At 38.9% G+C, this 120,825-nt stretch overlaps 6 protein-coding genes across 7 annotated transcripts; 4 read left to right on the top strand and 2 right to left on the bottom strand.

Annotated features, from left to right (window-relative positions):
* Positions 1 to 7,758: 7,758 nt before the first annotated feature.
* On the top strand, positions 7,759 to 12,825 carry cplx4c (complexin 4c). Its single transcript, XM_004555332.5, has 3 exons — positions 7,759 to 8,142; positions 11,104 to 11,191; positions 12,104 to 12,825. The coding sequence occupies exons 1-3, from the start codon at positions 7,976 to 7,978 to the stop codon at positions 12,320 to 12,322; spliced, it is 474 nt and encodes a 157-aa protein (XP_004555389.1). The 5' UTR covers positions 7,759 to 7,975; the 3' UTR covers positions 12,323 to 12,825.
* A 2,755-nt stretch (positions 12,826 to 15,580) lies between these two features.
* Positions 15,581 to 23,292, top strand: LOC101476736 (retinal homeobox protein Rx2). Its single transcript, XM_004555325.6, has 4 exons — positions 15,581 to 16,017; positions 16,525 to 16,976; positions 20,023 to 20,279; positions 21,117 to 23,292. Exons 2-4 carry the CDS (start codon positions 16,694 to 16,696, stop codon positions 21,555 to 21,557), a joined length of 981 nt encoding a protein of 326 aa, XP_004555382.3. The 5' UTR covers positions 15,581 to 16,017; positions 16,525 to 16,693; the 3' UTR covers positions 21,558 to 23,292.
* A 1,363-nt stretch (positions 23,293 to 24,655) lies between these two features.
* Positions 24,656 to 61,828, bottom strand: LOC101468210 (dynein axonemal heavy chain 8). Its single transcript, XM_004555381.4, has 93 exons — positions 61,665 to 61,828; positions 60,258 to 60,369; positions 60,023 to 60,157; positions 58,810 to 58,894; positions 58,361 to 58,512; positions 54,889 to 55,072; positions 54,630 to 54,793; positions 54,214 to 54,390; positions 53,180 to 53,293; positions 52,462 to 52,569; positions 52,262 to 52,363; positions 52,015 to 52,161; positions 51,731 to 51,928; positions 51,427 to 51,503; positions 51,209 to 51,308; positions 51,006 to 51,125; positions 50,784 to 50,919; positions 50,505 to 50,692; positions 49,962 to 50,042; positions 48,311 to 48,427; positions 48,114 to 48,230; positions 47,828 to 47,960; positions 47,624 to 47,730; positions 47,438 to 47,544; positions 47,267 to 47,345; positions 47,009 to 47,132; positions 46,438 to 46,604; positions 46,215 to 46,341; positions 45,831 to 46,066; positions 45,457 to 45,561; positions 45,217 to 45,330; positions 45,063 to 45,125; positions 44,802 to 44,902; positions 44,529 to 44,666; positions 44,180 to 44,420; positions 43,868 to 44,067; positions 43,457 to 43,610; positions 43,200 to 43,363; positions 42,778 to 42,880; positions 42,344 to 42,448; positions 41,900 to 42,061; positions 41,249 to 41,473; positions 40,949 to 41,121; positions 40,683 to 40,861; positions 40,160 to 40,347; positions 39,991 to 40,077; positions 39,800 to 39,907; positions 39,588 to 39,722; positions 39,240 to 39,401; positions 38,912 to 39,158; positions 38,579 to 38,820; positions 38,332 to 38,472; positions 38,013 to 38,244; positions 37,779 to 37,921; positions 37,554 to 37,688; positions 37,333 to 37,455; positions 36,841 to 37,054; positions 36,653 to 36,762; positions 36,405 to 36,568; positions 36,136 to 36,328; positions 35,911 to 36,033; positions 35,696 to 35,826; positions 35,253 to 35,406; positions 34,933 to 35,097; positions 34,541 to 34,767; positions 34,290 to 34,408; positions 34,087 to 34,190; positions 33,787 to 33,963; positions 33,528 to 33,695; positions 32,634 to 32,849; positions 32,251 to 32,388; positions 32,031 to 32,158; positions 31,711 to 31,882; positions 31,459 to 31,614; positions 31,217 to 31,372; positions 30,952 to 31,134; positions 30,672 to 30,777; positions 30,328 to 30,580; positions 29,964 to 30,154; positions 29,753 to 29,874; positions 29,556 to 29,671; positions 29,255 to 29,457; positions 29,080 to 29,153; positions 28,659 to 28,811; positions 28,391 to 28,546; positions 27,195 to 27,311; positions 26,997 to 27,101; positions 26,738 to 26,898; positions 26,478 to 26,634; positions 26,246 to 26,398; positions 25,659 to 25,848; positions 25,321 to 25,442; positions 24,656 to 25,195 (listed from the first exon to the last, which is right to left on the bottom strand). Exons 2-93 carry the CDS (start codon positions 60,297 to 60,299, stop codon positions 24,908 to 24,910), a joined length of 13,659 nt encoding a protein of 4,552 aa, XP_004555438.1. The 5' UTR covers positions 60,300 to 60,369; positions 61,665 to 61,828; the 3' UTR covers positions 24,656 to 24,907.
* A 395-nt stretch (positions 61,829 to 62,223) lies between these two features.
* On the top strand, positions 62,224 to 65,505 carry calr3b (calreticulin 3b). Its single transcript, XM_004555324.4, has 9 exons — positions 62,224 to 62,393; positions 62,776 to 62,877; positions 63,194 to 63,397; positions 63,488 to 63,582; positions 63,691 to 63,900; positions 63,997 to 64,110; positions 64,218 to 64,361; positions 64,448 to 64,540; positions 64,669 to 65,505. Exons 1-9 carry the CDS (start codon positions 62,297 to 62,299, stop codon positions 64,879 to 64,881), a joined length of 1,272 nt encoding a protein of 423 aa, XP_004555381.1. The 5' UTR covers positions 62,224 to 62,296; the 3' UTR covers positions 64,882 to 65,505.
* A 1,335-nt stretch (positions 65,506 to 66,840) lies between these two features.
* On the top strand, positions 66,841 to 86,698 carry eps15l1b (epidermal growth factor receptor pathway substrate 15-like 1b). Of its 2 annotated transcripts, XM_012920207.5 has the most exons (23): positions 66,841 to 66,990; positions 67,434 to 67,475; positions 67,626 to 67,715; positions 67,816 to 67,863; positions 67,982 to 68,077; positions 68,255 to 68,320; positions 68,438 to 68,563; positions 68,661 to 68,720; positions 68,802 to 69,086; positions 70,261 to 70,418; positions 72,835 to 73,000; positions 74,318 to 74,403; positions 75,850 to 75,922; positions 76,171 to 76,332; positions 78,367 to 78,564; positions 79,428 to 79,592; positions 79,860 to 79,971; positions 80,119 to 80,258; positions 80,515 to 80,575; positions 81,965 to 82,050; positions 82,329 to 82,395; positions 83,828 to 83,952; positions 85,150 to 86,698. In XM_012920207.5, the coding sequence occupies exons 1-23, from the start codon at positions 66,964 to 66,966 to the stop codon at positions 85,294 to 85,296; spliced, it is 2,586 nt and encodes an 861-aa protein (XP_012775661.1). In that variant the 5' UTR covers positions 66,841 to 66,963; the 3' UTR covers positions 85,297 to 86,698. The 2 variants fall into 2 exon arrangements, with proteins under 2 accessions (XP_012775661.1, XP_012775663.1); XM_012920209.5 differs by lacking the exon at positions 83,828 to 83,952 and having other exon boundaries at positions 66,843 to 66,990; positions 85,150 to 85,292.
* Positions 86,699 to 87,787: 1,089 nt separating this feature from the next.
* Positions 87,788 to 90,240, bottom strand: klf2b (Kruppel like factor 2b). Its single transcript, XM_004555322.5, has 3 exons — positions 89,895 to 90,240; positions 88,775 to 89,687; positions 87,788 to 88,643 (listed from the first exon to the last, which is right to left on the bottom strand). The coding sequence occupies exons 1-3, from the start codon at positions 89,964 to 89,966 to the stop codon at positions 88,468 to 88,470; spliced, it is 1,161 nt and encodes a 386-aa protein (XP_004555379.1). The 5' UTR covers positions 89,967 to 90,240; the 3' UTR covers positions 87,788 to 88,467.
* Positions 90,241 to 120,825: the final 30,585 nt, after the last annotated feature.

The raw sequence follows: 120,825 nt of genomic DNA, 5'->3' as shown, positions 1-120,825 counted from the left end.
AGAAATCACTTATTTTGTTGATGTTTACTGGAATTAGGATTCTATTTCGTTTCTACTTTATTTCACAGAAAATCATCTGTAGCTTTTTTATGGCTTCTAATGTTGTTATTAATTCCTTTTAATAGTTAATAAGGTGACAAAATATCACATGTTGATATTTTGCATTATTTTCCTCAACAAAAAGCATGCTTTTGTAACGATTTAGTTTAGTTTTTTAGTTACTTGAACTCAGTTATTTATTTATTTATTTTTTAACAGCACGACATAATCTATGTCGTGCTCTTCTTCTTTATTTTTTCATTTTTTTCCATTTGCCAGCAGATGGCGTGAGAGTGCTCCACAAGTCAAACTCATCAGTGTAAAATAAGAGTTGGGCTGAGCTGTATTACAGTTTGTAAGGCTAGTATATTCAGCACCCTAATTTAGAAATAAGAAATTTAATCCTGTGACATGTGCCACAAAAATGCAGCTCTGCTTCCTGGAGAAAGCAAACATCTGTTACTTTCATTCTAGCAGTCTGGAATAAGAAACCAAAGGTTTGATCAGGCTATGACAGCTGGATAGGCTCCAGCGCCCCTGAAAAGGATAAGCGGAAGTGAATGGATGGATGGATGGATGGAATAAAAATATAATGTTGAAGTAGACGGATGATCACGATGGCTAGTGTTACTTACACACTGTGTAAGTACTGTTTCACTATATTTTACATAATATTGGACAAAAACAGTTACATGCATGTCAGTGCTGTGATTTTATCTAATGAGCAGTGTTGATTGTAAAGTCTGACTGCAGCAGGAAGGAAGGACCTGTGATGTCTTCACCTGAGTCTCCTGAGCAGATGTAGTCTGTGATCTATTCTTTCTTGAATAGATCAGAGAACATTCAGGAACCTAAAGGAATTTATCATTTCAATCTCTTCTCTTCTCCGATCCAGCAGAGAAGCTTTGCACCTCTGAAGTCTAACGTCTGTTCTTTGTTTTTGTTTGTTTGTTTGATCTGGAGGATTTTGGGGTATGAACGGCCGGGTCACTACAAAGCATCTTAGTCTGATTTAAGTATGGATCATGACTAGGACCCTGCAAAATGTTCATGGACATTCTTCTTCAGGATTTTCTGGTAGAAAGCAGAACTCATCGTTCCATCAATTACAGCAAGTCATTAAGCAGCAAAGCAACACCAGACCGTCACAATACCACACTACTATATTTGACTGGGAATGTAGTAAGACACAAACCTTCTAAATATTTGAACTTTTGTCTCGTAAGTCCACAGAATATTGTCCCAAGAATCTTAGGGATGATGATCAAGATGTTTTTGGCAAATGTGAGATGAGCCTTTGTGACCTTTTTGATTTCTTATCTCTTCTTGAGTTTCTTTAGATTCTGACATAACATGTTGCTTTTTGAGGTCTTTAAGCCTGCTTCACTTTGTCACACACGTTATATTTGGATATATTATATTTGGACATGTTATATTTCTTGATTTAACAGATCTGGCAGTGATCAGGCCTGGATGTGGCTCATAAAATTAAACTCAGCTTTACATGATACATTTTAGGGCTGCCACGATTAGTCGACTAGTCACGATTACGTCGACTATCAAAATCGTCGACGACTGATTTAATAGTCGACGCGTCATTTGAAGCTTTGTAAGATCCCAAAAGCAGGAATAAGTAGCAGGATTTAAGAGTGTAATAACGGACTGAAACAGAAGATGGCAGCACTGCATGTACAAGGATGCCAGCTGCCGTTAAACCCCGAAGAAGAAGAAACTGTGTCCCAGAATTCATAGCGCGGCCCAGCGCAGTTGTCAACAATGGCGGCAGCTAGTTAGTTTTAATATTACTCTTATTATTCTTTCTGGGTCACAAAATAAACGTTTAACATATTTTCAGGCGAGAATGTAGCTGTGTAAACCTCAAATATCTGCTCAGTTTATCAAGACACCACATATTTTCAAAAGCGCTCCGACGTTTTCGGAGACATCTGTTACCCGCTAGCTCGATAGCTAGCCGGGGGCCATGAGAGCACCGGACTCCCGGCAGATCGTTTTCAAACCCACCGCCCTACTCAGGTTAAACATATACAAGTCACTTAGATAACTTAAAAATGTTATTGTTTGGCTTTTTTCAGTATTTTATTTGTTCCTGAGTAAATCGGCTGAGTTTATTAAACTCCACCGAAACAATCTGCACATTTAATTAGAATTCAATTAACTATCATCTTGTCTTTATTTTTAGTTAGCACAGACCTTAAACACTTAAAGCTGTAAGCTAATGATAGTTATATAAGAGCAGATGCTGCTGGTGCAATAAGCTGTACTTCTACGTTCAATGGATGATGATCTGATTAGTCGACTAATCGCAAAAATAATCGGTGACTAGTCGACTATCAAAATAATCGTTTGTGGCAGCCCTAATACATTTAATTACTTTTTCACATAGGGTTGGATAAGTTTGATTGCATAAGAGGGGTTGGATAGCCCCCTTCTCCTAATAAATTAAATCATCATTTTAAAACTGAATTTTGTATTTACCTGAGATGTCCTTCTTAAGTTTTGAAATTACTTTAATTTTAAATTACCTGAAACATTTAAGTCTGACAAATATGCAGAAAACCAAGAAATCATGAAGGGGCAAATACCTTTTTGCAGCACTGTATGTCTTAGCCTGGAGCTTTAACCATTACAAACATCCTCCAATCGAAATGTCTTCATTTTCCAAAAACTTTATCAAGATCTGAAAGAAGTACTGCTACTTACTGGTTTAAATAAAGTGATATATCTGTAGTGGGCAGTCTGGCTAACACCAACACAATCTCCATGGATACCATGCCCATCTGTGTGACACCTGCTGCATCAGAATTTGCAGCTGTGGCAGTCAGACTAAAAAGGAAATCAGTGTTTGTCTTCTAGTGTAATATTGGTTTTAAGTTACTCAAAATGATGAATGATCAAAGTCTTAAGCTTGAAAAGTCATTTTTGTGGAGGCGATTTTTTCCATATTTGCTCAGCCCAGGTCTTACATAATGCTCTTTCTGCTCTGTTAAATTTGTAGTGAACCACGAAAACCTAAAAATATTCTAACCATTATTGTACTTCACACAGAGGTCAGATTTCCCCTGAGGTAGAAATCAAGCATGGTCAAACAAGAATAAAGCCTGCACAAGTAAGTGCGAGTTTTATGCTTTAGTAGGTCAAACACACTGTCTGGGTGTCTGTACCGTAAGTCTTACATAAAAAGTAGATCACCTGGAAAATGTCCAAAACTCGTCGTGAGACCCTGGAGGATGGGATGAAGAAGAGATTCTCATGCGTCACAAATGGACTTGTTAAAGACATGGTGGATTACCAGGTCAGAGGTCAAAGTGAGAGAACACTTGACCACTTTAATCGGTACCTAGTACAGACAGACTGTACTAGGTCTGTACTAGGACCTTAGTACTAACAGATTGGACCCCCTTATGTCTTCAGAACAGCCTTAATTCAACAAGGTGCTGAAAACATTCATCACAGGTTTTGGTCCAAAGTCACATGATAGCATCACACAAATGCTGCAGATGATGCAGATCTCCTGTTACACCACATCCTAAAGGTGCTCTGTTGGATTGACATCTAGTGACTGTGAACTCGTTGACATGTTAAGGTATGGAGCAGTAAGGTCAAACGCGCTGTTTCTGTGGCCGTACAGTCAGAATCAGAATCAGAATACTTTATTGATCCCTGGGGGAAATTATTTTTTGTTACAGTGCTCCATTTTAAACCAACATTAAGACAAGACAGACAATACACTAACTAAGAATAGTACAATATATACATATATATACATACATACATACATACATACATAAGTCACTCATAAATAAATAGTTGGAAAAGAAACATGTGTAGTTGTAGCAGCAAACAGTGTGTTAAGTGGATGCGTTGTACAGGGAGATGGCCACAGGCAGGAATGATTTCCTGTGTCGTTCAGTGGTGCTTTTCGGTAATCTCAGTCTCTCACTGAACGTGCTCCTGTGACTGACCAGCATGTCATGGAGTGGGTGGGAGGTGTTATCCAACATTGTCTTTATCTTGGACAGCATCCGCCTCTCCGACACCAGTGAGGAGTATTTAAACTAGGGCTGAACGATTATGGAAAATAATCTAATTGCGATTTTTTGCCCCAATATTGCGATTGCGATGCGATATGCGATTATTTTTTAAGGTATTTGTCTTCTGTATTATTAAACAAAGACAAGCAATACATCATATAGTATGGCCAATACTATATTACATTAATTCTAAACTGTTCTTTCCTGGAAGACAGACCTCTGTTATGATGACATGAGGTGATGCATGAATTGATGACTGACATTTTTATTTAACTTCTTCAATCACAACAGTATATTTGAACATACACAATAGTTTATTTTTAGCTTACAAACATCTGAGCATAAAGTGCTGACAAGGAACCCTGGTGTAAACATTAAAATGAAAGTCAGTACAATGTGCAGATTGCAGAAATATACATAAAAAAAATCAGTGGCTTTACCACACTCAGTTTTTCGACATCTGTGAACTACTAGACAGTCATTCAATTAAAAAATAATATTAAATAAATAAAACTAATAAATAAAAAATACACACATCTTACTGATCTCTGCAGTCAGTAACATTACACATAAAGTGCAAACATAATAGCAATTGTATAAACACACACACAAACACGCCTTTAAAGTTTAAAGGCGTGAAATTGGACGGTCTAGCCTTCTGATTAGCTAATCAGAAGGCTAGTTCTGATTAGCGTCACCGCTGTCTCGGTGGAGTTTAATAAACTCGGCCGTCTGCTTCTTGCTATCTAAAATATAACCAGACACTGGTGTAAATTCTCGACTGTCTCATACTTCTGTTTAATAAGTTTTCTGTTTGACGTTTAGTCAGCTGTGTGAAAACCAAGGAGGAACCCACCCGGGGGATTAATAAAGTTTTATTTTATCTAATCTAATAACTTTAATCTCAGCCAAACCGATTTACTCACGAACAAACAAAACACTGAAAAAAGCCCAACAATAACATTTTTAGGTTGTCTAAGTGACTTATATATTACGTTTAACCCGAGCAGCGAAACTCCGCGGTGATCTGAAAATGATGTGCCGGGAGTTGTGCCGTTCTCGGCCGCATCAGTAACCCTCGAGCTCCCGGCTAGCTGTCGAGCTGGTGGGTAGCAGACGCCTCTGAAAACGTCGAAGCACTTTTGCAAATATGGGATATCTTGATAAACCGAGCAGATATTTGATGTTTACACAACTACTTTCTCGCCTGAAAATATGTTAAAAGTTTATTTTGTGACCCAGAAAGATTAGTATGAGTAATTTTAAAACTTAGTAGCGGCCGCCATTGCTGGAAACTGGAGTTTGGCTGGGCCGCGCTATGAATTCTGGGATATGGTAGTAATTTGGACAGCCTTCGGCGCGTCGCTGTGACGTAATCGGTCTACAAATGCGGCCTCAGGAGGATGCAGCCCATGAATTGTATAATATAATCGCAGTATAATCGCAGCCTTTGCGGTTAGAAAATCGCACTTGATCATGTCGCGATATTATCGCAAATGCGATATATCGTTCAGCCCTAATTTAAACTGTAGGTTACCTGGAAAAAGTCCAGGAGTCTTGGTGAGAGTCTGAAGGATGGGATAAAGAACCTATACGTCACAATAGGCTATGGTAAAGACGACGTGGATTACCGGGGCAGAGGTCACAGTAAGCCAATTCTTGACCACTCCTCTGTCTGTATACTCGCAGCAAATAACCTGTGGTATAAAGCAGGTGAGCTGTAGTGACACAGGCTCACAGGCTAAGCTGTGGCAGGTTGTTATAGCTTGGCAGCATCTCTTTTTTGTTGTTTGAATTCACAGCAAGGACAAGTGAAGAAAGAGATCTGAAAGATGTGTTTGTGTGCATTAATGAAGCAAGGACGATTAAAACAATGGTCCTAAAGGAGTTTTCAAATTTTGTCAAAAGACCTAAGAAAGTATGACAGACAAAAGCAAAGGAGGCTAAAATAGTAAAAACAAAATTACATAATTGAATGGGACCTCAAAAGTTTTCTGTGACACTAATAATAATCTGTGAATAGACATAACAATCATCAAGCAGTAAATTAAAAGAAATCTGACGTCTTCATCAGAGAAAAAATCCCACACGAATTTCTAAAATCTCTCAAGGGATATTTTATTTAGATGTTTCCATCTCAGTATGTTCATTAAGATACACTCACAAACCACTTTATTAGGTATACCATTTCGAGATGATTTGAGTTTTGAGACATGGTGTGTTATCCTGCTGAAAGAAGCCATCAGAAGATAGGTATGCTGTTGTCATAAAGGGATGGACATGGTCAGCAACAATACTCAAGAGGCTGGTTTATTTGAACAATCAGTTGGGATCCAAAGTATCCCTCACCATTAAAAGAACACCACCACCAACAGCCTTAATAGCTGCTTGAAGGCGAAATGATTCCATTAATCCATGCTTTCATCTTCACTGTCATTTTTCCAATCTTCTTCAATTTTGGTCTGTCTATACTGTAGCCTCAGTTTCCTGTTCCCAGCTAACAGGAGTGGAACTCGGTGTTGTCCTCTGCTGCCATGGTTGTAATACGTTGGCTGCAATGAGTTAGTTGCTGTGCTTTGTATCAGTTTGAAGTATCTGCCCATTCTCCTCTGGCCTCTGACATCAACAAGGCATTTTTACACAGAGAACTGAATATTTTACAGTGTCTGTAAATCCAAGAGAAAGTTTCTGTGCAGTTTTTCAGTTCTGGGTGTTACAGAATGTTTATGTTATGAAAGTGTGACGTCCACAACATCACTAAAATACTCCTTAGCTCTAACTAGGACAATATATGGCAGTCATGGCAGACAGGAACGCTTCAGGACACCTTTGAAGTATCATTCGCCTCTTTAATTCCTGTTTTAACATGCAGATAACCTGCAAAATCATTTTTAACCAATGCAAACTGCACTTAATGTGTGATCGATACACAAACTGATACAGACATTCTCTGCTTGTATCATACGATTTGGCAAGAGAGGAAGACAGGAAAGCTGGGGACAGTGCACAGGACAAGACACGCAGTAAATGGCCTCAGGAAAGCTTCAAACCCAGGACTGTGCATCAGCCCTGTAGCTTATGGGTTGCCTGTTAAACCCAGTGAGCTAAACCATTTTTATGTAAATGTCAGTGACAAGAAAATCTTGCTTTAAAATATGAACCATTTTTATTTCTACTTAAAGGAAATCAAGACAGCTCTGTGACTGTAGAGTCCACCTTTAAAAACAGTCAATACTGTGAAGCTCAATAGGAAAAGAATAGTATTTTCCAAGTGTATAACTCATGCTAACCCTAATATCAATTAAATAACAGTTATAAATAATAATATAGTAACAAAGAGCTGTGCAAAAGAGTTTTTAGTGTTTTAACCTCAAACTCAAATAAGTTCAGTATCATTCATGATAAATAGCTGTATCTGCTGTAGCACTGCTGAATTTAACATCCACTGTGGTAACCACTGTTTATATGAAATGTACGTGCGTACGTTTGCATGATGGAAGTTATTTATGTTTTACCTACAGTTAGTTTTTATTATTCGATCACACTAGTTCCATTGCAGTGATTAGTGCTGGTTTGGCAAGTAGATAATAGTGAACTACACCCAGAGGGTCTATCCTGCTCCATCTTGTTGACAAGATAAACACTCTCCATTGTCTGCAGGCTGGCAGTTATGAGCTAAGCTCTTTATCGGTTTTACTCCAGCTACAAGTTATTGACACGGTCTAATCATCTTGACACACATCTAGGGAAGTTTGTATACAGCTCTTGTAAACAGTATCTTGTTTTAAACATACAAAATTTAATTTTAACGTTACCCTTCTCCTCTCCACCGGCCCTTAGCTTTACGCTTTCCCTGTAGGACTGAGAAAGATTACAGCTGAAATATGGCATTCCTCATGAATCAAATGTTAGGTGACAAGTTGAAGAGTTTTACCGGAGGAGGCGGTGAAGGTAACGGTAAAGCAGGAGCAGAAGGAAAGGAAACAGCAGAGTCCAAAGGCATGTCCAGAGAGGAGTTTGAGGAGTACCAGAAGCAGATGGTGGAAGAAAAGTGAGTAAACCTTTGCAGCATTGGATGAAACACTGAAAAACAGTGCCTTAAAATAATGTTAACAACAGCTAAACTGGATAGCATGTTTACAACTATTCAGCAATATGTTTTTTGCACTGAGGTCACAAACTAGTGGTTAACATTTTTAAATGACAATCTAAGTTTGATGTAAGTGTGAATACTTGTGTGTTATTGTGTGCTTGGACTGGCCGTTTGTCCACAGCATACCCCACCGCTCATCTAATGCCAGCTGGGATTAAAATTTATGTAAATGTTTAAATGTTTAACAGTGTGTAATTTTTTTTTTTAAAAAGGGAAAGATAAAACTCATGTTAAGCGCGGGCTGTATTACTCATCGGCAGGATTAGTAATACCAGGCTATCGCGTCATGTTTGTTCCAGAGCTGCAGATAAAAGCATATAGCACCGATAAAAAGTGCCTCTCTTAATCTCAAAACCCACTCATGAATTACTATTACATTGTGGACCATAGTAGCAACATTTAGAAAGAAAGAGGTTCGTTTTCATTCCCTGTCAATACAAGCTGTATTCTACATTTCAGACATTTGTATGCTGACCAGATCCCAAAAAACTAAATGTGGAGCAAAACACTGTGTTTGTGTGGGACAGTGTGGGACAGGTTAGCATTGGTGGGAGGTGGTCTGAAGTTTTCATATGCAAAAAATACCAACACAAGAATCGCTGTAGGTTACCAAATTTGCATTTAGCATGTAAAGTCCAATGTATTTCTAAGTACAAACGGCCACTTAATTTTCTTTGTACTAGCTTCCATCATATTCACCCAAATCTGCAAAACGTGTTACTTTTTGGTGATGCCTACCTTATGGGGAGAGCATTAGACAAGCTAACTTCCACTTAAATGTAATAATCCCTGCTCTCTTTACATGCACTGGGCATAAGCCAGACTTTAGGGCTACTTTGCCCTTTAGTATGAGCTGCATGATCTTAAGATTCATTTTGGAGTCAGCTTCTGCCATTATGAGAAAATACTGTCAGTCAACATTCTCAAACTGTATTGTTTTCTATAGTGTGTGGGTGTGTATGGACTCTGGAGTCTTACTTGTGTGACCACATATGTGACATCAGCGGATGTGAGACAGGCTTATAGTTTAGCTTTAGGTACGGTTTATTCCCTTGAGGCTCAAATTAGCCAGTGAAGGAGATTAAGCTCTGTGTGTAATAACACGGTTTGGTTTCAGGAAGCCACCATTAAACATGTCTGTTAAGCCAGTGCGTTTTAAAACAATAATTATTTAATCACCTTAAAATCTGAAGGGATGCTACAATGTAAGCTAATTTCAACTAAGTGAAAAAAGAAGGTCTTAGGGCAGACTGTATAACAGATTGCAGTAATTTTTGATTTATTATTTACTTATTCAAGTGGAAAATGGCAGTTTAGTCTTAATCAGGCAAGTATGGTGGTCAAAAATACAGGTTACTGTTAATTTAATAAAGGTATGTTCAGCAAGAAAAAAAAAGACATTTTTGTGATTTTCTTTTTTATTATTGTTAATTTTTAAATGTTTGTTTATTTAATTATTTTTAAGTGGCAAATGATGTTTAACGGGAAAAGGAATAGTAGTTCATTTAATTAGGGTAAGTTCACTAATTTCATTTATTTTGTGGTATTTTTTTATTGTGATTTTTTTAAAGTAGATTTTTGTCTTTATTTAAATGTTCATGAATTTTTTTGAAGTTCACCAGTTTGGTTTTTTTTGTAACTTTTTTCTTTAAAGATTATTCGAGCTATATTCTACAACAGGAAGTTGATGGACAACACTGAATAATAATGTTAGTAGAAGTGATTAAAAAATTGGTCTGCATCTTTGATTTTTTTAGAATTAGTAAAAACAAAAAAACAAAAAAACAACAATTAACCTAACTAAGCTATTCAGGATAAGCTAAAAATTTTCTTTTTTGAGTTACTGTAATTCTATTTGAGGATGAACTGCATTTAACCCCTGTGTGGCCCTGGGACCATAAATGGTCCCAGGGCCACACAGGGGTTAAGTAGCTAAATGCCAATATCGCCTTTGTGTATAAATGGCACAGCAATGGGAGTGAATGAGGTGAAGGAGTGCAGCCCTGGCCAAAACATCAAGTAACCCCGGATTTGGGCCAACTGCTAGCTTTCCATGTAGCTAATCTTATTATTAAGCAGGGCATTACTGCAGCTACAGTTACAGAAGTGGGCTAATAGCACAAATTACGGTTCTCTGGTCCTGTTCTGCTGCATAAATGTTGGACAAGTGGTGGTTGCCAGGCGACGATATGTCATTATAATATATTAAATATATTGTTTTTTGTACACAAATTAGATGTTATGGTCATTAAATGAAAATTATATGTTGCATTATTTGTCCATATAATGGGTCCCATTAGCCTGTTGATAAGTGGTAGCTTGGCAAATGATTTCAGGGGGCCTGAGATGTACCTCTACTCCAAGTCTGGTCCCTCAACTTCTGATCACATAGGAAGAGTTTGTGGACAAACAGACAGTCAGACAACTACATAATCCTCACAGATCCACACAAGGTCAAACACAATAGATGAAGGCAGGAAAACAAGATCCGTGCAGTGAGATTTGCTGATCAGCTTAACAAGATAATATTTCATACGACATTCTAATTGACGCAGCTGGCAGTCCTGGCATGTCTTCTTCTGCTAACAGTATGATGCGTTTGATAACATAATGATATGAAAGGAAATATTTACTTATATTAGATATATTTTAGGGATTCTGAACATTTTGGAAAATATGATAAATAAATAAATAAAAGCATATGATCATACATTAAATGTATGGTAAAAATAAACACAATTACATTCCAGTGATTGATTTACTGTTTCTTTTTCCTTTAACTCACAGTCACTATGTGGCAGGGTTGGCCTTGTAACTTGTTCCATTTACTGGCTTACATAAAGTGCATGCATTTTGCAGGATTCAGCGTGACAAGGACTTTGCAACCAAGAAGGCTGAGAGGGCAAATCTCCGAGTGGCTTTAAGAGATAAATATCGACTTCCAGATGTAAGAAACTATATCTTTAGTTGCATTAACCTTTACATATATCAGTTTATTGTGCCATTTTTCCAAGTGTATCTCATTTACCAATGTTATTTTACTTTTATTATTATTTACTATATTGATCTATTAATTATATTTATTATTTTCATCACTGTATTACTGTTACTGATTTTCATTAAATCATTTGTATTACTTCTCCGAGCATTTTATGTGTGTGCAGCAGTTTAATGTCTGTACTATTGTGCTTAAATGTTCTATATAAATATGTTTACTCGAGTTGTATCAACTTAATTTTAACTTAGGTAAGTTTACTCTATGACTAGTACTGCATGATTTCTGGCACAACCCTTTTAGAATTACTTTACTTACATAATTACTTTCTTTAAATGGTAAAAATCCATTATTTTTACACATTAATGCAGTTGCTATTGAACCATACCAGTGCATTTGTATAGTTATTGTGAAACATTTCATATTTTCATCAGATTTAAGTAAATAATGTTTCCACATGAAGGTGAACACAATTTTTTCAACAGGGATTTGGGGAAAGGATACTTTTTAACACAGTTAATTATACTTATATTCAAAATAAAATGTGTATTTTACTTATTTATTGTGTAAGTACTGTAAAGTAAGTTATTTTAGAAAAAGCATGCAATTAATTGCATGTATTTGCTATTAATACTAGGAAAAAGACTTGTTTTTGGGTTACTAGCAAAGCTGACTGAGACTCATAAACTTTTGTAGATGTTACTAGTAACACCTGATTCATTAATATGATGCATTTCTGCCCAGCCATAATCATTCAGTCTCTTAAACAGCTCTAAAGTGCATTTCCATGGTAACTTATTAAATCTTTGGGTTTTAACATCATTCTGAACTTACTGCATTACAATTTTGTGACTTTTGTCACAGAGCACTCAAGACACGGCATTAGTGGAGATGGCTGGGGATGACATTGATGTGCCAGAAGAGCTTGCAAAAATGGTGGATGAGGATGAGGAGGAAGAGGAGGCCAATGACTCTTTCCTCAATAGACTTCAAAACCTGGACATGGACACACTGAAAACCAAGGCCCAGGCAACAATGTCGGAGATGAAGCAGAATGCAGAGGAGAAATGTACCCTCATGTGATAACTACTTGTCTAAAACTCAAAGTATAAAATATACAGTGCTCGCATTGTACCCAGGCCTTCACACATTACTTTTCACCTGAACTGCAATATTTGAAATTAAGTGTCTATTTCACAGATAACTGCTTTTATTTTTCAGTCTTCATACTCAGACTACAGGTTAAAGTGCTTTGTTTATGGAGCGCTTCTCTACATACAGGTGCTTCGTGAAATGATCCGGCCATCTTCACTTCACTTTTGCTACTTATACACACAGTATGACACTCAGTACGGTCATTTGTATTATATTTAATAATTTAAATATCTCTTCATCTGTCTCTGTAAAAAATTCAATAAAGATTTAAGGGTTCTTATTTCTTATGTTTGTGATATTCATTCAAAAACTGTCTTTAAAGAGGTTAAATTCCCATTAAGGTTAAAGCATTAAGTTCCTAATCTGGCTGAGTGGACGAGAGAGAAACTCTGGTTATTATGACAAACTAAAAGATTAAAAGATAAAGTACCTGAACGCCCCAAATATTGTTTTCTTTCAACTAACGTCTATCTGCATCATTTTCGCAAATACATTTATCTCGGATGAGATTTACTGCATATTTGGAACTTTATTTGACAGGAATTTGGATTTGCTTTTATCTACAGAAGACATTTTAGGTCACAGAGTATAATCTAGGATTATGGGCCATAGGATTAATCTAGGACCCATATAGCTTGTTATCTCTTCTATTAATTGACAATCATCCCATTATGTTTTTTTGTTGCTGAATACATTAAAATGTAGTTTTTAATACCTCTGTAGACATCGGAGGTATCCTTAAGAGATATTTGAAATTTGTTTTTAAATCATTTCATTTGGACAGTGACTGGTTTCAGTTTCAAGTCTTTAGACGTAAAAAGATCACTTTTTGTACAGACTTTTAATAATAAGCACAAAGTGCACATTTACAACCGAACACCATGTGACAGATTAGACTTTTCTTCACATTTGAACATGAGCTGATCACATCTCCCAGCATTTAACCCTCCCTTTCCATTATGCCTGTCATCCCCCTGCTGTTCACCATCCCCCTTTCCCCCTGTAAGCTGACACAGCGCCTTTAAACATTAGCTGCTTTCTTCCTAATGGGATCTCAGGGACTTAAACTGTCATCTGATAAAACTAAGGCGCTTGATAGCTGCGCTGCACCCTCTTAACCAATTTGTACTCAATTAGGATAATGGGGAAACAAGCAAAGAGGGACAGCTTTAATATATTAATATTAATGTGATAAAATGATTATCAGTTTCCCTTGCTTATGACCTGGCTACTATTAGGAGCGTCCAGCAGGTGTCATATAAATACGATCTGTTATTAAAGTAGTCCAAACATTAAAGGACTTTACAAATGATTTATAATTTATAAGTAGATACCTGCCAAAAATGACAAAAACAGTATAAGAGTCTGAGTTATCAAACGAAACAATTCAGTATGGACTAAAATCCGACTTTACATACACACATTTTACATACATGCTTTAGTTTACTGAAACTGAGCCATAATTAATTCTACAAATATGCCTTCACAGATATCACATGTCAACATGATGACCTACTGTAACAGGGATTAACTGCAGCGATGGTGCAAGCTTTTCCGAAGATGACCTTTTATATTTGGAACCAAGTAAATAAAGTTTCTTTATACAACAGAAATTCATTCCAATTTCTTTAAATGGCAATTATTGTTTTTGTGGAGGCGTTTTACTTTCAACATGCAAATATGTGAGATTTTGCAAATAAATGCCTGTCAGAGTCACAGCTAACATTGTTTAGGGGTGAATTCTAATTCTAATGAATTAGGAAAAATAATAACTTTAGCAGGTTTTTACTTGCTATTCGTTTTTTTCCCCCCCTGACATATTGAAAGTTAGAGAAAGGTGACGCTGCACAACACCTTACAGGGTTGGCTTCCTTCATAGTAAACATATGGTGGCTACCTACTTACCAGCAAATCTCTGCCAGGGGGGCATCTTTAACTTCTTTATTTATTCACAGGCAAAAGTAATAGGCTTTTCAGTCTCTCCTTTATTGGAAAACAACTTTGACAACCCAGAAAAGGTGGTCAGCCAAAACCACTTAACCTATAGCCATTCAGCTAATAGATCGAACTGACAATGTAGCTTGGTGGCTCAAGTGAGGCCAGATGGCTTTAAACTAGCTAGATTAGCTTTAGGTTTCCATGGATTCTTAACCTTCTCACTGACTCCTAGAAGATGGTTTATTCCCTGCTGCTCCTTTATTGTGTGCCAAAGGGCTAATAATAAAAAAACCAAAAAACCCCCAAATAGGATCAACATTTACTACCCAGCAGATTGCTGGACTTATGCAGTTACATTAACTGTTATTAATTATGCAAACATGTAAAATTGAAAACTTCGCGAAAACTATCTATCTAAAAAAAAAACACTTTACGTCAGAATTGACAGCAAGACTCTCAGTAAACCTCTTTGAAGGCAATTTGTATTTTTTAAAAGAAAAGTTCTGGATTTTGTTTGGCATGCCAAGAACGCCTAAATATATCTTAAGGTAGGTGGGGTGAGGTCAGTGGAAATCTCCAGTCAAGTCTTTAGGCTAATTAAGGATGGGGTTGATCTCTGCAACACCTACTGTAGCATCTACGGCTTTGGCTGTGCCAGCTGGCACGGGTGAATCTTGCAGGCTGCAGAATGAAATACCCAGTGCCACCAATCCAAATCCACTGTGTACTATCAGAAGCAGATCAGCAAGATTATGTGTCGATTATGTGTTGATTTGAGAAATGCAAACATGGTACTGAAGAAAACCTTTTAGTTAAAAAAGTTAAAGGAGTGAAATGGATTATGTTGAAAAATTGACTGCTCAAGCATGAATTACTTAATTATTTGTCAAGTGGGGTGCGACCCCTTACTTAGATCACTATTTTTTGCCTTTTTGGCTTTAAAAAAAAAAAAAAGTATCATTAGACAGTGAAAAGTTATTGCAATGATTATAGTATACATGTATATTTGAACCCAATATATCAGTGTGTATTCCACTTTGAAAAATGTAATGTGATTAAATCCATTTTAATTTATCAAACCTGGTAAAATGAGTAGTGTGAGGATTAAAATCTTTCACTTGCTTGAATGAAACATTATTTTACGTGTTTACAGTGTGCAGCCATTTAAGTGAAGTCTATCTGTGTGTCTTTCCTCTCTTATATTGTCTATAATGAAGGGATTAGTAGGGGGGAAAACTCTCAGTACAAGCCATTATCTTTCAGACAATAGATTTTTTGAAAGAAAGTTTTGTTGAGCCTTCATTAGCAATGGCCTCCCTCTGTGGTCTGAATGCAGGACACATTTGGAGCAATTACTTGACCAGAAAACAACTGTCAGTCATTCTTAAAGGGGAAGGATTCCAATTAATAAACCTCTTAAACTCTTTGATTTTACTAGCATTCAACCTCCAGCTTTGGTGTCTTGTGCGGTTAAGGAGGAGTTTTGTTGGGGGAGACATGTTGCATGTTCTTTCTGCACAGAACTTCAGCAGTAGGTCATTTGCTCAGTTGTTTGCAGGGGATTTCAAGGACTTAACAGGGAGTAACAAATGCCTACGGTAGATATTGTTAGAGTCAGTTGTCTACTTACGGACTGCAGAGACGTCATGTGCGCAGCCTAGCCTGTGGAAGGAGAACGAAGGAAGGTAAGATTACTTTATGTACTTTCTCGCTATGCATTCGCTCAAATATGTTGATAAACACTTTCTATAAAGCTGATTTATATTTAGGCATGAGATGAGTTAAATTCACTCTTTTGTGCCCTGAAGGCAATCACAAAATGTATCCAGCTAAATTCTTAACCATGCTGATTGCCTTCCTATTTGACAAACTTGAATCGCATTACAATAGAAATGGGAATCAGTGTAAACTCAGGATCAGCTCAATTTAAAAAAAAAAAGAAGAAAATTTTACTCACTCAAATTGTTTAATTATGTAAAATAGTTTTTACTAATTCATAATTCTTCCAACTTTTACCAGAAGCTAATATTCCCAATAGGGACTCCTACTCTCATTTTAAACTAAAGGATCACGATGAGCAAACTGGGGCTCCCGTAAAGTCCATCAAGACTAATAACAAACCGTTAAATTACCTTCAAGTGCAGAACTTTACATTTTTGTCTTTTTTTTCTTTCCTTTTATTTCTTTTGCAGACAGATATGTGAATTGGCTTTGCTCTTGTGGAAACGGCCTGCACACTCCACAAAATTCTGCTCTGCTGCTCTATGTGAAGCAGAACAACAGGTGCTCTGCCTCGTCTCACTTGGTAGTCTTTTGCTTTTCTCTGACAAGGAAAAAGAGACAGTGTCTCCGAAGGTTCGAATGCATTTGTCAATGGATACCCTGGGAATAGTGGATGATAGTTGCCTAGACAACTATGACATGGCAAAAGGTGCTGGGTCAAGTGCCGGAGGCAGGGTTCACAGTATCGATGTCATACTGGGATTCACTAAAGACCAGGACCCTTTACTCCATTCAGCAGAAAGTGATGAAAGCCAGAAAGCAAATGAAGCAAACCCTCAGGATCCTGAAAAGATGGTCCCATCGGACCACTACGCTCACCTACCAGACCTCGGAGACAGCTCCCAAAATTCTTCCTACCATGGTGAGTCTTTTAATAAAAGGCATAAAAACCAGGAAGTTTTTTCCTCTCAGTTTAAATCATTGAGGGGATTTTCTTGTTAACCGACTAAAGAGTGGAATTAAACCTGTACTAAGGTTGTTAAGATCTTGTACATCCAGTTTAAACATAGTACACACATTTCTGTATCAGTGCTCAGGCGCTTTAAGCCATCATGTTAATTGAGTTGCTTTTCTGAAACAACTTGTTTAAATACACTAGTTTTGCACCTCATGCAAAGCTATTTAACAATAAGATGCAATTAGTTCTGGCAAGTGGTAAAGTAACTGACAAACTTACTGTACTGTAATATTTAAGTTTGTGTACATGCTAAGGACAAAAAATAAGCATTACTCCAAACTTTACAGCCCATCAAATTCAAAAGTTAGCCCAAGTGTTTAAATAACTTCAAGCACCCAAATTAAACTGCTCACTACTGAGTTTCATCAGCAAAAATTATACATAGATGAATAGATGGTGTGGTTTAATTTTATCTATATCTTTTGACTAACGCTCTTTTATACAAAATGAAGATGTGAAATACATTTAGTGTCTTTTACATAATTTTACTTTACTTTCACTTCGGCACTTAAACAAGAAAGAAAGCTATCTTACTCTCTTCATACTTGTTAGCTGCAGGTGTAGCTACTAACACAAAAACTGATTACATATTATTATGTTTTACTTGTAAAGTAACTGGTACATCTCACTGGAAAGCAGACCATCCAGTTTGCCATATTTCTTCCTTTACCTTCTGAGGATGAAAGTAGTGCCTGTCGATACAAGCAAGGCAGGTGGGACCAGTTTGAAATTAACTAAAATTGAGTGTAATAAGTATTTAAGAATAAAGTTAATTGTCCTGCATATATCATAACCAGAATTACAAAGCGCTGTAGAACAACTAGATAGAAAAACAATTAAAAACACAGTTTATGTGTATGAATAAACAGTTTACACAGACAGGAAAAATAATAAATACAACTAAAACAAAAAGACTAATATAAAACAAAGGATAAGCCCCAAAATATATTGTATTTTCTTCACTTGTATAACACTTTTTAGAACACATCGATGCAAACCAACCAATTCTAAAATTGAAAAACAATTAAGTTTAACTGGATGTTTTAACCTCTTAAGCCCCAAGCCTAACTGATCTCCTGCCTTTTGCCCCCGTATCAGGGGGCGTTGGGGCTTAAGAGGTTAAAACTTGAGATGTACATGGCTCAGATCTCCAAGAATAAGAATTATTATTGTTATAGAGCACATCGTTCATCGTGGTTTTAGCACAGAAAAGAGCTTGATGTCATTTATCGGGACCAAAGATAAAGATTTAATTAGTTGTATCTGACAGTGACTTGACTGAAGAGGATTTGTGTCTCCCTGGTCTTTCCCAGGAGACAGAGCTGTTTATTTCATTAGCAGCGAGCTGAATGACAACAAAGGAAACGGTTGATATGTAGTATGGTTCCACTGGCTTTTATTGAGGGTTCCTTTATGACAACTCATTAGCTTAAAAAAACCTATGCGCTTTTATTGAGCTTACATGCTATATGCTACAGATATGTCATGCTACATTGCTATATGTTTTTAATTTTTGGGAAAACGACAAATTTCTTCTGCCTTGCACACTTTAAAGAGTTAAAACTGTGTGTGATTATAGACACCTCCATATTTACAGTGGCCATGCTTCAGTGTGACTGTTTGCTGGACAACAATACATATTTCATACACATTTTGTGGACAAGGGTTGAATTCTGGACTGTAAAAGATGACACACACAAAAATCCTGTATATGAAGGATGAAATAAAGCATGGTCGAATATACATTTCTGTGCAACTGCTATTTTATTACATATCTTTATCGTGAGTCTTTATCCCTGCAAGTTAAAAATATAATTCCAAAGCCAAACAGTAGTTCTGCACCAGCTTTGAAACTTGTACCTCAAAACTGTGTTTTAATATTTAATGTAGGGTTTACTATAATGTGCATTAAACACGAGTCCCTTTAAATAAGTTTTAAAGTTCGGCAGTTTAGGTTGATTTGACTGGACGCGACTTTAGAGAGGCAAGGCTGAGATGGTTTGGACATGTGCAGAGGAGTGATAGTGGATATACTATATATAAGGTTGTAGAGGATGAAGCTCCCAGGCAGGAGGAAAAGAGGACGACCACAGAGAAGATTCATTTATGCAGAGAAGGAGTAGGTGAAAATTGTGACAACAGAGGATGCTAGGGACAGGGTGAGGTGGAGGTGGAGGATCCCTAAAGGGAGCAGCCAAAAGAAGAAGAAAAGCAAGTTGGTTTGTTAAATTAAACATAAAAAAAGAAAACAACCTACATTGAAAGATTTGGAAGACTGTTCTTTGATTTGTATAAAAGCAGTCACTTTCTCCTCACGTGCACTTTTAGAACAAAGATACTTTTTATCCATGACCATATTGCGTGGAACGATTTGCTATGACTAATGAGCTTTGGTACATCACTCACATGACTCCCTTGCTCTACATCCATTTCTTAGAAAGCACAATCGGCACTACAACTGTTTACCTGGCTCGTGCAGAAGCCAGTTGTCAGGGACTTGCAGGTTTAACTGGTAGCATCTGTCACTATGGGATTACTGCAGGGAGGAATTCAGTGAAAGACATGATGTCATTTAGACCTAGCCCTAACCCACCCTAAGGTTCATAAGCCTTTAAAGGGCTTTGAAAAGAGTTTTCAATCATTGATTTGTTTTAACATGGAAGCTAATAAAAGATTTCACTTTCTTAGTTGGTGGTAGAATAATGCATAAAACATTTCCCCCAAAGTATTCACTTCTTATTAGAAAAATCTTACATATATCAGGTTTTCTCGGTTTCTGATGACTGAAATAACAAAGGGCAATTAGACCATTTATTATTGTTTGCCATAAAGTGGAAATATATAACAAATGTCGGACATTTAAGTAGTGTGCAATTTAAGCCGAAACATCAAAGCACTTTAAAACCTTAGTTTCACTGCTCGGTTGTGTCCTTTTGTTGTTGTTTTTTAGAATCTGACATTTTCTCTGGTGACAAATGTGAGGGAGAGATGAGCAACTTGCAAAAGGAGGCAGATGATGCTGAGGGATCACCAGAGACCACTAAAGATGAAGAGCACGCTAAAAAGAAACACAGAAGAAACCGCACCACTTTCACCACCTATCAGCTTCATGAGCTGGAGCGAGCCTTTGAGAAATCTCACTATCCAGATGTCTACAGCCGTGAAGAGCTGGCAATGAAAGTCAACTTGCCTGAGGTTCGAGTTCAGGTAAAGGCAATGTATATGAAGATATAAGCACATGTCATCCAGATATTCTCACAACCTAAATAACACCACATGGACTGATGGATAGTGTTTACCAATCTTCCAACAGAAATCCATGAAAGAAATGAATATTTACCAACCGTTTGTGTTTGGTGAAGGGTTAGAAAAAATCAAAAAAGTAATATGGAACCTGAGTGGGATGGTGTTGATATGGAAGATTATTTGTTCACCTTTTAACAAACATGCTTTTTCTTGGAGGATTCATTATTCAAAGCTAATGATCCGATGACCATATTGCCTGAAACTCTTTGGCATGATTAATGGGCTTTGGTACACCTGACTCCATTTCTTGGAAAGTCGAATCACTGTTTACCTGGCTCGTGCAGAACTCAGTTAAAGTCTCTGTTTAGATTAGAGAAGGCACAGACTTACAGGTTTAACTGGAAGCATCTGTTACTATGGGATTACTGCAAGGGAAAATTCAGTGAAAGGCATGATGTCATTTGCAAAAGGTGCAGCTATTGGTAGTAAAAAAATTTTTTATTTCATTCAGAATCAATTTTAAGGATTTACTTAGTTTTTTCACCATGCAATCATATGGCATTTAACTGTTAATGCCCTTTATGTTCACTATTGCCCAGAAAGCAATTGTCCACTTTTAGGTCAAATACTGTGCACACAGACACAGAAAAAAATATTGCACCAACTTGTGTTATTACTAGAAAAATACATTTGCAGCCTCCATAGTCTCCAAGATATATTTTATTAATATTTTAGTTCTTGCTAATGTAATTCAAGGCTTCCTTGTCCATGCATTTCATATCATTTTGTTCGGTTCAGGTGTGGTTCCAAAATCGAAGGGCAAAGTGGAGACGTCAAGAAAAGATGGACACCACAACCATGAAGCTCCAGGATTCCTCCATGCTATCCTTCAACCGTCCACCGATGACTCCAAACGTGGGGCCAGTAGCCAATCCAATGCCGCTAGATCCCTGGCTGACCTCACCTATTTCCAGTGCCACACCCATGCATACCATTCCAGGTTTCATGGGTTCACCTCAGAGCCTGCAACCCACCTATCCAAGTCAAAGCTTCCTTAACGCCCCGCCAACGATGGTCCAGTGTATGCAGCCACATATGGGGCCACCTCCTTATCAGTGTCCTCCCAGCTTCAATGACAAATACCCAACGGAGGATGACAGGAGTTCAAGCATTGCAGCACTCAGGATGAAGGCCAAAGAGCACATTCAGTCAATGGATAAAACCTGGCAGCACATGTGATGTGAAGCAGACAGATTTGATTTAGCTGGTTCTCTATCACATCAAGACTATCTCTCCACTCTGTTACATATTCCATATGTAGGGGAAATGATTCCCCTTTGTCAGGGTGTGCGGATACTTCTTTAAGACACTCCGGCTTGCCCAGTCAGGCCCCACAGCTTGACTATAAAACAGCTGTGGAGATGTGAACGGAATGTGTCTCCGAGCCTAAAGGCTGGAGATATAGTCTCTCACTCAGAGATCCGAGGTTACAATGTAACCACATGTTCCGTTAATGTTTACAAACTCCCTTTAAAGCGTTTGACTCGTGTTCCAGTGACGCGGACACGTGATACCAAAGAATTTTTTTAAAATCTATTTTATGTCTAACAAACGTCTAACCATTTAAAAAAATCACTTTAAAATGTTTACCCTTGTTTTAACCCTACAAATACAATTAAATCCCTGCCAGGTTCTTGAACAGACTCTTGTTTAACTTTTGTAATCATTCATTTTGTAAACCTTTAGTGAATCTCTATTGAACTGAGATGAGAGATGACACATAGAGTCATGTTGGCAGAAGTAGCAATGTTTTTGTATTGTACTACAACTTGATGAAAAATTCATACTTGAGATTTTATAATTGAGTTGTGTTCTGACTGTTTTGTGGTGGTAAGATATTTTACAACACACACACTGTCACCGTTTATGGATGCATTATGTACAGGTATTAATGATATATGTTATTTCGATATAAGATTTCCGAGTTCCTATGAAGTAACTATGACCAATTAGTTGCCTGTTAAAGGGCTCCAGAGCTCCTCTGTTTTATTGTAAATTTAATTAGTTTGATGTTTTTCTTTCATTTGCTGCAAAGAAAGTGAAAATGTGCATTCAAAGCCAGTTTTCCACTAATATCAATTTTAGTCTTTATAGGGAATATGAGTGTTAATGGGCTTTTGAAGAGCACCGAGTTCTGATGGGGGGAGGTTATCGTAAGTCATGGAGCGTAATCTATCTTGGAGGCTAATCTAAACAGACATGCACACCTCTTAACACCTAATTACTGCTTTTAAAGCGATTAACCCCGGATTCTCAGCCATAGACAAAGTGCCCTCAAATGGCCCTGAAAACTCTTTTTCGAGCTCTGGTTTACATGGCCCCTGCTCTAAAACTGTGACAATTATAATATTAATTAATTGATACAGAAAATATATTTTTTTAATCATGATTTCATCTTCATGTTGATCCATTTTGTCTGCTCATTATTTGAATGTTGACTAAATATTCACTTAGGACCACAAATAAACAATCTTTTACTGGCTTGGCTCAGAGACATGTATGCATTAAGTCAATGCTGAAGGGTACTGGAAAAATGTTCCCTCTCAATTTTCCTTCTGCTTCTTATGGAATTTGCAAGGACTTCTAAATATGCTTAATTCTATATGTCAAAAGTACTGTATTAGCAATACATGTATAAGGGTAATACTAATAAGTAAGGTTATGAGGGAAGTATTCACAAATATTGTCTGTATATCCCATCCTTGAGAAACGGCACCATCAACAGTCAGTTTTACAGGCTTTGCTGCTCTTAGTGATCACCCTGATCATAAAACCAAAGAGAAAAAGAAGATTTCACAAACGTTTGAAGATGTTTGTTTTCTGTTTTCAATTATATTTCGAACCCCTTTATGTTTTTAGGCACGTGACTTTTATTTTCCAAATGCAAGACCCAGAATAAAGTTACAGAGCACAACTGTTGATTGTGGACCTTGTTTTTCTCTCCACGCATCCATTAGCCACCAACATGACTTTGTACTGTTAATGAGTGCTGGTGTACAATAGGCCATGTAAGATGTGACCGAGAGAGCTGGCCTGACGGAGGCCTGTTGTGCTCGTGCAGGCCTGTGGAACCTTGCCAGGCTGTTAGGCAGATGAAGCTCCACTCCATCAGGCCCAACCGGGGGTGTCAGGGGCCCTGCCTGCCAGGACGCTAAGGCCACAAGGGCTCAAGCTGTATTGAGCCCTTGTGGCCAGTAGCCTAGGTGGCTTAATTGCCCCGTTTATTTTGGGACCAATGATTGTATAAAGGGCTATTATGCATCCAAGTACTCTGCAACAATGCCTTTTAAACCTTTATTTAATCTGGATGAAAACTCTTGAGATTAAGAACCTCTTTGGCAAGAATGTCCTGGGCCTTCTGAAGAAATCTCACGCAAGCACACCAACAACATGCAGTCCATACAGCAGCGCCCTGCATGGGCTCAAACTTACACTTGCTCCACACTGATATGTCTTGTCTGATAGACATCATGAACTCCACAACCATTATTTTTAGGATATTTGCCATCAGAGATTGTCTGATTTTAGAAAAGCCTCTTATTAGAGGTGTTCAGGCTCAGTATAAGGAGTCAAAATTCTCTCTCTGCTTTGGTTTGCAGTTAGAGTGCAAATAAACGAATACCATTTACATGCCTTAGTAGTTAAGCACAATAAAGCAGTAGAATGACTTCAGATGAAAACTGTCTATGCTATATTTAGCCTTAACCAATTCTCACCACACCTTTGTCAGAAAGACTTAAAGCAGCAAATCCCAGAATATGTCCAAGACACACTCAGAAACAGCAATTCATTACACAAATTATTGTGTTATTTTGCTTGGCCAAGCATGACCTTCTCCGAGTCTCAGGCTCTAGTTAACAAGCTGGCTAGCGGGACGTGGTTCACGGTGGAAATAATGAGAGTAAGGAGCGGAAATAATTGGGTTTGATTAAGAACGTTTTTTAAAGGGACACCCTTTTCCTCTGCAGATCCCTTAGAGGATGAGGGGGCTTGAACACTGGCGCCAGTTGTTTGTCTTTGCTCCTGTCTTCACTTTGAAAATAAGTTTCTCAAACAGTGCTCCCTGCTTTGTCTCACAGACCTGCATGGCTGTATTTACAGTTTTCAGAATGATATTTTTCTTCTGAATAACCATTTTTAATAATGACAAAGAAAAATGAAATAACACTTCACCCTTTATCGAAATAAACGTTTTAAAGTCAAAAGTAATCACTAGTTTTTTTCTTATTTTAATTCTCTAATCGTATATATAAAAAAAAACGCATAGGAGACAAAAACATGACCAAAGTTTTGATTATTTATTTCATTTCAGAGATCAGTTTATTAAGTAAACATGTGGTTTAAGTCACCCACACTAACTACCCAGCTCAGAACACAAACATAAAATTGAAAAAGATGAAATTATTTTACACCACTAGGAGGAACTGTCAAGACTCCATCTATGTTAAAAGAGTATGCTTTTCTGAAGGAAATGTAATTATTTCTGTTTTTATCACTTTTACACGTTAGTAAAGATAAGCAACTGTTTTTTATTTGATGTCACAGAGCAGGGCAACCCCACGCAGGATCCAGTGGTCTGGTGACTGGACTGTAGGCAACATCACTGCTGTGATGTAGTTCAGGTCTGTGCGCTTTGGCTTCTTGTAGATGGGGCACACATAAAGCTCAGGATGCGGAGGGGCAGTGGAGTTGACAGCGAACATGTGAATGACAGGCAAGGGTGTAAACAACACTTTGGGTGAGGACTCGATGAGACGGGTGTTCTTTCTGTCCCAGCCAGCACCATCAACGTACAAACCATAGACGTAAACTCCCTCCTATTGAAGAAAGGCAGTCAATGACAGGATAGTCCATTATTTTATTCTCTCTTTAATAAAAAAAAAATCTGTTAGTCAATTGCCTGTTATTCACAATTTTCAGAAAATACTGCATTTTAACTCACTGTTGGTGAGGCTGTGATCTCCTCCTTTGTGTGCTTGAGTACTTTGTTGTTGAGTGTGACCGTGTCCAGAGCCCAGCCTTTGTTCGCTCTGGTTACTTCTTGCCTCATGGCTGTCAGAAATCCTGCAAACATCCAAATAAAGACAGGATTAGCATCAGTGTGAAGGATTTTATTCCCAGTTGACGGTAACATTTTTAGGTTTTCAACCGACTGACAGCTGGTTTTATTTATCTTCATTTAGCTTCAAAGTACAGTGTTAGGGATCGATATCAGCAGTCCTGCTTGTTTTCTCATTGGCTGTATATGATACCAGTAAAATGCTCAAAGGTTCAACTAACCCTGTGGGTTGAAGAAGCCTGTCATCCAAAATGTTTTTGGTCTTCCTTCAAACACCCAACTGTGGAACTGTTTGTTTCTCTCCAGGAGCTCAGTGAACCAAAAGCCTAGCGTGGAAGACTCCCAGGAGATTTTCCTCCACAGGTTTGGCACACGGGCATCAAAAATATTGTCGAGGGCATCACGCAGGTTCTAGGAGTGAAGTACAGACTTTAAAACTTCATGAGTGCAATTAATCGTATAGTTTAATCACTATGTGTAAAAAAAGAAATAAACCATTTCTGAAGTTAACAGTTAAAATGATTCCAAATATGGGGCGGGGGATCGTGGCTCAAGAGTTGGGAGTTTGCCTTGTAATCGGAAGGTTGCCGGTTCGAGCCCTAGTTTGGACAGTCTCTGTCGTTGTGTCCTTGGGCGAGACACCTTACCCGTTGCCAGTGTCCGGCAGCCTCGCCTCTGTCAGTGTGCCCCAGGGTGGCTGTGGCTACAATGTAGCTTGCCATCACCAGTGATGACTGGATGTGTAAAGCGCTTTAGGGACTATTAAACTGCTATATATGTTAATATTTGAACAGAGAAGTAAATTTACCTCGCTCATTATTATAGTGCCATCGATGGCCAACTTCAGGTCTGTCAGACTTATGCGCACCAAACTTATAATCCTTTGCATTCGATCTACTTCCTGACGTAGGAAGATGTTCATTGGGTTAAGCGCTCCCATCTTCAAGAGCCTCGCTTTGACCTTAACCAATCAAAGTGACAGCCATTAGATTTTAGTTCATGTAAACGTGACAAAAAAGCATTTGAACAGACAAACTGACCTCATGAGGTACATAGTTAGGAGGCAGCTTCTCCAACATGTCCTGTGCCATGTTATAAACAACAGACTCTCGAGTCACTCCTGATCCCCCTCCACTTTCCTTGGGCTGAATATTTGTGATTGTGTCTAGCACTTCAGCAGATGTGTTTGTCTGGTACCTGGTTAATATTCGTTACAGAGCAGAAATGCGTGGTTAGCAATTATATCAGCAATTACAAGCAAAGCATTCAATGTTTCGTGATGACCACATCCTCTCCTTACGTGATATCAGCATTAGAGTGCAGTCCTAATGCCTGGGGTGAATCCACAGTGGGCAAGCTCTGAATATATTCCATGTACTCCTCCACTGTCTCGCACACAGGAATCTTATAGCCCGTGTAAAAGCAAAATGCTGGATCAAACATCTTTTTACTGAACCACACCTGCAGAAAGAAATGCAAAATGCAGAGTAACCAGGATATAAACCTTTATTCATCAGTGAAAGGTAACTCAAAAACAAACATAAAACTGGGATTCTTACACGAGAGAAACACTTCAACAGGCGTTTGTCATAGTCATCTGTGACTCTTCCTCCATATTGCACCTCAGCTAGCATGTATTGCACAGTTACCCATGACACATCATGCTGGAAAAAAACGAACAAACCACACACTGGTAAGTGAGGGCAGACGATGCGAACTCATTTTTCTTTTTTACACTGTCCCAGATGAATCCTCACCTTCTTGTAGCGACAGTCATCCAAGTGCTTTTCAACAAATTCAACACTTGCTGTGAAATCAGCTGAGTTGAACTCATAAGGTATGTTCCAACCCAATGGTCCGAACTTGCGTCGCTCCTTAAAAACAGAGGAATAAATAAATAAATAAATAAATTTAAAAATATGAAACCAAATCAATTTACATGGCTTCTCACCAGGTCCTCTAAAAGGTCCTGCTTGACAGCATTTTTGTCTTGGTTACACTGGCTCCCCAATGAAGTTTAGGGTTTAATTTATAAATACGGCGATCACTTTCAGAGCCTTTCACAGTCAGATGCCTTCTTATATCAGTGAATTACTTCAACCAAACATGTCTAGATCTCTGGTGTCACCTTATTAATGCTTGTTGGCTGTGCCTCGGTCCAGATTAAAGACAAAAGGTGATGTGATTATGGCCGCAGAGCTTTGGAACTCGCTTTCATTGAAACTAAGATCTCTGGACACTGTTGATATCTGTGCACGTTTGCTTTTATTTAGCATTATCTTTTAAAGTTTTTATTTTTAATTTGGTTTATATCAACTTCTGAAAATGTAAAAGACTTTGAGAATTTTGTTCTTGGAAGGCGCTATATAAATAAACCGTACTAACAAACAATCAGGATCAGAGTAACTGCAATTAAACTTTGACAGACTGGTGAAGGTTTTTAAATAACTGCAGTATAATTAATAAATTCAGATAGATTGCCAAAATGTTGCAATCAGTGTGTAATCTAGCTATATTCTTATGTCAAAATAGGTTACTGAGGGTCATTTTGTAGTTAAATTGTCATGCTGCAGACACTACATTAACTTTTGTGGGGATTTCCAGATGGTAATTAATGCCAAATTAAATTAATTAATTCATGTGAATTTCTGTATAACCTGATATCACCGCATTTTTTGCATGATTGCATGAAATTTCCAACTTCACCCAATTAAATTTAAAAAAACTGATGTAAGACTGTAGATCCCAAGCTGACTGCACACAGGCTCAATAATTCTGGTGTGGTTTTCAACCAGTTTTCCCCTAGTGTGCCTTTAGAATTCAGAGTGATGATTCTCACTTATCATAACACACACAATTAAGAATTCTCGAAGTCAGTGATCCTTACATTTGTATATTATTCTGGCCTGAATCATGTCAGGAGCTACACTGATTATCTTAACCTGGACAGTACCTGCACAGCAGTGTGGAGAAAGGCCACACTGTACAACAAGGGCTTCCACGTGGGCTGGTTGCATACTTCCAACTGCTCCCGTGAAATTCCTGCAAATGTTCGTTTCAAGCCAGCACGTATTCCCTGGGGTGGATCGTTAGTAAATTTGATGGAGGACTAGAGGTAAAGGGTTGAGAAATATTTGCTTTAAGCTTGTACACAGCATCGGGTCAAGATGGGAAGTAATAAATGAAGTGCTGCAGCATACAAAAGCTTTGTCAAATGTCACCTGTAAAAGTGTGATGGAGAATCGATTGTGTGGCTCTGTGGTGATCCACACTCTAAAAGTATTGTGCATGGTGTCTGCAGCTGTGATAGTTTCGAGCAGCTCATCCATAAACTCCAAGCCCAGGTGACAGTTTTGCAGTAACACCCAGCCTCCCTATACGTATCCAGGTACAGAGACCACAGATTAGGTGAAATACTCAGCCATTATTAGGGTTATAGTACAATGTGATTGGATATCGTAAAGCTCTTCTTTAATGCTCTATCTGATAGAACATTACTCAACAAGCAGTATATCTGAGAGCAGACACAAACAGGTCAGCAAATTTGTGCATGAGCAGGGAGGGAGATGATTAGCAACTGGAAAACAAAAACTCATGTGCTAAAATGAAAGGATCATGCTCTTCATTGAATTGTATTCACACCTCTATCATTGATGTCTTAACAAGCTTCCTTGCATGCACCTCTTGTCCTTGTCCCATGGAAATTGCACTACATTCTGTAGGATGAAACAATGCAATGACAAATCATCTTCTAAGTTAAAACTGCAAATTAAAGGTTGTAGTGTAGTGTAGTGTTTTATGGTTTAGTCAAACTCACTAAGTTGAAGTTTCTTAGCTAGTGCTTCAATTTGCTCTGTGGGATCTGAGCCCATAGAAAGGAAGCAAATTAAAGGGGTGCGAGGGTCACTTTCCTCCCATGTGCTGTGAAGGTTCAAGATGACAGGCTCAGCAAACCTTATGCCCAAAGAATCTCCCACATATTTTACAGCCTGAGACAAGGTACGGTCAGGACACCAGGACCTGTGGGAAAAAAACCCAAACTTATATGGTTATTGTCTTGTGTATGTATGTGTGTTTAAAAACACAACCACATAAAAAGACCAGCAGGACAATCCAACCTTATCAACAAGAGTTTATGGAAAACATCAAGAGAGTTGTATCCATCTGGAATGACACCTTCTTCTGGTGCATCAAGACTGACCCAAGCTTTCCAATGTTTTCCACTTTGAGACACCTATAAAATATATCAATATTAACTCTGTAAGTACACAACAGCAGAAACCTCAAATTTATGATCTGTGGAAAGTAGCCTCACCTGCTTTACAATGTTTGTGAATTGTGGCAATTTGCTGAGCTCCACCAAGTTTAGCCATACCATATCCAAGATCCAACTGAATGGTTTTGAGGGGCAGGTCTTCAGGTCCAGAGCCGCTCCACCTATTTAGACATTTAATGAGCTCATCATGTTTTATAGCAATAACAGAAAGGTGCAAAATTACATTTCCTGGAAGTGCCGATGACCTCACCTTTAATAAGAACCTGAAATTTGTTGTGCTCTATTCTGTTATTCTGTATGTCAATCTTGAGGGCCAGCAAAAGGGTAAAGATGAACTTGTGGTTTTCATACAAGCCTCTGACGGTGTATCTGAACACCTCAAAAGTCAGATATTCAATGATGTTTTCAATTCGCTTCTGAGTTTTTGGGGACTTTTCAGACCTGCAAAAACAAATTCACAGTAAGAGTAAGTAGACTCTTACTTGCTTACTCTTACCTTACTGTTAGAGTAAGCCATACTTACTCTAATGTGAATTTTATCAAAGCCTTATGCTTCATACTTCATAAGAGACACACATTTTTCAGTATATAAACTGGTACTGGTGAAAACATACCTTTCCAGTGACAGGTCAAAGATTTTCAGGAACTGACTCAGGGACGTCTGGTACATGACATTAACCATGCTCATCTCTGTGATGAGGAAGTAAAGGATGCTGCCTCGAGAGGCAACAGGACGATATTCTGCTTGAGCTATATAGATCTTCACCTCTGCTTCTGCTGCAACGCTGAGCTTTGCACTAACTTCTGCTGCGGTTTGCTTAGTTGTAGTCAGAATGCCGATCATGGACTCGTCATCAACTAAAGAACCTTTAATCACACAGAAACAGCTTTTTTAATAGAGCAGTAAATAAAATACAAGTATGTCTTAGATGTTAACATACAGAAGAAACAGGGTTACCCTTAGTACTGCTGAGTTTGTACAGCAGGTTGTCTTCCAGCTCTTGCATTTTTCTCTTATTAGCAGTCACATCTTTAATTAGCTTTAGTCTTTCGGCTTCTAATTCCTATTAAATAAATAATTGTAAAATTTCTGTGTAACCAAATGCCCCATCAATATTACATGCGGGATACTGAAATAACTTTTCATCAAACACATTAAAAAAATGCACTGATTTTCACAATTCATTAGTACATTTTCTACCACTAACCAATGTGAGGGGAGACTGTTTTCCACTGACCTGTTTCTCTCTGAGGATAACACGGCCAAGCAGCTGGTTCTCTAGACCCTTCATGTTAACAGTGAAATCAATGATGGAAGTCTTGGCACTGACTTCTGGGGAATATGCTGGATTGGGCAGCTTGGTGGTTATATAGAGTTGGAAACCATCCATTACATTTACTTCTTTGTCTCCCACTTTGACCTAAACAAATCCGATTTATGAGACAGCATGGTTTAAAGAAGTAGACGTAAAGATTGTTGAATGTTAATGGTTTGATGTTTACCTTGAAACTTGTCCCAGATTTGACGAAGTTTTTCTCAAGGACATTGTCCAGCACAGGATCCAGATCCTCAGCTATATCTTCAATGAGCAGTGGATTTCCCAAAGAAAGAGAGTCTTCCAAATGATTACGAAAGAACTTGTGCTTCAGTGATGTGACCTGAAAAGACAAGACAGCTTGCCTCCATAAGATGCATAACTAAAACAACCAAGTTTGTTAAAAGTTTGTTGTAATCGACAAAGTACTTGGAGTGAATTGGCCATTTCTTTTTTCTTTATCCAAGCCTTTCCCTGAGTCTGAGGATCAATGAGGAGGGGATATCTTGTTGCTTTTGAGACAATGATACCATTCTGCACAGACAGGTCATCTCCAGGGAGTCCCTGAAGGTTCCACTCACTTATCTTAAACAAAAATAGGATGATAAAAGTCTTTAATAAGTCACAAATATCCTTTGAGATGCTAGTAGATATGCAGAATTAGATTTATTTTGTTCTTACAGTGGGAGGGTCCACTAGGGCAGAAATGATGTTGAGATTTTCTGTAAAAGGGATTTTATTACTCTTGAGCTCTGCCTCCCAGATGTCCTTCAGCAGGATGTCACGGAAACTCTGGTTGAACGGCCCGCAATAAGACAAGAAACCAGTGAGCTGCAGCACGTCACCCACCAGTCTGCCAAGAAGAACAGAAGCAACTTGCCTCATTATTATTCTACCCCAATCAATACACTGCAAAACTGCAAGCAAACATGCAGACATGAAAAACAATCCCTTCCTAATACAATATTTCAATATAAAATGTGATTTTCTTTGTAACCTACCTGTTTATCTGTGATTTAAATTCTTTGCTCTGCTCTGTCCAGCGAACTTTCTCTCCACTAAGTCCATCAATAAGTGCAGATGCAGCCTGCATTTTATTCTTGCATTTCTCAGCATCATCCAGCAGGTCCTAAAAAAGACAAAACCTTGAATGATCTACAATTTCAAATTCTACATAAAGGTTTATGCAATATTAATAACATTTATCAGGGTGTACTGCACCTGTTTTTCTTTCATAGCAGCATCACATTTGGCCTTGACTTTGTCAAACTCTGCTTGCTTCTCAGCAAGCTGAGCCTCTGCATTCATTAGTTCATTATTTGCAATTCTTAGTCGGTTTTCTTGAACAGCCAGGTTAGCCTGGAGAAAGATAAAAGACACTGAGATTCACAAAAAACATATGAGGCACAGAAGTTTCATTACACATACTAACTAATATAAAAAGGCTATGAGCTAGAAGCTAGGATTAAAAAATATTGACCTCTAAATTACAGACTCAAAGAGGCTGAAAGAAGAAAGCTTAACAATACAAGTACAACAGTCCCATGTCAGATCTACTTTGTAAACAAATTATGTCTCTCTGTCACATTGAGCATTAACATCACCTTAAGTGGCAGCACTTCTTTGTTGATCCCAAAGAATGTGGACATAGCCCGGGTCCATGCTAGCAGACCAGCTACATTACCACACACCTTCTTTGCATTTTCCATTGTGTAATCTTCCATATCAAAGTAAGGAAGTAGCAGTTCTACTGATTCCTCATTAATTTTGTCTTTCTGGAAATGTTGGAGGGACGTCATGAAACCAGCAGCACTCATAAGCTAAAAGAGGACACAAACATATGGCAAAGGTATCAAATAAAATAGCATTCAGTGATGTGCAACTCTCATAAACCTATATTTTATTCTCAGGAGACTACAGAAAACATCAGATGTTTAAAGTGAGAAACATACCATTTAAAAAATGAAAGATTCAGCACAAAGCCATGCTGTTGTGATAGAGGTATGAGGATGAGGATGCAGTGTCCATGTTTTCCAAAGATTTCCAAATTTTAATTCAACTGATTATAGAATAGTTTTCCACTTTTAAACAGGATTTAGCCCAGGGACGACAGCAATGTTACTGCATCATGTGCAGACTTGCAGGCATGGTGAACTGTTTTTAACTGACAGTACCTAATCCCTTGTGGTGTTTTCCATGACATAATCATGCCTGTTTTTAAACAAACTGTATCATATTGATTTTTAGATTTGCCCTCTGCACACAGATTTCTCAAGATCTTCATAATCGTGCAATAATATTATGTAGATGATGAGCTATTCAGTCTATCTATATTGAGGAACACTGCTGTCAAATCATCTAATTGATTTGTTACCAAGTAAGCTAATTAAGCTAATTGGTTGCAAAATGTTTCTCCTAATATTTAAATATTAGGCCTTAAACATTTTGCTGGAAAATAACTCCATTTAGTGAGTTTTTATAAGAAACGTTTTTGTTACCTTCAGTGCTTCTGCCCACGATGGCTTAAGACACTGTCGTTCAGGATCAATGGAGACAGAGTCTAACTTCTTTTGAAACAAGAGAAGGCAGGAGTCCATGATCCGCATAATCAGATGTGGCGGCTTGGCTAATTTTCTCACAGTGGCAATATCAGTTGGCTTTATGGTCTGTAAAACATTTAAAATATATGTACTGTGTACATACAGTATATATGAGAGAAGTACTTGTGTATGTAAAAAGTAATCACAGAGGTCTCACATTCAGTGCGGCTTTAGCCTCTTCTAAAGCTGGTTTAGCAGCCTCTAGTTTAGCTTCAGCAACAATCTTCTCCTTTCCAATCCCCTCCACAATTGTCTGGGCTTTATCCTTCACAACTTGGACCTCATTCTTTACAATTGTAGCAGCTTCAGCACTGACTGTTACCTCTGCCAACACCTATGTAAACGTAAAACAAGAGTTATAAAATGTGTAAAATATATACATAATACACATAACATTATGTCTATAAGTTGTGCATTTTGGGAGGGGGGGTCACAGGAACCACTATGTATTATTTACCTTGTCAGCTTTGAGAGATGCTACAGCAAGCTCTTTTTCCTTTACTTTCAGTTCTTCGGATAGCTGAGCCACAGACTCACTAGCCTCTTTTAGTTTCTCCAACCCTGGAAAACAATAACAATTTGAAAACCCCTTTTACCTGAATAATCTTTGCAAAGTAATCCATACATGCCATCTACAGATTTCCTATTGAACTTTCTTACCAACATTCATGCGTTCTGATAGTATGTTGATGCTGTTATACTTTTCAGTGTACAACGTTTTGTAACCATTTACAAAAGAGAGGTAGGATTTAGGGGTAACGTGAGTTCGTCTTCGGAATCTAAAAGATAATAGATACAATGCTGCATTGATGTAAAATATAAATTATATACAAATAAAAGAAAAATTTAAATTACATACATGAATATAAAATCATTTAAATGTATATAAAAATATCTTCTGTGTTTTCTACCTCTCAAAGTAGCTTTCACATGTGACAGATACTTTGTCATGGTATGTTCCCATAGCCGTCACCACAGACGCTTTGACTTCAGCAGAACAAACCATATTAAACTCAGACAAGAAATAATTGGATACAGCCACCAAAGCCTCATTTGGCCAAGGGGTGAACCAGTCCATCGTGCAGCCAGAAATCAACCCTGGAAACTTCAGAGACCGGGAGCGAAACTTCGGTCCCACCTGTCAAGGTTGTGAGACAAAATGTGCTTCACCACAGACTCATACAAATATGTCTTTGTGTGTCTTTAATGTAATATTATAAACAATACAGGTGAACAAACAATACAAAGTCCCAACATCTGAGTCACTGCTTTTGTGAAACAAGCATACAAATCTTTGACGTACCGGTGAGAAGCAAAGAACAACATGGAGATTCTTTCTTGACCGTGAAATAAAATACTCGTAAAGGTTGTCAAAAGTTGGTGGAATACGAGGAAACTCCTTTTTCATCACAGGTATTAGCTTCTGGGTGATCTCTTGGATCTCATCTTTAGCAAAAAGATTGGAAACCTGCAAACAGTCAATTCACTATGAAGTCATCTGGACCAAATATGGCCACAAACGTGGCAGTTTTTAATTACATGGTCTAAATTTTGACTTTCAGCTTGGATCAAAGTGGATTTTTGTGGATTTAAATATATCTGAATTTTTTTAAAGATCCCCACCTCTCCAGATGAAAGAACATTGTTGAGGTACTCAAGGAAGGCCTCATTCTTGATATCATTATCAGTAAAGATAAAGGTGATGCCTTTGCCTTCAGCCCCAGCTGTCCTATACAGCACTTTCAGGTCATCCAGGAAATTGGTCATGTTGTATGTTCTAAGAAGAAGACAAACACTATAAATTCTGCTAATTAGCTAAACCCCAGATGATGCACATGTGTTTACATGCCATAACATGCCAGGTGCAACCATGTGTTTTCATCATGCTTTTGACCCTCAATCTATGGCTTGTGGATCCCTGGGGCTCCAGGGGACCCAGTTTAAGAGCCACTGGTATAAGGTCCTTACCTTATAATATAAGCAGCTTGAGGTAACTGTTGTGAATTGGCACCATATTGATAATATTAAATTGAGCTGAACTGAAGTTTTAGTTTTTCTGTTCTTACCTGGTCAATGTGATCTGGAAGACGTGGTATCCAGCTATGAATGAGGCTAGCCGCGTAAGGCTCTGTTTACCTGATCCTCCGACACCCACAAGCAGGGCATTTCCTTGGTCAGTTCGAATTATTCGTGAGATCTAAAGCATTGGAAATCTTCAATAAATCAGCATTAATTGTAGCCAGATATAAAGGAAATGTATTCGTTGGGCTTGTAGTCTGACCTTGACGAGATGAGTCATTGCATCTGTGAAGAAAACCAGATCCAGAGTCGAGCCTCTTATGATCTCATTGTGTTGAGTCTGATACATCATTAGTTTCTCTGATAAGAACTTGAAATTTGGCACCTGAAAAAGTGAGCGTTTTCTTTCTGATTAGTATGACAGCTTTCTATATCAATGTTCAACTGTATCAATATTGTACTGTGGCTATAAATACAAATCTTTTACCAGTTCATAAATTTTAGGGGCATCAAAACACGCATCCTCCCCTTCTTCTCCAGTTGGCTCAGGTGCATCGCGGAGAAAGTCCACAAAGTATGGCTCAGGATGAAGTTTTGGGACAAGGCTAGGCTCAACATGCTCTTGGATCACCCGGGATACACCCTTCTCAAACCACTCTCTGTCCTCTGAGCAAATAAACCTACAGCAAAATGATGTTTCAATTTTAGCATCTTTGTTCTGCTTATAAAGTGATTTGATGGATGTGAGAACTTTACCTGTCAGCAATCACCCTTGCACATTCACTCTTGAAAAGAGCCAAGAGGGTAGGTATATCATGACACTCCTCTGCCTTGATGTTTAACATCCCTTGCCAGATCCGAGACAAATCTCTCAAATTGAAAATGTAGTGGAACTTGGATGGTGTGGGAAGCATTTTTACCTTCAATGTGAAATCATCGAATAAGATGTCTTTATTAATACATCCACTTTTATAATCTGTTCACATCATCTTTTAAGTAGTTACCTTTGTCCACTGCCATAAAATCCTCCCAGCAGATACAAGATGCTTAACCATATCTGAAATGCTCTGCTTGAATTTTCTGCATTCATGGAAGTAACCACCACTAATTATACCTGCAAAAAAATTGCATCAAAATAATCTATTTGTTGATACAACTAGTAATGAGGGGAAACAAATTTTGAGGTACTTACCAAAGATCTTATCAATTGAAGTATTTGATGGCAGAGTACAGTTAAAGACAGTAAACTGCCTCTTGAGTCTTTGAGGGATGTCATTTCTCCCACCACCAGGGTGAATCATGGCAGCAAGTATCTGCACATCTTCAATAGTGGAGAAGTCTCCTGGTTTGTCCAGACTGTACATGCCACTCATTTCCATCATCTGTCGAACTATCTCATTGGTGATCTGGTTTGGAAAGTTATATAAAGGAGTTATGCCTGAATTACTGTTCAGTGGAAAATCTACACCGTAACCTTCCACATAACCTGACATGCACCTTCTAAAAATGCATTTATGCATTTACGTGTTTTTGGTTATGTCCTAAGTTATGATGTAGATTTCCCAGAGAAGTCTAAATCAAACTTTACTAAGACTGGAAGCAACATGAAATAGTAAACAGTATATTTGCTGTTTTGTGTATTTTGTAAAATAAATATATTATATACATATATATATATAAATACCTGATCTCCCCATTCATTGACAACTGGCATGTTTATATCATCAATAAAGACTGTCATCCTGCGTCCTCCTGGGGGTCCATAGGTGCTGCCAATTCTTTTCTCAATGTAACTTTCCACTGTTCGCTGTATATGTATGTATATAAAAAAGCTTTTACTAACAAAAAGCCATATAGAATTTGATAAAGATAAATATAAAGAACATTTTATAGGTTACATTTTACCTGAAACATTAGGGGTTCTGTTGCAGATGAGAAGTTCAGCGTCTTTGATAGGTCTGTCTCAGGATCATATTTTTTTGTGTAGCTTTTTATCATCACAGTTTTAGCAGTTCCTTGTTCTCCAATGAGCAGCACAGCCTATTTATACACAAAATTTAACTGTAACAGAAGTACATACCAAGGATAAACATATGCTCTTTTATTTAATATTCATATTTTAAAGGAGACCTTGTGTTGTTTAGCAATGGTATCCAGCAAGAAAGAAGTTCTTGTGTTATCCACATTGGGAACAAGAATAGAAGTGTAGTCAGGCAAATGGTCAGTTGGATAGATATAATCACCCACATGGTTGTTCCAATGACACCAATCACCTGAAATAAAAGATGAAGCTCTTATAGTAATTACATTTCAAAATGCAAAAGACAGCATAGGGGGTTTATGTATTGTATAAAATGTTTTTACCATTTGTGCCAATCATGTACTCAAACATAGTTTCCCCTGGCCGTGTTGGAGGAACATCAATATTGCTTTCATGACCTCTGATGTAAGTCTCTAGTTTGTCTCTATCATCTAACTCCAAAATGGCTCCAAGGCTCCACATCAGACAGAAGGCAAAGAGACGCTCAAGGTGTTTGCTACCAGCAAAGCCTCCTGTCTCCTTGGTTGGGAGGAGGCCTTCCAGCAGATTCACAGACTGAAGGTGGAACATAATGAGACAATTCAATATTTCTAATTAATTTAGAAGCATCATCAATTTCTTCTCATTTGTCAGAATACATACCTGCATTACATAGTTACACTCCAAAAGCTCCATTTTGGGTTTAAGGTTCTGCTTCATATACAAGTAAGCATCCTCAAATATCTTGTCATATAAACTTAAAATACTTTCTGCCTCCTTTGCATTGCGCTTGTTAGCCCATCCCTAAAACATAAAGGCCACATTCCATCTGAATACAGTATTGTAACAGCAGCACTGATTCTTTTCTCCAAACAGTTTTTGAATGGAAAATTTCAAAAAACAAGCCTACCCTGAGTATGGGTTTCCAACTGAGAGCTGATGAGCTCATGAAGACCATACCCACCCGGGACACTGTAGCAGGGGAGGCATTATCCATGTTGTGCACCTCAAACACCAACTTGCAACATGGTGACATTGTGATGCGGTCACCATTAGCCAAGGTCAGTGTTTTGTTATCATCCAACACAGAATTAAGATTCTCAATCCATATGGCGTCGACAGGACCATCAAGCACAATCCATATGAACTCCCCTGAAGTGTTCACATTTTAAAGAAATGAAAAATTATATATATATATATCTGTGTGTGTGTGCGAATATTCATTAAATATTGTATCATAAACCTTTCTTAGCTTTGAGTGTCCTCCTCCATAGTGTGGAAAATATCCCATCTGTCCAATCATTGGTGGCTGCATCAAGACGGCCAAACATCTGCGCAGCAGTGATTGCTTTGGGGTTCATGCGCATCTCCCTATGCAGGTATCCACATTCAGTCATAGCTCGCATGAGAATGTTGATGACTGTGGTCTTCCCAGCTCCACTTGGTCCTAAAGTCATCAGCCCATGGCGCACTCGTGAAGTCTCATAAAGCTGATAGTGATGTATCAGTAAGAAAGAGTTATTTCCAAACAAAATCCAAATAACAACAGCAGATGAACATGCAGATGGTACCTGAACAAGCTTGAGATTCCAGGGAGGATGGTTGATTATACCGGCTGACTGCACTTGATGGGCAACAGCTGCCTGAAGTTCAGCATATGTGCTACTATCCAGCTGGATACCAGGGAACAGGTCATTGATGAGACTGAGGAAAAGTGACTCATCCTCATCCACCTGAAACACATGCACATTACATATATATATATATATATATATATATATATATATATATATATATATATATATATATATATATATATATATATATATATATATATATATAAATATATATACATACACACACACACATTACTGTCAAATATTTGACTGCTGTCCTTTAGCACTAGGTTTGTGTCATACCAGTTTAGACAGATTCATGTCACGCAGCACTCTCATGACAATGCTGGACTCTGTGTCATCAGGCCGTGCTCTTTTAGCAGCCCCAAGTGTTCGTAACACGGACAGGATGTTCCTCAGGCCAAAGTCATAGTGGACCTAACAAAGCAAGAGCTTAGCTTTAGAGGGTTAATAATTGCTTATTATAGGAACTAAACTGGCCACAGGATTATTACCTGTTTTGTAAGTTGTTCTTCACACAGTTTATAAAGAACAAAAAACTTCTGGGCTAAGATGATGTTTTCATTGAATCCACAACTGGCTAGCTTAACTCTCATGATGATCTGTCAAAGGCAATAGTGAAAACGAATTAGAACTTAAACAAAACAGACAATATTTCTCCCTAGAAAAACTAATCTTTACCCACCTGTCTGTCTGGCACCATCATAGAAACCGTCCTGAATTGCACTTTTAAATTTTCAGGAAGTTCCTGACGACCGGCATATCCGGGATTCTATGTATTGAGTGACAACATGTTTTATTATATTCATACTAAACATCTGCTGCCTAGTAAACATATAAATCCTGTATCTTACCATAGTGATAAACAGGCCAAACTCTGGATTCAGATCCACAGTGTCTCCATCAGTAAAAATAAATGTGCTCTTCTGGTTCTTGCGTGCCGTCAGAACTATGTAGATCTGCTGAGCAGCAACAGAGAGCACTGGCAGGTCGATTCTGTTGAACTCATCAAAACAACCCCAGGACCCTGACTGCGCGAGGCCTGAAAAAGAATGAACAATTTACCAAATGTGCATATTTTTGGAATGTGAAAAGCAGCTGGGAAATCTGAGTAACAAAACATGCAAACACAACTGAAGACCCTCGTAGATTTGAACCTAGAACCAAAATCTTTCTATGAGCAGCATAAGATAAAATGAAATCTGAGTGTTTTGCTCATTAATCCAGGTAAGGAAATCCCAGAAAGTTGATTCGGCTCACCTGGATGTCAAGACTGAAGAAGTCACTTGGGTGAGAGATGAAATGTTTCTCCCACTGAAAATGCTACACAATACATTTTCTAAGATATCTGATAATTTGATTAATTACTTAGGATACCTTTATAAATCCTTCCAAGTCCTCTGAAGTCCATCTGGTCAGAGCAGTTGAACACTACAACATACTTGCCAAGACAGCGACCCATGTCTTTGGTAGTTTCAGTTTTCCCAGTTCCAGCCGGTCCTGCAGGGGCTCCTCCCATACTCATACCTAGAGCTTGGGCTAGTGTGATGTAGCACCTAGGTAAACAAGAAGGGGTTAATGAATGTACCTTAGTACTTAAATCTATATAAAAAGTAATTAACAAAATCTCATTATTTACTTGCCTGTCTGTCAGTGGAGTGATGACCAGACGATCAGTACAGCCTAGAAACTCATTCTGATAAATGAAGTCAACATTAGTAATAGACACAATGACCTTATCCAGGTAGCCCCTGAAGTAAAACCTGCTCTGCTTCAGCCATTCGAAGTCGCCTACAGATTTTATACGCTTTTTCACCTGAGGAAAAAGCAGGACATGAAGAGGAATGGTTGACCATAACAGTTTAATAATAAAAAGTTATCTGTGATAGTAGATATGGACAAGTAGCATTTATCCAAAAATAAAAAAATAACAAAAAACTCACTAGGTCATTAAATATATCAGTCTGGTGCACATGAATTGTGACAAGTGTCTCATATTTGACTCTGTCAAATTTGCTGAGGTCATAGGTTGTTTGCTTGATGAGTGTAGTGAGCAGACTCAGTAATTTCTTTTGGGTAAGAGACATGATGTGCTTGTCATCTTCTGTATGGTGCAGGGCCTTCTCTGCATCTCTTGTCCAAATCATTTGGATTCCCAGCAAGCCCACCTAAAAAGTACGAATCAAACAATACACGAAAAGATGCGTCATGTATAGTACATACAGGTAAAGTGGTAGAAATATGATGCTACATGAAAGGTACTACTGTCAAAGATATCCATACTTGTTATTTTACAAACGTTGGAAAAAGAATGAAAAAGAACCATGAGATCTGTTAAGCTGCCTCTGCCACTGATAAAGGCAAGAAGGAAATGTGACATGAAAACAAACAGTCATGTTGCTGGATAGTTTAATCTTAGTAATGAGAGAGTAACGTCTCAAATCTTTAAAATCTTGAATCCCTTTAAACACTACTAAATGGCGGTTGGTATTACAGATGGAAGAAAAAAAAATCTCTGTTACACTTAAATGAACAAAATATTTTAAAAACTCATGAAAAAGATTTTACTAACAGCCACAATTCAGTCTTCCTACCTGTGCTTGAAATCTGTTGAGAAAAGCAAGAAGATCAAACTCCTCATCGTCTATCTCTAGATCTGCAGCTCTGATAACAGAGTGCAGTGAAGCCTGTTGTTGCACCAAAAGCTTCCTAAGCCAGATCTCAACTTCTCCCTGAGCCATTACAGGACTCTCTAGCTGAAAACACAGAAACACATTTGCTATGTTGTACCACACCTGTGATAAAAATTGGAAAAATATTTGCTGACAGCCTCAATTGAACCTTATTCTTTTTGAATATCTATTTATTGTACCCTACACTTGTCTGTAGAAAATAGCAATCTGATATAAATTTAACTTTAATTTGAATTTGACTCTGTTGACCGCTTGCAAAAGTTATTTGCACTAAACGTAACAAATGCAATTCAACATATAGTTGTATTATAGCTCTAAACTGAAAATGCAAATAGCATTAAATACCGGCAGTTTTTCCCCTTCTTGTGAAATAACAGCTATGATCTTGTCATATTCTGTTGTGTGAAACTCAGCTTCTTTTACGTTGTCAAACACTCCAAGAAGATGTGCCTGAAAAACAAATGCATCTACAATTATTTTTGCTATTTTACCCAAAATCAAAAACCCAAAAGAAAAAAAAGAGAGAGAAAAAAATAAACAAAACCCAAGAAATCAGATTTCAATACACAAACCATTTTCTTAATATTTCTATCCTGATCGTCTCATTCTTTGCCCATGAAAACTCCAAATTTAAATTGTATTTCTTATTTGCTAAGATGAGTTTTTAACATATCTACGCAGACAAACAAATTAGGCCTTTTGCAGTAGCAGTATAATTACATTGTTTTATACTTTTTATTTAAATTTAAGTTTCTTACAGTGGCAGTGAATGTTCTGACCTGAATTGTGTGAGAATCACTGGCTTGTCCAAGGATTTCCAAAAGGGCAGGATCAGACACAAAGAAGAACCGTGGAAACAAGAGTCTCTTTTTCTCAAGATACCTGTGAAACAAGATCATATCATCTGCAGTGTACACAATGAACACAGAAGTATTGTTATAATTATGGGGCCCATTTATTCAATGCTTTTCTTTTTGTTGCAAAGCATCTGTGGGTGACAAAAGGACAAAAAGGGGTAGAAAAGGAGTAATTATACTGCATAAAAAGTGCTTGAGTAAAAAGCTAATTAACTAAATAGTTAAATAATGTCATGTAAATTTTTTTAAAGACTGAGCTACTTTTCTGCTTTTCTTTTTACCCTCCACTGTTGCAACCAACAGAAAGACGCAAACTAAAACAAGGATGGTGCCAAAAAAATTACCCTGCAAGAGATTTCTGACAGAGCTCTAGTTGTTTCTGAAGATCTGGAAGCTTTTCTCGCAGAGAGGGATCACCTACACAGCACTCCACAGCATTTGGGACCTTTTGTGCTCGCCGCATGATTTCAGTCCAAGACTTGTCAATATTCTGAAATTGATTTGCTTCCTGCAAATGGAAACATTTTTATGTTAGCATTTACTTAAGGATGCTTTCAAAATTGTTATTTTCAGGCCACAGGGCAGAATTAATGAACTGTACCTGTGGCAGATCTTTGGCAATATCGCCCCCAACAAACACAGCCTCCAAATAGACCCACAAGTTTTGCACTATAACCCACTGTTCAATGACCTCAGATGATGTTGAAAGCTTGAAGACCCAATCTTGGATCTCTGCTTTGTGGAAGGTACTGTACCTGTACAAAGCAGACAAAGCTTGTTAAGTTCTTTAAGACATTGCAGAAATGGGAATATGTGTGGATATTTCACATCTTGAATGATTACACCCAAACTAATCTTTGTCACTACTAATGTTTCTGGGCTGAATGATTTGTTACAGTTAGGTAGGTCTTGCAGTCTTGCCCTTTTATTACTCCAAAGTATTAAAGTTTCTTGGAGATCAAGTTTATAAAATCTGTTACAAAATTATAAGCCGGGGTTTATTCTTTTCTACCTGTTGCTCAGCAGTGAACCTAGCACCATCAAACTGTCCTCCAAGTTGGTGAGAATCTCGGATGTTTCTGCTCCTTTCAGCATCAGTTCTCCTCTACTCTTAAATGTCATCAAGCTCAGGGTCTGAGCAGACCACAGCTCTTTTACTTGTGATAATTTGGCCTCAATATCCTTCTCCTTTACAGCTGATATGCAAATGTCCTACAAATACAAAAAGCCAAACTTGGGATGGTGCATACACATGAGCAAATCAAATCTATAAAAAAAATCTTGAAATCGAAGTATATTATAAATGTCAAATCTGCCAGCACACCTCAATGTCGTCCTTGTACGTCAACAAAGGCGCCTCCATGATGTTCTCAAGTGTAAACGTACTGGACTCCACCTCAAAATGGTGTCCAGTCACTTGTGCAATACGGTCCCAGTGTCTCCGTTTCATAGACTTGTTTGCCATCATTTCAAGAAGAGGACACGAATCATTAAAATCATCAATGGTCTTTTTTAGATCAAGAAAGGCTTGCCAGTCCTTTAGTGCTTTGGGTAGCTTCCGACACCTATAAAAATTGGATAATAAACTTTTGTTAAAATGACTACTCTTAAAAAAACATTCACTACACAACAAATTTTTAGGTCTGTAAGTTATAATAACAGATATACTCAACCTGTTCTGAAAATCCAGAAGTTCGCCATTGATCTTTTCAATATCCACTTGTATCCATAGTATCTTATAGTACCCACTAATCTTGTTCATCACTGCATCATACAGGCCATAGAGTTTTTGAAGCAGATCAAGCTCTTTTCTAAAGGAAGCATTAGGAAGCATAATATTTGAATATATTTTATAATGTGATAGATGTTAACACTTAGCATAGTATTAATAGAGATGCAAAAGTTATTCTAGCACAGAACAAGGTTTGATTTTTTTGCTGATGTACTTTTTCTTGTGTAGACAGTTGTATTCTGTAACTGGTAAGCCAAGAAGCTGCTGTCCAGAAGTATATGTGGTGAAGTTTCTCCAAAGCTCTTCAAATCTAGCCTGCAAACAAAACATACAATTAAATCTCGCAAGACTGTTTGTTAAATATGATTTTGATGTTTTCTTGCCCTATCAGCTCTCTCTTATCTAGTAATCATTTACCTCTAACTTATGTGAATGATTATAGATTTTCACACACTGAAAGAATTGAAACTGTCACCTGATAGATCTGAAGCCTGCGGCTGGCTTCTTGTGGAGCTAATCCTACAACCAAAGGGCCTTCCTGAAAAACAAGACATAAAATGAAGAATAGGTTAATATGAATACATTGATTTATTGAAAACCACCCGCACACAGTTTTTAAGATTACTCACAGAATCAAACTGTTCCATATAAGTGTCAACATCTTTTTGGAAGATAGCCACGCTCACGAGAAGGTCTTGTTTGAACTTGGGTTGCATACGAACAAGCTCATATTGCACCGATCTCTGCACAAGTCAATATCAAAAATAAAATCAAGATCACAGCTTATCACATTTACAACACACAAGATCACATTTATTTAAAAAAAAGTCATCAAACAAAATAGGCATTAATGTCATGATAATACTTACAGCTTTAGACTGCAGCATTGTGAATGAGTCTCTCAGACTGTACACTTCTTCTACTTCTCTTTTGGTCTCTTCTGCTTCATATTTTGTCAAAATTTCATATGCTTCCTGTAAATACATTCTTATATTTAAATGTTCAACATTTAGCTCACTCTGAACACGCAGGCCTCTCATTTATAACTAACAGTAGTAACAGTAGATAGTTAGGTACAATTAAAATTACATCCTCAAAATGTCTTTCACTAAAAATTTCTGGGCTTTATTTAATGTTGTTACTGGTACTCTGCAGCAGTTCATATCACTTTGTTTATTGTGTAGTGCTATTGCCAGTCCTTTGAAATATCTGCAGTTACACAATACACTTAAGAAACTGATACCTCAATGGAAATCAGTGTCATGTCAGTCTGTATTTCAGCTTCTCGAAGCGTAGACAGGGCCCCCATAGTACAGCGTACATCTTCCAGATTAGCCACAGGATGTGATAGCTGTATAAGGTAGTTGTTCAAATGTATGTGTGTGTCAGTCATTTTCTTCTTGTACCTCTCCTTCAGGTATTTGCAAATTAGTTTCTTCCAGGCTTTTGTCTCATCTGTTAGGGCCTTTTTCAGTGAACCTGTATATAAAGGAACTTAGCATTAGTCCTCCAGTTCTCAAACTAATAACCACCTACATGTGACATGTGTAATAAAACACACTAAATATCCAATTATCCAGTGGTAGCAGAATGGAATTCAATCCTGGTCCTCACAAATAAAAATTACCTGTTGTTAAATGAACAGATTCAAAAGCAATAACAGGCTTGATAGCTTGAATTTCTTGCTCAACTGAGTCATAGTGTTCGATTTCAGATGTAATGTGGATCAAGGATGGTTTGCTTGCCATGAATTCCTTTGTAGAAATTAAGAGAAGGGATATGATAATGATATAACTATATGAAAGCAACAAGGAACATGTCATGGTGAAAGAAAATCAAAGACAACTAACTTTGACTTTAGCGTTTTTGTCCTCTTCCCAGATCGCTCTGAAAGTATTGAACTGTTTCAGAACATTGGCTGCTCGTCCCTTCTGAGAGTTGATTGCTGTTTTCAGAATGCCCACGAGTTTTTTGATGTCCTTGTGTTCCACAACAAAGTTAAATAAATGATCTCTTTCTGCAGAAACACAAATAAACAGTCAAAAGTACAACCAACGATTGTGCTAACAGCTAGCAGCTGACAGTTTCATTCAAAGTTTAACATTTACTTTTGTAAATGTTATTTTATGGGTGAGTGAGCCCATAAATTCAGCAGGAAAGTATAAAGGGAAACAGACTTCTACTGGACCAGAAGTCCATTTGCAACCACAACTATCACCATCTAGTGGCCTTCAGATAGAATGCAAGTTAGAGGCACCTCTGAAAGGTACTACCTTCATGTCTTACACAGTCCCCACAATAAGCTTAATATTTACAATCTTCATTCATAATAAAGGATGTCTTTAATTTAGGAGCTGTCATTCTTTGAACTTGTGCATCAAGTGTGTTTGCTCCTGTATGTGTATACTGATGGTGAGTTACCTGCTTTCTTCCTTTCATTAGGAGTGTACTCCCACTGCCAGGCAATGCTCTTGCTAACTTCCAACACAGAGTCAGTTAGTTGATTTATGGCCTGCTGGATTTCATCTAAAGTGGGAATCATTACCTGATAATGACAAATATCAGATATCAAAACTAGATTTTCTGTTCAACAAAACTTGCAAAGAATTCCAGATCTCTCTGTCCTACAATGCAAATACTGCCCCCTGAACATGTACTGAAAGAAAAGTAGAAACTCACCACGTTGGGTATATCCAGGTGGACTTCAGATTTTATTAGCGGAACTATCATAGGTTGAGGCTTGGATTTCTTGTAACTTCTGTAGTATATTGATGAAAATATGAAAGAGTTCTTTCTCTTTAACTTATGATACTGCACTGAGCACATACCAACTAACACAAATATACTTACATAGCACAACTAATCCTCTTTTTCAAGGTGTTCAGAGATGACTTTGTTGTTTTGAGAACTGCATCAAGTACCCTTGCAGTGAAGGATTCATAAAGCTTCTTAAACTCCTGAAATTAAAATTTGTATGCAAATCAGTGGGTCAGCTGCACATAGCAGAAGTGTTTTACAGTTGTTAGACAAATATACCTTTTCAAATTTAGTATTTTTGTCTTTCAATGAACTTTCTGCAGTCCCTCTCTCATCCTCATGAGCAATCGTGTGTCTCTCTCCAGGGAAGGTCATGGTCCTCCCGACTACAGTGTTGAAAGTGTGAAATACAAAAAATACATTTAAATACCTAATTTCTGCGTTCACTTGTATGCAACACTTAAAACTCTGCCTTGACATCACCTGACACAGGTTCCTCTGTCTTGTAGCCTTTTGGTTCATAAACAGCACTTAAAACAGTGTCCAGCTCTTTGATTGCTGTTTTGACATGACTACATTTGTAATTCAATGTTTTCGCCCACTTTTTACAAAGATTCTAAAAAGAGGTTGAGATATGTATTTGGTGAATAAGGCACAACTTATTTGTAAAGGCAAATTAAAAATGAGGAGAAGACTTTAGCAGAATTAAATTCATTTCGGTTGATAAACATCTAAAATTTGTGTTTTGATTTGGTACGAGTGGCCATACCTTATTATGGTCAATCAGATGCTGAACTGAAGTTGGATCATCTGAGAGCTCAATCAGCACCGTCTCTGAGATGTCTTTAAGGACATCATCAATGTGTAACTTGCTAATATTTAGCACCTGAAAAAGAAGGAAATGTGGTTCTTGCTTATTATAAATGCACAATAAGGAAAATTTTAATGAATGACACAGAAACAGACCTTATTCACAAGATGCTGGAGCTCATACAAAGCCGTGTCAACTCTTTGGAAGAACTCGTCCAGGAGTAAGGATGACCAGGTGATCAGCACTGCCCCATGTTGAAGAGCAGATTCAACCTTGCGAGTTACCAAAGACATTAAAGCTTATTATGATGCAACAGCCATAAAAAAATTTTTTTTTAAAAAGCATGGCAACAGCAGGGTTGAGACCTAATTTCTCAATGGTGCGACTAAAGAAAGCCTAGGTCGCACCAGTACGACCAGCCGGTCAAGTAAAAAAAAAAAAAAATCTTCGTAACTCTGAAAGCCTCCGTGTGGTCAACAAGAGACACACATCATGCCCATATCATGGTCGTAACCAATCGGGGATAGTCAAGGGAGGGACCTCTCTGATTGGCTGTGGTCCAGATATTCCTGTAGGCTTACGTGTATGTACATTTGAAAGTGCAGGCTGATAGAGAGAGGTGAGTAGCCTAGGCCTGATAGAAATGGATTGAGTTGTGGGTAATGAGAAAAGATGAAAAGAACAATTGACAACTTTTTCGTTAAGTTAAGGCCTGATCTGTCTGAAATTCATAGCCAGTGCTCTGACATAGAGCCATCAACCTCTCAGGTAATGGGTAATGTCTAACACTGGTCATGAGACGGCATCAGATAATGAGCCACATACAATCGACTCCGAGCCAGAGCCCACTGAAAGTAAAAGGGGGAAAGTGTATACATTTCAAAGAGAGTGGCTTGACCAGTTTCCCTGGCTAAGATACAGTAAATCTGACAACATGATGCACTGCATTTACTGTCATGAGTGCGGAAAGAAGCTCCCTGGCAATACTGCATTTGTGGTGCTAACACGTTTTGAATTGAAATGCTGAAAAAGCACAGTGTATCCAGAAAACACATTATATGCTGCAATAAATGCATTCCCCAAGTCTCCCCTCTCCCCACTGCCAGCAGCAAACAGGTCGTCAGAGGAGGCCGAGATGATGATTAAGTTTAACATTGTCTACAATATTGCCAAAAATGAAGTTCCGTTCATTTCCAAAGTTCAAGTCCAAAATAATTCTTCACAACACCCCACGTACAGTAATAATGCCGCCCAGTATATGGGTGTCATCAGAGACATATTGAAAAAAAAAAGGGGGAAAAAAGGCCAAATTACAGGAGTTGGCCATCTCAAGGGCCTGTTACTGCAATAGTCCATGCGATAGTCCATAAGATATCAAGTTGTTCAGATGTTAATTTAGATTTTCTTTTTATTTAATATATCTTGAGATGTTTTAAGTTTAAATTTCAGTTCAGTGAAGCACTTTAAGCACCAGCACTTTTTAAGTAACTCATCTTTCTTGTAGAACTGTGCTCAAATAAAGAACTTTGTGTTGACAAGCTTGTTAGCTAATTATTTACAAAAATCAATATTGTCTGTATGGACAGCAATTTAAAAAAAAGTGAACTTGCAAAACTGCGGTGTTAAGCAATGCGGTTGAAAAATTTGGGTGCACCTAAGAAAAAAGTTAGGTGCTCCAGTGAAACCGTGGCAGTTAGTCTAGAGCCCTGAACAGTGGAAAACATATTCACACTGCCATTAACTAACAATGTTTAACAGCTGAGACATTTCTTCCACAAAATGCTCCATCTACTGTAATGTACTTACATTTTTGATTTTTGAAGCCATCCAGCTGGAAAAGTCTTCAGGTATTTTCTCACAAGTGGACTCATAATCTTCCAAAATTGTCTATAAAAAAAGGACAACAAGTTGTTTTATCCATCCACTCGCTTCCGCTTAACCTTTTCAGGGTCGCGGGGTGCGCTGGAGCCTATCCCAGCTATAGGACGAGAGGCTGGGTACACCCTGGACAGGTTGCCAGTCTGTCAGGGTTAACACACAGAGACAGACCACCATTTGCGCTCACATTCACTCCCACGGGCAATTTGGATTGATCAATTAACCTATCCCCACAAACTGCATGTCTTTGGACGGTGGGAGGAAGCCGGAGTACCCAGAGGGAACCCACGCAAACACGGGAAGAACATGCAAACTCCACACAGAAAGACCCCGGCCTTATGGTGGAATTGAACTCAGGACCTTCTTGCTGTGCGGAAACAGTGCTAACCACCGTGCCACTGTGCTATAATATAAAGTTATTTTATATTAAGTTAAATAATCATTTTGTGAAAAAAAATAGTTATTACTTGCCTGTAATCGATGGTGATCAGCACTGAGTTTTGTTTCGATGTTGAGAAGATGTAAGGCTTGCTTTGGAACCAGGAGACCCATCTTCACCAAACACTTTGCCTCCCGTATGACCTCAGTTACTTTAGGATCAAAGTTGACAACTAGCTTTTCTGTCTTTGGGTGACGAACCAGCAGTGCGACATTTAAGACTGTTGTGAACAACACAGAGAGTAAAGTCATACTAACAGAATCAGATACGGTGTGCCATCAAGGTTATCAATATATTTAATTTAAGCCAACCATGATTCATCTGCGATACTTCCTCGAGCCATGCTTGGTGGTAAATACACTCAAACTTTACTAACGAAGCTGCAGTCTGATTGTACATTTTGACTGCATTTCGTCCCTGAGGACTGAGCAGGATGTCCGAGTTTTCCTGTTTAGGATGACAGAGTGAGGCAACATTAAAATCTTTCAGTGCTAGTAGCTTTAAAATGTTTGCTGACAGAAATCTAGCCTTACTTTTATGTGTAACATGGGTTCCTCTATTTTTTTGAAGAGGTGCCTGGCCCAACCAATTCGTCCAGCCACAGGAGGCATGTCCCTAGCAAGTGGAGGGTTGTCTTTGTGGTTGCCATAGTGCTGCAAAGGAAGTTTGTAAAACAAAATCTGTGCATTTATATTTTATTTTAAATGGCATTAGCGAATAACAATAAAATAGGTACCTTTCTCACAAACTCTACTTCTGAGACATAACGCTGAAGAATATGACTCAAAAGATGGGGAACGTGTGCGTTAATGCAGGGAATGTTCAGCCTCTGGAAACTACAAATTTAAAAAAACAAAGTAATAACAAATCATTACAGTATTTAATGTTATATTTCTAATATAATATTTCCAGTGATATATTAAATTGCTTAAAATATCATATATAGACACTTACCGTTGTATCAGGTGAATGGCACGCTCAGATGTCTTCACATGTGAGAAGCATGAATTCATAAAAGTCTGCAGCTGGTTCTGTAGAAAAGGTAACAAATGTAACCTTCATTAGTACTTTATCATGTTTCAGTTGTGACCATGTCTTAATGAGTGATGTCTGTGATTAGTGGTTTTGTGTATATGTAAATTCTTTGCAGGTCTCTGAGAAAACATCATCAACCCTTATGATGCTTCCTGATTTAAACAATGCACAGGAAAACAGCAGCTACATGTTTTAGGCATAATGAGTACACAACTATACATACCTCAATGTAACAGATTTGCTCTGTAAACTTGACAAAATCTGCTTCAAATTCAGCACTCCTTGGAGCCAACATATCATACTGCTTTCTTTTCAGATTCATGGCTATAGTGTTGAACAGTCTGGCTAGACTCTCAATGCCCTCAATGTTGGACTTGTTAAGTGATTCAAATGTCTTGAACACTGTGATTATTTGTGTGATCTAGAAAAAAATAATGCTTACTGTTATATGGCAAAGCATTATGACAAGACTGACATACATATTTTAGGAATTAAAATAGACCGTACCTTTTCAAGCTGCTTGCAGAAGTTGGAAAACTTCAAAAAAATTTCCATCTCTGAAACCTCAAAAGGCCTCTTTCCAGGTGCAGCCATTGTTTCCATCTTTGTTGTCTGGAAACAAGACTTATATTCCTGGTACAAGGAGGTACAGTGCTGCAAAAGACAAAAGATTAACAACAGCAGAAACTGTGTACTGCTGTAGTCATGCCTCTGTAATAACACTGATGTGTACTAATCACAGTGTAACAGTCACCTGCACTTTTGTGATGATGCTATCAGCATCTTGGTCCCATATGAGACGTTTGCCATTGTCAGTAATGTACGATCTGCACATTGTAACCATCTGATTTGTGACCTAGAAGAGTTTTCAGTATCACATGTTGTACAAAGGGAATTGGATCTTAAATGTTTGTTCTTTGAATGAAATGAAAAAACCCAACAAAGTAAACTTACTTTGATGAACAGTGAAGATATAGTTTCACTCGTGTTGTAGTACAGTGAAACTCTGAAAATCATGTGAATAGTACTGATGACATTTTGCACATTTTTCATCATGGCAACCTGAAATGACACCAAGTATAGTCACATTATTTATAATATATTGTTTGCTCTGATATAATTTGTATTTCTTAAGTTTGTAATGAACAACTTTACTGTACAAAAATTGAACTATTAACAGGCTATTATCCATATTTATTTAAAAGAAAAAAACAGTATGTAAGATGGTCACTAATGTATAGTACATGGACTATGAATTGAATACTAGCGTTGTTTCTAAGTGAATAGTAAATAGGCAATTTTTGATCATTTTGTTGTGATGTAGTCTGGGGCAAATAAAAGACTATTTTAAAACCTGTCAAAGACCTCCTGTATTCAGTGCATAGCAATAGCTACTCAGAATTTTGCATTTGTTTGTTATTGCCTTCATTTGGTAAAAAAGACCATACTTTTCCCCCCAACACTGTTGGTTTACAGCCTGAATGCTTTACAATTTATATACATGTCTTTAAATAGCTGTGTATGCGATATAGGTGCTTTCATACTTGGCTTGTGCTTTAACATCAGTTCATCAACAAAAACACTGTTTGGCTCAGAGGTAAAACTTTATTTAATACTAAAAATTCTAACAATTGCAAGTTCTTAATGGAAAGGAATTGTTGACTGTACATACCGGGTCACTGATGTAGAGAGGTTGAAGAACTTTCTCCAGTGTGCTCAGGAATTTCACATTGTCTTTTGCCTCATTGGCACACCTTGTTATCCTAGTATCCAGCTTCCGCCACATCTACAGAGGTACATGTTTATGACAGTGATGAAGGTAACAATATATGTTGTTTATTGTAAATGTTTGTTTATTGTTAAATGTTTCAAGGAGTAATTTAAATTTCTGATTTTATCATAATTATTATTATTGTTAAATTTTTTAACATATTTTTTGTACATAAAATAGAGGCAATATCCCCTGAATTATATGGTCACGATGCAAAATACACAAATCACATTTATGGATCCATGATACATCATAGAACAGCGAAAATTAGTAATTACTGATCATTCAGGAATAATCTTACTATTATATAATTTGCATGTAATTTTTATTATATATATCAAATAGATTCAGTTTTTCATATTGCATCTATGCACACAGTGTTATAGATGCAATATGTCTGAAGGTATTCATTTTTAGATTTCGATATTGTTATTGTTATACCAAAGTTATTATTGTATAAGTGGGCCTAATGGCATCATAAAAACAGAATAATAACTAAATACTAAAATACTAAAAACTGTGTAGCACAAATTATTTTTTAGTGAGGAAAAACGCCTATTAGTGTTTGCCTCACTTTCATTGTTCATTGTTGTTTCATTGTTATGTGTGGAGGAGCTGTCTGACACCAACCTACAATAAAATGTTTCCCTTTGCTGATTTTAGAACATGAGATTTTTATTGAAAGAGTTTTATTCATTGAGCATATGTTTGAAGTGACCTACTGACTTTGCATTTTTGGACACATGTGAACAAGATTAGAAATAGGTATATCAGAGGTATATCAGAGGTGTGGTAATTAAAAAAATTATATCGTGCAACAAATAATGTTGTTACAGTATACCAGTATATACATTATACTGCCAAGTATTATCTTACATTAAACAGTGGACATAAAAAAATACTATAATAGTGTGACTGACACTGAGAATGAGTACCTTTACAGTTTTGGATCTGCTAATATGGAGCACCATCACCGCTGTCTTGCACTTTTGGCTTTTGATGTGAGTGATGATAGAGTTGAACCTTATAGACATTCCTTTCCAGTGCTCTAAGTCACTCAGTGGCCCTTCTGAATCAGCTCCTTTTCTCAGCTGATCACTCTCTATGAGGACCTGATGTACACCGAAAAGGTTACATTAATTCAGTCAGTACTCTACAGCAAGCCACTACAGCAAGTTTTTCTTTTCCTTTTTTTCCTTTTCAGTCTCTTCTTTCATTTCCTTTCTCTCATACTAACAAAATATATACCATTCATTTATGAAGTCATCATCTCTGGCCAGTAAACTGTATTCCTTGAAGCCACGGGTTCATAGGCTGCACTTCACTTGTGCGTTTGAATGATTTAACAAACCTGCTCAATTTCCTTGCACCACTGCAAAAGATTTTTTTCCAGTTGCTGGACCATCTCACAGTTGGCAGCTGCAGTTTTCATATCATTTAGGCTGGCCAGTTTAGAGAAGTCAATATGTGTGAATGTAGTCAGATGAACAATGTACTTGTTGCTTATATGGATTTCTGCAGGACAAACATAACAAAGTACAAAATTATTAAATTATTAAAACCAGCCATTTAGCTACAGTATGTTGTTCTGAAGAAGCATTTTTTTTTACCTTCTAAGGAGTCAAGACAGCGTTTTATTGTGTACATTAAGTTCTCTTTACATTTTACTCCATGTCTGGACTCTATAGTGCCCCAGTTTTGTGGTGCATCGAGAGCAGGCAGTAGAAAGTTGTAAGTGTTCCTTATTCCTTTCAGGAGGCCGTCTCTGGCATCAACTACTGCAAAAAAGATCTCCTACAAAGTATGGAGACAAGTCACCCATAACGTCATAAAAACCAAAGCCAAAACATCTGTGATATAAATCAAAGTATTTTAAACAGATTTATTTTCTACAGTACAGTTACATTGTAAATAGGTGTGGACGTCAGATTGTTTTATAATGTTAGTGAAACGGTTGGATGTCAAATGTGACCTCAAGATTTAAAAATATGTTAAGGAAGGAGGGTTAGATCATATTAGCTTTTTCCTAAACTAATACAGGGAATGCTGAAAAGTGACAAGTTTATTATGTGATGTTTATTATGTGAACACAAGAATTATTATGTGAACACAAGAATTATTATGTGGATGCAAGAATTTCTCCGCCATGGGATCAATAAAGCCTTATCTTATCTTACATAAACTGCTCAAAAAATAAAAGGAACACAAGAATAAGACATCCCAGATCTGAATGAATTAAATATTCTTATTAAATACTTTGTTTTTTAGTAGTTGAATGTGCTCAAAAATCACACAAAAATTATCAATGGAAATCAGATCACGCTCAACATTAAAGTGGAAAAACACACAACAAGCTGATCCAACTTTGATGTACTGTCCTTAAAACAAGTCAAAATGAGGCTCAGTAGTGTGTGTGTGGCCTCCACGTGCGTGTATGATCTCCTTACAACGCCTGCGCATGCTCCTGATGAGGTGGCGGATGGTCTCCTCAGAAAGTTCTTCCTAGACCTGGACTAAAGAACCCGCCAACTCCTGGACATTCTGGGGTAGATGGAACGAGACATGATGTCCCAGATGTGCTCAATTGGATTCAGGTCTGGGGAACGGGCGGGCCAGTCCATAGCATCAGTGCCTTCATCTTGCAGGAACTGCTGACATCCACATGAGGTCTAGCATTGTCTTGCATTAGGAGAAACCGGCATATGGTCTCACAAGGGGTCTGAGGTTCTCATCTCGCTACCTAATGGCAGTCAGGCTACCACTGGCGAGCGCATGGAGGGCTGTACGGCCCCCCCAAAGAAATGCCACCCCACACCATTAGTGGCCCACTGCCAATGGAGTCTGTTTCTGACTGTTTGAGCAGACACATGCACATTTGTGGCTTGCTGGAGGTCATTTTTTAGGGCTCTAGCAGTGCTCCTCATGCTCCTCCATGCACAAAGGTGGAGATAGCGGTCCTGCTGTTGGGTCTGTGGTCATCACCTGCAGAACCACTCCTTTATTGGGGATGTCTTGCTAATTGCCTATAATTTCCACCTGTTGTCTATTCCATTTCTACAACAGCATGTGAAATTGATCGTCAGTAAATGTTGCTTCCTAAGTGGACAGTTTGATTTCACAGAAGTGTGATCGACTTGGAATTACAATGTTTTGTAAAAGTGTTCCCTTTATTTTTCTGAGCAGTGAACACAAAGACATATAAAATGCACACTTAGGTTTTTAAAAATAATTTCCAACCCAGATCCTAAATCATGTCTGTATGTCCAATGAAAACTACCATATTGCTGTCCTGTGAATTTAAAACACTTTATTGTGTGTTTAAATTGGATTTTTTTCACAGATAAACCATTTTCTTTCAGCATATAAAGAAAATTCTGACATCCGCTTGGAAGTGAGTGGGACTTTTATTTGATATGTTTTATATGTTCTATTGTGAATAAAGTATGGGCTTATGAAACTAATGAGATTATGATTTCTGTTTAATTTACATTTTACACACTGTCCCAACCTTTTTAGAACTGGAATGGTTATAAAATCACATATCTATATTATATATATGGTTGTTAGGTTGTTAGATATGATTTTATAACGATTTATATGGAAAAAATTGTACATTTTGTTTAAATTTATATTAAAAAAATATTAGTTTTTTTTATACCATTCCGATTCTAAAATGGTTTGGACAAATGTAAATAAAAACACAAATCATAATATTATTAGACAGTATCTCACAAAAGTGAGCACACCGCTCACATTTTTAAAAAATATTTTGTCATATCTTTTCATGGGACAGCATTGAAGATATGACACTTTGATACAACGTAAAGTAGTCAGTGTACAACTTGTACAACAGTGTAAATTTCCTGTCCCCTTTAAATCAACACACAGTCATTATTGTCTAAACCTCTGGCAACAAAAGTGAATACACCGCTAAGTGAAAATGTCCAAATTGTGCCCAATTTGCCATTTTCCCTTCCTAGTGTCTCAGGTGCAAATCGGAAGGTGTGTTGAATTTGGTGTTCAATCCAACTTTATTGATAAAGTACTTTAAAAACAACATGATTGACTAAAGTGCTTCCCAGTAAAAAACAGTAATAAAAGTTAAAAACCATACATTAAACAGACAAAGAAAATTAATTAAGTGTAAAATAAATGAATGAATGAAAAAAAGATCAAATAAATCGGTAAATATTGAAACGTGAATAAAACAGACAATATAATAGACAATAAAGAAAACTAACAAAGTAAAGAAGATTAAAAGCAACCCAAAACTGATTAAAACTGACTACAAGCTGACTCTGGTACTACAACAAGAAAGCCCGCAAACAGTTTGCTGAAAACAAGCAGACTAAGGACATGGATTAATTGTGATCTGATGAGACCAAGACAAACTTATTTTGTTCACATGGTGTCAAGGATGTGTGGCGGCAACCAGGTGAGGAGTACAAACACAAGTGTGTCTTGCCTACAGTCAAGCATGGTGGTGGGATGTCACTGTTTGGAGCTGCATGAGTGCTGCTTGCACGGAGGAGCTACAGCTAATTGAAGGAACCATGAACCATGTACTGCGACATACTGAAGCAGAACATGATCCCCTCCCTTCAGAAACTGAGCCACAGGACAGCATTCTAACATGATAACATCCACCCATCTCCATGATGTCATCATGGAGGGGTGGAAGAGGATTTCAGTGGCACCCTGTGAAGCTCTAGTGATCTCCATTCCCAACAGAGTTAAAGCAGTGTTGGGATGGCCACACAAAATATTGACACTTTGGGCACAATTTGGACATTTTCACCGAGGGGTGTACTCACTTTAGTTGCCAGCGGTTTAGACATTAATGGTTGTATGTTGAGTTATTTTGAGGTGGCAGCAAATGTATACTCTTATACAAGCTGTACACCGAGTACTTTACATTGTATCAAAGTGTCATATCTTTAATGTTGTCCCATGAAAAGATACAATAAAATATTTACAAAAATGTGAGGGGTGTACTCACTTTTGTGAGATACTGTATATGGATATTTTAATTATATAATAGTTATAGAAACAAACCACCATACAAATTCAGTACCCTCTTACCTCATGTACGTTTTCAGAATTCACAGCTATGTCCTCTCTTGTCCGTATAAAGTAGCAGCAAATACCTGTCAGGGATATTTGGGACAAATCGGGCATAAACAGCCTCAGTGTTTTTTCTCCTTTTACAGCACCAGGATATGAGCGACCACACTCTGCAATAAAATATAAATAATTTTGGAAGAAAATTAAAAAATGAAAATGACACATAAAACAGATCTTAATTTTTTCTGCTAAAACTAGGATATTTCACCAGCACAGGGATAAAATCATTAATGATCACATGAACTTGGTAAAAACTCCAATTATGACTGGCCTTGAAAATCAGAAAAGTAAAATACTCTAATCTTAGTTTGTTTTAAATTAGTGGTCAGTATTACTTAGTATGAAATAAAAAAAATAAGCAGGATAACATGTGACAGTCAAATACTGGAGTCGAGATTTATTCCAACCTGGTCCTGGCGCTGCAGATTCTTGATACACAAAGGAAATGGTTTTGCAACCTCCTTCGGCAAAAAACTGATCAAAAGCAGCCAGCTATTCATGATAAAGAAGGAAAAAGAAAGACAAAAAATTGTGAAATGAAAAATGTGTAACTGTATAATATCAGATGTGTTTAAACCATAATTGCCATATCAACATAGACAATATAACATGTGAAATGAATGAGATGTTTTGACTTTTGCGTGTTCCAGTTGTACTTGCAGCAGCCAAAATATACACTTCTGATTATGATATTTTTTGCTTTTGATATTTTGCTTCCAAGGAGCCAAATGCTCATGTATTTTTTTAAGGTTGCCTTGAGCAATAGTTCTCCAGACTTTCTGAAAGTCTTTTCAAAGTTTTTCTGTTGACATTGACTGTCTTCTCTAGTCAAGTCCTTGCATCAGACCATTTTCCGAGAAACGATTTCTTTGTTTGTTGATCCCTGACCTATGAATCACTAAAGGGTAAAAGACTTAACTCAGTGGATGAACCAGGACTGTGTCTATACATAATAGACGACTTAGACGACATAAAGAACCGATTTAAAATTGTATGTTTTGTTATTATCAGCCTGTCCAAAAACACATAATTTTTGGACAAGGTTTGACAAGGATACAATATTTTTTTGCACCACCTATTTGATTCTCAGTGAACTATTAACTGAAAACTTGGTCCTTCAGTTAATCTATCTATTTTTCACTGAAGCCTCAACAGAAATGGGATCAGTAGAAGGATGGCTGTCAAGAAGCTATTCTTAATTAAAGGAAACAGGGAAGAAAAGGCTAAGGTACGCAAAATTACACAAAAACTGCTCTGAAAATCAGTGGCAATAGGTTTTACAGAGTGATGAATGATAAATATGAAATGATTAAAACTGTTGTTAGTATCTACGGCAATCAGGAGAGCGGTACAACGGTGAGTGTCCACAACCTGTATAACACGGTGCAGGCTTTGCTATTATTTGGGCATACAGTCAGTGGTGTCGGGATCAAAATTGATGGAATTATAAACACAGAAAAGTAATCTCTGATTGCTGCCATGCAATATCATCAGAAAAGTGATTGACAGTGGCTTCTTTTTTCAGTATATCAATCATCCTAAATACACTGCCAGTGCAATAAAAGTATATCCGGATAGAATTTTGAACATACTTTGTCAAAGTATATGGGAAAAACTCACAGAAGACGAATCTAAAATAAACTCCTCTACATCTGTTGGCGATAGGGCCAGTCTCTCAGCCAAGATGTCAATGATATACTTGTGTGCAGGGGTGAGGAGCTTTTTTCGCTCTTCTCTTGCCTCCTTATATTTGGCCTGAGAAATACAATAGATGTTAATTGTAGTAATTGTAACTGCTCTGACAACAAAAGTGGTTGATGTCAGTAAGGTTTCATTAAACCCATTATCAATTTACCTGACATCCAGCCTCGTTTGTATTTTGGCTAACTTCTTCCATCGTATTGTTTGGCAGGAGGACTCGCCTCCTTGATGTTTGAAAAACTCAGTGACTCTTCAACTTATTCTGCCTGGAGAAAAAAAAATTAATGAAATGTTATGAAAATCAATAACTAACTAACTCCAAAGTAGAACACAGTGAAAAAGTATTTGCCTCTTCCTCTTTTTTTTTTGCATATTTGTCACATTTTCATGTTTCAGGCCATCAAAGATTTTTAATATTAGACAAAGATAACCCGTGTAAATATACAAAGCAGTTTTTAAATTATTTTATAATTTATTAATAGAAAAAGCTATCCAAACTTCATTTTGTGGAAAGCTTAGATCAATTTCACTAGTTCCTCCCAGGCCTGCTTACTGTCAGACCATTTGAATCATTTCCATTTAAGAATCTGTCTGACAAAGATGAGATAAGATAAGATAAGATAAGATAAGATAAGATAAGATAAACCATTTTTAGTCCCACACGTGGGAAACTTTTTGGTTACAACAGAGAGTACGTTTAAGTTTAAGAGCAGTATAAGTTAAGAAAAACACAACAGAATAGGATAAGATAACCTAGAATAACATACTATACAACAACAGTAAAGTACTATATACAATAGAATAAAGTGAATTTGGCTAAAAGATATCAAAAAAAGCAAGATATCACTGACATCTGTCAGTCTGAAATGGGTTACAAAGCCATTTTTAAGGTTGTTTTTTCTTCTTCTTAACTTTAGTGAGATTCATTATCCACAAATGGAGAAAACTTAGAACAGTGGGGAACCTTTCAAGGAGTGGCGGGCACAGCAAATTAGTTCAAGACCTCACTTGCTTCAGGCAGGGTCAGGGTCAATAATAACAAAGAGACTGAACAAAAATGGCACCTATGGAAGAGTTTCAATGAAAAAAAACCCACCGCTGACCACAAGAACACAAAGGCTTGTCTCACATTTACCAAACAAAAAAAAACAAACAAACGACACAAACATTAAAAAAAAAACATCCTGAAGAGCCACAAGACTCTTGTAAAATACATAGTACATTTTTTTGAAGGTTTGTGTCTCATTACATCTGACATAAAACTAATGTAGCACCATTAAAGGAAAATCACACACACTTGGTGGTGGTAGTGTGATGGTCTAGGGCTGAGCAAAGTATTAATTAAAATTGTATCAGTAAAACAGAACTGTTTTTCAATCAAAGTGGCACTGAAGATAATATAATTAATAAAACGTTCTTCTTTCTTTAGTCTTTTAGCTTTACTGCCATCTGAACGAGCTAACTGGATTATTTATTACAAGTTGGAGACTTGTTATCGAGGTCATATCTTACTTATATAATTCTAACCTTTGATATATATATATATATATTCTGCCCTTACCAAAGCGTGGTCATTCGAGAAATGGTAGCTTTCTGTTGGGCACATGTTTGTGCCAGTTTTGTTTTAAGTAAAAAATAGTATTTTGTTTCCCGTTTTACAATCGTGGAAATCACTTCCAAGTCCTGCAGTCGTTATGAGCCGTTACTGATACCTGCTGTTAACGCAACAGTTGAAACGAGGTGTCACGAGCCCAACCGTTACCACACGTTATAAATGTTAATATTCACAGTAAACGTAAAACACATTCTCAAAGCGTTTTTCATAGTTTGGGGGGACTTCTTGTAGTCGTATTGCTGACCGTCCTCTTGAAACACATCAGATAAATAAACATTCACAAGACAGTCATTACTTTACACTCTTTATTTGTTATTACCACCCTCTACAGGGTGGTTCCCGCACCAACACGACCGACATAACTCAAACAACAACTGATCTTGGACCAGGCTACGGACAGGACATATGTTTCGTGGTCTACTGTGATTGGTCCAGCCACACCGTCTGTTTGTCCAATAGCGGGTAGACATCTGTTCGCTGGAGCAACTCTAAAATATTCCCCTCTCTTCCTCCTGCACAGTCTTTTTGCTGTCCTGCCCGGCGACGCTCCTGCAGAGCTGCTGAAAGTTGAGCTGAAAATGGGGAAAATGCAAGTCTTAGGAGTAATTGCAGTAATATTAGCAGTGTACTGTGTACATGCGAAGATTTACTTTCGGGAAGAGTTTCTGGATGGTGGTAAGTTGTGCAGAGAATTTTTATAACTTTGCAAGGTTAGCACTTCACTGCCTGTTAGCTTGACTTTCAGACATCGTTGTGTCACAAAAATTGTTGTCTAGACTGTGAGTCCTCTCAAAAATATCACCTTTCCCCGTTAAATAATCAAAAGTCCATTGATAATTGGCAACATTCATTAAGGTCGAAGGGAGCAGACGTAATATCGATATCAGTTAATAATCGTCGTCCAAGTTGCAGTTAGTGAAACTAAATTTCGACATTGACAATTTGTCGTCGCATCTACAATTACTGGGAAATTGTGAGACGATTTTCATGACGTACCATGCTCTATTGGCCCGGTAGTGTTAATCCTCAGCAAACTTACTGGTTGTTTTCTGAACAGATGAATGGAGAAGTCGCTGGGTGAACTCCAAGCACAAGTCAGACTACGGAGAGTGGAAGCTCACGGCTGGCGACTTCTATGGCGATGCAGAGAAAGACAAAGGTACATGTTCGGACTTTCTAATGTAAATCTTCATTACAAAGTTTTCTTTTGATCAAAATAGCGTTTACTGTTGTCCAAATGGCAGCAAGGCACTTGACATTTAATGTGTTCCTGTTTAAAAAAAAAAAAAAAAAAAAAAAAAAAAATTCTATTCTAGAAGTGAAAATGAGTCATTTGATCATAATAAGCAGTAGTAATGTCTCGAATAGCTCCTACAAAGTGCCCTCATGTCTGATTTCCATTATGGTTCCTACTTTATGTTTGTTTAAAGCTGAACAAAATATATTTAGTTTTGGTTTGATACTTTCATTTTCAGGTCTGCAGACAAGCCAGGATGCACGTTTCTATGCGGCCTCTGCCCGTTTTGATTCTTTCAGCAATGAGGGTAAGCCTTTGGTCATCCAGTTTACAGTCAAGCATGAGCAGAAAATCGACTGTGGTGGTGGCTACGTGAAGGTCTTTCCTGCGGACTTGGAGCAGACTGAAATGCATGGAGAATCCTCTTACTACATTATGTTTGGTAAGTAATAATGACCTGTGTGATTTACAGTGCTTCCAGCTGTCACTGGATTTGATACGTGTAATAATTAATTTTATTCCTTTCCCCTAGGCCCTGACATTTGTGGCTACAGCACCAAGAAAGTTCATGTAATTTTTAATTACAAAGGCAAGAATAATCTCATTAAGAAAGAGATTAAATGCAAGGTAATTCTTGTGTTTTGAAGTCCATATTTTTAAATGGAAACCTGCTTCTGCACCAAAGGCTTTAGTCTAAACCCTGCTTCTTTTTTTTGTTTTGCTTTTTCTTTCTAGGATGATGAGCTGACCCACCTGTACACACTAATCCTGAATCCAGATCAAACCTATGAAGTAAAAATCGATAATGAGAAGGTGGAATCTGGGAGTCTGGAGGATGATTGGGACTTTCTGCCTCCTAAGAAAATTAAGGACCCTGAAGCCAAGAAGCCAGAGGATTGGGATGACCGTGCCAAGATTGATGATCCTAGTGACGCAAAGCCTGAGGTGAGTAAACTCAGTACAGTCATTCTACCACCTCTTACTTTGCTCTGTGCAAATAGTTGTGTATTTTAACCTCAGTATTTTGTGTTTTTTCTCTAGGACTGGGACAAGCCCGAGAATATTCCAGATCCTGATGCTAAAAAGCCTGAAGACTGGGATGAGGATATGGACGGAGAGTGGGAGCCACCCATGATCCCCAACCCAGAGTACAAAGTAGGCTAGAAATTGATCACCAAAATACTTTAATATTAATATATAAAATACTTAAAATGCTTTTAAATTGCATTACTGATAACCCTTTTTAACTTCCTGTATTTCAGGGAGAATGGAAGCCCAAGCAGATTGATAACCCCAACTACAAAGGAGCCTGGGTGCATCCTGAAATTGACAATCCTGAATACAGCCCAGACTCGAACATCTACAAGTTTGACAACATTGGTGTTTTGGGTCTTGATCTTTGGCAGGTGAGACACGGTTCATCTTTAAGGTATGTGGTAGCGGCAGTTGAGCTACAGTCTAACAGTTTTGGTTTTCCCCCCTTCCTCCTCAGGTGAAATCTGGTACAATCTTTGACAACTTCCTGATTACAGATGACGTGAAAGAGGCAGAAGAGATTGGAAAGGAGACATGGGGTGTGACAAAGGTCTGGCCTTATTCTTTTTAACTCATAACTTGTTGTTCATGCAAAGCACAAAGTCTGCCCCTATGAACTACTGCTGTGATTAAAAGACTTGATTTTTTGTTGTTGTTGTTGTTTGTGATTCCTTACAGGAGCCAGAGAGAAAAATGAAACAGGAGCAAGATGACCTGAAACGAAAAGAGGAGGAGGAGAAGAACAAAGAGCAGGACACTGAAGCTGCTGATGATGAAGATGAAGAAGAAGAAGAAGAGGAGGAGGAGGAAGAAGAAGAAACGAAAGAAGACACAGACGAGGCACTTTCAGAAACAGATGAAGAAGAAGGAAAGCTTAAAGATGAGCTTTGAAGGGTTGTTGGCATAGAATTTCTTTGTTTTTTTTTTTTGTTTTTTCCCTTTTTTGGGGGTGGGTGTGCTCCCTCAGGAACTGTCCTATATTTCCCAGGGGTATTGTGGCTGCTGTGCATCCTTTCCCTGAGATTTGGACACAACCCAGCTAAAGGGTGATTTGCAGTAGATTGGAAGGGGGTGGGGGGCAAATGGTTTGTAACATACTTGGGGTCTTTCATTTTGATCTTAACCCTGAACTGCTGGATTAATTCTAAGGTTTTCCACTCAAAGTACATTCTTTATTTTGTAATAACAGATAATAACTATAAACCGTCACCTGCTGTTTGCTAGATTTTTTTTTTTTTTTTTTTTTTTTTTTTTTTTTTTGATTCTCTTAAACTAGACCACAGACTGTATATAAGATTAATCTATGCAGTCTGTGGTCTGCATGTCTACTTTTTTGCAAATACCCTCTCTTTTTTTTTTCTCTCTTTTTTTCTTTTAGGGTGTTTGAAAGAGCTGAAAATGTAGTAATTATATTAAATTAAGAACATCAGCCGCTCAGATTTCAACGTTAACTCTGAAACAGAACATACAAAGCATAAACCAAAAGTTGTGACCATAAAAAAAAAAAAAAGAAAATATGTGAAGAGACAAATCAATACTATGATGACTTCTTTTGGTTATGTATGCAGCACTGTCTTTTTCTTTTGTCCCCACACTCTGAATTGAATTAATTGATTAGGAATGAATTGATGGGACCTGCATCATATTTTGAAAGTCTGGACAAACCGGTGGTGAGCCCCTGTGTGTGTCTTATTTTTATGGGACAGAATGTTATTGATACCAAAGTTTTTATTAAAAGATTATAACCTTATTGTCCACTGATATTTTGTGTGTGAGAGTTCACAATTTAGAAGCACTGCTTGTGGTTTAGATGTAAATTAGTGGACTCCATGCCAACTGTTTCAAAAAGGAATGTCAAATGAAGTTTCATTTCCTCTATCTGTGAATAAAACTCTCCTAAAGATTCAATTCAATCAATTAAGAAGTTTGTTTATATCCAAGCTTGGTATGAATAAATATACTTTTTTTTTTTTTTTTTTTACAGAAAAAGCTGGAAATTTTAAAAAAACACTGTCAAATGCATACTATTTTTTTCCTTATTGTTTCACCCAAGAGCAATAGATAAAATATTCATACTGTGAAAGTCACTTCATGTCAAGGAGACCATACATGTTAATGATATCTAGTGCCTGCTTCATTATATCTTCCCCAGAAAAAATTCTGGACAAGTATAGAAAACGCTAGTATTTGGGGGCCTGTAATCCATGTGTCTTTGGGTTAACTACAATTACACTTCACCTAAGAAAAAAAATATATATATATGTGTGTGTGTGTGTGGGTTCTGAAATGTAGTTCACAAATAGCCATGGAAATTATCTGGTGTGAACTTAAAAACTGAAAACAAAATGTGTTTGTAAAAACAACAGAAACATAAGTCTTCATAAAATTTGCCTGTTTGTATGATTTTTTGGTGTACCACATCTCGGAAAAATGAATGTGGGACTAAGGGACATCTGAAAAATTAAAACATAATTGAAACTATTTAGCGTCAATCCAGTGACTGCATTAAACTGAATGTTTTTCTAATTCATTAGAGACCTTAAAGGACACTAAAGCTTGGATTTATGGGCTTTATCCACTCGTGTATGTCTTAAATTTCTGTAAAACAGTTATTTGGGGTTTTAATAGAGACGCAGCAGCGACGTCATCCCTGTAAGACCCACGTGTTGTCTGCAGCCAATGAAAATGTAAGACGTTGTAGGACCGGTGTTCTGACAAAACCCCGGCACTAGGGGTTAAAAAATGCCGTGCAGTCCCAAGTAAAGTTGGACACCTGCTGACCACACATGCAAACCATCCCAGGCATGAAAACCTCATTTCATTTTAATAGGATTCAAATTTGCGCAGTTGCTCTGCAGCTCTGACAAGGGCGCGGTGTCCACACCCACCGGAACCGCGGTCCCCGCCGGTCCCCAGGCGCTCGCGCCCGCTCCCTTTAAGGACTCTGTGCGCACTCCCGAGACACCAGGAGATATGGCGGCGTTCATGACTCTGAGTCAGGTAACAACTCCAAACAGCTCAAGAAAAGTAATAAAATTTATTAGAAAGCGTTAACATCTGACAGCGACAGCGGTTATGTGATCTGACTGCTTTAGGTCTTCATAAGATAGGATGAATATAAACTACTGTGAACGCTTTATTAAGCTTTCGCTGTCAACTAAGTTGACAGGGTTAGCTAGGTTAGGATAGCAAAGTTAGTGTACGCTTTAAAGGATAAGGAAAGCGACTGCTGGCGAAGACAGTAATGAAGCTAGTGTAGAGTGTGGTGTTGTTGAAAACAAAACACGGCTAAGTGGCAACTAAAAAAAAAAAGATGGCCTTTACTTTATGAACTAACTATGTTGGAAGTTTGTTGCCATTGAAATTAGCCATTCGTTTTCTAGCAACTTAATTTAGTATATTTGATGCTTAATACACATTCATTTGTAATTTGTTTCCTTTAGTTATCAAGTGGAAACCCAGTTTATGAAAACTACTACAGACTGGTAAGGTCTACGTTGTTTGCTGTTGCTCCCCACCTCACTTCAGATCATTTACTGTGCATTCATCTCTGTATGATCTTTTATGTAACCCCATTCTTAAAGACACTTCTGTCCTCTGTATCCTCCTGGTAATTTCCTCATGATTCTTTATAGCTCGACCCAGGAAACACAGGCAAAATATCAGCTGGCGATGCAGCTCAGTTTCTTAAGAAGTCTGGCCTGTCAGACAGCACACTGGGAAAGGTGGGTAACAGTGTCACCTACATGTACACACAACACACAGTCATGTATTTGACCTAACTAAAATCTTGTACCTTTGCATTTATTTATGTACGTATTTTAGATTTGGGATTTGGCAGATTCAGAAAGAAAAGGCTATTTGGACAAGCGGGTAACGCAGAATTTCTTTGTAAATTTGATGGTATTGTCGTGCTGATACATGCAGAAAAAACAGGATTTGTTCTGCTTTCTTCCTCTTTTTTTTTTCTTTTTTTCTTTTTTTTTTTTAGGGTTTCTTCATAGCTTTGAGGCTGGTGGCATCTGCGCAGGGTGGAAATGACATAAGTCTTCACAATCTCAACCAAAACTTAGCTGCACCCAAATTTGTAAGTTATAATTACAATTAATAATGATAATTATAAATAACTCCAAAGAACTGAATTAATCAATAATGTTATGGGAATTATTTCTGTGGATCATATGAAAACTTCATTATTTAGTGTCTTAGAAAATGATAAGTTGATGCATTTCATTTCACTCTATTTCTTCTTTTTTTCTTATAGAAAGATACAAGCAGCCCATTACTAACTGTTTCAACAACAGCATCTGATTCACAGTGGGCCATTAAGGTAAAATGTTATAAGGTTTCAAGAACTGTCATGAGGATATCACAGAAAAATGGGCTTGTCACTTAAACTTGAGTTGTTGTTGTTGTTGTTGTTGTTGTTTTTTTCTTTATTTCCCAGCCTGATGAAAAGGGAAAGTTTGAGGGAATTTTTGAGAGTCTGTTACCTGTGAATGGCCTCCTCTCTGGTGATAAAGTCAGGCCAGTTTTGATAAACTCCAAGCTACCTCTGGATGTGTTAGGAAAGGTGATGTTACATGTCAAGTACTACTATGCAGCCTTTTTTTTTTTTTTGTAATTTTAACAGTTTGTTAAAATTGAGCACTTACTCATTGTTTGTGCAGATTTGGGACCTAAGTGATGTGGACAAAGATGGACACTTGGACAAAGAAGAATTCACCGTGGTAAACTGTGATTCTGTACTGACATATTATCTGGGTTCCCTTCTTTATTTGTATTAATTGGTTATACTTTCCATTTTACAGGCTTTGCATCTTGTGTATCGCACCATGGAGAAGGAGCCGCTCCCCACTAGTTTACCCGCTTCCCTTATCCCCCCTTCTAAGAGGAAGAAGACTGGGGTTGGACTTCCAGGTGCTGTTCCTGTGCTGCCTGCTCTGTCTGGCCTTGGAACTGGTCCAGCTCTTCTCAAAGAAACTTTACGCAGCACTTCTCCTCTGGTCAACACTACTCCCCTCGGCACTGCTGCTCTTTTTGGCTCCGGTGCTGCCAACCTTTCTCCAAAACAGTCATTTAAGTCCAGTTCTCCGGTATGTTGCCTCACATTGCTTGTGTGGACAGTATTATTAGTCGAAGATGCGCAAATGCCTCTTTATGGCCGTTGAGTCATGTGATTAAACCTAATATATAATATCAATGTAATGGACAGCACAGCGATGTTGCTTCAAAAAGTTTCTGGGTTTGGACCTCCTAGGGTTGGTCTTTGCGGAGGTTGCATGTTGTACCTTTACCTTCATAAGTGTTTGAGTCCTCCAGTTTCCTCCCACAGTCCAAAGAGAAACATATTGTGTCAATTGATGATTTTAAATTGGATATGTGCATACAATTGAAGCACATAATAAAGTGCTCTCTGAAGCTGATGTTGGTGGAAAGCACTTTAAATGATCATATCACATATGACCATGCATTTCAAACGAATGGTCACATGACTATTCGTTTGATGTAATGAGGGAAAATCACTACATTTGTTTATTTTATTTTTTTTCTTGGTTCTCTCTACGTGTCACAAGGGCAGATTCTTAACTCTTAAACAAGCTAGGTTGCCATGTATTAACTGTCTTTTGTTGCAAATGGGTAGACTTGTTTTGCCACATTGTTCTGAGCATTGTTCAAAGGCCAACCTCTCTCTACCAGGATACAGCTTCAGGGATTTCAGTTTTGGAGAAACAGGTTTTCTTGAAAGTAACGAGTAGCAATACTTGTACTACCTTTGTACCTTGACCACTTGATCAGTTGTTATGTTGTTCTGTCTTTTTTTTTTTTTTTTAATTCATGGCCCTTTCTGCTTCTTTAAACGCTTTATTTTATATTTTGTTTTTTAATAGTTTGTTTTTTTGACAGAAATAAAATGCAAGGTATGCATTTCATCTTGCATTTTTTTGCATATATTTTTTGTATTTTTTATTAGCTTGATTAGTTACAGTTTTAATGTATTGTGTATGTTATACAGTTGTGTGAATGTTTGTGATAGGGCAGTGAGAAAGCATCCTACAAATGCAGTTCCATCTAGCTGAGGACTGTGTTTTTTTTGGGGGGGGGTTTTGTTTTTACTGATCTGTTTTAACCATTTCATTGTGCAGATTCACAAATTCCTCTTGTTGCGTGAAGTACACCTGTCTGCACCGAAGAAGAACTGTGTGTTTGTTGTATACTGAATGCTGTGTTCATCATTTCATATCACACAATGTCTTCTGTTGTCTCTAGCCGGCGGTGAACTGGGTTGTACCAGTGGCTGACAGAGAGAAATATAAAGAAATTTTCAAGAACACGGACACTGACAATGACGGCCTCGTCAACGGCGGCGATGTCATCGAGCTCTTCATGAATTGTACGCTCTCCCAGACGATGCTCGCACAGATATGGTAAGACCACAGCTCAGACATATTTAGAGATTTTGTTTGTTGGGGCTTTTCTTTTTTTTTTTTGTATGTTGTGAATAACATGTTCCCAAAGCACTACAGTGTAAGAAAACACAAGCAAATTACATTTTCTTCATTACACTTTCACAGTGGCTTTTAAAATACAATAATTCATATATGGTTGAAGTGCAGACTTTCAGTTTTCATTCATAAGGGAATCAATAAAAGTATTACATTAATCATTATTAGGATAAAAATCCTTTACAGTTAATGACTGCCTGAAGTCTAGAACACATGGGCATTGCCATATACTGTCTCTCCTACATTGAAAACCTCCGCCAGGCCTTTACTGCAGCCACCCTTAGTTGCTGCTTGTTTGTGGCTCTCTATGCCTTAAGTTTCGTCTTCAGTTACTGAAAAGCATACTCTGTTGGGTTGAGATCAGGTGACTCACGTGGCCATCAAAGAATATCCGATTTCTTGCCCTTGAGAAACTATTCGGGCTCTTTTGCAGTTTGTGTTGCGTTATTATCCATTTGCACTGGGCACTGTGTTGCTTACACATTCATAAAGGTGTTTGATTGTATGTGTACCTCCTGGAGAGTGTTCTTGATTTGGTTATATGAAAAATGATGGGTCATTTCTCATAACCATAGAAATAATTCTGTCATCATGAACTTCGGGTGTTCCTGAGCTTTCATTAGCATTTCTTCTTATTAGGAGAGAACAAGTTTGTGGATTTGACCAGTCCTAAAATTGTTGCTATCTCTCTGATAGGTTTATCTGGGTTTTTATCTTAACGTGTACATTTAAAATCCACTGTGTTGGTGTCACAAAAACTGTTTCATTGTTCAAAAAGTTATAGACTTAACTCTTTTTGTTGCCATTGTGTTAAATTGGTGAAGATGTCAACATTTTCATACATTTTTACACTTCGTCCTGTTTTGATTCGATTCAGTTTTGACTCGGTCAGAAATATTATAATTCTGATAATTCCTCTTGGATGTATACTGTTGAATGAACTCTCTAAACATTGTAAGTTAAAAATGCATCATTCCAAATTATTTGACTATTTCTGTGCAATTACGAAGGAGGTAAAAAAACAAACAAACAAACAAAAAACCCCAGAACTGACACGTGTGAGACGTTATCAGAGGTGTAAGCATCACAGCAGATGCCTTTGTGTCAAAGTAACTGAGGATAAAACAGAGAAAAATGTGAAGGAGATTTTCCAGGCCTGATCTTTTATAGCATATAACCCCCCTGAAAATATGCTGCAGTAGATCAAAAACTAAAGAAAACCACGAATCAACATGTGGACATTACCTGTACAAAGACTGATGCTGCTGAAGCAGAACAGAGCAAAGTTTCAGCGGTTTTATCGCTGTCGGAGGTTATTTTGGGGAGAGAAAAAATCAGAAGCTGACAACAATGTATACAACAGACTGGTGCATAATAGGCAAGTGAGTAATGCAGAAAATAGTTTTTTAATGGGAAACTGGTCTTGAAGTATAGAAGTATATTGGGCAGAGAGTGACGAAGCCTGCAGTTCAGAATCTGTCAGATGTCGGCTTTCAGCACCCGACATGTCCATGTACGAGCTGTCGGGTTAACGACGCTTTGTTTACATCTTTTTGCAAAATCCGTTTACCTGCTCTTTAATCATTTGCTGTTTTAGCTGTTTGGCAATTGTTGAAAAGTTTTTGTGAGCTTTTAGCGGAGGTTCTGGCTTTTATGGCAAAATACATTTATATTTAAAAATTAATTTTAAATGAATCAATACCAGATTATTCAAATTAAAGTCGATTTGAACGGGAAGTCGATTTTTTTTCTTCTCTTTTTTAAAAATGCAAACATAGTCAGGAGGATTCTCCCAGATAAAGCTATATAGCACCATCTTGTGGCCACTTAAAATTAGATTCAAGAAGTTTATTGTCATATACACTGCAAAACACAAATGGTTACAATGAGCAATGAAATTCTTACTTTGCAAGTTCCCTTCACACATCTAAATACACAACTAACTAAAAAATAAAATAAACCTAAGAATAGAAAATAATAAAGTAAATTGAATGCTGTGTACGCAAGAGTAGGGTGTAGTTACAATTTTAAAAGGCAGTGCAAATATTAAAATTGTTTATATTGTATGAAGTTGTATTATAGTGTATATAAATGTTCAAATCATCTGAGTTCAACCAAATGACTACATTTGGTCTAGAGAAGTGGAACAGAAGTGTTTTTTTTTTTTTTTTTTTTTTGTTTTTTTTTAATGATTTAAAGGATGCTCACTTAACCAGCATAAAATGGACCATTTGTCCGTGGTAACCACTCAGTGGGGATTTATATTTGTAAAAATTGCTGATATTATTGCTCAGAAGTATGTAATAGGGTGAGAAAAATGTCTCCTCTTCCTCCATAGGGGACTTGCTGACACAAAACAAACAGGCAAGCTGAACGAGGAGCAGTTTGCTCTAGCCATGCATTTGATCCAACAAAAGGTCAATAAAGGCATCGACCCTCCCTCTGCTCTCACTCCTGACATGATCCCTCCATCAGAACGATCTGCATCATCAGCTATGGGCTTTGTGAGTTCTGCCTATACCATATTCCAACCACTTCTTCATCTGTCGGTTTGCCAGTTTATTACAATTTCTTTCTTTTTTTTTTTCTTTTTCTTTTTTTTAACAAAGTGCTTATTAAAAATTGCCTTCTGTGAGACCAGAACTTGGTTTCTTTTTTTAAGGTGCACATTGTGAGTAGTTGGGCCTTTGCCACAAGGTGGCGCTCTTGTTCTATTATATTCTCTCTCTCTGTTCCAAAGAGAAGGTGAACAATAATATGGGAACATTTAAAGTGCTGCCACCTGCTGTCATCATCACTGGCTTGACATTTTTTGATCTTCAAGGAAACGCAGCATAAGAGAATACAAATTCTATTATATTAAAGAGGATATAATAGAACAAATAATTTTTAATATGAGTAGTGAAATGGGGCCACTGTTAAGTGGGGAATCAAGTAAACCAGCATGTAACCTTTTATTTAAATTTATCTGGGGGGAAAAAACATGAATTACCATTACCAAGAAGTTAGCTTTTTATTTTTCAATGAGTGTAAAAGTAAAATTTAATCTGTCTGAACTAAGTGGGTTTAAGCTTGACTGCCAAGGTGAGGAAAACAAATCAGTTACTCCAGTTGAGCTTTTCAGACCAATCATGCTTTTATTATTAATATTATCAGATTAATGTCATCATGACAGTAAATTCTAAGAAACACAATTTAATTTAAATGCACTGAAATTCTGGGCCAATAACAACTTTATAAATAGGAAGTGAACCAATAGCTGATGGTGTTGGCATCAGCTATCAGTTATATATCTGTATCAGTTATATATCATGGATAGTCTCCTATTTCAGGTGAAACACGAAGCTTAAATAGATTATGTGTTGTCTTGGTCTGCTTCAGCAATTTTGCGAATTGCCCAATATTTTTGTTTAGGCTTCTTGATATGGCATGGGTCTGTTTAACAATGAACAGTCTTCCAAAATTTACTGTTGCATTGAATTCTTTTAAATAGCCTTGTGTGCAATTTATGTATCGTCTGGCTGGCTTGCTCCTACGCTAACTGTGTGAGCTGTTTGTATTTCCTTCCTCTGACTTTTGTTTCTTTAGACACAACAGTGGGGAGCACCTCTTTCCCACTGCATATCACTCACCTCTTCCCTGACCTCTTTTTCCCTCCTTGTACTCCTTCGCCTATTAGAACAGATTCTTCGTCGTTCGCCTGTCCATTTCCCAGTCCTAATCAACTGTTTCTGTGCTCCCCTCCAGTCACCCTCATCATATCTTCTCTCCTACCTTTTTTCTCCTGTCTAACTCGTCTGTCTCAATGTCTCTCACCTCAGGACGGTATCGGCTACACAGGGTCGACAGAGCCGACAGGTATCAAAGAGCTGGATGACCTCAGTAAGGAAATATCTCATCTGCAGAGGTGAGCCCACTAAACCGTAACTAGCAGTAGGGACAGTTTTGTTTCGCTTCCTGTGAGGAAAAAGTAGACAAGCTTTTAGTAAGGTGATGTTCTAGATCAAAGTTTTTTTTCATACTATTGTACTGTTTGTATACAGGATGCATTGTACTCAACAGCTGTCAACATACTTCTCACTGTGTAACTCTATACGGATTGCTGACAAACATGAAAATGAATTGCAGTAAATGGTTACAGTTGACTACACCTTTGTCTGTTTTTGGACTGTTAAATATATTTGTATTATCACGAGACATTTTTCTAATGTAATTTGGCACCAGGGTTTAATATAATCATTACCCCAAATGGCCCAGAGTATGTTTAATTTAAAAAAACAAAACGAACAAAGACCCCACACAAACAACCTGTTGGGCAACTTGATTAACTGGCTGCTGGCCTTTTCTGGCTATTGACAGCAGTCCAGGAAGTCATGGTCATGAGTTAACATTTGATGTAAATAGTTTTTTCTTGCAGTCAGTATTTTCACCCTATGGCCAAACACTTGTGGTGTAAGAAGGAAGCAACTAAGAGAAAGTGTCAAAGAATAGTGTATAAAGACTGCAGCGCATGGAAGGTGCAATCGTTCCATTAGCATTTACAATTCAAAATAGATTTGTGCATACTGTAAAATACATTTATAAGCCAATAAAAAGTATTAAAAATTCATCTCAAGTAACCTTTTTTTTTTTTTTTTTTTTGTAACAGGGCACTTGATAACGCACCAACAGTGACATAGTCATAATGAATGTGCTGCAGAAGGACTATGAGCGAGTTTAGCCTCTTTTTGTTTAGTCTCGTTGCATTAGGGTGGCTTGACAAAACTAGAAAACCACAGTCAGAGATAACAGATATCGCATCACGTTAGCGGTTTCAGCATTCTTTGTTAAACCAGATATTTGGCTGCAGGCTCTGTGCACGTTCACGTAAAATGGGGCAGTTGATGAGTCGCTGGAGATCTGTAGTGTCCGTATAAATAAAATAAAATAAATACCAGTAAAAAGTAACACCGTAGCTGGAAATAACAGATGAAAGTAATTGTTGTGAATTGATTTCCATTTCAAGCACACAGAGTGCATCAGTTCACATTAATACATTTATTTTACTGCTCGGTGCTGATGCCCATTAGACCTCTAAAACGTTGAACTTTTTACATTTAAAACATTAAAGGTTACTAGGTGTGTTAATTTCTGTGACTTTTCCATAGCCTTGTAAAAAAGAAATCAATGTTGGCAGATCATTTTGATTGAATATTTTAATTCTGATTTCTCTTATCCATTATGTTGCCTCCAAATCTAGACAGAAAAATGAAACACTGGGTATAATTTTTGTCATTTGCCTGTCGTTTGTTGGTGAGTGATGTCCATTTTATAACCTCTCTGCCATTGTTTGGCTCGTGTTTTTCATGTGTAGAGACAAATTCATCCTGGAGCATGAGATCAGAGAAAAGGAGGAGGCCCTCAGACAAAAAAACAGTGATGTGCAGGTAAGACTGAATAAAATAAAATAATTTAGTTTGCCTGGTTAAAGTTAAGTTAGTTAATGGTATTCATGAGTAAATTCCAGTCCGTTTTATTCTACAATTTAAAAAGTTGTCAGAAATACTTCAAATCCAGCACAAATTGCATAATTTTGAGGGGAACTGAAGGCTTAATAACTCAGAAAAGATCATGCCTAATAGCTATACTTTCTGCAAACACATGTGCCTCTGTGCGGGTTTTCCTTGACCCTCAGGGCTTGCAGAATAATTTGGAAAGGGAGAGCAGCAGCTTGCAAGACCTGGAGTCCCAGAAGCAGGATGCCCAGGTACGCCTGGAGGAAATGGACCAACAGCGCTCCAGGCTTGAAGGAATGCTCAACGACATCAAGCAGAAGTGCCAGGATGAAACCCAGAAGGTTAGAGATGTGACACACTGAAGTGATGCGCATGTATTTCAGTTGAGAAATGTTATTGGGTTTTGTGTTTGGCTACTGGTGACAGTGGTACACATGCATTTGTGGTTTTACTGTAGTGTAATCTTTTTGGTCTAAGCTGATAATGGTTTGGTGTCAGTGCGATCTCGGATATCAGGCCAGGGGCCCGTTCTTCGTACCTCGCTAAGTAGGTTAGCTGGATTTGATTGTTGACGATTTCACGTGATCCTGGATCGTTCGGTTCCCCGAAGCTCATCCGGGACTTGCTGTCATAGCAACAGAGCCGTAAGCGTAAACCTGCTCGGGAGCAGGCTTACTTTATGTAAACAGGATTAGATCGCGGCCACGCAGGTATGTCCGCTTCATTCATACGAAAGCAACAGCGATATTCCACCACTGTTTCACCATAAATAAATAACATCAATGTAACTAAAGATAATGCAGCACTTGATCCTTTTATTGATTTCACACAGATACATACAGGTCATTTCCTAAAAAAGGGAAATGTACTATTAACATTCTATTACATGTATGTGATTATTACAGATGTAATTCATATTTCAGAGTAGTAATTGTAAATTACTTCGTGTAATCAAGATGAGAGACCACGGCTATAAAAGCGAAGGTGGATTTGGGAAGCCTGTCGCAGCCATGTCCTGTCCGTATACGCGAGCCACCCATTGCGGAAGGTGCAAGATTGATAAGGAGAGTTTTCAGAATTCAGCGTATATTGTGGGACAGACAGGATCCTTTAGCTCAGCGCGACAGTGTGCTCATAGAGAGATATCGATATTCCCGTGAGGATATTATTTACTTAACCAACTTGTTGACGAGGGGGTGCAGGACCACCACCTGTCTTTTTTTGCTCTGCCCTTTTCTTGGTTGCTGTTATGAACAAACAAACAGATTATTTCAGGGTCTCTTTCCAAGAGACGAAAAGCAATATAAGTGATAAATATTACCATTCTGTAGAATATTCTTATATTTCACTTTTACTTGTTCCCATGTTCTAGTGGGTCCTGTCGTCGCTCTAATGTGAAAGGGGATATAATATAACATAATATAATGTAATATAATATTGGATAATATAGTGTCATATGATAAATCTACCCTACCGCCTACTGGTGTTGGCCAGAGGGGCCGATGGCGCGATATGGCAGCCTGGCTTCTGTCAGTCTGCCCCAGGGCAGCTGTGGCTACAACCGTAGCTGCCTCCACCAGTGTGTGAATGTGAGAGTGACTGAATAGTGGCATTGTAAAGCGCTTTGGGTGCCTTGAAAAGCGCTATATCAATCCACTCCATTATTATTGTTATTATTAAATTACTTACGAGTTTAATTTGTCAGCAACTTTCTGCCAGCCCTCTCTCCTTGCTTTTGCAGCCTTTGCAGTGTTCCCTTGCGTTCTGATTAAACTCTGAAACTCCTGAAATCCCTCACTCAAGAGTTCTTGCTCTGCTGCCGAAAACTACCGAGCCGAGCGCGCTCCTTCGACATTTTCGCCAACCAATCAGAGGGTTGCCGATCAATGTTTCTACTATCGATGCGTAGCCCCTTTTACGACACCCAGTGATCTCACATTACTGCGTCCAGCTGTACTAATCGTCAACAGCAGTTTTGTTCGGAGAACCGGATTAGCGAGCTCACGGTTAGCGCGATGATTTGGTCTTGGATGTAGTGAGCGACGTACGAAGAACGGGCCCCAGATGTCAAAACATTGGTCATCTGAGGTTAAGATTTGTTTACATGAAAGTGGTGAGAGTTAGTATTTTTAAACACATTCACCACATATACAATAAGGTCTTTGTTTAGAAAGTCAGTGTAACTGCTTTAGAGGCAGCTGTGCATATTTGGCTTTTAGTTTGTTGGTGCAAGATGGATGTGGAAAAAAAAATATGTAAGAAGTGAAGCACTAATTGCATTTAAAAAATTTATAATTGAAATCTACAATTTCTAAATGAACAGCAAGCAGGATGTTGATCCTGCAGATATAAACTCCTTTCTTTTTGTTTGGAAGATTTCATCCCTGCATAGCCAGATCCGCTCACAGGAGACTGACCTCCGCAGTCAGGAAGATGAACTGAGTCGCACCAAAACGGACCTGAATAGAGTCCAAGAGGAGGAGGCACAGCTAGAGCAGAGATTGCTCTCCGGTCGGACTCAGCTGGACAGCATCATTAAGTCACTCAAAACCACCCAGGATGAGATCAGTCAGGTCAGTTCAGAGGGAAAGGCAACAGGTTACTTTAGGATGTTGTGCCACTTCAGACCACCAAGCTCCATAGTAGCATTGTTGGGATTAAAGATCAGGTTGGAAAGTGGGATAAAGGTCTAGATATCCAGTAGTACTAATAATAACACTTATACTAATTTATGCTTATCTACTAGTGAAGTTTCAACTAGTACGTGAAGTTAAATTCAAGTTTGAATTTAACTTGTTTTTATTTTCTTTTGTTTTTTTTAAATAATCATTTTGAAGCAGACGTTTACTCTCTTACCGGTACTCCTACCTTTAAAGGTACAAAACACCTAAACTGCTTACAGGCAGTTCAGTTTAGTGACTTTAATGTCTGGTGCATTCATCAGATTTGAGCACCATGTTTGTTTCTGTTAGCTGAAATAAATCCAGATTACAATCCTGCCTAAAAACGACAGCCAGCATTTCTACCCAAAAATTTGTTAGCCCCAGTTGATACAGATTTGTTATGCTCCCTTTAAGTTGTGGAATTATTGTATTATTTTTTTGTATTTTTCTTTTGAAGTCTGTTTATTTCAGTTGGTGTCTGGAAACCGTTTTCTTATTTCAGTTTAGTTTTTAATATTTAAAAATGTTTCCTTTTACTTTTGATTTTCTTTAGTTTCATTTTCAGTTTTGGCTTTTTCTTTTGTCATGATACGGGGAACGTTTGTCAGGGCCAGAGGAGGTCACAGTATTTATATTGTCATAGTGGAAATTATTGGTTCATAGACAGTGAATGATTTAACCTACCTACCTTTGGACATAAGTGGATAGATATCAGTGTGGTTCTTTAGAAGCATGTTGGTATACTGTAGATTGACATTCTTTGTGCTTTTTAGGCTCGTGGTAAGTTGTCACTGATTCAAGAGAGCCAGAAAGAGTTGACCAAGACCATTGAGCAGTACAACAATGCTTTGAAAGAAATCAACGCAGGAAACTTGAGCAACCTGCCGGACCTAAATGAAGGCTTTGCTGAAAGGGAGGATGGAAGCTTCAGAAGTACGGTGAGGAGACCACAACTACCTATGAAGGATGATTCATTCACAATACAATTTTAGTCTAAATCCAAGAAACTCATTTTTTCTGTTCTCTAATAATCTGGATTCAGATTTTGTTTCCTTTGTCGTTTTGCTCTGGAGATGCTAGAGAAGTGCAAATGTACCCAGACTTGTAACGTGGAAGTTAATTTCTGGATATTTTCCGGGTACATTGGTAAAGGGCTTTACTGATAAGATTGTTGATGATTTGTTGTTTTCTGGATGGTTAATCAGGAGGGCTCTTTAAAGTCAAGGATAGCCATGTTCAACAACAACAGTGCTGCCAAGGAGACTCGAGCAGACCCCTTCAAGATGGAGGATCCCTTCAAATCTGACCTCTTCAAAGGTGTGAATACTTCCTCAAGTCTCCTTATTTACTCCTTTTTCTGTAACGACTGTGGCTCTGTCAGCTGCTGCTTGCATTCAGTTTGTATCCCTTCTAATGAGCTTTTCTTGTTAGAGGATGTAAATGATGGTGGTGTCCTTTTTCTAGATCCATTTGGAAGTGATCCTTTCAAAGAAAGCGACCCTTTCAAAGGCACCTCATCTGAAGACTTTTTTAAGACAACTGACAGGCCAGACTTGTTTGGATCTGGAGACCCCTTTAGCAGAAAACCTGTACCTCCAGTCAAGGTATTGACTCCCCCCCCCCCCCCCCCCTCCCCAAGTGATACTACTTTGGAGTGTTAATATGGCTCTTTTAGATGCAGTGCGATTATTAGTTCCAAGAAGATTTTCTTTTTTTTTTGTGCTTGTTGCAGATAAATGGAAAAGCAAACCAGAAAGAGATTTGTGGCGTGGTCATAGTGTGTACATTTTAAATGTGTTTGACTGAATTAAATCTCACTCTGTTTGTTTTTGTTTTTTCCCCTTCTTTTGCATTTGTCAGCCAAGTCCTTTTGGCAGCAGTGACTCCTTCAGATCAAACAGCCCAAAAACAAAGGACTCAGGTACAGAAGCAACATGGGAAGTCAAAGCACACTGAAAGAGACTTTAAATCTTAAATTATTAAAACCCAGAATAATTTGTTTGCACATAGCCCCAGAGTTCTTCAGTTTAACATTTTTTCAATTTCACTTTTATTAAAATAGCAACCAGCTCATACCAGCAGTCATCTCAAGAACTGTAACAATCTGATGATCCCCTTTAATTAAGTACTTTGAGAGGCAAAAAAAAAATCTTTTAACTTTAACAGGAAGAGGCCTCATGTAGCTAGTTTGTCGTACATAAGTTGGACAGGTCATATTTAAATATGTTACTCATCCTTCTCCATTCGCTGTTATTGAGACGATGATGTATGATCGTGTTTTCATGCACGAATCCATGCCGATTTCCACGTATAGTCATCCCTGTACTAATAAGAGCAGATTTTCCAAGCCTTTTACTGAAAATATGACTCTAAAAACAGACATCTAAACATGAGAACTCTCTTTAGTTGTGAAACCCATCTTAAAAGAGTCTTTTTGCCCATTCTGGGTGACGTGTTAGATTTAGATTTTATTTTGGGGGGAGCACCAGGGGCAAACAATTTTTACTCACTGTGGCTTCAATTTTTCCTGTGGTTTTGGGCTATTTTTAGTCGAGTACCTACACATTTAACTACTGACCAACTAAAAATACCCCCCACCCCCTGGAAAAACAGGAGGCTAACCGGAGCCAAGCATAACAGAAACTCTGTGACTGCTGGTCCTTCTCTACTAGAATACACTGCCACTCCTTTAACCAGTTCCCTTCTGCCTCTGTCCTGTCTTTATACTTGCTGCTGTTGAACTGCTGTGCCTCTTTTGGTGCGGAAGTTGTTTTAAGTTGGTGGCTGCTGCTGGTTGATGCTCTGCCGTGCTACACGTGTTTAAGATGAACAGAGAGTCGACTGTAGACCTGAGCTGAGTTACTGTGCGCAAAAGAAAAACACCGATCCTGCACATGAACGGGCCTTTTGTGGTCGAACACTCACAACAAACATATTCTCTTACGATGTTTTGTTTTTTCACGGTGAAAAAATGCAGGTTTTTTTTTTTTTCTTCATTAAGTGGCATACTGCTGAGCTTCAAAACAAGCCAGGCATGGTTATAGTTAACAGGACGCCAAATGACGCCCGATGCATACGTCAGGTTAAACAAAACCTCTGCTTTACAGTTTTTTTGTAAAATGTCATGGAAAATTAAACGGTCATGCCACATTGCCTCTTCTGAAAATAGAAAACAGGCCCTTTCAGAATAAGCAAGATGCAGAGAGGATTTTGAATGTGTGGTTTGGGGCTGAACTTCATTATAGTTTCTGGCTCTTTCCATAAATGTATTCAAATGTTCCAAATGCATTTCAATGTACTCTTGTCACAGATTTGTTTGGGAAAGCAGACCCCTTTGGAAGCAACTCTTTTGGAAGCAAGGGGGGTGGATTTGCTGACTTTAGTCAGATGTCAAAGGTAAGCTCTGGAGACTTGAAGTTATGAATCAGTTGCACCATAAAGCATAGTTTTCCACTAAAGCTGAAGAAAGCCGTGCTGTTAATTTAACTTTCATCGTGACTGAGGTCTTGTTTTTTTTTTTTTGTTTTTTTTTCCTTCCAATTTATCACATTTCTGAAAAGGGTCTACCTTGTATAAGTCCAGAGGCTTTACATCTTAGCTGACATTTCTGTTGGGGTCATCGTTTTGTATACAGCTAATGGTTTTTCTTTTCTTTTTGTCTTGTGTCTGAGAAGAAGTCGGACAATCCTGTACTCCCAATCCCAAAGAAAAGTGTGCCTAAGAGGCCTGCACCTCCCTATGGTAAGCATAGAGTTTATTCAAATGTATATCTATATAAAATACCATAAAACGTGTTTTTGATGAACTTGACTGCGCATGTGCAGGCATGGTGTTCATAACTAGGAAATAGAAATGGGTCAGATCTGCTAAACAGATCACACTTTTTTTTTTTTTTTTTTTTTTTTTAATATGCCAGTGATGATGGTACATTCTCTTTACTCATATGTAACTCAAAATAAAAGCATAAGAACTTTTGGGGGTTTTCACGGCGAGTAACCGTCCTGTGAAATAAGGATTTGATGCTTAATGGTGGTGGAAAAAGAAAAAAAAAAAAAAAAGAAAAAAAACAACTTCCCTACTGAGGTGCTAGGGTGCTGAGAACATAATTTCTTCTTTTGATTTGGTAAACAGGAAAGCTGCTGGCAGAGATACGAGTCCTTTAAATGATAATGCTGTTATTAAGACTCTGCCGCAGTGATGTGTTAAGATATTCTTGTGTACAGGATGAGGAGCCTTGAGAACAACTTTCTCATCCTTTTTTTTTTTTTTTAGTGGTTTTGTTCGTGTTGTTTTTTTTATGCACATGTGAATTCACACATTACCTAGAAGCCATGCCCAGTACATGCCCTTCCGCTGTGACCTTGCACTTATTCTTGTAGCAGAAGCATCAGCCTGGGAAAGTTAGTGTTCCCCTTTACCGCACAGAAAAGGGTAGAGATGAGTAGAGACGTGCTTCAAGGGTGATGGGGAAGTGAGAAGTCCACTCTCACAAACCGTGGGCACTGTTGACTTTCTGTATTACAAGGACAGTTGCTCAACAGTTAGAACTTTTAATATATTTTTTTATTTGATTGGATTTATTCTTTTGCAGCTGTGTTGCAGCAGCATTTGTAAACAACTCTAATAATACTTGTTTTTCTTTTTGTTTTGTTTTTTCTTAATCAATTCTTTTTAATTTGACAAATCAAAGAATTAGTTTTTCGGAAAATTGAGCCCTTGAATTTGCAGGAGCAGCCTGTGCTGCATTGGTGCACAAAGTCCGTGAGATAAACAACATTCTCACTTATTAATAGTACCATCATTATAAGAAATGTGTGCTTACTGTACACAAGGGTGTGTCCATCTTTTACAATTGCAAGTTCCAAAAAAGCAACCGTGTGCATGTTTAAGCTTCACTGCATCAGTGAGCTGTACTGAAAAAGGTGTTAACCACATTTTTTGAATCAATGTGGCTTTCCCCTGGGTAACTACTCTGCTTGCATGAAGCTGTTGGCTTCCTGTGAATATTTAGTGGCAAAGTATTATGCGTTAGCCTTTAAAGTGTGAGTTCAATTTCCCAAGGGGGGTATCGGTGAGAAATATCTCTAATGAAGATGCTAACAGCAGCATTTTCTGTCATGTTGGGTTTTTTTATATATATTATCTTATTTAAATGTCCTTCCTTCTCTGATAGGTTTGAGTCCATCAGAGCTGCTCCAGAGCGTTGGCTCCACAGCAGACGGTGCAGACTCTTTCTTTACGACACAGTCGAGTAAAACATCCAAAGATTATCCTATGGGTTTTGCAAATTTTGCATCTGTAAGTGTAGTGTACTTGCTGTAGAGTATATTTGCCTGCACAAGCTGCTGATCTCATCTCGATCTTTAGATTGCTGTGTTCAAGCCACAGAGGTGTCAGCTCTGTGTCATTGGGCCTCATTCTGTTAACGCCCCAAAAGCAGTGTGTTCAGAAGGCACTCAAAGAACTTTTGTGTTTACTGGCTGTTAACTAACAACTGACAGAACATGTGAGAGCTTTTCAACTGCTTGGTTTAGAAGGAAAGTAAATGATTGCATGACTGAGTTGGACAGTCCCTCTGCTAGTCTCTGTCGAGTTATAGATTGGCTCTGTGCACCTGGTAAAGGGGCTTGCATGCTTGCTGTCATCTTTGCCTTTTCCTTTGAGAGGAAGCGAGGATTTATAAACTCATAGTTGGCGAGTTCATGAACTTGCCTGGTCAGGTATCACTTGAGGAGCATTTTTCAAGTCTCGAAGTGCAAGCTAAAGGCTTATTCGCTGTCAAAGCATGATATGCCTCAAAGCAGAGAACAACAGAGTAAATCTCCCTCTTTATGTCCCACCTTCCGCTTATTTGCCATCTTGTATAGCCTAACGGCTGACTGTGCTCTCATGTGGAGAGGTGATGCATGGCAGCTTTTTGTGTCTGGTTTGTATCACTTGACATGATATGTATTTATTTTATCCCTCATGCCAGCATGACTGTTGTGAAAGGGATTTGTGGTTTTTATATCGAGCTCTGTGTTGTAATTTTTGTTTTTCTGCCAGGATCTGAACATGTTAAGGTAAGACTGTATAAAGGTGTGCTTTTCGATTCTTTGCATGTGAAAAACCTGTCGGCAATGCATAATCTAAGTAAAGTGATTCTCGAGCATAATTATTTTCCTGCATTCCTGCATCCAAACACAGAATTTGGGAAATGTGACCATTGATTTGTTGTAGTGGAGCAGCACCTTCTTTGCTGTCTTGTGTGACGTAAAAGTGAAATCTAATTGTCTTTAATTTGCATTCAATTTTTGATCAGTATTTTTCTATGTATCAGATCATTTAGCTAAATAATGCAGTTTTTTGAGAATCAGCCCAACTAGAAACGCTTGATTTTTATTTATTTATTTTAAATTTTTTGCATATTTCTTCCTGTGTTTTGTCTGTTGTGTCTTATACGACTACATTCCTGCTTTTTATTGCGCACATCTAATGTTTGTGTCTCTGCTCCAGTTTGGAAGTGAGAGCGAGCAGCTGGAGTGGGCCAAGCGTGAGAGCGAGCATGAGGAACGGGAGAGGTTGAGGAGGCTGCAGCTCCAGGAGCAGAAGGACCTGGAGCTGGCCATCGCTCTCAGCAAGACCACCATGCCGAACACCTGAGCAGGCGTGCTCCAGCACAACTTTCTGTCCCCTTCACTTTTCCTTACAGCCCGCCATCTACAGGCTCGTGACAACAGTACCATCATTGGCCCGACATGACTAGCACCCCCTGTTACCAACTTGTGCAAGAGCCCAGTGTTTCTGCAGCTATGACTGTACTTGTGTTCAAATGACTCCACATTTAGCTACTAGTTAAGGTTCATTGCTCCCAAACTATGTGGAAACTATAATCAGGGACAATATGGAGGCACTTGATTTAAGCCTTGCTTCATCCTCCAAGAACATGGATTTAACGCAAGCCAAACCGGCAGGGTACTCGACTACTACAACCTATATCTAACTCCATATCTGGTTATGGCTAATCAGCCTTACCTTATCCAAATTTGTGGGGGCTTTTTTGAAGGTAAAATAACATTTTAAAAATATTTTTGTTTTATTTAGAAACGAAAGCAGCTAATTTGTCATGTATGAAGTGAGATACATCCTAAAACTGTTTTTATATCGCTCAGAAAAATCACAATGAAAGTCGAAACATTTGCTCTGCTGACATTCAATTGACTTTTTTCAAATTTATTTTGTTTTGTTTTTATTTTGTTTTATTTCATTTTTTAGGAAACCTCTTCTTTTAGTGTATATAGTTATACGGTTTTATTTTGAGCTCAACCAAATAAAAGACAGGGGGGAAAAAACTCCATTCCTGTCTTAAACAAGTTATGAGATCATCAGTAGCATGATTTAATTCTCATTTTAAATGCTACTGGTGTTTCTGGGCATTTATGCTTTCATAGCTAATATTTATATAAGTAAAGTGCATGAATTAAAAGAGTACTGGAATATATTGGAAATCCTAAAGATGCTAATGATACTCATTACGGTCTTCCTTTCCTGTGAACCCAGCTCTGTCCACTTGGAGCGCTCTTCCTCTGCGAACAGCTTGTTTGTCAGATAGATCATCATTGGTTGCATTGTTGTAACACCCAAATAGCTCCCTGCAACTAATGCCTCTATTAAATGGAGGAAGTGTAAACCTCTCTTGTTTATACTGGTGCTGTTACACCTTTTTACTACTTCTGCTATTCAGCCAAATCGACCTTTTGGATATTTATTATTTTTCATATGGATTTGTGTTATCACTGTCTAGTAATCTAGTGGGAGGACTTTTCTGCAAATGGCCTGAATTATTGCATCCTTGTAATCATACAAAACACTAATCAGGTTTATGTGGCACATAATGTATGCACTGTTATGTGGACATGCACAGAGTGACGGCGCCTTATTTTTCAACACGTTAACACTGTAATGTGTTATTGCTGCACATTATGTATATAATTTTGAGGTAAAGGTTTGAGTTGCTCAAAACTGTAAGGACTTTTAATTGAATAAAAGTGATTTTTAACACCAAGCACAGAGAGAGGTAGGTCTGATTTCTTAAATATTTCCACAACAGCATAAAAAGAAGTGAGTCAGGTGTAATTGCAAAATTAATGTTTCAGTGGTAAACAGAGAATGAATATACAGCAAGTGGCCTTGAGAAACCGGTGCTGAGCATTGCATAGACTTGTTATCTTGTTATGAAGGGGGGGGGGGGTAGTTTAATTGTTCTTGTGATGCTTCTTTCTAAATCTAGTTCTTGAAGTAAAACTAGAGTGACTCGAACATTGATTGTTTTTATGTCTTAGAAGTCTGGTTTGATATTGGAACACAAAAAAGTGAAATGAGAACGACATATTTGCATGTACTGGGTAGATATTTTTGGCCCAGTGTGTGCTTCCTCTTTTTTCGTTTTAAAATATGATAAATTTCAGTGTGTTGATAAACGCATTTGAACTCTCTTTGCATTTGCGTTTTATTGCTGCAGGTGAATTTACTATACAAAGTAACTGAGTTACACTGATTCAATTAAAACTGTTTTATTAAGTTTTTTAAAAGACTACGCTTTTTAGAAAATGCCATCTGGCTTTTATATATGCACTCAATGCACTCTTTGATGCGGGCAAAACGACTGCTCACTGACACTATGCAGCCATAATGTGCACGGACTTGGATACTTTGAAACTGTAGTGCAGAGTGACTGTGTGTAATTGTAGTATTAAGGCTCTTTGATGTCCTACTATAATTTCTACCCATCAGAAAGGGAGTCTAAGGGCTCCCTGATGAGGGTTTGCTGTGCCCCTGTGTCCAGACGGCTCCTGGCTCTCTCTGTAATTATGGAAATGGAGTGTTTGTATTTATAGGCTAAGCCCACAAGCGGCTGCCCTTCTCTGTCTTGCAGCTGCAAAACATCACAGTGGAAATCAAGTGCTCGTGTTTTAAAATTCAATGTACAATTTAGAAGAACTGATGTGACAGTCCGCAGGTCTACTGCACCTTTTTACAAGCAGTTATGAGTTATGTTGAGTGGCTGGATGTATCCAATAAAAAAGAAATGTGTGAACAAGTGTAAGGAATGAGTAAGCACGCAAGCGAAGTAAAGACTTCTCAAGCCAAACAATTCAGTTCCATTTTTTTTAATATTTACAATAAATACATGATTTACAGTATAAAATCCAGGTACTTTTTTTTTTAATATAAATTTAAGTAAAAAATAAAGCACAGGACATCAAGCCCTGATAGTGTACAGAGGGGCTGGAACCAAGAGTTTCACACTGAGATGGACAAAAAGCATTTAAAAAAACAAAAAACAGTATAGGCCATTCAGACATTGAGGCAGTTTAAATAAAACATTGTCTTTTGTCTTTGCACATATTAGGCAACTGTATGTGCATTGCATTCCTATCAGCGAGAACATGTACTGCTTTTTTGGCCATGTCTTCTTTCACAAAGAGGTTTTTTTTTTTTTTTTTGTTTTTTTATACAGTAGCACAACACAGAAAGGCACTTTTGTGTCAAACACAGCATTCCAGTTCTGTCAAAGGAGAGTAGTATATACAGGGCCAGCCCCTTCTTGGTCTGCCTGCTCTAAAGCAAACAAAGCTTTTCTAAAGCTTAAACAACCAAAGTAGTACCAGCTACGTTATTAAACAATAACACTAAACATTTTTTGAATTCAATATCATAATATGCGTCTTTGGTCATGTGAGGAATATTTTAAATAAAAAATACAGTTGAAATCGTAATAATAATAACCCCCCCCCCCCCCCCCAATCGCCCCGAGTCCTTATGTGGGTTACTTCACATGTGTCTCTTCATATGAAGGGCCAGGTGGTCAGACCTTGAAAAGGCGCGCTCACACAGGTGGCACTGGAAGGGTCTGTGTCCGGTGTGTTTGCGGAAATGACGGGTAAGCTCGTCGGAGCGGGCGAATTTCCATCCACAGCCTTCCCAGCTGCAGTGGTACGGCTTCTCACCTGCGTGAACAAAATTTGAAAAAAAAGTTTATTAGGCTGTGCTGAAACGGCATTTTGTTTTAATCAATGCGCTGCTCTGTGCGTAACTGCGCACTTAAAAAAGATCATAGCATACTTCAGCTCAAACTTACCGGTGTGAGTGCGGAGATGTGCCTTCAGGTGCGAGCTCTTTGTGTAGGTTTTTCCGCAGCCTGCAAACGTGCAGGTATGCGTGGCTGTGCGCTTCCGTGGCCACGTGCGCCTGCCTCTTTTGGGTTTGGACTCCAGCAGTTCGAGGGGAGATGAGGGTGGAGTAAGCATCACCCTCTGTGCGCCCGGCTGCAGGCTGAGAGCTTCATCATACATGCCAAAACCAGCATGTGGAGCGTGGTAGGCCATCTGCATCTGTGGAGCCTGAGGGTGGTGCTGGAAAGCCACAGTTGTGTGATATTTCTGCTGAAAGTTCATGGGCTGGCATAACTGTCCCTGACAGTCCGAAACTCCCTGGTCATTGGGACTCAGCGGCGGGGTCATGTTGCTGGCCGCTCGGGGAGAGATGGCCACTCTTGGCTGCTCAAAGGACATCATGCACGAAACGTTGCCTTCTTGCTTGATTTTGCTGCAGCTCTGGGGCACCATGCCCATTACGGGACCATAACTGTCCATTGGTGGCTCTACTTTGATGTTCTCCGGGCGGGGGAAATGCGCCGTGCTGGCATAAAATCTTCCCTGAATGCTGGGGTTGCGCGTAATGCCATAGCTGTCTGTTCCTTCGGAGCGGAGTTGTTCTGTCATGAGGCTGGCGCCGTACGGGGGCGGTGGGGAGCGATGGTCGTCTGCTGGGAACGATGGCATAGAGTTTCCAGTCGTGTACATGTTGGGGTCGGCGGTGCCCAGATAGTCCATCGCGCTGTCTGAGCCAGTTGTATTGGCGAGAATAAAATCCAGATCCAAATAGTTACTCAGATCCTCGTCTTCCTTTTTGTTTTGATTGTCCAGGTTTTGTACCATTTCAAGCATGGACCAGCTCGAAGAGACCAGTTTGTCCATCTCTCCCTTCCATCTCTGTAGGAATGAGGAGAAAAAAGCAGATGAGAAACAAGCGACTGCAAAGTTTTTTTTAGAACCAAAATATATATTTTTTCGAAGCAAATAAATTATTCTTACATGATATTTATATTATTACAAGCAGAATCAAAATCACGGATATTTAAAAAAACAAACACACACAAAACACATACACACAATTGCGTGACATTGTTTCAAACTTACATTTTCCCAGGGTTTTTCTCTTTGGTTTGAGAAAGTCGAAAATGACGGTAGCATCACTCCGGATAAGGCCATCGTTGGGTAAAGTAATATAAGTTTCTCTTGTCAAAATCGTGCTGTGTTGAGCGGCAGCCGCGCAGGGGTCTGTGCGCCTATTTCACTGTCGCTTCTCCACAGTTTCACATCAAATACATGAACAAGTTTAAAAGTGGTAGGAGGTCCTCCGAACCTTATAACTCTATTCCGAGCGCGCCTGGCCAATTGTGAGAGCTCAGGAAACAACGTAAAGTTTGGTAAATTTAGCGCTTTATAAAGCAGCTCGTGCAGACTCACAGCTCACTTGTGTGTGACAGGCAGAGCGGCTCGCACCAAGCCTCTTTGAAAAGGGCGGGCCCTAGCTCGGCCCCTCCCACATTGTGACGCAAGATATTTGAAGTTTGTTTTTTTAAATGATAAACACACTGTATAGCAACCATATATACTTACGTAATAATCTAAAAAGAACAAGTACAGTGACAGAAACTGCTGGAGGCAAAGCCGCACCAGCAACTTAAAAATAAAGGCTGTCAGTACTCGAGTTAATCACCAGGACACAAAGGAGATGTGGCTTTTCTGATGAACAGTAATAAAAATATCATTAGATTGGGATTAGCGGGTTCAGCTCTGGAAAGAAACTGAAAGATTTGCCACGAAATAAAAAATATATGTATATATGTGGCATACATTATTAATTATTATATATTTATTATTTTCTGATCTCGATGCCTCTCTAAGCCTCTTTTTCTTTCACACTTCCTCACGCACTGGTCCAAGAGCCTCCATTAAAGGGGTTTCTATTTAAATAAACACGTTTTTGTTAAACTTATAAGAGCTCAGTAAAGATACGCGCAGTGTAGGTGTCTGTGCCGGCTCATTATCATTAATGGTAGATGCTTTTTGTTCTCTCACAACGGGCCTGTCTAAACAGGCGCCAGGGTCGTCTGAAACTCCCCCCCCCCCCCCCCTTTTTTTTTTTTTTGAGGGGGGTATTATTACGCTTTAACCATTCCTGATATAAACGTAATTTAAGCTAACGTCCCGTTCACATGTAAATGACATAATTGGGGCTACTGGTTTCGATTGGGTTCACATTTGCATCACAAATCAGCGTTAGTGTTTGTTGCTACTTCGACCGAGAGATTTGAGGAAAGGGGGATTGTTTTCTGGAGGAATCCGAGGAAGTCGCCTGGCTCCAGAGGTCATGAAGACAGGCTTTCTGCAGGGTACGACTCCGCACTTTTTTGTGCCACTTTTTCCCAAAGTGTGATGGAATTAGAAAGATTGGTGCCTAAACTTTATTCCTTGGATCCAATTCAACATAGAATAGTGCAATGAAAGAAGAGATTGTTTTAAGAAGCACGTGTTTTATTAAATGTCACACTGAAGCACGATTAGTGGAGGCAATTGGGGATGAGTAATGATTTAGATTACCTGTAAGCAGCCATTTATCTGCACGTGAAGCTGATGTTAAGCTAGTTTTTTTGTAAGTTTAATGTAGACTTGTTATTTCAGAAGGAATGCTTCCCTCTAAAATGCAGCACAGAATAAGTCAAAAGAAACCTATGCAACTCCAAGATAGGAACCTGAAGTACACACTATATTTTAGGTACTCTCCAACTGTACTTTATGTAGGATTTAACCTGAAACCCCAAGAGAGACACACACCTTATCCTCAACCTCAGCAGGTTAAAAAAGCGCAAAAGTACTCAGTGTGCCAATGACCTGATCCAAGTCAGCTTCTAATGACAGATACACCACCTCTCATCAAGCTGTCATGTCCACCACCTTCACCAGTAAACTTTCAGCTGTGAGGTTTCCACATCCTGAGCCCTGTCAGCTCTGTGTGTTCAGTGGAAAGTGCGTCACACAGAAGAAGTCCAGTAAGGCCAGAGAGGAAATGTGTTTTTAGAGGCAGCGCAGCAGCCGGCCTGATGTCTGAACCCATGACCGCTGTTGTTGACCCTTGCTCTGCTCCGTGAGCCTTTTTTTGCTTTGCTACTAGTGAGAGTGAGAGCAATCTCACTTCCTCTCTTACTCAGCTACCTTTACTGCCCTGTAATGCCTGATAGATTACATTTAGGCAATTACCAAAGAACTCAAGGTTTTTTAGAGACATTGCTTAAAATCTTCTTGCACCACTATGTTTAAATTCAGAAACCTTATGCAAGATTTGTCGCTCTGCGAAAGCCCACATATGAAAAAAACCCCAACAGGCTGTCTCAACAGTATATTACACCAGTGCCATTTGAACTTTAGCATTTTACTACATGCTTTTGTCTCACTTAAAGGGAGCACTATTAATATTTGCCTTCTTTCTAAGAGAAAGATTGGATCTCACTTGTTTAACTTGTAAAAACAAAGAGGCTAAATATTTGTGTTTTTATGGCATTTTTGTGGCTTATTATTTACTGGTCTGTTGCAGTGACTTCAACATACTTTATATATGTCTCATAAATGTCAACAGATTCCTTTCAGGACACTTGAACAGGGGGAGTCTGGGATGAAACATCAGGTTTTTCTACCCACTGAGCCACAGCTGCTGATTTTATGTTTATACAAGCTCTTGCTCAAGGTTTGTATTTATAAAAAAAAAAAAGGTGAAAACGACAAGAAGGTTAATTTGGCTCGTTTAATTATCTGTAAATAGCCCTGGATTTGTACTGTATCTATTAAATAACCTCTACCTGAAGCCTTTTACAGACTTACTGATTCTCACAGTGCACATTTTAGATACTTTGTTTCAACTAACACCGCTTAATAGGAAATCTTTGACTCAACGATGCTGCACCTGGCGGATTCAAAACCAAGCCAAACATGACCGAAACGTTTATACGCGAGCAGCCCATACCCACGTTAAACTTCACTCAGCGTGCACTGGTCTGTGAAGCAGAGCAAATTGATGTGAAAGGCAACAAAAGTAGTTGGCATGTCTTGTGGGAATACTTGGTACAACATTTAGGAGACGGGTTTGTATTTCGTTCTGAGCTGTCACTTCCTGTGGAGAAGTGTGCATACCCGAGGAGAGAATTTCATTTGAGCGCACCGGGCATATACTCATGCTGGACATACGATGGGCGGGACACTCTTATGACTGCAGCAGCCCACGTAAAAACATCTCTCAGGTTGCACTCAAAGATTTGTAACAAGTTCATAAAGAACTGGTACTCAGTTGATCCCTGTGGGGAAAATTGCCCCCACGTGCTTTCCACTCTACAGAGGTCAGAAGTAAAAAAGGAAAAACAGGACAAATATCTTGGTTTCAGTGCACTTGTCAGTAAAAGCGCCGTCTCTCTTGGAGTCAAAGACTGCACTTTCAGCTCTTACTGCAGAAGAGGAACCACTAAAGTCATCATATGGCAGGATTAAGTATAGATTAGTACAATTTCCAGCGAAGCCTCTTTCCCTGAACTGAAATTTACACAATCGTTTTACAATTGGGCAACAATGTAATTTCACAATTGTTCGAACTATTACTGTTGCTGTCTTATCTGTGCTGTGAGGTGATCAACTTATCAACAGGCTGTCATGTTGCTCAGGAGTAATGAAGCTGCTGACATGTTGTTGCATTAACAGCAGCAGTCGTTCTGTAAAATCTATTCTTTTCTCTTAAGAAAAACTTTCCCACGTAGGACTGTGACAATACTGTTGAGAATTTTAAGCATCCTCTTTTGTTTTTGTCCAACATGCTTTTCAGGACTTGGTGTAAAATAAAGACGAGCTATTTCTAAAGAGAACCTCCCATCCCCGTGCAGCCAAAAATGGAGAGATCAAACAAACTACAAAGTGCAGTTTCACAGAGAGAAAGCACAAAAGAAGAACGAGACAATGCTGTTCTGCGAGAACATGCTCGACCTCAGCAGAATAATACTGTACACATCATGTCCGCGTCCAGTATTTCTTTGAGTGTGGAAAGGCAGATAACTTTACGGGTTTCCCAAAATGCCAAGTTTCTGACAGAATACAAATGGGAATGTTAAAAACACCAAGCATGAGGTTTATTAGCTCATCACGCTGATGTATGCTTCATGTTCTCCATGATGAAGCTTCATGTTGTCACTGCCGAAATTGTTTTGGGCTGTTTAACTTAGTGACATGAGCACAGCCGTGCATAGTGTTTATGTCACGTCTGCAAGTGCTTCATCACCCGCACTGAGGATTTGCCTTACTGCATTAACTTTCATGGAAAAACAGTGTGTAAGTGTGAGAGAGCGGACTTGGCGGGCCCGCTCCGACATCCCGACTGGGCGAGAGGCAGCGAGAGTTTGAGAGTGAGTTGGATCCTGCTCTGTGCTTATATACCTCGGTTATTTTTAACCACCCACCCCCTTGCTTATTACAGCGTTTCCCCCCTCCGAACACTCAGGAAGCACGTTTGGCTCCTTTTCCTGCTCACATGCGGCCAGATTCAAACAGAATCAAAGAATGATAGCATTGAGGCTCGCCGTCCCCTCTGCTGGAAAAAAAATGTAGGGGGATGTGGACAAGGTGGGGGGATGGGGGTTTCGGGGGGGGAATGTTAAGCAGAAAAGGTTGGCACACGCCAGTGGCATGACATTCTCAGAGCTGGCTCCGATCCTACACTAATTTCAGACACCGTCAAACATTTGTTAGAAAAGTCAGCCCAGAGACAGTCCTGGAGACTTTCTGTAGCTGCTGGGGGCCTTCAACAAGGTTGCTTTGTTGAATTAGCTTAACTAAAGTGCAGCTGAATTTCACAGCGACACTTGACTGTCACCATTCAGAGCTGTCTGTACCTTTGTAGATCATTTTCATTTCTTCCTTTTAACAATGTGTTGCATGACATTGCCTAAGTGTTATATTGTTAAGTAACTGAGTTGATACTAAAGATGAAAGATTATTGAGAGACCAGTTCAACTCTTGACCTTTACCACATGCTCTTTTGTTGTTTTGTTTTTTAAAGTGGTTCACTAGTGAAGACTTTTAAAAAAAAAAACCTTAATGAATATTAATTGCATTCAGTTGTACACCTACAAACAGAGAAAACCAGTTAAACCAACCAAAGCCGATCAAGACAGCCTGAATGAATAATGGGATCCAGAGCAGGATTAGTCGCATTCGACCGCATTAGCGCGATGTCGGTTCATTTAATAAACTGCCGTGTCAGTTACAATGTTGAAAACTTGTAGACAAAGGTGCAATAAGCTCCTCTTTTTGTTCTCGGCTCTATCTGGCTAATAAACCTGTTTGTCGTCTCTGCTCACAGAGAAACAAAGACCACATGCTGGCCCCTGCTGCGCTCCACAGCACCTCTGCATTAAAACAGCCAGCGTTTGGCTTCCACAGAGCCCAAACATGTGTCCCAACAACCAGTGCAGCTTTCAGCAAGTGTTATGGAAACCCACCTTTTAAAAATATGCAGCACACTCAGGCTAACATGGCAGGAATACTGGCTACATGTGGATATAATTGAGCCAGTAGAGCACAGAGGGGATGGGCCCCAATTTATTAGCTGTTAACACCAGGAATCATACTGGTCCAACTCGTCACACCACACACACATGGCTCCACAGACAGTAAAAATGTTGCTTTTTTAATTCGTTCTCTCTCAAAAGGTGCAAAGAGAGGTGCTTTTTATTTGATAAATGAGAATAGGGGAGTTCTCCGGGGCTTGAAGTGGGCCACTCCAAAAGGCACTGAAACACTTTCAGATACCCTGTGGACACATAACAATTCAAAGTGCTGCTTATTGTATTACACAAGCACTAAAAGGCATAATCCACCTTTGAAAAAAAATACACTTATTAGTTCTCTTGCTTAGAGTTAGATGAGATTCATAGCACTCTAATCAGAACTTGGCACTTTTTCAATGTGCTGGACAACCGCAAATGCTTTGTGATGGATAAAACTCCAGAGCCATGCTAGCAGTACCCCACTGTCCTCCCTAAAGCAAAAAAAACCCCTGCAGTTTCTCAACTGCACGACTGGTGTTGGCGCCAAATGAGAGTTAATCACCATAAAACAGGGCTGGCAATTAATTTTCTCAAGCGGCCACATGAAAACTGGGACTGTTGTGGAGGGACACATGAATAATAAATTCACTTCTCCTTCATATTAATGTAATCTCCTCATACTGTGGTACTGGTAAGAGCAAATATTACAATTAAGTCCTAATTGTGGACTGCCCACCCTTGCCCTCTTCTTCTTCCATCCTTTCTTTACAGCAGAAATAAAGGCGTTTATTTCCTGATACGGTCTTTAAGGTTAATTTCCCTGTTTGTGGCCATTGTAAGGATTGTCAATTTTTATACAACTACCACATTACAATTGTATTGAGGGTTAAAGTTATGAATGATTAAGCCACTTTCATTGGTGACAAAGGTGGCTACAGATGCTAGCTGCCTGCTAATTGTAGTCTGTGTTTGTGCGTTGAAGTCTGTGTTTTTTAGACAAGTTATGGTTTGATATGCGGTTTTAATGTCCATCCATCCATCCATCCATTCGCTTATCCTTTTCAGGGTCGCGGGGGGCGCTGGAGCCTATCCCAGCTGTCATAGGGCGAGAGGCGGGATACACCCTGGACAGGTCGCCAGTCTGTCGCAGGGCTAACACACAGGGACAGACAACCATTCGCACTCACATTCACTTGCACATTTACACCTAGTGGCAATTTGGATTAATCAATTAACCTATCCCCACAAGCTGCATGTCTTTGGACGGTGGGAGGAAGCCGGAGTACCCGGAGGGAACCCACGCAAACACAGGGAGAACATGCAAACTCCACACAGTAAGAGACCCCGGCCTGATGTTGGAATTGAACTCAGGACCTTCTTGCTGTGCGGCAACAGTGCTAACCACCGTGCCACCGTGCTGCCGGTTTTAATGTCATTATATGTTAATTCATTCATTCAAAAAGGTCATTTAGGGCTTGAAAATACAAAGATAAAACAAACATAGGAGTGGCGTCAATTTTTACATTTTTCCACTCTGCAAAAAGCAAATAAACATAATTCCTGAAAGGTCACACATCTCTTTTAAAGTCACGTACTGACTTTGTATGATGTGCGAATGGTATTCATTAATAATCCACTGTGCCGGTATAAAAGGCATTGTGCTTTTTCTGTTGTTTGCACTAATTTGTAACCTGACTACTGTCAGCAGGTTAACTCAACTGCTCGATCAAGCCTTTGGTTGTGATGACACTGCAAGTCCCGCTGAAAACTGGAGTAGGCCTGTGCTTTCCCCCCGCTGCAGTTCCACAACTTCAGACCTGTGTGCATTTGAACATGCCGCACTAAACTGTGCCAGCTGTTTAAATAACATATCCATGGCCTCGACACAGGTTCCCCATTGAAGGCACGCTCGGCTTGATTGAGTGATCGAGCCTGCAGTGTGCTTTATAGTGTGCACACTTCAAAATGGCGACATTTGTGGAAAGCCTAATAAAAACATTCCAGGAATAAGGTATGCGCCAGGTATTTCCTCTCCTACACCTTACCATTCCTTAAGTGCACTCGTCTGTTTTTACAGAACCGCACTGTTTCAGTGAGTGGACACAGATCCTGTACTTGTGAATGGAGTTGTGTTTTTGCTCAATGGATGACACTAAAAATGCGGCTCCCTTAAAAAGCAAAAGATTTGTGCTCTTTGAGCCAAATTTTTGGGAGCTGATTCCTCAGTCGTTTGAGAAATGGGGTGAGGTTGTAAAACGAATGAAATGCTGTGAGTGGGCGTTATAATGTATGAAATCCAGAATGACAAGAGTACATTACCTATCATTCGCACAAGTGTCATGGAAAATCGTGACAAACTCACATCGGAGGGCGTTAAAAAGGTCAGGCTGAGTGTCAGTAGAATACGGCAAGATTGCATCAGGGTTACATGACAAAATGTACTGTATATGAAAATTTCAACATTTCAGGGTTACGCAATACTTAAAATGAATTTTGAATTTCCTACCTTACTCATCATCTACAATTCAGTGTGTAAAATCAGGTGTCCATGTGTAGGGTCATCACTAAAAGCAGTTTTTATTTAATTTTTTGTTATGCACATATATATATACGTGTGTGTGAGTAAAAAGTAAGTGGATGTGAAAGTACTTCTTGTGATTCAACAGTCCAGGCTTTAAACTGCTCTGAATGCTGAGATCTTTTTCTGCCTACTCTTGCTTTCAGTTGTTTGAGCCTTACACTCCTACAGCTCAAACTTTCTGTTTGCGACGGGCAGCCAACCAACGAGGCAGGTGCTCACGAAGCTTGGTTTCAGACAACGAATGAACTAAAGGTCTGCTCCGAGGCCAAGTCTAACATAAACAAGAATAATTATGAACATTTTCTTTTTAAATTGTACATGAGTTATATACTCTAACTATTTAACAGCAACAGAGATATGGCAGGAAAGGAAGAAAATTCAGATTTCAAAATTATGACTGAGCAACAAGTGGAAGCCATTGCCACACTGTTTAGCAGCACAGAGAGGAGAGGAGATGTCGGTTAAATCCTAGTCATTTTTTACAGACAATGTGATGAAAATGTGATTAACATGAGTACAACTCCTCCACTGCAGTCTCATCTGATGACATTAACCAATATACGTTTGATCTTGAGAGCTTCTGCTACAGCCTATGTGCACGCAGCAACAATTGTAACAGAAAGTCACACTTACTGACCCAAATGAACAAACCAGAGATGTGGGGTGGGTGATGATAAGTATAAAATCTGGGGGTTGGAGCTTCGCTACATTTTAGGATATACACAGGAGAGTTGTTTTACAGTACTATATTGCACACTTTTTTTTCAAACACAGCAGGAGTTTGATTATTTCCCCCAATTTCATTGTAATATCTACTGTGGCAGCTGTTTGGGTGAGGGTTATTTTAGTTGGACAGCACTTTGGTTACCATTGCTGCCTCACTGAGTTTGAATCCAGTACTTGGGCTTTTTGGAGTTTGGATGTTTTCCACATGTCTGCGTGGGTTAACTGGTGCTCTGTCTCTATGAGTTAGCCCTGCAACAGACTCACGATCTGTCCAGGATGTATCCCACCTCTCGATCTATGGCAGCTGGAAGAGCCTCCAGCTCGTTTGTGAACCTGAACTGGAAAGAAATTGAAATCAACCCAGGTGAAGTCTGATCTCTTCTGTGTTTCAAAGGCAAGAGGCTTCATGTTTTCCTGCAAGGTGTTCAGCAGTCAGTCAGTAACTCATCCAGGTGTGGCACCGTTGTGGGGGGATCCTCTGCACATTGCAGATGCTATCTCAAAGACGCACCGGGACATTAACCCCCAGTCAAACCGCAATAAAACACCATTAGTCTTACAGTGGGTGGTGGGTAAGAAAGATGCTGATATATGGAGTTTAGTGTAGTATACTTAGTATCACTTCTTCTTTTCTTTCACAGTGTAATTTGGAAACTGGCTACATGTTTGATTGAAAGATAGCTTCATGCGATTGCTGGAATGTCGGGTGTTCAAAATAACAGATGATTGAGTCAACTCTGAGTGGAAAAACAGCTAAATCAGCCTCTTCTATACGTTTTACAGTTGGAAACAGTTAGAGGGAGTGTTCAGGTGTTCAGGGTGGATCTACAACTGAGTAATTTAGATTTTTGGGTTTGGCTACTAAAACGAGGAGAAGATAACAACCTGTGGTTGTCAAACAAACGAGATCCGGTGTGTACCGACATTTTGGCACGCGCTGAATTCATATTTTGATGTGTCCTTCTTTCACTCTTAGCCTGCTGACAGGAACTGGTATTTGTAGTGTGGTTTTGTGAACTAACCAGGTGGGTCCAAGATGCACTGAGTGAATCCACACCAATGCAAAATATTCACTTCATGATGTGTGAAGTGTGCTACCTCAACGGAGAGAGTGGTTTGCTGAGCCGCATGTCGGTTTCCTCTCAACTTTCAGCAGTTTCTTTTGTGGCTATGTGCAATCCACTGATGGAACCTGATTTAAAATCTGTTCGAAGCCGTTTACAGTTGGAACATTTTCATCTGTTTTAAATATGGCAGTGTTTTACTACTCCAGTAGAACTGAAAATACCCACGCAGTTACCAACACAAAGTCAAAGATAGCTTTGAAAACGCCCAAAAGGAGTGAAGTGAGTCAAATGACTTCAGACACTGCATAGCTAATTGATTTATTTACTACACCTGGCTTCAATAAATGGACCCAAAGTGCAGGTTACTGGCCTATTCAATGCTGCAACTAAGGTATAATTACACTGTAATAGCTCAGGGGCCTCACTGGACTGGTTACCTTCAAACTCGCCCTCTTCCTTGCAGCGCTTCAATAACTTATAACTATTGTTTAATCTGTACCTCCTCTCTTGCTTCCTGAATGAGGCCCACTATTGATCAGGTTGTAATTTATTTGCTTTTCATGACGGGGATGAATACTGACGGAGGTTGGTTCTTATCATAGCCGAGGGAATGATGATTAACCAAAGTCAAATTCTGGCATCAGAATAAGGGTGACTACAGAAATGTATAATTAACATGTATCGGTATCGTCAGAGCCGTCAGAGCCGTCAGAGCCGTCAGAGCCGTCAGAGCATTTTTTTCGTCATAAGTCAGCTCACGGTCAGGTCTGTTGTGAATGACAGGGGTTATTACTACAGGGAAGGACTGCTGACATAACTGCTCCGTGGTGTTTTATGACTGGGTCTCTTATTCATCAACCAACTGTGCCGAAAATATGTGATCATTTTGTCCTCTTACTGTACGAGTATGTGCATACGCAAACACCCACGCACGTGCCCAGTGCTTAGCAACCGTGTGTGTTGTGACAGAGCGAGGATAGCTAAATCGGAGGAACTCTCACTGCTCGACATCTGAGCCTCTCACCACTCCTCGGAGGCATCTTTTAGGGTCACAGGTCAAAGCTGGCTGCTACCCCGAGGTGTCCTTGAGCCCATGACCTTTGAAGGGCTTGGGGTCTCCACCCTCTCGACCTTGACTGACCGCTTAAAACTCACCTGAGCTCTGCCCCAGGCGCTTATCAGGCCCATCTTGTTTGCAGCTCAGATGAACTGTCAGAACCTGTTCTTGCACCAGCTCATCACGAGACCTTTTGACTGCGCTGTCCTTTGACTAAGCGCACAGATAATGACTCTTGGCTCGATTAATTCCTTCTTGCTTTTGTTCCCATTTGAACACTTACAACTGTCAGCATGCCTGAGCAACTCTCTCCAGCGGGACAGGTCATGTACTTCAACCTGTTGCAGGCTGAGGGGATAAACACACTTGATCCATAAATGCATGTGCACTCATGGAGCGAGAGCTCTGCAGCTCTGGGTCACATTCTCAAATGCAGCTGTTGCGTTTAACCTGAGGCTCAGACACAGTGCAGGAGAAAAGCCTTTGCTAATCTACCTGCCTGGCATGATTTGCAGTGGAGACATTCTTATGTTAAAGGTACAGAGATATTGTTTTTTTTGCTCTCGTGACAAAGCATGCATGTGAAAGTACGTCTTTCTTATGCTATGGGTGTGGTCCTTCTTTCTTCTGTTCAAGAATGTCACCCCAGCATAATGAGAATCCCTGGATAATGTACTTGTGTATACATACATCTGTCTATCATGCAAATGAAGCAAATAAAAATTTATTTTAAGGAGGTGGTGGAACATTATTCTCAGTTCTGCTTTAGACTTTTTAAGTAGTCATATATTGGAGGTTGTCAGTGTATTTTGAGTTGTATTACCGAGGTGTACTCTGGTTTAATGCAGCTGGTAACCACTTCCTGTTTTTCGAACAGTGAATCTTCTCACAGTTTGGCCATAATTTCCTGAAGTGTGTGTTTCGTGTGTGTAAGCACAAGCATTTGTGTGTTGTGGCTTAACGCAAGCTGAGGTGGCTTGCATGTTTGCAGTGAACAATCACAGTTCCTCTCTACTCAAGGTGGTGCACCTTTTCGAGCTGCAAACGGCAAGGCTGGTAAACATTTTGCAGCTTATATGAGTGTGTGTGCTTTTTTTGTATGCATGTGCAGCCATCCAAATGTATCTGAACGTAGCTTATTAAGTGTATGTAATGGCGATGGTTTAATGGAATAAAAATGAAGCTGAAGACTCGTTGTTTATTAATGCAATCAGGAATCGCCATTCTGGCATCATGCTGTACGATTCCCGCTCAGCTTAAATGTTAACATGTGAGATTTGTGTTAACACTGTGTCCTGATCTGTGCATCTCTCTCTTTTTAAAGCTTTGTCTGTGATCAGCTCAACAGTCTGGACCTCACACAGCTTCATGACAGAGATTCACATTCCTGTCTGTGCAGAGGCCCATGTCTGATGTTGTCTTTCAAATCAGAGATTAACAGGAACACATGTACGCCAGTTGTGTATATATGTGTGTTTCTGAGTGAGCCAAGGAGACTCATACGCGGACCCTAATTTGTTTTTGCAGACTCTGAGGTCAGCAGTGCCAAGATTTATACTCAACTGGCTTTTATCCCCTCACCCCCATTGAACTGTGAAAGCCTGACAGATACGCTGTTGGCTTTAAAAACGTAGACAAAGGCGCACATCACATTTTTACATTCTCTGTGTCAGATGCATTGGTGATTTCATGATTAGTCATGTGAAAATGCTTATGCGTTACTGATCCTCTCTATCAAGATTGCATATCTGAATTTAAATTGCGATCACCTAGATACTGTTCATGATTTTGTAAGTTGTTGACTTCCTACCGAAAGCCATGCAGCAACAAAGAGCGCACAGATAATCTAGCAGCTGCATCACATAGGTAGCCACACATGCCACAAGTTGGAGAAGTGGGCCTGCCTTGTGGGGGAAGAGGCTCCCCACTGGTTTTACACACAGAGATAAACAGCACATTTAACTGAAAATAGATCTCCTTCATCTCCCTTTGACCTAGAATTTGTGCACCCACACTGAGGGTTTTCGAACTCAAACCAGTTGTTACCTGCTGAGGAGAACAGCTGAGGAGAAATATCTAACATTTAGCAGCTCATATGTGAAGGCCTCAGCCCAAACTAGCCCCCAAAAAACAGAGGGTCCGTGACCAAAACCTGAATAAACTGTCATCCTTCATCCTGAAATATCCTCATCAGAAGACAAACTGGGGTTATAATAGAAATGTATGGCAGGGTGTGTCGTGTTATGAAAATGCCACAAATTATGGGCTGGTGGGGAATTGTTCTAATCCAGCAAACCAGTGCTGCGGAAACAAAGCTGCCATTTTGGAGAAAGGGAAAGAGCCCGTTATTTCCTGAGTCCACGCTGAGATCTAATGGATCGCGAAGAAGTTGTGTGGGCCTGATGGAGGTTTTTGTTTCTTTTTTTTTTGAGGTGGGAGACCCCACAGTTTGGAGGGTTTGGGGGTTTTGCGGCTGTGAGTGCATGAAAATATCTTTCACTGAGACTGCAAGACAGATTTTTATAATTAGGGTCAGTTCTAATCTAAATAAGGTTCAGTTTCATGTCTTTTTTTCACATTTCCCCATCTCTCAGCAGGCATATGTGAACAAAAGATATCGGTGAAAGCGCCTTATGTATTCGCTTGAGTAATTTAAGTCATTTCTCTTTGTCTTCTGAGTCATTCTTTACTAATAATTCACGGCACTTGCTCGAACTAAAGCTTTCATCAGATGTTCAGACGCAGCTATGTCCTGGATCATGTTGTGTTTCTGTGGCTCGCTGCTTTTCTTGGAATGTGCGCTGGCTCTTTGATTGTTCTGTTTCCTGTGATTTCAGAGGCCCTTTGTCTCGACATGGTAACTCACTAATCAGGGAACTCCGTCATAGCTCCCCGTCGCTAGGCCGCGCTCCCCTGATGTCACCCTCTATGTAATGATATTTTTGGCTCTGCTCTCATGTCTCTTGCAGTCCACTGAAGCAGAAAAAGAAGCTACATTTGGGAAGAACAATCACCTTTCGGAATGTGCCGAGTGAAAAAGAGAAACTGTGGCATGAGCTAAAGAGGTGACAGCTCTGTCACAAGGCACGGCTCCAAAAGTGAATACCTATGAAAAAAGAGAGATTATCTATCAATCTTTTTTCAACTGAAATTCCTCTCACTTTCATGCCTGTGTATGATTTATGCCTTGATATACTTTAGGCTACTGGTTACATTCATTCATTTTTCTCTATTCATAAACTGTGTGAAAAGAACTGGTTTTGCCAGGACTGAAGAATCATAATGAGGTTAGTTTTTTTTCTTTTCGTACTCTGGGTTTCCCCCATCTTTTTTTGCTTAGACTGTGGTTTTGTGATGTGTTATGGGATCCATGAAACAACAACGAAACCAGATGTGCTTAGTAATGCATCTATATACAGTTTTAACACATTTGCAGAAGTTGAACTGAGAGAACGCCGTGTAGTCGGTGTTAAAACTTTGTGCCGTCTAAGCTTTCTGGTAAAGCTTCTGCTCTTATATAGCAGCTCTCAAAATAACCCCCCTCCCATTGGCTGAGCGCGGCCGGGTCGGTGAATCACATCAGGCCAATTAGAGAGTAACACTTCCTTTACTGCGAAAGATGTTTCCTGTTGATAGTAAATGTATGGCCTGCCGAGGAGCAGAGAAGGGAGGGTGGGCTGACATGCTGCCAGTGTTTCCCTGACCTTTGTGGCCTTCGTGGAGGAAAAACTGATGGTGTTGTTGGAGCGAGGTGTGTGTTTTGACTGTGTGTATGTGTTCGTGCGGTGGAAATTAACTAAGCACAGTAACTCAAGCACTGTTTTGAGATTCCTTGACAGAGTATTTTCACTTTATGCTCCTTTGTCTTGATGCATGCTCAATCATCCCAAAAAGTTGACTCTGTTCAACTGGACGTCCAGAGTCAACTTTTGAGATTTATTATTTGTAATTGTAATTGTTTCCCATCACAGTTTCTCTTTTGAATATATTTATCTAACATCTGCTTGCTTTTTAATCTTATAACAAAAACTATTTTATGGTAGTTTTAGACAGAAGTTTTTGTTTTCCTTTGTATTCCCTCTATTCCTTGATTGCTTAGGCATTCCTTTTCAGGACAATGTCCCCAGGACGTTGTCCCCCTCCACACTGCAAAAGCTGTTCAGGAATGGCTCTAAGAGCACCACAGAGAGGCCAAGGTGTTGGAGATTGTCCAGATCTCAATGTGATCAAGCATCTGCTGGATGTGTCAGGCTCCTCGGAGGCCCTGCTCAGGAACCCCACAGGATCTGAGGGATCCAGTGCCAGACACCTGGAGGATGACCAGCAGAGGTCCCCTGCTCATGCCCAGTCGGGTCAGAGTTGCTTTGAGGGCATGAGGTGAACCTACAAAATGCAAGGAGGCTTATTTCAATGTTTAATGTGTAATCCACTTTGTCAGTAGCTTAAATACTGACCTATGAACTAAATCTAAACATTTACACTTAATCTTCTTCATTTTACTAATAATACTGTGTGTTTTACTTCAGCTTGTTTTATTTAATTATGAATACTCGATCTATTTTATCAGTTGCTCTTTTACTCTGCATCTGGATCTTTTCTCACCACTGCTGTGCAGTGGTGAGAAAACGGAGAGGAAACGCTTAAACATACACACACTGACACATGCAGAGGAATAGATTTACTCTGAAACTGACTCATATCTGCCATGTCACATCTTCGCCCGTGTCACTGGTCAGGGGAGACGGCTGTTTCACAAGCCTGTGACAACCTAACGGTGTGAAGTGGTTTACTCTCTGCCGGAATTATAGCTTTGCTCTGATCAGCTCATTCAGATGACATTCAGAGGCTTTAATTACAGAAGCGAATAGATGTGATGTTTAACTTTTTGAGGGGCAGATGTCGTGCGTTTTTCACAGCCATCAAAACAAAAAGGAAACCGCAAGGGGATCGTTTTTCCCTTTTTGATGTTTGTGAGAAAAAAATCAGGGTCAAATCTGAATTCTTGAGTCTCTAAACTGTTGCTGAAGAGTTTCAGCCTTTCAGTGACAAGTCTCACCCCTCACGCCCACCTGTTTCTGTGGCCTGCATAGACCGAGGATTGTTTATCTCTGACGGTGCTCTGCTGCGGAGTTAAAACTGTGGGGCCCAATGGCTGTGGCCACAGGTTGGAGGAATGTCTACCGTCTGGACGGGAAAATGTAATCAGCTGAGATCAGCAAATTAGAGGCCAGTTTCTCTTTCTCCCTTCTCGCTCTCACTTTCCCTCCATGTGTTTCTCATGCATGCAGGCCCTCTTACTTTTTCCCACTCTGCGTAGCAGAGTCGTACATGCACACCCTCACACACATACAGACACGAGTTCCTTCAGATGAAGAAAAATGACACCTTTTCTTTCAGCTATTTCCTCTGTTTTTACATACTTGGGCCCGAGGTACAAGAGGCAACGTTGTGTTTTCATGTGACAAAACACACAGAGGTCTGTGTGGATTCAGGAGAGGTGAATAGTCTAATTCATCATTTGGGCTTAGGCATGTCTAAGCCTCATCTGGGAATATCTCTATCTACAGTTAAAAAGTGCAACTATTGGCACTGTCTCTTGAGCTTAAAGGAGCTACAGCTTAGTCCTGTCCTCCGTTTGACTGATGACTTCTCTGGAGAATCAAAATTCCACAGTTAAAATGTGGTTTAACCTGAGAGCCTGAGTTTCTCTGTAAAAGTTCTGCTGTTACACTGAGGAAACAGCGTTTTGCTTGAATCTTTAGTGATTTTGGCCACATTCATAAAACAATAAGGAGTTTTTAATTTAAGCAAAAGCACAAAAAACACATAAAAATCATCCTTTACTATTTCATTCATGCATTTAAACCAAGGCCATGTGCATATTTCTGATCAACTTGTTGCACCGTAATGTAGAATTCTATGTTCTGTTTAAACTTTGAATAAAATGCACTAAAAAACTAAAGAGAAGAAATAAAAGTATATGTGATAGCAACTCTGGATCTCTGTATTATGTGAACATTTCACTATAAAGTACTTACTAATAGTAAATAGAGGCCAGAGTGTTATGAGATTAGTACTGTCTATGAAATATTTTTTTTAAACATGTCAGACCCATTTTTAAGTAATGCCTTTCCATGTATTTTTAAACACAGACCCTTTTGTTCTTTTTTCCTCCTTTCCCCCATGGGATCAAACCTGTGTAGCCACACACAAAGGACTCCCAACAACTGGTGCATGCATGTAGTGCACTAAATGTAGACAGAAAAACTGGAGCATGCACAAATTTCCAGTATTTAGTTACAAGTTTAGTATGAAACAAAAATGAAGCCAAGTGCTGTTCCTTAAATGGACATTTCTTTGTCAGTTAATTCCAATAGTGCCAACTTTACCACAGAAATACACACGTTTGCAGACAAATTTACATGTTTACCCATCCAAAAACTGTTTTGCTCTCTAGCTAATGAATCCATCCACAAAACCTGTACAGGGCCTGGGTTTTTATAAATCTTGGGTATTTAAAATGGATTAAGACTTGAAGTTATGCACAAATAAAGCTGCTTCAAATCAAAAGTGGGTTCCACAACACAAGTTTTTGTAGGTGATAGCTGTCTACTACACGTAACCAGAACATTTTTCTTGTTATGTGGCAAATAGTACGTCTCGCTCTGTTCCTGTTTTATGGTTGTATTTTATCTATACTAGTACATGCCTGTGCTATAGTATTGTCCAACCTTTTTGTGACGCTGGCTGTGAACTGAAAATGATACAATGGTTTTATAGGGTGTTCTTGGTACATACATGGAAAAAATTTGTCATTTTAGCTAATTACGAGGCAGTATAAAGGTAGCATGATGTTATCATAATGTTAGATACAGATAAGAACCTAAGAAGGCCATGAAGTCAAGAACAACGGACAAAGAAACAAACGCACAGACAGAGATTTCATGTATTACAGTGAGATGTTAGCACTAATTAGCCAGTATCTGTGCATCAGTGCAAGGTGCACCGTGTATGGATAGGCCTTTAAAATCAAGCTAGCTAACATTAGCCAATGATTAAGCACAAAATCTGTCATTTGAATGCGGTCACTTCTGGCTCTAATCAAACCAACATCATAATGGCTGTAATGGTAATTACAGTAGGCCACAAGTGGGGATATCACAGTTGCTATGTCCATTTGTTATAGACAGTCTGTGTTTTAATTTAACCCTTGTATGGTGTTCGGGTCTGTGAGACCCGTGTTCAGTTTTTTTCAAAAGAAAAAGCAACCTTATGTGTCACTAAACACTTACTTCCTTTATAATATAATTTTCTAATGTGTACAAACCCAATTCCTCCAGATCTGATAGAACCATCGACCCATTGATAAGTTTTCCTCTGCTTATCCAGTTTACTTTTGCAGTGGGAAGGAACCTGAGTCATCAGTCTAACGGTCAGTGTGCTACAATGTGAAATACTTTGCTTCCAAAGTTGCCTTGTATCCAGTACGGGTTTTTTAAAAAAAAGTTACAAAGTGCTTCGATTCCACATCAGTTAACTGGTAACAATAACAACACAAACTGTGGAAGAGTCATGAGTTTCACTCGGTTGCCGGTAGCAATGACTGCAGACACACTCGCAAAAATATGGGATGAGTTTTTGACTATAGTATGGACTTATGTCGTGTGTCCATGTGTTTATTCATAAATAAAATGATTTTTATTCATAAAGTGCCTCAAGACCTTTTAACTACAGTGCTATTAATATACTTTGAAAAGAGTACATTAGTAGAGCCTGAGTAAATGGGTTACTTTCCCTACACTAAAAAACACACCTGTCATCACTCACATATCACACAGTATATAATAAGTCTCACCACAGGCATTATTTGTGACAATTAAGCCTCCTCAGTGGACATTAAGAGTAACAGGTCAACCACAGGCACGCTTGGGCTGCACTATATTCCTGTATGCCTGTCACGTACACTCACTCTCACACATTCTCACTCACTCTCATACACATGTCGATAACCACACTTGTAATGTGAACCTCGCTGCTGAGAAGAGCAGTCTATAATTACAGAGCAATGGTGGGGAAGCCATAATCACAAAGACTCAAATAGAAATCTGAATCAACAGATGATTCCAGATTGTTTCATTCCCTCTGTTTACACAAGGTCATTGTGATTTACATTTGCAAATGGAAAACCTATTGTCCCTCACACAAATGTTAACATTTCTCTGATTGAGCGTTTAGGAAGCTTGCAAGTGGTGATATACAATTGTGCTTTTTTTTTTTTTGCTTTCGCTCACAGCCCACATCAAAAGTGTTCTTTTCAGCTTGGCAACAGCTTAAACAAAGTCAGTGTCATTCTGATCATAACCCCTGAAAGAAAAAAAACAGATTGATTTCAATCAGTGACCAACTGTGAATCACACTTGCGTTTTTAACCGCTTACAACAGATGGCTCTTTGTGTTTCAGTTACACAAACAAACACAACATTTCCACTATTTCAGTCCAGCTGGTGGAAACCGTTAAAAGAGCAGAAACTATAACACCTCTGAGGCATGAAAATTAGATGTAATGCACATTTTCTTTCAATATAAAAGAAAATAATTTAAATAGAGGTTTAGGTCACATTGTTTATAGACAGCTTGAGCATGTATGAGTTACCCTATCTATCTATCTATCTATCTATCTATCTATCTATCTATCTATCTATCTATCTATCTATCTATCTATCTATCTATCTATCTATCTATCTATCTATCTATCTATCTATCTATCTATCTGTCTGTCTGTCTGTCTGTCTGTCTGTCTGTCTGTCTGTCTGTCTGTCTGTCTATCTATCTATCTATCTATCTATCTATCTATCTATCTAACTTTGTCGTTTGCTGTAGCTTTAAAACGCTGCTGTTTAAAACACTGTCGTTGCTCAATGGCAATTGCCTAAGACACCCCATTCCTGGGAAATGAATGCGTGCCCTTGTTCCAAATTTAGTTTTTACCCGCCACCATGGTTTGCTATTTGGTCTGCCATTTCTCAGGGTTGTGGGCTTCTTTAATGAGCACTTTGATCCCACTCAGGTCTGGCGTTGATGTTTACGTGACCCTGGAGGGAAAAAAAGGGAAAAAAGAGCAAACGTATCCTATTCTTTGAGAGAGACCAGCACTGTGGTATCAGGACCCGGGGACCTCGTACTCATCCTCGGCACCCTGTGAGCGTCCGTAACAGAGGTCATACCTACACTTTCCAGCCAGAGTTTTCTGTGGAAAGAACAGCAGCAGATGAGAAATGTACACTGAGGAGAGTTTTGTAAAGAACAAAATATGAAAATGATTTTGAAACATCCACTCGTCCTGTCAGATTCATCTGGATAACCGGTTCATGTTGCAGATGTTAGGGGCAGATGTTTTATAGCTTCATTTGTGCACTTGATCAGGATTTCTCTTTATCAGCCCCATAACTTTCATAACTACACTACAACAGTTTCTTGGCTCTACGTACCACATATTTTATTTCCAGCACGGCTTTGACATGGACCAGCTGTGTTGTGAGCGCAGCGGGGCAAGTTCCTCCTAATTGGCTACATCTGTATACTTTCACTGTAAAAATCCATAACTTTCCAAGCTGTTTTTCCTCCATTTTTGTTACACCTTAAAGTATCTCAGATTTACCATTGCATTTACTGTAGAAAGAAGGCTTCACAGGGGTGGAACGCATAAAATAATTACTCTCAGTTGATACTTTATCCTAATTTTGCTTGATTTCATTTGAAAAAGACATTTAAAGTCATTTCTGTGGAATTTGATTCTATTTTGTTAACTTGTGCTGCTCCACTAACAGCTAGTAAATTTCTGCCAAGCAGCTGAAACTCTAAAGCTCAGAAATTGCTGGGTATTTGCACCGAGCACACTGAGTATATGCTAAGCTTTAGTCTGAGATGAGCCCCCTCACTGCAGTCTGCTGTTGTCTGCTGCAGGAACAGTTACAGCGATTCCTCTTACCTTAGCATTTTTACATGCTTGTGTTAGTAAGTCTTAGCATTGCTGGGCACATTTTCAGTCCTGGTAGAGACTGACAGAGCCCACAGACCTGTTCTACCTGCTTCCAGCACACACTGTTGTAAGCAATTAGAACTCAGTCAGTTCCTTGTGTGAGAATTTTCAGACGTGATTCTCTCTTTATAAACTAAAGCAGACAGCCTGCTCTGCTTTAGTTAAAAAATCTTCCATCTATCCACAGTCTCCCTCTCTGCCCAGGTGCAGACACCCTACAGCAAGAGCCCCCGAGCACAGAATAAAGCCAGCAGCAGCACCAACACATGTGACAAAGCATAAAATGGAATACTTGGGCTGGAGGTGGGTTGCAAAGCAGCTTGACTCAGCCCTTTATGAGAGCTGCCAGTTGGATCGAGTGAATTAAAATGGTGTCAGAGGAGACATCCGCCAATACAGGTTGCCAACAAAATGACCATATGTGCTTCGATTGCTGGCTGACCTTGACTTCATGGCCTGCCTGGCCTAGTGCTACTCTCAATTTAAGTACAAAACAAGTAGCTTGGTGACAGGATCGATAAAATGGGTTATAAATTGTGCGTTTGTTAACTGGGAGAACTTTGCTGGCTACAGTTTAGTTGTGATTTAAACGTTGGCCAGGCATTTTTATCAACTGAAGTACACTTAAATAAAAGTTAAATTATTTAAATGGGATCCAAGAACACATTGGTTCACTTAAGTAAATATGTGCTAAATAACTTATGAGTAAGCAGTCTCAGGAATATTGTGGAAGCACGTCAAATCAAATAAAAGCCCTTCACACCAACTTATTCTTGCTGTTGCTGAAAGAAAGAGATTTTAAAAGCTTTTACATTATCCCACAAGAATAAAAGTGTACGGCAAGTTTTGTTCTTTTTATCGCCCTGAAGGCATCAGCAGGCAATACCACATTCCACTAAACGATTTAACAGCTTTATGGGCACACATTATACAACAAAAAGCTTCAACCGGGAGCACTGAATGTTCTAGAGTCAATCAGCATTTGGCATGGAGTCTCACCTAATGTCATGATGAAGAAAGCTTGCCCTGTTTCACTCTGTGGGAGCAGCCTAAACCAAACAATCCAGCCCAACAGTAACCATACAAATAGTTCAGCAAAAATGCACATGACAGCACCTGGAAAACAACCCATGAAAATACAACACTGGGTTATATCAACTTGGAGAAGATGTTGCCTTTGTACAAAAGTTTAATCTCTTATCCTGTTCGAAAAGGAAGTCAGGATATGCAAAGCTACCATAACTGTCTGGGTGACAGGTGTGTTTGCTTTTCCAAACCTGGAACTGGAAGAAAGAGACAACCAGCCATAGAAGCAGAAATTAAGTTAGAAAGTTGCACACATTTCTTTGAACTTTTTAAAATGTACCCAAGGGACGTTTTCCCATCCTTTGTTAGGAAAGTCTTGAAAAGTGTGATGGGAAGTTTTGAGAGCCAAAAGACAGAAGACAGCTTGCATGCTGATGCAATGAGTCAGAGGTTGCTGTTTGCACTGGGCTGTTAATCACAAGTGTGTATGACCATGTGAGCAGGTGGAGGAGCAGGAGCTGCAGAACTAATCCAGATACACAACAAAGAATTTTAAAAAAAAGGGCATGAAACAAAAGCCTGGTATGCATTCACATGCATATTCACGTGTTTACACACTTGAGGATGGTTTGGTGTGAGGTAGATTTAGGGATTAATTCAGGTGTAAATGGCTGCAACCCTATGCCTGGGCTTGTCTGCTGTGCACCCATCCACGTGTTCTGGATACCCATGTGTCAGTGGTTATGAGTCACGCCAGACAACGATGTTTGCCCAAGTTGCTGTGACTCACTCATGCTTGCTCGATGGGACCCGAAGTGTTGTTCCTTTCTCATGCAGTACAGTAAAAATGTGCAACTTTTTGCTACGCTAATTAATCCGTAGTTTTCTTCCCTTGCACCTTGCCTGGCAGTTGAAGCTGCCTTTAAAGATGGATTTGACTCCAGATTCAAAAGCCTGCTCGTGAAGATTATGCCAGTGATATTTTGAACAACATACTTCTACATAAGCCCATGCAGAGTTCTTGGCTTTGGAAACATGCGTGGGCGATGTCAGTGGCGTGTGTTGGTGCCTGACCAAGGGTTACAGCCCAGCAGAGACAGGCTTAGCCTCAGTGCTGATACAGAGGCATTATATGTATCTTATCTCTTCCCGGGCTCCTTAAGTCTGATATACACCACTTCAGCGGAGTTTTACAGCAACACAAAAAATGGTCATAAACATAAAATGACTGACTGATAGCTGCACTCAGCTAAAGGATGCCCTCTAATTAGCGTGTTTTATGAGCCCAGGATCCACAGTGAAAACATGCTCATGCTGTGCCAGAAAGCAAACACTGCCTGGGAGGTCACGGTGGCCAGAGGGAGCTTTGGAGTGTCCTCAGACCAAGTTCAGGGCAATTCATAGAAAGTCTCCCAGTAGACCTTTAGCCTCCATATGTTTTTTGCTGATTGCACAGTTAATTATTGTGTGACTAATGCGATAATTTCATGTGTAACTGCCCAGAAACGATAAGATGTTGTAAAAAAATTCACCATCATCAGTACTGTTTGGCAGCGGAAATAGCTATAAACTTGTCGCTTTAAAAACGATTACACAGTAATAAATTAGAAACCAAATGTAATATTAGAATTCACTTGAGCTTTTCTATTTGCTTCCATTGCCACACTTTCAGAACAAAAAAAAACCTGATGGAAAAAAAAAATTGATGATCCTTTACCCATGATTCAAAACAAGCCTTTTTGTTTTGACGTACATTTTAATCAAGCACAGTGTTTTCTGCCTAAGCTGATTTTCTGCTGTTTGCAGTAATCTGAAGGGCCGTGTGGGTTTGCAGTCAGTGCAAGCTATCGTTACCCCTCTCCTGTGCATGTGACAGTTTTAGTGAGCAACACATGTGCTCCAAATGTTAAGTGGCGTCACTTTTTTGAACATACAGATGTGTCGGTGTTGGTCCTGCATCAGCATATTAATGTTGGCCCAAATGACCAATCAGGTTATTGTGACGTCACAGTTCCGCTATATGGAGAAAAAAGAAAATAAAATGCCTTTGTTTATATAAAACTCTCTTCCTGAACAAATAATAAGCATTTAATGTGTCATATTTGTTCATTCGTTAATATAAAAAGTATATTATGAAGTTACACCCGATTTCCTGTAAGCCAAGTTTACGTTATTCAAGTTGGTTTGCTAGTGATAGTTTTTAATAGCATTAGCTTACCTTTTAGCTATTTGTGAATGGTAACTGGACTGATTTGAATGACATGCTACATTCACACAATTCAAACAAGCACAAGCATGTTATTTCTACTTAATATTCAGACTCCAATAGAACTTCGAGTTTAGTATCTTTCCCAGGGATACTTTGGCACGATGACTGGAGCAGTCAGGGATCGAACTATCAACCTTCTGATTAGCTCTACCTCCTGAGCTACAATTAGCATCAGCTATCTGAATTAGCATTAGCAATTCAGGTGGCTAAAGATTCATACATGTATATCATTGGTCGCAATGTTGATCCTAGGCAAACGTTATAATGATGTAGGAAAAAGACCGACACAGGGATCTCAGAGAGTGCTTAAAGAAAAGAAATTCTAATCTTAACTCCTTGGAGTGAATTTATGGAGACACCCGGTGTCTCCTAAATCGGAGAACCGGTGAGGTCTCATCCACACCGACAGCAGGGAACCTCTCGACAAACGCTATTTAAATGGTTGAAATATTTTACAGGTTCCTCAAGACAAAAGAAGTAAAAACAAGAGAGCTGAGTGAGATGCTGGAGAGCTCCCCATCACCCCCTGGTCAACCAGAAAGAGGGAAGGGTTAATCCCCGGTTAACACTGACCTCCTCAATCAGCAGCTCCTCAGCACCGCAGTGATAAACATGAGTAAGAACAGGATTCTCCTCATGCATGGAGACGGCTCAGCGCCCCAAGCCTGACCCCAGAGGTAATGAAAGATGTGACACTTGATTCTAAAGATACAGCTATATTAAAGGAGAGAGAGAAATGAGGCGAAGGTACTGAAGACACAAACACAACTTTCTTGACGTTGCTTATTTTGTAAAGTAATTGCTTATTTGTCAGTGAAAAATTTCCACCTTTCCTGACAAACGACAGAGCAACGCAAACACTAGTAGGGTAACAGAAAAGGGTCAGTTTTTGGAAGCAGCACATTCTCTATGAGCCTGTATAAACGGGTTTCCATTGTTAAATCCATCTCTGCTTCACTTTTCCCTTTGAAGTAAATGTGAAATGTCTCCAGCTATCAGTCAGCTTAGCAGTTATGCCTTCTCTCCATTGTTGCTTCTCATGTTGCGTCTTGCTAACACTGGCTCAGCGGGTAATAATGATGCCAAATTCTCAGAAGACAGGCTAAGGAAATGCTGACACTTTCCAGGTGGTAGGCTTGGCACAAGTTTGAATGTCAGATTATATAAGTAGTCCAAATGGGAATGGTTAAGAAAATCAATTTATGATTGAAGAAAAAATAAGAAAAGGATATGAGAAATCTACAGAAATTCAACCTATTATTTATTAACCCCCCTCACCGCCCCCATTTCTTCTGCCCTAGTACATTTCGGAGAAATCAGCATGCTTTTTGTCACTCTCACAGATGATAATATGCCTGCTATCATCCAAGGTAAATGCAAAGTTCAGAGAATGTCACAACTGTTTGCAAAGCATTGGGCGTTGACATGAGCTTTGCAGTAATTTGCTTTTTTTTTCTCATTTGTAACTTATCTGTATTTCCATTGATAAGGTGAAGCTGATTCATCAGTGTCAAGGGGTTTTTGTGAGCCTCGAGTTTTAATTTTTCAGCTTGATTAATGTCACGACTATACGTTGAGCACACGGCAGTTGGATGATAGCGAGGTTTCTATCAGACGCTTGTGTGTAAGTTATGCCTATAAATCAACCGTGGACGTGTTTTTGTAGACGTGTAAGACAACGTGTAGGTGTGTTGAACAGGCTTATAAAACTATTACTACATTCCGTGTGTGTTTACCTGTCTGTTCAGGTCTCATCTTTAACCGCACCCTCAAAGTGTTTTTATAGTAACAGGCACAGATTCATGTCGCCTTTGAAGCAGACATATAAAAGTCTTTGGGTGAGCTGCATGCTGGGATATTTTTACTGTGGTTGTTAACATTTTTTATTACATTTCTTTTTTGAAAATTATTATTATCCAAACCGATCCAGTGAAGCACTTATTACGTTACAAATCTGCTTGTTTCCTTTTATATCTACAGGTTTGCTTCCTGGAGACACACAACACAGTAAAATGTCCATTTAAGTGAAAAAAAACCTTGGAAACTGTTCAGCTTTGTTTACATCTTAAGACACTAAAACGGTTATAGAAACGACCGCAAGGCTACTTGTACAGAACATCCCAGAAAAAAAAAATGTTAAACTCGCAAGTATTTTTGTGAGCATCATAAATGAAATATGCACTTCTGTTGACAGACACAGAAAAATAAACCAAAGACGCACTAGGTACATTGCGTCTGCCTTTTAAAGTAGAACAATCTGTGCCGCTCAGGCCTGTTATTTTGTAATTATTTACCCATCGTGAGAAACATTAAGTCACACAGGTAAGGCAAGTTAAAGGAATGATATTCTCAGAGACAACTGCGTAAAATTCCCTGCAGCTCAGTGGGTCTTTGGCTGCAAGTGATCTTTCTGTTCCATTTCTTGCAACTCCTGACTGAACCTGTTTGAGAAGGGAACATAGGGAACCTTAACTTGTTTGCTCGCTTTGCAGAAAGAAACAGTTCGTTCGACTAATCTGCCACTTTGAAGTGGCTCTGGGACTCAGAATACATGTCCCGGTGTCTGAGACCGAAACAACAAATGTTGGTGAGATTTAGCCAAATTTTATCTCTGGAGGCAAAAGTAGAGTAACATGTGTTAGGAGGAGGCTACATTGAGTCAAACAGTATAACCACACTCACTTTAACACGAACGCACTATGCACCTGTGCAGGATTGTGCTTAGAAGAGTTGATAGCAGACTGAAAGGACTTGACATTTGTTTTCCTAATCACCTGCGACACCTCCTTTCTGTTTGTGCAGAGCGAGAAGTATCAGGGAGCTCAACAAAAGCCCCATTTACTCGCCGTCCTCATTTGTCCAAGCTTGTTTCCCTCCAGCTCCCTGAAACCACAAGCTCATTATTTCATCCTCTGTAATGTTAGCTTTTAAATCCACATCAGCACACTCATTTGGTTAGAGATGGCAAATATTTATGCAGTGTCAGAAAAACACATGCACACGTGCGCACACACAACCGAAAAACACATGCACACGTGCGCACACACAACCGAAAAACACATGCATATGTGCGTGCACATTTTTTTTAACTCTTTCATTTGCTCTTTCATTTCATTTCTTTAAGGCTGGAAAAAGTTGTACTGTATCGCCAGATGACTGAGGTTTGATTCTAAATTTGCTAATGCTTGTTAACCTCTTAGTAGAAAAAGAGTCAGAGTTAGCAAGTGAATTTCAAAATAAAAGTAACAAATGGTAATAAAATGATGAAAAAAATCGGATTATGCTGCAGTATCGAGATCGTGATAAGGAGAGACTAAACATTCCTGATGACCGTTCTTGACACAACGCGTTAAAAACAACAAATTCAACCTGCTCGAGCCCTTTGGTCTGTGCCAGTATCATTAATCATAATGTCTAAGTGTTATATGTTGTTAGGGTACATATTTTGGGAGCAGTATCTGACACTAGGAGTCTCTACTACTCCGGTCCATACTATCCCACTGTGCCTCGAATAAGAGAAGCTTCAAAGTCTTGTGCTTCCCTGTGTGGCTGCTGAATGTTTATCCCAAAATTTGCAGAATAATTAAACAACAAAAGCGGAGATGCGAGGGAAATCACCAACAGCTGTTTTTAATAGTTTAGATTATTTTGTTCCCAAAAGATTAGACAACAATGCATTCAACCCTCCAAATGTCTCTGCAGCTCCCTCTCCTTCCCCCGTCTGTGTCTCAGGTTGCCTACAGTCAGGTATGATGGCCTTAGGCCTCCGGTTAAATCCCCAGCCCAGACGTCTGCAGTCCTGGTCTGTCTCTTTGGGAGTCCTGAATTGATTGCTGCTTTAGTCCCCTGTCTATGTTAATGGGAGCCCTGCATTGTCAGGGGCCACTTGCATTGTCAGGGGGTCCTTGTATTATTGTATTACTGAGGGGTATGAGGGGACTCGGCTGCCAGCAGCTTGTTGGTTGTGTTGACCTTCTGAAATGGGGACCACCTTAAAATCTGTGGAAAATACCCCAATAATGTGGAAACAGTGCAGCTGTTTCGATTGACAACATGCGGCCCAATGCCAGTGAAAGTGAATGATGTACGCAGTCATGTGAAAAAGAAAGGCTTCACAGGGGTCCTGTAAAAAGTTCGCCCCTAATAATTTGATAGGAGCAGCCAGGTGCCGCTAATCAACTGCACTTGATTTTAATTGATCATCAGCAAGTGTGAGCATTTCTATAAAAGCAGAGGTTTTGGCAGTTAGGTTGAGGGTGTGTGCCACGATTCCACAATCTTCCCAGGAAATCTACAACAGGATGGGTGCAAAAGAAAAGAATAAAGATCTTGCACTGACCCAGGACCTTAAGAGAGCTGCGCATCAACAAAAGGTTTGCAAACCTTAATAAAACAAAGTGGTGAAGAATACCTCCACAATGATGTTAGAGACGGATAAAGTTAAACAGAAAACATTTACTTTAAGTTATTCCTGCTAAAAATGGTTCTCCAAGGTACTGAATGGGGCGTGATTGGTTCTTTCACTGGAAAGCATAGAGTCATGTGAAAACTTTCTTTGTCACACGGCTCATGTATGAAATCAGGGACTGCATTCAGGTCACGTAACACGTGACAATAATAAAAGTGTTTATCTATCTATTAGCTTTGTTTTTGCTGCTGTGGCTGAAAACACTACAGAAACTTAGTAGCGTGTCTCTGCTGTCACAGTGACGCGTTGGATGAAACACAGACAATGAACTGAAATAAAAAAAAAGCCCATCATATAATGTATTTTGGTATTATATTTGGTAGTGAGTTCCTAAAACTTTAACCATAACAAGTGAAAAAAAAAATCTGCCAGTTCAGCAAACACGCATTTTGTCTTTGTTAGATCTTCCAGAGGATGGCCTCTCCACTGTATTATTTTGTCAACCCAAAGCAAAGTCATATAATTCCAAAGCTGAATACCCAAAGGTTAAAAAAAGGGTAGCACAGACACAAAGTCGGAACAAGTTTACAACAAATGTTTTGCGGACATGACCAGAATAAATGGGTGAAACCGAGATCTGCCAACATTTCATGTCTGTGTTATCTTTTGTGTGTTTGGATGTTGGAATACATGTTTTACTCTTTTCCCAGCAGAAATCAGCTCACTCCAAGAACATGTAAAATTGAATAGTGAGTCTTTATGCTTACGTTTTAAGTTTCAGATATATACTAGGACTTGGCTTTTTCAATGACTTTACATTAGCACTGAAATCCTCAACACTGTCGTTTGCACACTGCCTGCGTACTGCCACGCTACACCGAAACAAACCTGTGTTTAAACGCACTTATCTCCCCCACCTCAGCTGTGCCACGCTTATGTTTGGACTCCAGGTTGTTCCTGCAGGATGCTGTAATTAACTGTTCCAATCAATATCTGGCTCAGCGCTCTCTTTCTCGCTGCGTATCGGTGTTTTGAATTCTTTCTTGTGTTCCTTTTAAAGCCATTGTTTCCTCCCAACTAATCATAGACCGTTCTGCTATCAGATCAGGGAGTGCTTTAATGTTCGTCAGCAGGCTCAGAAACCAGGCGAGCCTCACTTTTAGAGAACTTTGAAGCAGAAGAGAGACAAGTGCGAGGCTAATTTTGGACATTTATTTCTCTCTGAGGTGAAACTTTAGAGTGATACTTTCGATTTCGGTCACTGAATAATTACATATCGAGACCGCTAAACAGGCTGGACCCAGCACTAATACTACAAGCTTTGGAGAAGCTTGGTCATGGCTGAAAAATGAGCATGGGTCATGTTAGGTGTTGGATAATCAGCATGAAAGTGATCTGGGGAGGGGGGGTGTTGAAATATTGATTTTATCTATTCTCATATGTAAACCAAAATAAAAACAAACTATATATAGTAGCATTTGGAAACACAACACTTAAACAAAACCCTATACTGATGGTCATACAGATAGCCGAGAGGTTAACTCATCAGTGGAGTCAGGGATGTGTGTGTGGGGCTCATGTTTCACAAGCTCACAGTAAATCTCGGTGGATAATGACGGTGGCTGAATCTGCTTCTATTGTTCACCTGCATTGTGTTACATGGGAATGAGGACAGCAGGAAACCTACCTTTTGTTGAACTCAAATATTTCGTATTATCACACCAGTCCTGGTACATTCAGATGTACAAAAAAAACCCCAGAGCACACGCACACATACGTCTGCATCATTGGAGAGCTTCACCACTTCAAAGGCTTCAATCTGCGCGCAAAGCAAACAGCAGGAGGAGGCAAATTAGAAGGGGCGCATGGGCACTTCATCAGAGGAAGAGGAAGCACACTGGAAGAACCTTTAATCTCTCGCAGGCCTTCCAAACCGAACACCCAAAAGGAGACGAGATGACACTGATGGCTGTAGTCACATCACAGAAACAGAACACCGACTGCTGTCCCAGATGTTTTTGTCCCCGGTGTAACAGAGGTTAGGTTTCGTCATTCTACAAAGTTCTCAGTGAGCAGCATCTTTCTGGTATTATGTTGCTTAGCCACGTTGATAATGGATGATGTACCTAAATCAAGTACACTTTTTTAAAATTTATTTTTGGCCTGTTTTCATGACAGGACAGTAGAGAAGGGCCAGATAGTGATGGGTGAAATGACGTGCAGGAAATGGCCTGGGGCAGAATCAAACCTGGGCCCCCGCAGGAGTCCTTTTGGCGTATGGCTCGCCAGCTCAACCCACGGACTTAAAGTT

Source organism: Maylandia zebra, linkage group LG18 (assembly GCF_041146795.1).
Source record: "Maylandia zebra isolate NMK-2024a linkage group LG18, Mzebra_GT3a, whole genome shotgun sequence".
Classification (NCBI taxonomy): domain Eukaryota; kingdom Metazoa; phylum Chordata; class Actinopteri; order Cichliformes; family Cichlidae; genus Maylandia; species Maylandia zebra.
This window is presented reverse-complemented; position numbering and strand designations above follow the sequence as displayed.

What these genes read in the sequence shown, in the direction of transcription:
- eps15l1b (XM_012920207.5), top strand. Translation starts at nt 66,964, where the DNA reads ATGGCGGCGTTCATGACTCTGAGTCAG. An exon ending in AAAAAAACAGTGATGTGCAG is followed by an intron (nt 75,923 to 76,170) that starts GTAAGACTGAAT and finishes CTTGACCCTCAG; the next exon opens with GGCTTGCAGAATAATTTGGA. An exon ending in CCCAGGATGAGATCAGTCAG is followed by an intron (nt 78,565 to 79,427) that starts GTCAGTTCAGAG and finishes TGTGCTTTTTAG; the next exon opens with GCTCGTGGTAAGTTGTCACT.
- klf2b (XM_004555322.5), bottom strand. Translation starts at nt 89,966, where the DNA reads ATGGCCTTATCCGGAGTGATGCTACCGTCATTTTCGACTTTCTCAAAC. An exon ending in GAGAAAAACCCTGGGAAAAT is followed by an intron (nt 89,688 to 89,894) that starts GTAAGTTTGAAA and finishes TCATTCCTACAG; the next exon opens with AGATGGAAGGGAGAGATGGA. An exon ending in ACATCTCCGCACTCACACCG is followed by an intron (nt 88,644 to 88,774) that starts GTAAGTTTGAGC and finishes TTGTTCACGCAG; the next exon opens with GTGAGAAGCCGTACCACTGC.
- LOC101468210 (XM_004555381.4), bottom strand. Translation starts at nt 60,299, where the DNA reads ATGGAAGAAGTTAGCCAAAATACAAACGAGGCTGGATGTCAG. An exon ending in AGCAAATCTGTTACATTGAG is followed by an intron (nt 51,504 to 51,730) that starts GTATGTATAGTT and finishes CCTTTTCTACAG; the next exon opens with AACCAGCTGCAGACTTTTAT. An exon ending in ATCTGTTCATTTAACAACAG is followed by an intron (nt 46,067 to 46,214) that starts GTAATTTTTATT and finishes CTTTATATACAG; the next exon opens with GTTCACTGAAAAAGGCCCTA.
- cplx4c (XM_004555332.5), top strand. Translation starts at nt 7,976, where the DNA reads ATGGCATTCCTCATGAATCAAATGTTAGGTGACAAGTTGAAGAGTTTT. An exon ending in AAGCAGATGGTGGAAGAAAA is followed by an intron (nt 8,143 to 11,103) that starts GTGAGTAAACCT and finishes TGCATTTTGCAG; the next exon opens with GATTCAGCGTGACAAGGACT. An exon ending in ATAAATATCGACTTCCAGAT is followed by an intron (nt 11,192 to 12,103) that starts GTAAGAAACTAT and finishes CTTTTGTCACAG; the next exon opens with AGCACTCAAGACACGGCATT.
- LOC101476736 (XM_004555325.6), top strand. Translation starts at nt 16,694, where the DNA reads ATGCATTTGTCAATGGATACCCTGGGAATAGTGGATGATAGTTGCCTA. An exon ending in CCAAAATTCTTCCTACCATG is followed by an intron (nt 16,977 to 20,022) that starts GTGAGTCTTTTA and finishes GTTGTTTTTTAG; the next exon opens with AATCTGACATTTTCTCTGGT. An exon ending in TGCCTGAGGTTCGAGTTCAG is followed by an intron (nt 20,280 to 21,116) that starts GTAAAGGCAATG and finishes TGTTCGGTTCAG; the next exon opens with GTGTGGTTCCAAAATCGAAG.
- calr3b (XM_004555324.4), top strand. Translation starts at nt 62,297, where the DNA reads ATGGGGAAAATGCAAGTCTTAGGAGTAATTGCAGTAATATTAGCAGTG. An exon ending in CTCTTACTACATTATGTTTG is followed by an intron (nt 63,398 to 63,487) that starts GTAAGTAATAAT and finishes CCTTTCCCCTAG; the next exon opens with GCCCTGACATTTGTGGCTAC. An exon ending in AGACATGGGGTGTGACAAAG is followed by an intron (nt 64,541 to 64,668) that starts GTCTGGCCTTAT and finishes GATTCCTTACAG; the next exon opens with GAGCCAGAGAGAAAAATGAA.